This window comes from Numida meleagris, chromosome 1 (genome assembly GCF_002078875.1).
Source record: "Numida meleagris isolate 19003 breed g44 Domestic line chromosome 1, NumMel1.0, whole genome shotgun sequence".
NCBI lineage: Eukaryota > Metazoa > Chordata > Aves > Galliformes > Numididae > Numida > Numida meleagris.
This window is the reverse complement of record NC_034409.1, coordinates 180,914,795-181,047,529: the sequence shown is the minus strand read 5'-3', so window position 1 is coordinate 181,047,529 and position 132,735 is coordinate 180,914,795. Positions and strand designations below refer to the sequence as shown.

General features: G+C 39.2%; 1 protein-coding gene across 3 annotated transcripts; it reads right to left on the bottom strand.

Annotated features, from left to right (window-relative positions):
• Positions 21,790-123,352, bottom strand: TRPC6 (transient receptor potential cation channel subfamily C member 6). Of its 3 annotated transcripts, XR_002433514.1 has the most exons (14): positions 122,980-123,352; positions 58,364-59,138; positions 50,730-50,915; positions 48,294-48,458; positions 43,885-44,098; positions 40,459-40,686; positions 36,790-37,054; positions 34,888-35,083; positions 32,702-32,905; positions 28,194-28,265; positions 27,563-27,646; positions 25,658-25,733; positions 23,406-24,791; positions 21,790-22,632 (listed from the first exon to the last, which is right to left on the bottom strand). XR_002433514.1 is itself a non-coding variant. In XM_021381239.1 (13 exons), exons 1-13 carry the CDS (start codon positions 123,120-123,122, stop codon positions 24,643-24,645), a joined length of 2,757 nt encoding a protein of 918 aa, XP_021236914.1. In that variant the 5' UTR covers positions 123,123-123,352; the 3' UTR covers positions 21,790-24,642. The 3 variants fall into 3 exon arrangements, 2 of the variants coding, with proteins under 2 accessions (XP_021236914.1, XP_021236926.1); XM_021381239.1 differs by having other exon boundaries at positions 21,790-24,791; XM_021381251.1 differs by lacking the exon at positions 28,194-28,265 and having other exon boundaries at positions 21,790-24,791; positions 122,980-123,349.

Sequence of the window (132,735 nt, the reverse complement as noted above, 5' to 3'; positions counted from 1 at the left end):
TGATCAAACCATAGAAGTAGGGCAATGTAGGTGGGCAGCAGGAGGAACAAGCAGCCAGAGACTGGAGCTTCTTTTGTTAGCATCATCCTGCAGGAGGCACGATCCAAGGCTATGTGGGTACTGAGCATTGCCACTATGAGTTCCGTGCCAAGACAGCAAAGAAAGACAACAAACTTCCCCATCTTTGCCTGCCAGTCATAATGCCTACCCTGGCACTCAGAAAATTAATGTGATTCATCTCGAGTTAGAATAACTGCACCCTAAAATAGTTTGCAGATTATCTCCTGTGCTGCTTGTTCCATGCTGTGGTTGGGAGTGTTTTGCTGGTGTCTACCAGTTCCCTGCTGATGCTGCTCACCGTTCACAGTTGTGCCCAACTCACTCCCTTTGAATGCAAACAAAGATAGAAAAACAGACCCCAAAAACCTCACATAGACCTGTGGCTTAAAGGACATTACAGTAGCATCCCTGGCTTTTCATCTTCATCTAGGCATTCAGGTTCAGCAGCACCCCACCAGTGTGCTGGTTTGTGCCATGCACTGAAACTGGTCTTGGCTCAAATAATATTTTTCTCTCTTTTCCAACTTTTGGCAAGGTTATTTTTATTTAGCTCCAAGCCCTGACCTTTTTTTACCATATAACCTCAGGAGAGCTGTTGTCACACATGAGAAGGAGAGCCAGAAGGAAATGTTGCTGGATTGGGGCTGCTGCTACCACAAATGCCCACGGATCACCATGGTAAATGAGAGGATTGGGCTCTGACAGGGACCACATTCACAGCCCCATCAGCAGGGCCCCATGCCCAGGATCACGGTCTGAACTTCCACAACCTCACTCTGGGCTCTAAAAATTGCCTGGTATGAGGAACAAGAGGGATTATACTGCTCCTACTTCTTCAGTGCAAGTTGCCCCTAGCATTCAGTTTATTCCTTTTTTCTCACTTGCCTCTGCCATGTTTCAAGCCCATAGGAATCTTTGAGAAATAAATTTTCTGAATTTCCCAAAAAATGTACTTAAGTGTGCTGCCAGCTTCAGCATCTCCTGGGGGTTCTCATTAAAAATGCACAAGTTGGTGATCCCTACTTTGAAGTCCTTGCTCTGCAAACCCAAAACTATGCTCCAAAATCCAGCTAACTTCATATTGACCAAGAAAGAGAGGAGCCCTCAAGAATTTCTGAGAAAGGAATCAATCAGAGCAAGGTGCTTTGTCCACTTGCTGTAAAATCACTTCCCCTCACAGAAACAACCATTCGGGTGTTGCTTACATGACTGATTTGCCAGCGAAACCACACGATTGTCTCTGCCCAGCGAGCCGTGTGACTTTGGTGTGGCAAGTCAAATGTGAGGGACCCTGCAAAAATGTAACCCCTTAGACTGAATAAACTGTGCAGCCTTCCATTTGTTTGTCTGGATCCATGGCACATGCTGTTAGCTCTAACTTGCAGTCAGTGATCTATTTGAAGAGTTAAGCTGTACATCCAGGAAACGTGCCACAGGGAAGAGATTATGCCACCAAGGCAGCATTTGCAGCAGTCTGCTCGTTTAAAACAGATATTAATCAAAGCAATTCTATCAGTTCCTTGAGGGCAGTGGACTATGCTCCATCAGGTGTTGCTCAAACTAGTACTGGCCATCTACATTGTCAGCTGTGTACACAAGGGCAGCTCGTGCAATTCCAGCAGGTAATGAAATGGCCAAGTGCACATATAGACAAAGCCAGGGTGCTCCGTCAACAAAATGTCCATCGAATTTGAGTTTGTCAGAGGCATTCTCCTTTTTTTTCCTCCCAGAGGAACGTTACTGCCTGCTGTGAGCTATACTGATTATTTGAAGGGTGAGAAAAATGGTTTAAATCATCACATTATATACATAAGAAAGAGAATGTGGAAACCAAACTAGATTTGTGCCTCATTAAATGCCACTGACCTTAAAATGCACATGCTTCTGCCACACTAGTGTTGCTAACTGTGCCCCCGTGCATCACGCTGTCAGTTAGAGGATGAGCTTCCTGAGGTGGCCATAGGTCACACACTTTGTTCACTTGGCAATAATTTCAGAGATCATTGTCCAGCAATCATTTTTTGTCATATATAATAAACCAAAGAGCAATAAGCAACAGTTATGCAAGCCAGTTTTTCATTGCTGCTTTTTATTTCTGTGGGCTGCTGTGCATTTGGCAAACATTTAACCCATTTAACCTTCAAAGTTCTTGTCTCATTCACCCACATTAGGAGAGGATAATGAGTACTATGGACTCTTAAAAATGCTGCACTGAAAGCTGTGCCTATTTTACCCTTATTTACGCTCACTCATCCTTCTTGCAGTTACATTTTGGAGGAAGGCACTGTTCAATAAAATTTACCATTACATAATTTATCACATTGAGATACAGGTGACATTTAGCTGTGCTCTGTTTTGCCTTTTCTTGATTGTTTTCTGCATGGAAAACATAAAACTACTTTTACTTCTTTTACCTCCTTAAATATGATTGTTTTGCAATACTTCAGAAAGCTCAAGTACTTTAATAAATTGATGATATCTCAGGTTAAGATGTATTTCTAACTTAGATGACTAAAAACGTGTCTTTTTGTTTTTTATTTCCTTTGTATGATTGCTCAATCTCACTGTCTCCCTGGGGAGGGAAGGGGAGGGGAGACTTGGAGTCTTGCTCCCACTGTAGATTTCAGACTCAAAATTTGGACCTTCAGACCTCCACCATTGGCATGGAAACATGCAAACAGAACATACCTTTTCCAGAAAAGGTTTCTCCTGGTGGTCTGTCTCAGAGCAAATATTCAAAGTGGGGATTACAGTGCCATGCCTGGGTTCCAATCAGCCAGCCTGCAGAGCAGATTGCTTGTTTGTATTTCACTGAGACCCTGTAAAATACCTGCAACAGACAAGGAACAAAGCCTACACCATACCATATTCTAAAGATATTTTTCCTTTATTTTTCAAGCTGAAAACTGTTACCACATAGCAAATAATATATGGTTCATTGTGCTTGCTATTCTGTCTGTTGTTCTGATGTCAAGAACCAAGTCACCCCAGTGGATCTTCTTCTTTTAGAGGCAGCTCTGTGAGGCACAGGTTATGTTACATTTATCTTTATATAAAGACATTTTTAGTTTACAGCTTAGTTATTTCAATCCTATGTCACAATTCAAAGGAAAGGGCATTGACTTGATAGTATGACACTGAAAATAATTATATCACTTCTGAGCCTAATCCATTCACAAACCCACTCTACACTTTCTTTCATTCTCTAAAATCAGCAAAATAAACAGACAACAAAAAATGAATAGTGTTTTTCTTAGCTTTATTGTTAAGCCTTTAAAATTGCTACCAGAAGCTTGCATTTGTGACAAATGTGATGCCTCATCGTCCACTTCTGGGATTTCAAGCATTCTGCTGCTGTTTTTGTCGGTCTAACTTTCTTCTAAGAGCTTCCTAAGTATCTTTTATTATAGCTGATCTGTATATATTTTTTCTCTGACTTCCAGAAACCATGTCAAGCTGACCTGATCAAATATGAAGCTGGATTCTTTGCAATAGCTCTCTCTGTTAAGAAGGTGTGGTAGAATTTTCAGTAGATACGATTTCAACCTCTTTCTGCCCTGAAATAAACTAAAGTGCTTTTTAACATATACGCAGTCCCCCGTGCTACTGGGGTAGATATCTACACAATATCTGCCTGTCTGTCTGCTTTTATCTCCACTATCTGAGTTCTTCACAAGCACCGAAGAATTAATTTTTCCACAGAACACCATGTAGTTTTGAAGTACTAACTTCATTATCTCTGTTTAATTAATAGAAAAGAGAGATTAAGAGCTAAAGCCTAAAGGCACTCAAGGTCTGTAATACTGAGCTGAAAAACATCTAGAGGCACTGAACCCAATGTCTTTTCATCTCCAGGTCAGTCAGTCCTGGGGAGAATTAGGAGCTTGTGGAACTGATCCCAAGAAACCTTTGAAGCTATCCAAGACTTAAGTACAGAAGGAGGTGGAACTTAAGTTAAACGCTTCTGCCTGTTCCTTTTCTAGTGAGCATCTACACTTGGTGGAGCAAAAATAATACATGACTGGAAATGACTGGAAAGCCCTTATCTCAAATAAATGAAGAAATAGACTTTAGGAAGGCAGAAACCTGGTTTTAAACATTTCCAATTAGACAGAACAGGGATCTGAAATCTGGTTTCCTGCCTGTCTCAGGTCTGTCCTGTTGGCAGGAAGATCCTTGCTCTTCCCCAGTATTTACCTAGTTGTTCTTAGGATTTTCAGGTAAGCATTTCTGAAGTTCACAGCAGGTCAGGGCTGTATGATTCTATCAGTGCTCGAAGCACAGTAGCTTTGTACAGACACGGATATGTGTGATGCTCAGAGATCCATGGAGCTAGGGGACTAATCAGTGCTTCCTCAAATTATCAGTGTCACCTATCTGGACTGTGGCCTTTGTTGTCAGAAAAGAGATATCAGATGCCCCCTTGTCTACAGGAACTGAACAAAGACTTTGTAGGGTGCCCTGCCTTACCCTTGAGCACATATACATAATTATCTGTGCAAGCAAAGACTGAGAGAAGGAGAATCCAGATTCCTTGAACTTCTGATGACCTTTTCCAGCCTTAATTGCTGTGAATCAATAGTGCTGTGTTTGCCAGTTGGGTGATTTTTCATCAAAATCTGGTGTACAAATTGGAGAGTAAGCTAAAACTAGAGCCTCTGCAAGAGTCACCTGTTTCTAGGTGCCTCATAGGTTTCAGCCAGGAATAGCTTCCCCTAATAATGAAAGAAAATGATATTAGAGACGATATTGTTGAGTAAAAATTAACTTTTAAAAGGTTTTTTTTAATTGATCACTGCAAAACAGAGGAAAAAACTAATGAAGCAGCTCATGATCTTTTTTCTATGCAGCCAAGTAGTTTTTGTTGATGCCAAGAACATATCATGTAAACAACCTTAAATTGAAGAGATGTAATTGCACAACATATTCAAACTTAGGCTTAGGAGAACAACTCCAGAAAAAGACATTTAATTCTGGAATAGTGCCCAAAGAATGGAGGAGAAAACCAGCAAACAGAAAATGATAAACTGGGTATGGAAGCACCAGCTGGATGTTCACTCTTTTCTAACAATTCACAGTGCATATGCTATTACTTTGCCTACTGAAAGGAACATTCCCTTTGCAATACTACATGCTTTATGACAGCCCTTTTACTGAGATGCATTATTGATGTGACTAGCAAAAATATGCATTTGAGAAGTGAGCATAGATTGAGAACAAGTTCTTTAGGAAAAGAACACAAAATATTTGCAAGATGTAGAAAAATATCTTCTAAAGTTGCTGTGTTTTTTTACTCTTTAATCCACAAAAAGTGCACAGGTCGTATGTTTCGTATATCCATTTTAAAACTTAATAACACATGAACACAATGATTTCTAAGCAGAAAGCTATCCAAATTTGCCACTTTAAAATGCTCCACTTTGGGGTTTGATACAAATTATTATTTCTCTAGGAAAAATCTATTAAAAAAAGAACTCACATAACTTATTTGGGTTATCTTGGTTATGTGGCAATGACCTTTTAAATGGGTCAGAAACAGCAGTTAAAATAAACACTGTATTTTCATTCCATGCATCCTCTGAAAAGACACTTTTGCTGTTCAGGTCTAGAATTATTTTATATCACAAATTAACATTTCAATAGCAAAGCTCAACAATTCTCATTGCCATGGTTATGTTCATCCATTGTAGGGCAATGAGAAGCGATAAGATGCTGCTTCTGAACCCAAGAGAGCGTACTCCTCCTATGAGAAAGGACAGAACTCATCAGACACAAAGGAATACACACAGATCCTTCAGCTTTTTTCCCAAAAATACTAGCCAGATCTAATTTAGCCATAGAAGTTAATTATGGTTGTTCTGCACTGAAACATTCTCCGAAGTGAAATATACTCTAGGATGAGAATCTTGTCTTGGGAAGCTACTTTTGTTTCCAATGACTACAAATGAAATAGTATGGCTGCCAGGAAGACACCCTGGACAAACAAGTTGGTATCTTAAAGAGGATGGACGCATGAAATACCCAACAAAAGGCAGGTAAGGCAAGGACGGCATGGGAAATTTGCCTCATCAGTTACAGGTTGAGTACTAGCTACAGTGTGCTTGTATCCTCTGTAGGATGTGTTTTTACATTAACAGTAGCATACCCAACTATATACACGTTATTTCTAATGCCACAGGGCTGAAAATGGTTCCTAAGAGAAGAGCTCTCTGGAGATTTCTGAGGCAACATTGTGGGTGTTATATGTGGGGAGAAAACGTTTCCTACAAGTAACTCAGCCCCTGCAAAATTGCATCTGAAAATCTTTATGTAATATTTGGCGCAGGTGGTGATACGTTTATTGCTCTATGTTCTTACTTTCAGTTACAGAAACAACTACCTTAGAAAATCATTTTTGCAGTGTTCCCCTCCCACCCCCAAAGAAATATATAGACTCATAGACTCACAGAATAACCATGGTTGGGAAAGACTTCTAAGATCATCCAGTCCAACCGTCCACCCATCACCAATATTTCCCCACTAAACCATGTCTCCTAGTACAACATCTAGACATTTCTTGAACACCTCCACAGACGGTGACTCCACCATTTCCCTGGGCAGCCTGTTCCAGGGCTTTCAGAGAAGAAACTTTTCCTAATATCCAATCTGAACCTCCTCTGGCGCAACTTGAGGCCATTCTCTCCCCCGGGCCTCCTCTTCTCCAGAAAGAGGGTATGTAAGAAGAGATCACTGTCTGCTACTAAAATAGGAATCCTCAAGGTTGGATCATAGGTGAATGAGCACCAGATTTGCTGAAAAGACTTTTCCTCAGCAAAAATGCTGTTATGATATATTTAGCTCTCCTTGAGTGATCAAATGGCTTAAACTGCTTTTTCATTTTCTGTAACAATGCTTGCATAGTCCATTTTGCCAGTAAATGATTTGGATTTGGAAAGAGGTAAACATGCTAGAGCTGTAGCAACTTCATAGGACTTCTGGCCTCAGTTCATGGTGCCCAGAAGGGCAACACAATAGGAAAGTATTGGTGCAAGTGAGACAAGTATTTTGTGATAGTTTCCTCCAAGTTAAGTTGAATGGAGAGCAAAGAGAAAGAACAGAACATGATGGAGTAATGGCTGTCTCAGAGATAGACTTGTGGATGAGCAAATTCCTCTAAGGAAGGTGGATGGAATTAGATAGTTTGACAAATGAGAAAGACTTGCCACAGCGTTTGCGCTTCTGGAAATATGTACTCAGGCTACTTTGTAAAGAGCAGCCTTGAAAGAATCCAAAATCCACGATGCATCCCTGCAACAATGCAGTGAACAGGAGGCATTCCATGTGAAACAGAAAATAGTGATGTCCACTCAAATAGAATCTGGAGAAAATAAAATCCAGTCTTCTGATGTTTTCTTTTTGTATGTTGAATTAGTACCACAATAATGCCTTTAATTTTAGTGGTCCTGCTCCAATATATAAATAAATGCATGCCACTGATATCAGGGGTTCATAAGCGAGTTTGAAACTTCTCCCCAGGAACCAGTGTGCATCTCCAATACAGAGAAAAGGGCAGGGAAAAGTCCTCAGTAAAACAAGAAGCTGTGAAAACCTCAAGGTGCAGTGTGAGCATTCAAAACCATGCAAAATCATTACATACATTCCTGTGAGCTGCTGCTGTGCCTTAACTTTGTACCAAATATTTTACCCACATCGTGTGCTGGAATAAGAGCTGCTGGCGGCTGGTTCCCTGCAGCAGCCCCAGCCTTGTATGGAGAGAGAGGAGTTCCTTGGGCAGGAGAGCCACAAGGTCTCTCACAAAACCTGATTTATGGACAGCAAGCTTTGAGCCCGACAGCATGAGGAACAGCAGGACTTGGCTGAAGTCAACGGCGTTACAGCAAGGAAGAGCTTTTCCTGGAGTCAGGAAGGTCTTCAGACATAAATGCTGCAAAAAAAAAAAAAAAAAAAAAAAAAAAAAAGAAACAAAACAGAGCTTTCAATGAAGAGAGACCTTTCCTAGGGTTGAAAATATGTTGGGAGGCTGAACAAATGCAAAAACTTGTTGACAAATTAAAGAAATGCTGTGGAAATACTCCCAATAAAATATACCTCAGTTAAAGTATTAGCAGAAATCTGTATTAACTGCAGTTTCGTGCTGGGAAGCAACATGCTATGCAGGAGTTCTGCAAAAATAATGGATCCGAGGGTTATGTTAGAGCAGGGATTAAATGAAAGTCAGCTGTGACATGCCCTCAAGAAAAAGAGCAGTGCAAGCTGAAGGTCAGCTTGTAAGGGACTGGGAGTGCAGGGGCACTGCAGCTCTGTTTTGTGTTGGCAGGGTCTCAGCTGGACAGTCACTTTTAGTGTGGGACATTAAAAAAAATCAGAAGAAAAAATTTTAGAGAAGACTAGAAAACATAATTTTTAAGGAAAAGAATTCAAAGAATTGGTGTTTAGTCTGAAGGAAATGAGTGAATTGACAATAGTCCTCAAATTCACAGGAGGCTGTGGAAGAGGAAAAGGACAATCTGCCCTAACGTTCTGGGCCGGGGCAGGAAGGCCTTAGAGGAAGTAAGGAAACTTCAGGTCACAAGAGAAGCAGAAAGAAACATCTGCCTGCAATGACTGCAGAGCACGGGCTGCTGAGGAGTCACCAGCACCTGGGTGTGTAAAAACAACTCAGGCAAAGGCTCCTACAGAGCTGATCCCATCGCGGGATGAGGAGTGGACTTCTGAGCTTCACTTCGGGCCTTTTTGTCTGTAGGTTTCTAAAAGAGCAGGCTGACTCCCAGCTGCTTTTGTTCACCATCAATGGAGATAACGTTTTAAAATAGTTTTAAGACCTTTCCTGCCAGAAAGCACCATTTTAAAGCAAAGCTGACCAGAAGCATAGTACGTAGAAAATGAGCGAGAGCCTGACCCTGAGGAAGCAGATTTTCAGTAGATTTCAGTGATTTTTATAGTCACGTTCCCACTGATCTCTGCAGGAACTTACAGATTTTACACTAATTTAATGCTAATATTCATCAAGAGAGAAAAAAGATCTGGTGAAGATTCTAGACAGACATAGGGAAATGCAAAACCTTCACTCAAGAGTTTATGGGGCAAAGAGACGCGAGGGGAATGGGAAGCAAACTGCTCTTGTTTCTCCGGCACTGACAAGAAACAGGCAGAGAAATATCAATGTTTTGTCCACGTGAAATCCTGCAAGTGCTTTGCGGCAAGTAGATGAACTTTTTGAAAACAGTTTGGAAGCCATTTCCATAAAAGCAACCGCTGGCAGTTCAATCAATAAGCGCATTTCCACCCCGTGCTGGAAGAGTACTGGTTTTTGCCTTAGGCACATAAGGCACATAACTTCAGTGGTCACTGACAGAATTTCTTTAGGCATGGTGAAGCGATGCCATTGACTTCACTGGGAGCTCCACGGGGAAGACTTGTTAAGACATTTTAAGAAATTACATGGTTTGTGCTTCAGATTGGATGAAATACTCCCCTCTAGTATTTGGATTGCAATATATCTAAGTTATTTTAGAATGTGCTCAAGATGTAACCTATTTAGTGCCCAAAATACAGAAGCTGTGTTTTTATAAAGTTAATGGCAGGTTGGTTTTGGACAACCATTTTATATCCTGTGGGTTTCAGTCACTTTTAATGACATCTACATCAAGAGGAAAAAAAAATCTTCTAGTTTGACCCTGGGTTTGTGATTTATACTGATGGATTTAAAAGAAAAAAAAAAAAGTTGGAATTCAGGCTTTTGAGTCTTAGTCTGTATGAGCAATCCATGGCTGTGGATGAAGTCAGTGAAGCAGTGGCAGCTCAGGCTTACAACTGCCAGAATCCTGTGAGCCAAATGTCTTGGTGACATTTCAGGTCTAAAAGATCATTTTTTTCAAACCCTTTACTCAGAGGAGACTGAACTCATAGTTCCTTCAGTTCATACTAAAAATGGAAAATGCATTGACCAAGATGTGAAAATTCTGCTCGTTTGGCACTGACAGCCACTGTGGCAAGTCCTGTGCTTTTAATCAGACTGCTGTGCCCTAACATTGTAAGCGTTACTGACATTCAATTAAATTAAAAGAAGGTGTTTGTGTGTGAATGAATGGAAGTATGTATGTTTATATGAATTTGTGTGTCTTTTGTGTATTGTTTTAATATGGATAAGGGTGCATATATACAGAAATAAACTATATTTTATAGATGTATATACACAGAGAATATACATGTTATACATATTTATTGCATGTGCATTTTTCTACATTTATAAACAAAGTGAGGATTGAGAAGTCTAAGATAGGAGGTTTGAAAAAAAGGTGGATTTTTTTTCTAATATGGAATTTGATACAGTGTAGTTAGAAACTTGCTTATAAGAAAGGTAAAATTTCTCTCATGTACAGAAGCAACAGGAGATGGTATTGATCAGGAGGAGAAAAAAATGTTTTCTTTTTTCATAAAAAAAAAAAAAAGAAGAAAGAAAAATACTTTAGTTTTCCATTTCAGTCTACTTTATCCATTTTCACACTTAAACCACACTGAATACTTCTGGAGCACTGCCGTTCCAACCCTTGTCACTTGGATACTTTCTTTCTGAGGTCAGACTCCAGGAAGTTTGTATAAAAGTTCAGTAAATCACAATATAGCCAGTAATAATAAGTGAATAAAATAGTTTATTTCATAGAATCCTAGAACTGTAGAATTGTAGAATCATAGAATGGTGTGGGTTGGAAGGGGCCTCAAAGCCCACCCAGTTCCAACCCCGTGCTGTGGGCTGGTTGCCCCCCACCATCTCAGGCAACCCAGGGCCCCATCCAGCCTGGCCTTGAGCACCTCCAGGGATGGGGCACCCACACATCTCTGGGCAGCCTGTGCCAGGGCCTCACCACTCTCTCAGTGAAAAACTTCCCCCTGACATCTGATCTAAATCTTCCTTCCTTTAGTTTAAAACCATTCCCCTTTCTCCATCAGTATCAACCCGTGTAAAAAGTTGATTTCACTCATGTTTATAGTCTCCCTGGAGATAATAACTAATAATTGGGAGGCCACAATGAGGTCTACCCAGAGCCTTCTCTTCTCCAGGCTGAACAACCCAAGCTGCCTTCAGCCTTTCCTCCACAGGAGATGTGCTCCAACTCTGAAAAAATACTGTATTTTTTCTCTCATATCCTGACCAGAACAATAAAATATTTTGTATTCAGACTCTGGAAATCCAGATCTAGGATAGGAGTTAGGATCCATTTCTTCTGGTAGAATGGGGCAAGATCTTGTCCCTGGTGGCCCCTGGGGTTTGCCAGGAGGAACAGGCAGGGTGCAGGCTGCAGTGCACAGGAAGAAGAGGTCGATCAGTTCATGACTCACATGGGGCCTGGAGGGGTAAAGGACGGAAGGACACAAGCACTAATGACAGTGGAGGCTGGTGGTCACGTTGTACCTTGGGTACAGGATAGAGCTTACGATTTTGTTTAAAAGTAGAAAGATATATTTTCTGTCCCCACAATGAAAGCCTTCCACAGCTCCTTATTTTGCTCACCACAAAACACTAGCACCAAATACACACAAACCAGCCCGGTCTCCAGCTTAAAAGTTAAAAGGACACTATAGCCTTTGTCTTTATAGCTGGGGGTGTGGTCTTGCTCTTTCCTACTGAGCACCAGTACTGTGCAGAACACACAGCAGTGAGCCTTTCATTCAGTGTTCAGTCTGGTGTAGACTTTGAAGGCACCTGTTCAGACCTTGCAGACCTTACTGCTTAGCTGTTCTCCTGAAAAGTAGAACAAAAATAAACCGTATAAATAAAAATATTTCCCAGTCACAAATAGAGAAATGTATTTGCTTCATTCTCCTGAATTAAGATCTTCTTCAATCCTCTATAATTTCACAGCCTTCATGTTTGCAGCTATATACAAAACTCTGGGGAATGATAATATAATGAAAAACTCACAGTTTTCCAAAAGGCCACCTACTTAGTCAAGAATTATCACTAAAACCATAAAAAGTTCCTGTTCTTTTCCAGGCTGCAGTGTGTAGAGATTCTAGCGTTGGCTTTGGTGAAAATGACTTATGAAGAAAAGGGTTAAAGTGCAATACTGCAATAAATCATGGTGTTTTTTTCCCCAAGTAACTAGCATGTTCAGCTTAGCTTCTAAGAGGCATAGAAAACTTGCAGTCAATTTACTTGCAGTACTTCTCAGACTCTCAAGGCTAAAGAGCAAGGGAAGGAAGAAAATAGATACAAGGCCATGTAACCTAATCACTTTTCTGCAGAATACAACTCATTAACTGAAGTCATTCAGCCTGGTGGCCCTGCCAGGATGGCAGTCATGTCAGCCCCACAGGAAGAAACTAGACCAGAGATTGATGGATGTTAAGTCACAAGGACAATGAATATTAAAATCAGATTTCGTGATTATAACCAAGGCAGCAAAGAGTCATTGAGCAGGTGTGGAGCTGGAGCAGGAGGGCTGGCCCTGGACTGGGTGTGGGTGCCAGGGCTGCTGGTCCAGTGCCCCACTCACACTCAACATTTTCCAAGCATTTGCATACCCATAAAGGGCTTCTATGCAAGGGAATCCACCAGAAACCTTTGGTTCCATCCTTTTTGTGTGAGAAAAATATAGCAGAAGACCTGTGCAGAGCTGCAACACTGACTCGCTGCTGGAACCAGGAAATATTTGCACTGATGAAGAAACAATGAATGAAAATTGAGAGCACAGAGGCATCTCTTCTTGTTACAAAATCTGAATAAATCTAGTACAGTTCCAGGAACAAAGGAAGGAAGGAATCAAGGCATATTCATACTTATTTGTAACTCATTTAAGCTGGTCCACAGCAATCAAAACACAAAAAGTCCAATTCATTTGACCTTCTGCTGTAAATCCAGGGCAGTTCTCTGCTCCCATCTCATGGTTCCTGCCGCACAAGTGAGCTCTGTCAGTCCACTGCCTCCACCCAGCTCTTCCAAAATCAACACCAAATTTTGATGAACAAGTATTTATTGGGGGAAAAAAATGGTGCAAGGTAGGAAATGAGACAAAGATACTGGAAAATAAACAGAATGAGATGAAAATAGCTGAGGTAGGTTGAGCACAATGCAATTCTTGGTTGGGTTTTCCTTATGAATGACAGGAGGTGTACCTTATGACTTTAGAGTTTCCCTGTTCAGGGACTTAATACATTTATACTGAATGTTATTCAAGGGATGACTTCCTTTATAGAGCTTCATTTTGATGATACCATAAAGAATTAATAAAATTTCTTTTAAAAAAATTGTCAGGCAATTTTCTAGGCAACTTTTAAACTCTGTTGCATCAGATTGGAATAATATTCTGCAAGATAAAGAGGTTACATTCTGCATTCGCCAGCCTTCCCAAGTAGGGATGGGTCACATTTGTTTGCCTGCGTTGGCTTGTCTGCTTGGGGCTTTTGCTTGGCTGCTTGTTCCTTGTTTATTTTCCTTGGCTGGGAAAACAAAATAAATACTGAAAAATTGCTGTGCTCAGATGAGAGGGAAGGGATTAATCATAGGTCTGGATGTCATGCATAATAATTGATGTATTTCCTAAACTCACCAAGGGAAAAGTGCAGTGTTGAGATCTCAGAAGATTTCTATCATCCCTCCAATTACTGGAGTTCTAAGTTAGGAATTAAGTCAAATGTGCAAATACAGCTGGTCCGATATTACAAATAGTTGTCTTGGATAAGTGGGAATAATACTTTCAATCAATGAGTCTTGTGAATATAAAGGTATTCATAATAGAATCAGAGAATCTCAGAGGATTTTAGTCTTGAAGGAAGCTCAGTAGATGACCTGCTCAAAGCAGATCCAGCCCTGCAAAAATGGCTCAAAGATTTTTTCAGTTAGGTTTTGAAAATCTCCAAAAATAAGAACTCTGTGAGCAGCCTATGCCAGTGTGTGAGAATAGCCAGTGGGAAAACACATTTCCTAGCATCTAATCGGAGCCTTTTGCAGGTCATTGTGTCCATTGCCTCTTGTTCTCAGCATGGGACTGAGATGTATAATAACTACACGATCATCGAGTCTGAAACATTTTCCTTAAGCATTTGTTGTTGCTTTTGAGTGGTTTCACTCAAGTGAAGAGCCTTGCTTGACCATCTACTTTATAGAAAGCATTGCATTTGAATGCTCAAAGTGCCACAAAAAAATAAGTAAGTTTGATGTGTTTATATGTAGAACATGTGCATATATAAAACACATATATGTATCTCTGAGTATGTATGTAATATGTGTATCTTTTTATATGTATAATGCATATGCAGGTGTGTGTGAGTGACTGAGCAAGGCTGCCTCTGAGCTCTGCTGTAGGCGTTGGGTTGGGCTGGGCACGGCGCTGCCAGCCAAGAGCAGGGCCGCACTGCCCCGGCGTGGTGGCTCGTCTCCTTGCACGCTGTCATTCACCCACATTCTTCTCACTTTTTGCCTTCAAAGCTCTGCTCCGTTGAGACGGATTTATAATGGCGGTCTGCAGAGAAGAGCTTTGCTTCATTACTGAGTAGCAGGAAACAGCCCCAAAAGCGCCACACTTTGCTTTATGTTTATGTCACCCACTACTATGGGAGATGGATATAAACAGTGCGATGTGGATTTTGTGGAATGATTGTTGGGAGTGATGTGCATGCCTGTGGTTTCCCAGGGTTTGATCCATCAGTCGCTGCACACCTGGGAGAAACAGTGTGACAGGCACATATCACCCCAAGTATTAGTGCTGACATCACTGCCCCAAAGTAGTTCTCACACCTGTAAAACAGATAAGGCCTCGTTGTACCTGTTTTGGAGGATTTTAGGCCAATTTATCAGCCTTGTGTGAGTCACATGGAGTCAAGTGAAGGCACTAGGAACATTACAATAGTGACCTCAAATATCAAATTCCTCCATCAGGTCCAAATGCACTACAGCTAGAAAAACTCTGTGAAATTACTTTAAAGGTGTATGTGGGCTCTGCCTCCGTGCCTGGCTTTTCCTTAGCACCTTCATCCAAACAATGTGAGAGGAAGCCAGGCTTCAGGCTGAATTAAGCTTGCGTTCCTGCTTGGCTGGCAGGTTGCATGCACGCTTTCAGAGAAATAGAGCTCACAAATGTAAGAACACAGAGACGCCAGGCCATCTGAGGCTGATCGACTTGATTTAGACTGGTGCCTGGCCAGGTCACCCATTGCAATCACTGCTGCTGCAGCCTGGGAATGCAAGTAAAATATGAACAAGGCTATAAAGTTTGCTTTTTATAGGGATGCAGCCGGCTGAAGGGATTTATATGTGTTAGAGCTACTTACAGCCTCTGGTAGCACCAAGGATAATTTATCCCTATTTTTCGAGGGCCTGATTGCAATCTTTAATTCCTTTTACACAGTAATCAAAAAGAAATAAGGATGAGGACAATTGTGCTGGTTTTCAGAATTGAGTTTGCTCAGATAAGCCTTTTTTTTTAAATTATCCTTTTTTTATGTGGAGATTTCTGGAAAGCTGATGCATTTAATGCAATTAGCCACAACCTTGACAAAGGTACTGCATGAGGATAAGCAGGTTATATTATAATTGTTACTGAGTCAATACATGTATTTCCTAACTGGACTTGTTAATTCAGGCCTCTGGCCGTGGTATAATGAGTTTATGTTGGCAGAGACATGGCACTGTTGTGGGAAATTATTGTTTTCAAGCTCATTGTTACTGGGGAAAAGAGTAGATGAAGGGACAAAGAAATACAGTTGGGAAATAAAATTGCTAAAATACTTGCTTTATTTGAAAAAGAAAGATATTTTATGTAGTTATATATATAATTAAGACATTTATGGGGATGAACATAGCAGATTACAGGTTTCAATGGGACTTACACAGACAGTGTTCAAGAGTCTAACAATAGACTGTAATTATCATAAATTGGAACAAATGTGAAATGCTCCTAGGTTACATCAAATCCTCTCTTTGATCCAGACAGCAATTATATTTGTTTTGGATAGTACTAGGAAAAAAAAGATGCTGTCGTGATGTGACTCAGCTAAATCAACAGGGAGCTGTCAACAGTTTCTGTGCCTGTCATCCACACGCACTTACTGCCAAAGGAATTTACAATAGTTCATAAACCAAGTCATTGGAGATGCTAGAATCATCCTTGCTGGACTCCAAAAGCCTAGCCACAGTCCCACAGAGACTCTGTTACAACTCTGCCCTGATTTTAATTGTTCCTCTCATTCTATCTTACCCACCAAGCCATCTGAATTGAGAAATACCTAACAGTTTATTCGAAGACTAGCTTCTCAAGGTGGTTTTCACCTTTGCTCTTAGACTGAATTTACTTTGGACAAGCAACTATAAGTAGGTATGGCACAGAACAGCATATGTATAGGTAATCGTCAGTCCTACTATAATGCTTAATTTATGCTATCAAGGTACACAGGAAGGCAAATTCATTCTTTGTATAATGCCACTGCCTCTGGGATAGATTAATTTGACTCAAAGTCAAAGTCTGGAGTAGCATCTCTGCTACAGCGTGCCCTGATGAATTCAAACATCATTTACCTGCCAGAAAGTCTGGGCTGTCTTAGCTAAAGCCATTACATAAGATGGATCCTTGCTACCATCTGTGTTCTTCTGGCACGCATCCTGTGATCTGCAGGTATGCAGAAGGCTTTACCTAACTGCAGTTGTGTGTTGCACATGGGAATATCTTGATATGACAAACTATTGGCTAGTAGCTGCTGACTATGTTATGCCAACACTGTAAAATTTATAGATGTTGAAAATGTTGACTTGAAATATATTTATTTCTATTGAATTCCTGCCTAAACCGAGCATGTAAGTCAATAAACCTAAGAGTAAATGAGCATGCTTAACAATTCATTTTTCAAAAGAAGTACTAGAATAACAGAAGGGGTAAGTGCAGCAGAAACAGTTTTTTGGAGACGCATGTACACATCAACCTTGCAGTGACCAAGATTGCCTGCAATTTTCAAGTCTTTCATTTATTAAAGTGAAGTCTGGGATTATTTGGTCTAGAGATACTTTCAGAGACCAGCTGCGGCCTGCTGGCTTGTTCTCTGTGTAAAAGGAAACTCTTGTATTTGAATTCTGAGTGAGCATGACAATAACAGCATTTGCCAAAATGTCAGTCTTCTGAGACATATGTAGCTGTGTTCACTCCTATAGAGCTGCTGAGGAAATGCATGAGGACCATGACATGCCATAATACTAGGAGCTATTGCTGGGATAGGCTGGTGGGGATACGTTGCTGGGACCATCAACACAAACCCTACGTCCTCCTCATTCTCCATCACATTAAGTTTTAGGTATTGACTAGAAAACTTACGTGCATAAATAAATGACCTAATATAGATGTGCCAAGTCTTACTAAAGTGCATTGTTTGAAGATGTGAAATCAGCTGCACAGAAAATCTCTCGGCATACTTCCAAGTGCAACAGCCATCAGTTCTTGTCAAGGTCACTACTTCCTTGTAGACCTCCTTGCTCACCCACTAAGGTTCTCCCATTTTCTCAAGATGCTGAGCTGCAAATAGTTTGGGCCGACGTTGAGCCCCCGCCCTAAACCACGACTTACCTCTGAAGCATCATTCAGGCAATAGAAGTCTGTGCAAAGTCCATGAAGCAGAAGGTGCTGAAGGCCTGTGCTTACCACACAGGTGTTCACAACTAAAGGTTTGTGACAGAGGATGGGACTTACCTGAGCAGTAAGAAGAGCTCTTTTGAAAGCGTGTTTTGATGGCATATTTTAGACATCTAAAATTGTGCCCTGGAATCTTCTGTTTCTTTTTAGAGACTAGAGGAGGAACCGAAAAGGCTGCTGAGTTATCTACATTGTGAATATCTAAAACAGAAGAGGCAAAATCCCCAGACAACTGGAACATCTATAGGTGGTTACAGGCAGACTTCAGCTGTTAAAATAACCATTGGCTCTGTAGGAGTGATTTCTTCTTTATTTCTTCTCGCTGGTATGCTGATAAATCTTTCTTGGTCCAGCTGGGCTTGGCTTTATGACTGTTGTTGGAGCCATGGCCTCCTGTAGGGTCAGAGAAGTCTCTGCTGAAAGGATGTGGCTGCATCATGTATCATGGTTTCCTCAACAAAAGCACAAAGCAATGTGCAAGGTCCACTCCAGTGGGAAGAAGCTCACAGCACTGTTAAATGATGTTGGTGAATTTGAGCAGAAGGTCATTTCTGGAATAAGTATTTTCAGTCGGGAAATAGAACTCCAACCTCAGGGAAGTCATATGAGCTTTGTTCAGCACTGCCATCCACAGTACTGCTGAATCCTTTACTGGGACATGGTTTGATAACAACCCGATATGTGCTTATTTTCTGTTCATCATACAGATGAACGATGCATGGCATTTTAAACAATTTACTGTGTTCATTATTTTTCTCTGTTCAAAAGCAAGTTTGCTTTGAGCCATCTGCAAAGCCCCAGCTTACCATGAGAAGATGGGGAACGACTCATGAGGCCGCAGATGGGACAGGCGCCGTGTGTGCTATAATGGGCATTGTTACAATTGCAGCTCCCATGAGCAATCCCACAGCAATGCCTTTTGTTGTGAATGTATCAATCTAAAAAAATCATCTGTGTTGTTTTTTTCTTTTTTCCTCTACTGCAGTGGATTACACCAATGGAGATCTGTGTGTAGTTACTCAAAATCTTTTCAGGAAACAAGGAAACACTACATTTCAGGAAGGCTAAAGTTTCTCTTTTATAAATTCCTCAAACTAATTATTCAAGCGTGCTTAGCAATATTATTCAGAACTTTACAACAGTGTCATTCTTCCCTAACACAAATGGAGAAGATGAGTTCAACAGAAAGTTGAATTGGTTTGACAAAGGGAAAGTACATTTATTTGCAGTAGTTCATTCATCAGTTGAGAGTGAATAGATTTCGCTTACATGTACTGGGCTTAGGTGGCAAAGTTTTGGTGCTGGGGAGCTGCAGGGGTGGCTCTGTGAGCAGTGCCCAGCAGTGCCCCATGTCAGCAGAGCAGCTCCAGATGCTCCCACAGGGACACACCGCTGGGCAGAGCTGAGCCGTGAGCGATGCTGGGTGTGCCTCTGGGAGAAAAAATTGGAGGGAGGGAAACAGTGCTGTGCAACTGCAGCCCCCAGGGTCAGCGCAGGAGGAGGGCAGGAGGTGCTCCAGGTGCAGAGCAGCAGTACCCTGCGGCCCAGGAGAGGCCCACAGATCCCCCTGCAGCCCATGGGCATCACAAGGAGCACATCCCCATGTGCAGGTGATTTTGGTTTTGCTCACTGCTCTGGTCTGTTAGCAATAGGCAATACATTAAATTATCTCCCTCATGCTGAGTCTGTAATGCTCATGACAGTAATGGCAGTAATTGGTGAGAGGTCTTGCTGTCCTTACGATCTTTTCCAATTACTTTGATTGGAGATCCATTGATTAAAGGAGTATAGAATAAAGGTCAAGGAGTTGAATCACATCATTTTGAAATGGTTAAAGCAAAATCAGGTGCTTCTCAAATATGCCTGGACATAAAAAGCACTGAAAGACTTCTGAGGTGATCTCTGAAGTGATCACCTCATGATCACTGCAACGATGTCACATTAAGGATGGTGACAAAAACAGAAAGAGAAACAGGAGCCTGCAATAACTGCAGTCTTTTGAGCTACTCAAGGTTATATACACCAGGGAAGAGCACTGTATCTTATGGGATTCCATAACCTAACAGTGTAAAATTCATAGTCGTATCTCAGCCCCACCTAACTTCTCTTTTTATAAGAGACTAAGAAGTACATTTTCATTTTTCCAATGAGAAACTTTCTGATTTATGAGTTCTATCTTCCACAGAGCAAATTAAAATTTAAGATGAACACAAATGCATGGAAATAAGAAATATTATTCACAGCAGGAATTTTCTAAAGAAGCATTAAATATTTACATGAAAAAATGAGTAGTTTTTAACAAAAGGAAGATTTCTACTGTTCTGTGAATGAGCACAGTTGCACATTATGTTGTCCATAATGTATTAATTAGAATGTTCAGCTAGAGATTTCAATCTTGAGGAAAATCTATGACAAACAAATGCAAGATTTCATTGGACTAAACTGCATTTTGGGACACTGCAGCCATGAGAATATGCTCTTAGTAAATTATATGATACAGCTGCTGTAGCTGAAGCATTGCCAAGATCAGACTGTATATTGTAAATTTTACTTTAAAGAAATAATATTGAAAATAGATGCTTACCAAAATGTAATATAGTACAGGATATTAACTTCTCTTTATTGTAAAGTTTCTGTTTCATCACCAAGAATTTAGTTGCCAAGTGCACATTAATGCACATTAAATTGCAGTTTTTGTAATGTCTTGGGTACATGCAGTTAATGGGCATTTTCATTTATGCCTACCCATAGTTACATTAGTGAAGAAGGAAAAAAATGTAATATTACCTCAGAGTAAAGAAGAACTATACTTCTACATTATCCTTGGAGGATGGGTTGGATTCCTCTGGTGGCAGGTTAGCTCCAGCCCCTCTCAATGGCTGGCTTCATCAATTCAAGCACTTCAAGCAGATGACCATCTGTGATGGTTCACACTCTGCAGTGTACTGCAGTGCTAATTTCTGTAAGCCGAGACATCTCACACTTTGTTGTAGACATTGGTAATAGCTACAGTGGCATCTTTACAGTAATTTGATAGAAACGACCACTTCCAATATATGACTCATCTAGGATAGTTGCCTATCTTCAGATGAGGCACAATCGTGCCACTGAACATTGCTATGCACTGCACGTAAAGAAAGTCTAGATGAGCTCAGATACAGAAATATTCATGGCTGACATAGAATATCAGATGACTCTGTATATCCTCCTTCTAAAACCACTAGGATTCATTGGCTTGGCTTGCCAGTGCTCTAAAAGAGGGTGAAATACAGCAGATTTTAACATGGAATATCTGAATACATTCATGAAATCCTTTAACTCTCACTCAGGACATGTTTCTGAAAATCTTGAATACATGAAACCTGCATTACAGTGTTAGTCTGTAATATCTGCGTTCCACCTTTATATATAAGCTTGGCATGATTTGGTTTCAACCATAATAATTGGAGAAACACTACTGCAAAGCAATGTTAATTTTGGGATTGTCTTAGAATTATTTATTTTATTGTGTTTATTCATTTATTTATTTTATTCTGTTCACTATTTAAGCCCTCCTATATTTTTTAGTGAAATGTTCATATAAACAAAGAGGAGATGATGGATTCTACTCGTGTCTCGTAATTCAAATTTAAGATGTATTAATGGGAAAAAATGTTAAAAGCCAATCCTTTTCCATGATAAATCTATTTTAGATGTGAAAGCTGCTGTTGCAGGAGCTGTGAATTGATGAGCTCAAAAAATTAACATGATTTAAAGAAACACTTAAGTAGGTAGCAAGACTACTTTGTTATCCTAATAATTCACCCAAAAAAAGTCTGGGAACACTTCCTCAGTGAAGTTAAGTCAATCTTTTGTCATTAGAAACCAGAAGCAGAACCACGTAGGATGAAAATTGCCTGTTGCTTAATACAAGCTCCTTCAGAAACATCCAGCATCAGTCACAATTAGTCAGAGCAGGCAATATATTTCACTTTGAATCTAATCAAGTAGGACAAGACCTTTGAGCCTTCCAGGAAACATTTGTTTTTTGTAGCAGTAGTAGAACTGTTAGCAATTTAAAGTATTTCCATGAGACAACGAAGGACCAATGTGATCATACAATGCAACACAAAGGTATTTTGAGTCTGGTACGTTTAATTTTTTTTATCAGAATTAGATATTTGGTATTGTGCTCATTTTAAATACTACAATGTTTGTCACACTACATTTGGCATTAGACCTCTTCAAATATGTTTAACAAATTGTTCAATGAGTAACTACATATAAAATATATTCATTGAATTAAAAAAATCCATGTTTTTTTTTCATGAAATACAATATATACATTACGATCCTATAGTTTTAAGGTAAGTCAAAATTTGGGCTTAAACAAATTCACAGTGTCCATTTTACCTCTGTAATAAAAATCTTCACTTTAGAAGTGTCAGGATCTTAAATTATGTTTACACATTTCCCTAAGTGCCACTTCTTTACATTGGATTTATGGAGACTGAAGGTTTTACCATCATCTAGCACTGAGCTGCAAATCCAAATTGTACATTACAGTGATCAAAAACTTACTATTAGTGAAAGCAAATTTTGACTGTAATTGCAAGTCAAATTCTGGCCAACAGATTTTCTGAAGAACTTCTTAAAGGTGGAAAATCTTTGTGCAGCGGGGTCTCTAATGTGGTCATTAACTGGAGCTGTAGAAAGCACTCACTACTTCAGAAAACCAGGCCGCAAGTATTCATGTGGGAACTCAAAATCGAAATCAGCGGCCATCCTGACTCAAGGAGATGGACAGAAGCCTTCAAGGAGCCAAAAGACAGTGAAGAAAGCTTCATGCTGACTTCCAGCCACAGACCACCCCTACTGCCTTCGTTCCCACACAGTGGCTGACACAGAAACCAGAGCATCTCTGCCGACGACCAACCAGTGCAGCCATCTCAGAGTCTGCAGCACTCCCTGTGGACTACTGCAGGAAATATGGCAGGTTATGAGGTAATGCTTTTTAATTATCAAAGGCAAGTTATTAAATTGACTATTCTGTAGCTCATAGATTTTCAGTCACACACAGTGTTTGTAATATAGCCTGTTCTAGTACCTTTGAAAATCTCACCTCCTTTCTCCTCTCTCAGAGACCTTAAAAATTTTCTAAACCCTGAGTTCATTGTGTCTGAGTCCCACATGCTCCAATAGTGGCTAACCTCATGGGCTAAGCATAAGGCTGAGAACTTCCCCGAACTCATGGTAAATACCATCTGGGAAGACCAACCTGCATGACTCTGACTGCACTCCAGGCAGGACAGAACTGCTCAGTTCCACGTATCTCTACGTGGTTGCAAAACCAGTTCTCATTCAGTCTTTTTTTCCCTGAAAATACACAGTGATTTGACCAACGTTTTTTAAAAAAAGGACTATCAGTAAATTCAGCTGGAAACTAATCTGCAACCATTAAAAAACACATTTTTACACCTCCAGTCTAAAAGAGAGATGTGGAAAGATTCTGATACATTCCACAATAAATAAGTCCCACAAAGCTAATTTAAAAGCAATTACTGTTGAGCCATTCCTAGCCTTGTTTCCTAAGCATACAAGGTTTTTATAGGTGCATTATGCATCTTGAATTTTGTGTTAAAATATTTCCCTGCCCTTTTGCTACCTTTAAACAAGCTTAAAGAGGAACATAACATATGCTTATAACAATCTCAGAACTGGTGATTGTTAGAAGAGAGAAACCCTACTTACTGTATTAATTGAGGGAAAAAGGAGATGGCATCCACTTGGAATAACAGAAAACAGCCAACTATTCTGCATGTAGGTATTGGCTGGCAAGTCACACAACTGACAACTAGACTCAGCATACGCTACCACTCCTCCAGCCAAACAGAGACATGGGAGTACTGCAGTGGGCAAGGTGGAAGCATTGGAGGATACTGTTGATGACATGGAGAAGATTCTTCGTTGATGAAATCCTAGGAAACACAGCACAGAAGATTCTCCCAGGAAAAAAAAAAAAAAAAAGCAATGCAAATCCAAACATGCGATTTCATGCTTTTGGAACAACATGTTTTCTTTTGCTATGGATACATCTGAACGAAATTCAACAATTTAAAGAAGTTTAACTGTGAGGAAGCATGGTCCCCAGTGCATAACATTCCCAGAATTAAGAGGCTTTGCACCTAATATTTTAGTATTTCCCAACTTAATCAAGTCTTATTCAAATTTCCTTGCAGTTTGTGAGCTTTACTTCAAGACATAAAAGCAGAACTTGGGAATTCTGGAACAGACTAGAACTTCAAAGATTAATTGTTTTGGATTAAAGGAATTTCCTTCAGGCCTCAGCAACAGCTCTTCAATAAGCTTGGTGAAAAATATTTCCTTCTTAATGCAACAACTCCCATTGGAACCTAGGCATCTTTCAGGACACCTCAGCAGTGATAGAGATAAGTAGGGAAGACCTCTGAGTATTCTGCTACCTACCCCTTTCAATGAGGTGCTCAAATAAATTACTTTAATATCCTGCACAATTTTAAGAATGGCAATTAGCTTTTTTTTTTCCCTTTTTTTTGCTAGTTGGGATGCTTGAAAAATTAAATAAATTTTGATATAAATATGTAAACAAATGCATGTATGTCTATTAAATGGAATTTGGAAAAACAACCAGTTAATGTAGGAAAAGTTTGGATTTATGTTTTTAATCTTTCATGACTGGGCTTATTAAGATTCCACTCACATTCAAAAGAGGTAAATTGATTATTAAAATGATCTAAAACTATCTCTTCAACAGGTAATGAATAAATAAATATCAAGTGGTATTTTGTCTTTAGCATAGACACAGAGGATTTGCCACTGTGATTTTTGCAATAAAGAATTGGAATGATGTAATTTCTGAATCCATAGTAGAAATGTGAGCTAGACTTGAGAAAAACAGAAATATGGCTTTGAGTGGATTAACGTTCGGCTGCATTTCCTAAATATTTGGTTATCTCTTGCTTTCTTCTTTAGAGTTGATTGACAGTTTTTCCCCAAGTTTTCTTATAAGTTCTGCCAGATCTTCTGAATTTTGAGATTTTTCCTCAAGGAGTTCATACCGGAGACTTGAAATGTCTTGTTTAATCTCCTTCAGTTCACCTGTAACAGACATTAGAAGGTCATACTATTAAGAAAAGAAAGACAGAGTAACATATCCAAATATCTGTCAGTCATCATGGGTTTTCTCCAGATTTCTTCACTGAACCAGAAGTGTGTGGGTGTTCTGTGGCCCCTTGATGAATGTTGGATTATGGATAGGAATACAAAGAAGCAGTTCAAGAAATAAACAAATCCGAAGGTGAAAGTGTGAGAGTTCATATCAGTTCACAAAACCTTAATGATCCTTCATATGGAAGTTGCTGACCTACTCTACTGTAAGGGAAATCATTCAGACTGTGCGCCTGAGTTGTCCTGGCCAGCCACAAGGCCTCTCACTATCCAGAGAGATGTCCTCTGTTTTTCATTCTGCATTAAGTGCCTTTCCAGCATCAGAGGTGTGCAAACAGTGGTGAAGTGTGCAAACAATGGTGAACATTTCTGCTAAGTGCATGCACCATCTGTTTTCAGCTAACAGACCACAAAAAGAAAAACATATGAAGTATGTGTATCTCTGTGCGTATGCTTATCCCTAATAAGAACACATATCCAAGGAAGGGAGGGCCCCAAACCAGCCACTGCATTAAATGCAGCTCCTGTGCAGGCAGTGCATGGTCTATATTAGACAGCATCACTCTTCATGAGAAAGTGCCAGATTGGTGATATCTCCTAATAGGAAAGGAGAAACAGAAAGCCACATCTCTTCCTTAACTTCAATATAATGTTAATTTCACCTTTTGCACTTATAAATATGCCAAGTGGATTAAGCATATTGGGGACATTTTTTCAAGTGGAGTATGTAACAACTTTAATTAGGTTGTTTTGATTCTCTTATTAGAAATAAACGTGTAATTCATCAACATACTCACCTTCATTGACTTCATCACTCTCCTTATCTATCTGAGCTTTCAGTACATATCTTTTAATCAGACGCTTCATTATTTTCTGCAGAGAAGAAAGTAAGAAAAAGTTTTCTTCCTTGATTATTGCTATGAAATTTCAACATAAATGAATATGCTATTTTTCTTGCATTCAGACTTTTCAGTGTAGGGCTTGTCAGATTAGAAGTAGGGATGTAAAAATCTCTAGTAGATATTTAAGCGTTATTACTCTATACAAGTATGCACATGAAAGTTAGAAAACCAAGTATTATCTTTCTAATGTCATTATTCATGAAGCTCAAATTGGATCACTACTAAAATCTATAAGAATGATTAATACAGTTGCAGCTTTGATCTGCACAGAGGTGAAAACATCTGGCCTTCATTGCTACCAGATGACAGTGACCCTGAATAACCAGGCTAATTGCTAAGAGACCTTTTGCAATATTTATTTTAATCTATTTTTAGTATTATAACAAATAAGCTATCTTTTTTAATATAAATGTTGGAGAAAATGGGACACGTGTTAAAAGAGTCATTTAAGCACCTCGGCTATGACTCATTTAACCAAACATAGAGAGTTTATAATGTAAATATACCTATCTGTAGCAGTCACCTTTAACTCCCTTTATGGAGAGAAAAAGCAAATGTGAGAGCAAGTTCAGCTCAGACAGCTAAAACTGATCAAATGAATCACACTATGTGAATGATTACCCTCTCCACTAATAAAACAGGTGACCTATATCAGCAAATTTAGATGAAAATTTTACCTTTCTAGGATGAATGAATTCCGTCCCTGTTTTTCCCATTAGTTCAAATAACTTAAATAATAAGCTATCTAACTACTTTTGTATATCTATCTTGGTTTTAATATTTTCATATAGTTTAAAACATGGCAACACAATATTTTTTGTTTTTCACTACAGGATAGAAAATACATATAGGATTTTGTGTCTGCATTTGTCTCCACAGCAACAGATTTGAACAGAGGTGGCTGAGAAGTAAATCATCCTAGTTTAGTGGCTCCAGAGCATCAATACAGTCATGCTTGCAAATTCAGATGTGTTACTGTTTATTCTAGTAACCTGAGAATGTTTCAAATTCAAAGACACACATCCTCATGTTTATGGGATAAATTTGTAATCTTACTATCTATCTCTGCGTCGTAATGATACTGGTCGTGAAAAAGTAAGCTTTTGGGACAGACTTGAATAGATGCTGCACAATAGAACAGCGGTGCACAGCAAATAAACCAACTTGTTTTTGCGTTATGGTTAAAAAGGGTATCAATACTTTATTCTACGCTATTTCCAATATCTTTTTGTTGAAGAAACAAACTTGGTTTCTTTCCTCTGCACCAGTGTTGTATTATGCAGCATCTATACAAGTCTATTCTAAGAAACTCTCCCTTTTTCATGACCAGTATCATTACGATGCAGTGATAGAGACTAAGATTATCAGGAGGCAAAAAATAAAGAGACTAATGAAAGCATAAAGGCTGAAAGATATTTCCTGCGCTTGAGGTATTAGAATATAGAAACATGACACAATAAGCTATGCTGCTTCAGCAAACAGACCAGGAATCTCTTGCATTTCTTTTCTGTTTTCTTAGTTTGCACTGTGCAGCTGAGGGAGTTGAAGACTCAATCTGTATCTAAAATTAAAAATATTTTCAAACACTATAAAATATTGCACTATAAGGGCAAACAACAAAGACAAAAAAACCCTTACATTTTATTCTAAATTATTGCGTTTATTTCTGATGTATACAAAATCCATGGATTTGTTCTTGATTCATGTTGTTTAGCATAAATTCAGACTGTCCTCATGCTGTCAGTCTGATCTGCTAGTTACACACTTTCTTGACCTAGTGTAAAAATAAAGTGGTATTACCTGGTATTGTCTTGGAGGATTGTTTAAACTGTTTAAGTGGATTTCATCAGAACTTCTTATACTTGATTGCTTCCTTTGACCAAGCTGAAATGGAAACGTTACTTATAATACAAAATAAATACAAGAACAATATGCTTAAATGACTCTTTTAACATGCAGATATTGTATGATAGAACATTAACTGTTGAGTCCAGTTCTGGGAGTATGAAATTACTGTAGTAGTCTTTGTACCTGTGCAGAACTCCATCATAGGGTTTGAAACAAGCCGTTTCAGACTGTGCTGTACGACAGGGAGAAACTGGGAGGTTTTCTTTGGATTATGTGTATTTTAAAAAAGCAAAAACAATTGTACAATATATAGAGAGATATATAGTGAATAATTAATATTTATATCTACCATACTAAGTTGAATTCAGATGGAAATTGAACTAAAGATGTGCAAAACACTAATGTTGCTTTTTCTTGCTTGAATACCTCACATGCCTTGAATATATATTGGAAAACATAAGTTTATCTCTTTAAACTTAAATGATGTGATTTATAACAAAAATATGGGATAGTGTATGCACATAACTGTATAATCACTGTTTTTCAGGGTTTGAAAACTAATACATATTCTTCTGGGCCTCACCTTCATTATTAGATTAAAAGAGAAAAAACATCTTCCTGCTTCTTCAGCTCCTGGTTTCCTAATGAATAATTCCTGGAAATAATGTAGTAGAATAAAATGAAGACTTTCCTTCCTCTGCAAAAAGCACATTTGTGTGCTTCATACACTAAACATTGATTGTACACTACTGATTGACCACTTGGTGGCAGAAATTGCCAAGATTTCCTTATAACTTCATTTTTACACAGAATTTGTTAAGCATCCTGCCTACTGCTTTTTCCTCTCCTAAAAACTTCTACTGCTGAAATGAACTCAGCTTGTCACATTACTCAGTGAATTAGTATCCATGTTTTTAAGGAAATATCAATTAAAAATTTGCACAAGAGTAACTGCAGAGGGAAGAAAAGGTAATTTTAATATGCCAATGATACAAACTCTGACAAAAGTAAGTCTCCTCCGGGAGTGTTGTGTGAAAGGAGAAATGCAGCATGCATGCCATTGCTCTTAGAAAAAAACATTCTTGTTTAAACTTGCTTCACATTTCAACTTTCTCTAGTACTGCTTGAAATTCAATGCAGTGGTGAAATCAACTTTCATCAAGCAGCTTGATGAAAAGCTTTGAAAATGCTGAGTCACTAAAACCTTGAGCAAATGTTGTACTACCTTTGATGGATCTGAAATACATCAGGATTAGATTTCCCAAACGAAATGACACGAGATGAGGGGAGGCCTCATGGCGACTGCAGTTCCTCACAGGGAGTGGAGGGGCAGCGCTGAGCTCTGCTCTGTGACAGCGACAGGGCCCGAGGGAACGGCATGGAGCTGGTCAGGGGAGGGTCAGGCTGAGGACTGGGAGAAGATTCTTTGCCAGAAAGTGGTCGGGCACGGAGCAGTTTCCCTAGGGCAGTGGATGTGGCCCCAAGCTGCCGGAGCTCAAGGAGCATTTGAACAATGCTCTAAGACACAGGGTTTGAATTCTGCATTCTGTGTGGAGCCAGGAGTTGGACTCAGTGATCTTTGTGGGTCCCTCCAAAATCAGAATATTCCATGAGATCTGTGAAATGCTAGAAAATTTGCCTGTAGTGCATGAGACATCTGAAATTAAAAACAAGGCTGCCTTTGGTGGCAGTATTTGTAACATCTGTTTTCTTTTATGAAGCCATTATGAACTTAACCGGGGGCAGGGGCTTGCCAGGGGCACACTGTAGCTCCATGCTTTCCTTCTAGGATTGTAATGAATTTCTCTTCACTTTTACTCTTCAGCTGTTATGAAAGAAGTGCTTGTCAGACTGGCTAAGAACCGACAGAGGCATGTAATTTCTGTACTGGCCCCCATTCTGCCAAACTATAGCCACCGTCACAAAAATTACTGACCTTGAACAGGCCTCTGCTCAGTCTGCTGCCTATTTTAACAGTGACCCTTCCACTTTAAAAAGTTTCAGAAAGGATATATTTGATTCTGCCAAAGTAACAAACTCTTAATCTTTTTTTTTTTTTTTTGATAAGTGAATGTTGCCATACGCTCACCTTTCTACATACTAAGTCTCACTGGTTGTCTTGCAAAGCTTTTCTTCCACAAAGTGTTATAACAGTGTTAGTCTTTACACTTCCAGCACCAAATAAAATCCTACATTCTCCTAATGCAATTAACTTAATTTATTCCAAACCACTGCAAGAAAAATAGACTGACTACAAACTCTTTCAACAAGCCTGTTAGATAGAGCAATGAATCAACTCAAGTGATTTTTTTACTACACTTGTATAAAACAAATATCAGCTTCAGAATAAAAGCAAACTGCTGTCTTGGTGGACAGGCTTAGAGACAGGCTGCAAAGGGGGAATTCAAAATACTGCCTAAGCATGAGGGAGGCATTAGGAAAGCCAAAGCTCACCTCAAGCTGACATTTGCATGGGCAATGAGAAGAGCTTCTACTGCTGAAATAGCAGGAAAAGGCTGAACAGGGAAAAAGTGGATCTGTGGCTCAGTGGAGCAGGGTGGTTAGTGACAGTGGATGCAAGTAGGGTTGAGGGACTTGATGCTTTCCCTTCATCAGGCTTCACCAATACCCTACCAGGGTACCATGCTAGTGAAAGGGCTCTGATTAGGGTTTCAACCAACTGGCTGAGAATGACAGTTGAGTCAGGGATAAGTTGAGAGAACTTGGGCTAGGCATGTTTGTTTGATGTGATGGGCTGCAATCATGGGTTCTGAGAGCGGATGGAGTTCTTGCAAAGATGACAACAAGATCATGGAGATTTGGGCAGGTCTCTGAAGTCTGGAGTTTGACAGATGTCAAACTCATTTTCAGAAGGACTCGAAATAGATGATCTTGGCAACCACAGGCCACTCAACGTCACTTTGGTAACTGGGAAAATAATGGATTGAGTACTCTTGGAGAACACTTCTGGGTACATGGAGGAGCATATGGTAACTGGGAACAGCAAGTGTGGATTTATGAAGGGTAAAATCTGCCTGACCTTCCAGATGGCCCTCTGTGATAAAATGACTGGATTTGCAGATGAAGGAAGAGCTGTGGATGTAATCTATCTTTACTTTAGCAAGGATGTTACAGGCTCAAGTAGTGAGCCCAGGTGAACCTCCTGAAGTTCAACAATTCCAAGTGCAACGTCTTGCACCTGGCTCGTGGCCACCCCCACTAGCAGTACAAGCTGGAGGAGAAAAGGATAGAGCCCTGCCAAAAAGGACTTAGGGGTACTGGTGGATGGCAAACTGGACAGGAACCAGCAGTGTGCACTTGCAGCCCAGAGAGCCAACCGTATCCTGGGCTGCATCAAAAGAATTGAGGCCAGCAGGGCAAGGGAGGTGATCCTGCCCCTCTACTCTGCACTGGTGAGACACTACCTGGAGTACTGTGTCCAGATGTGGAGTCCTCAGTACAGGAGACCCACGCACCTGTTGGAGCACATCCAGAGGAGGGCCGCAAAAATGATCCAAGGGATGGAACACGTCTCCTATGAGGCCAGACTGAGAGAGCTGGGGTTGTTCAGCCTGGAGAAGAGAAGGCTCCAGGGACACCTGATAGTGGCCTTTCAGTGTCTAAAGGGGGGCTATAAGAAGGAAGGAGACAGATTCTTTAGCAGGGTCTGGTGTGACAGGACAAGAGGAAATGATTTCAAACTAAAAGAAGGGAGATTTAGATTGGATATAAGGAAGAAGTTTTTTACAGTAAGGGTGGTGAGGCACTAGAACAGGTTGCACAGAGAGGTTTTGGATGCCCCCCTGGAAACATACAAGGTCAGGCTGGGCTCTGAGTAACCTGATCTAGCTCTAGGTGTCCCAATTCATTGCAGGGGAGTTGGACTAAATGACCTTTAAGAGTCCCTTCCAAATCAAAAGATTCTATGATTCTATGATTTTAACACTGTAATCCAGAATATTCTTTTATCCACATTAGGAAGTTGTGGGCAAAACTCTGGCTGGATGGTTTTACTCAGAGGTTAGTAAGGGTTCTTGTCTTGGGACTTCCACTTTTTAACACGGAATCTATGAATCTATAAATCATGGAATGGTTTAGCCATGCCTCTTTTGATGCAGCATAGGGTACTACTGACTATCTGCCCTGCAAGCGCATATTGCCAACTCATTTCCAATTTTACAACCACCTGTATCCCCAAGTCCTCTGCAGGGCTGCTCTCAATCCATTCTTCGTTGATATTACTGATATTTCAGACTGCCCTGGTCCAGGTGCAGGACTTTGGATTTGAGCTTTATGAACTTAATGAGTGCCCATTTTCCAAGCCTACCCAAGTCCCTGTGGATGATACCCCTTCTTTCTAGCATCTCAACTGCACCACTCAGCTTAGTGTTATCTGCAAACTTGTAGACGATGAGATGTTTACGGTAGACGGTAGATCCCACTGTCTATGTCACAGATGAAGATACCATATAGTATTGGTACCAGTATGGACACTTGAAAGACAACATTAATTACTGGTTTCCAGTATCTTTACCAGTGGCCAAGTGTCATAGGAGGTGTTGGAGTGCACCCGTCAGGCTTAGCAGAGGGCCGCAGAGGTGGTGGGGGCTAAATCACTTTCCCCATCAGAAGAGGCTGAGGAATCTGGGCTTGTTTGGCCTGAAACAAGACAGGTTCAGTCTGGATGGAAGACTGCCCAGACAGGTTGTGCTGTCTCTGTCCTTGGAGGTTTTCAAGACTGGACTAGATGAAGTCCTAAGCAGCCTGGTCTGACCTCAGAACTGAGGAGGGAGTTGGATCAGAGACCTCTGAGGTCCCTTTCAACCTTAAGTATTTTCTGATTCTGTGACAGAAAGCAGGAAGAACTGTACATTTGCAATGTTATTTTGGAACTTAACTGATTATAGAAGTGGACAAATATTTATATTAAAAAGCAGAGTAAGAATTTCAGCCTGTACCCAGTGACTGATTTCAGTCTGGACCAAGCAATTCAGGAAATTTATCAGAAAAAAGAATCAACACTGACAACGAAAACTTAAAATTGTTTTTATCTTTTGAAATTAGTATTCAGTATATGTACCACAAAATTACCTTGTTCATCTCTGCGTCTTCCTGGAAGTTTTTCTTTTGGCACACAAATGGTTTAGTGATCCATTTTTTGAGTCTGAGTAAGAGATACAGCAAAGATTTTGGACTTGGCACTAAGTTGAAGGGTACTGGAAGAGTCCTCCCTTCTTCAAAGTAAGAAAACCAAAGTTTAGCCCTTGCAAATTTCCATTCTACATCAGCATCATCCTGAAAAACAGAAACGTTACTATTAATATTTATTAATAGCATCTTTAGTATTGAAGATGCTCTAGATAATGTTAAGTGTGTTTTGAGTGTAGTTGGCTGCACAGATTCAAACAGATCAAGAGCTTATTTATAATATTTGAAAATCACATTTAAATGAATTGAACTGTTATTAATACATTTAAAGTAATGCGATTTCAGAAGAACTAAGTAGAATTGATTTATACATTGGTTAATCCAGAATGAGTGCTAACAGTCTGCATTACAGAATCACAAAGACTTTTTGCCCATGTTCTTTGTGATAAGTAAGAGTAAAAAGCATAAAATGTAAAAACACACAATACAATGCCTAACAAAAACATGACAACATTCAACTTCATCCTCTTGGGCTTGACTGAGAAGTCACTTGCTTGGGACTCTGTTGTACTCAGTAAATGAACGAGAAAAATCCTATGTTAACATAATAAAAACGTAAAATGCTCAATAAGCAAATGAGCTCTGATTTCTTATTTTATTGGTCTTGTTTAATCTATTATTTTCTTTGTGAAGAAGAAGTAGTATCAAAATTTTAACTAAGAATTTTACTTTACTACTTTAAACATGAGCATATAAAAGATCAGGGGATTTTTAATGAATTCCTTCCACGTGCTTAAATATGTGATTAAATCAGGTATACTATCATCACCAGAATTTATGTTTAACATTTAGAATGGTCAAAACACTTATTTCACTCCTTTGTGTAAATCCTGGAATTATAGGAGTTGGAAGTCAACCTCTGCAGATCACCTAATCCAACACCCCTGCTAAAGCCAGTCCCCTAGAGTAGGTTATAGAGGAAAGTGTCCGGGCAGGTTCTGAATATCTCCACAGAAGACAACTCCATAGCCTCTTCAGTCAGCTTGTTCCAGTGCTCTGTCACCCTCAAAGTAACAAAGTTTTTCCTCTAGTTCAGATGGAACTCCCCTTGTTCAAGTTTGTTCCCATTCACCCCTTGGCCACAAGGGCACTCTGCCGGCTCATGGTCAACCTCTTGTCCACGAGGACACCCAGGCCCTTCTCTGCAGAGCTCAAGAGAAAAGTTCAAGAGAAGTCCATTCTGCAGAAAGGAATGAGGTCAAGCCCAAGGACATGACTCAACATAGCCGTATCTGGTTTTAGAAGCTGTTTGTATTCACTTACAGTACTACCTATGGATAACAGCCTGGGTTTTATTGGTCTGAGCCTGATTGTTCATTCTGTGGTCTTCTCAGTCAGAAAAATCTGAACCTCCCTGGAGAACGTGTGCTGCTCTTGCTTAGGCTGTGACCTCAAACCAGAGCCCAGATCCTGGGACCAGATCAGCGTCTAACAACCTGAGCATGCTGCTTTGTAGCAAAGCATTACCTGGAAAAGGCTGGGATGGTCTAGCTTCTGGAGACCTGCTTCCTTTTTTTCAAAGCAATGATAATGATTTAGATCTTTGCAATGCATGGCATGCAAAAGTTCGTGCTGATTGTCAGTAGCTCTGCTGTTTACTTTGTCAGATAAAGTTTTGTTCACTGCAGAGGACTAAAGAAATGGTTGTTTAAAGTAAGAAGGAAACAGTATGTTTTAGACTTGCAAGGTCAAAGCATGGGAATGAAAACATCCTTGTAGTAAGAAGGACACTACTCACTACTCAAATAGTAACTCCAAACAAGGTGTAGGGAAGATTTACTAAGTCACACAATACAGCATATCCTTTTTAGGAACGTAAGATAGTTCAGTAGCAGTTCCTTGGTCCAGTCTAGTTCTTACTTCTTCAAGCACACGCAGCTGGGCAATTTCCAGGTAATTTATAATAAAAATGAACGGTGGAATTAAAATTTTTGAGTTATATATTTCAAAATCCTATGTGTTATTTTTCTTATATAAGATGACAACTAGATAGCATTTCCAGAAGATGTAGACAATCTGATGTAAAACTAAATTTCATGGTGATATTTCATCACAAATGGAGCTTTTACCTCAATTTCCTGGAATGAGCTGTTGATCATTGCAATAAGCATGTTCAGTAAGACAATGACCATGGTAACATTATAGACTCCATAAAGAACGTAGCCAATATTTTCAATGAACTTGTGTTTATAATTGATAACAACTGATTTAACTTCTGAAAGTCCAAATATAGCCCAGAACAATGTCTTGAAACTTTCTTCAACACTAAAAGGAGAAATGGAACACAGGCATGTTACTGATGAACTGTAGAATCTTACTGTACAAACTGGCCAGCAACTGTTTTCATACAGAGTATAAAATGTTTTATAAACATGATGTACAACCCTACCACAGCAATATTATGCAGAACAAGTTGACTATCTAATTTCATATGTATATGCTGTTCTATAAGGTAACATAATTCCTAATATTTAAGAATGACAATAATAAAATTGATTCAGTTTAGGAATTATATGTAGAGCCTCAAAAGAATATTACAGTGATTCATTATAAACAGCTTTATTCTACATGCTACATACTTGCGTGTAATGTTAATGTAGAAAATAGAAATTACTAACCTTTACACGCTTCATTATAATTGCATGAACAGTTTGTAAAAGTAATAATTGGTATTAATTATTACATCATTAATATGAACAGTATTCTGAAACTGTGAAGGAGGCAGCTTGTCTGACTGGAAAGTATTTTTCAGAAATGCTGTCCTGCACACTGTAATCCTGGAGCTGAGCTTTTACTATTCCCACAAATGCAGGGTAAAGATAATAAGCCATGGTGTGGTGACTGATTTATCTATTTTTTTGGGTTACTTCCTCTTAATCAGTTCATGTATATATATATATATATATACACAGAGAGAGGGGGAATATGTACAATATATTAAATAGATATATACACATAGACATTAATCCAAATGTCTGGGGCATCTATTCCTATCTCCACCTCCTTGTGGATACATTTCCTCTTGCTTTGATGAATAAATCTTATTTCTCAATGACCTGAATGCTGTAGCACTGCAAAGCATGCTTTGGATTTTATTACATTATCATGAAGAAAAAGAGTAAAAGAAATTCATATGTTTTAATTGTGAATCTACCTCTCTGAATATAATGTTCCATTGGTACTGTATCTGAGAACTGAAGTTTTACATATTTCATCTATTGTGTAAAATAATAATGATAAGAAAAGTGGTAAAAAAATATACCCTCTTGGCCAAGCTTGTTTCTTGGCTGAGTATGCATCATAATAGCTATAGCTTGAATACCATGACAGTCCAAAATGAAAGGGGCATGGAAAAGAATGAGTTTTCATTCAAGTGATTTATCTTAAAATCACAGTTAGAAATAAGATGTCATAACAAATTTATACCAAATAACTCCTGAGAGACAGAAAGAGTAAATTCAGAACTTCATTTCTTATGGTGGAAGAGAAGAATAATGAAATTACGAAAGTATCTTTTTTCCTCCCAAGACAGAACAATCTATTGCCATAGGAAACTATGGAGAGAGAGGGCTTAGACCTTTGGCCAGTAAGAATGTACAAAATTGCCTAAATTAAATGAGAAGTATTTTATAATGTGTGTCATGCTGGAATGATCATCCTGCTTCAATGAGAGGACAGTGGCAGCTGGCTGAGGAACCAGCTCCCACATGCTGCAAGGAGCCACCATGCTATGCTTTGAAGTTGTAATGCTGACCGCCCTCACAGCAGGATCGGTCCTGCAGGCCCAGGATTAAGAGATCATCCACTGACATACAAGAGAGAAAATTACTACTTAATCCAACACAAAGCAATTTTTAAAAACAATTATAAACTTACAAAACAATTAGTAAACATGATACATACAATGCAAGCAACTATCTTTCCTTTAAAAAACAGCCCACAATCATTACAGTTTAATCGTTTGTACTTACGTTGTAAATGCTTCATTTTGTTTCGCTCCCAGATAGTAGGAGTAGAGATTAAACATTCCTATCATGAAAGCTACAAACACCATGATAAATATCACCATGAACTTGAAGATATCTTTCACAGTTCTGCCAAGTGATATCTGCAGGGGTCCAAAGCTTTCGTTGGCTGGTAAGATATAGGCTATTCTGGAGAAACTCAGTACTACTGCAATGGCATACAGGCCTTCAGATATGATTTGTGGATCAGACGGATCCCAGTTGATTCTGGCTAGAAATGAAAGATGAGAATTTCTGTTAGCATTTTGAAGTTCGCCCTAGGATATTCACTGAAGTGCTCTTTTTGGGTGTGTAACAATCAACCAGAGTCATTGCAAATTGGAACTGAATTCAATGGAGCAATGCAAATTTGGAACAGTCACGGTACAATCTATACGTTATTTTTGCCTTTACATCATGAGTTTTCAGCTATTTTCATTAGAAAGAAGGTATAGAACTTTGCTGCCTAAAAGCAAGGAGCAGTAACTTTTTACCCTTTTGAACTTGAAAACCACACAGAAAACCAGTGTCCTCCTTTAAGTGAAGTCACCAAGAGATGCGAATACTTATTCAATCTGGCTTCTGTGTGCCATGTATAACTGCTCAAATAGTGCTAGTAGTGGTTGTCTAATAATTCACAGTGCTCAGTGAATGTCTTACCTGAAGATGCTGCCAGAAATAAAAGTGAAAGAAAGGAAGATACTTCATTAAGATTGACACAGAGGTAGGATACTGGCTCCACTACTGTACTTAATAGATCTCCACTGATTATAAATGAAAGGCAAGCAAATTAAACAGTCTGTAAGATCACTAAAGTACCTTTCTTGGACTGTTTTGGACTTTCTGAATCTGTTGGTGAATTTAAGTAAAGTTCAGCTTTCCTAGCATGCACCAAACACACATTTTTGTCAGCTTTTCTATCATCATTTCTACTAAACCCTTCTTTTGAAGCTAATCCAGTTGTGTAAGTTACTTGAATACTCTTTGGACCAGTGAGTGGCAACTCTGCCCATGACACAGGGTTGGAATTAGATGATATTTAAGGTCCTTTCCAACCCAAGCTATTCTATGATTCCATGATTCTGCGATTCTGTGATGCTATAATTCTATGAGTGAATGTGTTATTGTCATTTGATAGGAAACATATTCATCTGAAGTAGGGGAACATTCAAGTTTGAATTTGTACTTAAATGTATCTTTTTAGAAAAGTTTCAGAATGAAAAACCCAATGCAATATCCTTCAGGATACTAAGGTTCAGGAGGCTTAAGCTAAATTCACAGTTGTGCTTCAGAGAAAGAGAAGAGGTTAACCTGGGATGGATTTCATACATCCCAGGAGAGTGTTGTCATTGTGTATTTATTCTCCTGTAAAAGCTAGAAAATAAATAATTTATACAGAAATGAAGGAAACCACTGACTTCTTGGAAAAGTACTATTCTGAGATTTTAACTAACAAATGACAACTTAATACAAGTCAGTTATTTAAACAGCTTTATATTATATTCATTCCCAATGATGCTGAGCAACAATGTTTCAAAATGTCTCCCATATGTCTGAAAATGTTGTTCTTCAAGGAACTTACTGCCATGCCAATATTCTCATGTCATGACAATGAAATGAATGACCGTGGTTTTAGACATAGCAAGACTCAGTGCAATCATTGCCTTTGTTAGCTGCTGCGTGCTTCTTGTGGGTATGTGCACATTGTTTATTGAGCTACACAGTGTAAATGCCTCTAAACCCTACATTCTGTATAACAGAATACTGTGCCTTTTTCTATTAGCAGACATAGCTGTGCAAGCTTTACCTCAGTGCATGGATAACTGAAAGCAAAGATGGAAGATGTTTCAGTATGAGTTAGTAGTCAGATGTCCTCCAGGTCTCCAGATCGGCTGTTACCATACATACATTATTACCATACACAGAGTTTTATCATACAGGAGGCTTAAGTGTACATGCATACGCTTAAAAAATTGCTCAGCGCCGCTCAAGTGCAAAATAAAGCTGCCATTTCTTGTCAACAGGAGCTGCCTTCCCAGGTGATAAAATATCATATAGCATAAATGAGATAAAGGCTTGTGATTGTCATATGCAGAAGCTGTGAACATAGTGTTTGCAAATTCTTCAAGTCGGTGTTATCTAAAACGGAATTAAAATTTAACTAGCTACTTTTGCAACTTAGGTGAAATTTTCTAACTAACTACTCAGCAAAAATTCAGAGAACTATAATTTATTGCATTTCAAAATATATATTAATTACTCTGTTTTTTTTCTACAGTCTGGATAATGAAGAAATGTAACCTTGTCAGGATAAATACTGGACACATTAAAATGTCAAAAAGTGATGTAATTTGATATCTAGAGAAGAATATCTAATTGTGAAACACACTTCCATGCTTGTGGAAGTGAGATCTGGTGGCACTGAGCAAGAACACAAATAAACAGGGCTTAATCTTTTCTCACTTGTGCAAAATAGCTTCTACTCACTTCTCATATCTGGCAAGCAAGTTTACTAACATTTTTATCTCTTAATGAAATATTAAAAATATCAAAATAATATAATAGAGTCTCTGAGCAAATAATTCGACTGTAGTTAAAGATGTATTGCTTACGTTGGCAAAAGAAGTGCATCTGACTGCTTAGTTCTGCCACTTTGTTACATTGCATACATCTCATTCTCAGTTGTGCCAACACAAATGATTGCAGGATAGCACTGTGCAACTGAAAAGATTAAATGACCAGGATTTAAATAATGTAAAAATTTTGAATTTAGGTTATTAAGTGCTTGATGTCTGGAATGGTTCCCAAAGAGATGTATGAGCACAGTGCAGATAAAAAAGAGAAGCGCAGGTCAGAATTTCTTTAACAAGTACATTGTGGAACTAATCATAAAATCATAGAATCATGTAATCATTAAGGTTGGAAAAGACCTCTAAGATCATCTAGTCCAACCATTAACCCATCACCACAGTGCCCACTAAACCATGTCCTTCAGTGCCACATATACACGTTTCTTGAACGCCTCCAGGGACAGTGACTCAACCACCTCCCTGGGCAGCCCATTCCAACGCCTGACCGATCTTCTGGAGAATAAATTTTTCCTAATATCCAACCTAAACCTCCCCTGGTGCAACTTGAGGCCATTCCCTCCAGTCTTATCACTAGTTATGCAGGAGAAGAGATTGATCCCACCTCACCACAACCTCCCTTCAGGTAGTTCTAGAGAGCAATAAGGTCTCCTCTGAGCCTTCTCTTCTCCAGATTAAACAATCCCAGTTCGTTCAGCTGCTCCCCGTAAGATTTGTGCTCCAGACCCTTCACAACTTCATTGCCCTTCTCTGGACATGCTCTAAGGCCTCAATGTTTTTCTTGTAATCATGGCCCCAAAACCAAACACAGCACTAGAGATGTGGCCTCGCCAGTGCCAAGTACAGAGGGACGATCACCTCCCTGCTCATGCTGGCTACACTATTCCTGTTACAAGCCAGAATACCACTGGCATTCTTGACCACCTGGAAACACTGCTGGCTCATGTTCAGCCAGCTGTTGACTAGCACCCCAATATCCATTTCTGCCTTAATGTACTAATTAACAGAAAATCAATAAATACATTTTAACCAAATGCATTCAACTCACCCAAGGTGTAGTATTTTATGTTGGGCTCCAGTGTTGGACTTGATAGATCTTTCATATTTGCATCAACCAAGTTCTGGGCTCTGGATGCGTGCCAAAATGCCATAAACCTTGCTATGAATGATGCTGCAAAAATTGCTAACATACCAAAATCAAGCATATTCCATAATTCAAAGAGGTACTCCTTTGGGCCTTGAGACCAAATTTCTTTACATTCAGACCATATCATGCCTAGTAAAACAGAATAGAAAAAGCAGTGTGTTCTTTTAGCTTCGTGTTCATTGTATATGATATTTTATTGTGTACAGAGTATGCCCTTGGTTGCAGTCAAATCAAAACCATTTTGATCTTTGGATCTTTGAATCTGTTCACTCATATACATGTCAGTACTTCTTCCTCATGTGCGTAGTAATAACAATCTTTCATACTGTTTTTGCCTATTCTACTCTAAAAGCTTTCAAATAAAAGAATGGGAAATGAGTTTGTCCATCTGTTGCATACACAGAAAGAGACTGACAGTGCAGAAATGCTCTGGCATGTTCGTGTAACCATAGAAGAACTGGTAGGAGAACTCACATATTCTCATTTGCAGAGGATCCTGTGAGACAAATGACCATGCAGCTCAGAATCATACCCAATTCTTTGTGAGCAGGGAAAAGTATCTGTTTGATTCCTAATATTAATTATTAAATAAAAATTCTAAAAAGAAATAAAATCTTGGAATATAGTATAATTTATGGCATCCTTTTTATTGACCAAATCCTTCTCCTTTCCAAGAAAAAAATATTTAATCATGAACTAAATTTCCAGAATTCTTGAGAGTGCAAAGATAAAAAACTTGGAATTTTACCATTTTTTTGCATTTCTCAAATTGCCTGAAAGATCTATTCATCCTTTTTCAGATGAGGACAATTATAATGTTGATTACAGTAATTAAATTCAATGCTATCTCTGTATGCATTGAATTAATTTGTGGTAAGTCTACACCTACTCCTCCATGACAGAAATAAATCAAAACAGATTAAATTAGAAAACTGTACATTCAAATTGGAAAAATACTGTTTATTTTCTAATTATCAAATTTAAACATTTATATTTATGAAATATTTGGAAATCTAAGTGTTATATTACCTCCACAAAACACAGTTATGCTCCTTTATACAGCTATCTGATGAAATAATTAACAATTGCCAATGTCTTTTAAGGCTATATGAATCAGTAGATGTAAAAACAGCTCCAACTTCAATCACAGATAGTTCATAAAAGCACAAACTTTTAATTGTATAAGTTCTTGAATGAAAGTAGATTTTATTCAGCTTGAAACTAAGTCTCCCATACTACTCATTTAATTGACAACCAGAACCTAGATCCTTAAAACATTTGTGCAGCTAAACCTCACTGGAATCATAGAATTGTAGAATGGCTTGGGTTGGAAGGGACCTCAAAGATCATCATGTTCCAATCCCCCTGCTACAGGCAGGGTTGCCAGCCGCTAGATCAAGTACTAGATCAGATTGTCCAGGACCCCATCCAACCTGGCCTTGAACACCTCCAGGGATGGGGCATCCACAGCCTCTCTGGGCAGCCTGTTCCAGCACCTCACCACTCTCAGCAAAAAACTTCCCCCGACATCTAATCTAAATCTTCTCTCCTTTAGTTTAAAACCATCCCTCCCTTGTCCTATCATTGCTAGCCCATGTAAAAAGTTGATTTCCCTCATGTTTATAATCTCCCTTTAAATACTGGAAGGCCACAACAAGGTCTCCCTGCAGCCGTCTCTTCTCCAGACTGAAGAAGCTCAGCTACCTGAGCCTGTCTTCATAGAAGAGGGGATCCAGCCCTCTGACCATCGTCATGGCCCTCCTCTGGACCCTCTCCAACAGCTCCACAACTTTCCTGCACTGGCCCCAGACCTGGATACATTACTCCAGCTGGGCCCTCATGCCGGCAGTTAAGAAAAGGACAATCATCTACCTTGTCCTACTGACCACCCGTTTTTCCAATGCCGCCCAGGATACCATTGGCCTTCCAGGCTGCAAGCACAGACTGCTGGCTCGTCTTAAGTTTTTCATCAACCAGGACCGCTAAGTCCTTCTCAGCAGGGCTACTGTCAAGGAGTTCTTCTCCCAGTCTGCATACAAACCCGGGATTACCCAATCCAAGTGCAAAATCTTGCACTTTGCTTTGTTGAACCTCATTATTTTTGCATTGGCCCACCTTTTAAGTTTATAAAGGTCCCTCTGGATGGCATCCCTTCCTTCTGCCATATCAACTACACCACTCATCTTGGTATCATCAGCAAACTTACTGAGGGTGCACTTGATCCCATCATCTATGTCAGTGACAAAGATGTTCAAGTACCGGTCCAAGACAGATCCCTGGGGGACACTACTTGTCACCAGCCTTCACCTGGACTTAGAGCCATTGACAATAACCCTCTGGCTGTGACATTCCACCAAATAGTCCACCCTTCATATCTCCCCAATTTAGAGATAAGGGTATAGTGGGGGACCATATCAAAGGCCTTAAAGAAGTCCACCAAAGCCCTCATTCCTTCATAGAGGACCACTAAATTGGTCAGGCACGACTTTCCCTTGGTGAAGCCATGCTGTCTGTCATGGACCACCTGCTCATCCCCCATGTGCCTTAACATGTCTTCCAGGAGGATCTGTTCCATGATCTTCACAGGCACAGAGGTGAGGCTCATTGGCCTGTAGTTCCTTGGGTCCTCCTTCCTCCCTTTCTTATAAATGGGAGTGATTAAATAAATTGAATCAGGCAGCTAGAATATTTTTGAGAGATTGTGCTCAACTTCTTATGTTTAATAGTACTACATCACTGAACTGAATGGGTCAGCTCAGAGTACATTTCGTAGCATTCACTTCATTCCTACACTGGATGGAAAAAAATTTACCACTGGATACTGTGAAGTCTATAGTCTGATTCTCTTTAGTCAAATAATAGTACATTAAGCTATATATAATATTAATTCTGAGGAAATACTTGCAACATGAGAGAATATTTGCAGAAAGATTTGACTGGACACAACAACCTTGGCCCACAATGTGGAAATCTTTCCCCATGGAAGCTGACATAGCCTGACTCAAAAACAAACAAACAAACAAAAAAAACAACAAACAGAACACTGGTAGACAATTTCCTTAGCTATTCATAAACTGCATTCATTCCTATCAGATGATGCAGTTTTTGCCTGCGTCCTTTACCTGAACATTTGCGATTAACAAGGCACATATAAAGGCTAACTGACACCTAGTAAGAAAGATGAGGCCAATGTGGGAATGCAACCATCTGACTAGATTCACCGTGTTCAATTTTTGACATTAATCTTTAATGGTAGCAAAGGATTAATTTGAGTCCAGCTTCAATGAAATCACGGCAAGACAAACTGAAGCAAAAATTAATCTTTACCTATTACCCAAGAAATAATTAACATCTCCATCCATGAGAAACAGGATGTTTTCATTCTAAATAGCTGTTTTACATTGCCTGTAGTTTCATTAGGTCGGAGCTTGGTGCCATCAAATCTGTCAGCTGCATTCATGACGAGCAGACCAAGAAAAATGGTGAAAGAAGCTGCATGGGCTACAAACTTCATAAATGGTCCACGCATTATCCTTCCCAGCTGCAAGAGAGGTAATACAATAAAAAGATATTGCATTACTTTCATCCAAAATAAGAAAAATGAATAAAAAGAACAGGAACACAGGGAAATATATGTTTCAATAACACAAAGGAACAAAGATTTGGAAAGAAATCATACTATGATGCCACACTGACAACCACATTTAAAAATTTCTCCTTATTTACTGTCTACAAAAAATAATTTTGTTTCTTTCACCATATATATGTTTTTAATTCAGTGTTTTGAAATAATTCTATAATTCTTTTGGGGCATCTTTATGTCTATTATAGGTAATCAAGAGAAGTATTTATTACAGTTGTTAAATATATTTCAAATTTACATTCCAGTGATCTTTATGAGGTAGCAAAGAAAATGGGATTTTGACACTTACTAACAGCATCAAATTATCACCAGGAGCGTATTATGACTAAAGAATTCTGTTTCCTAACTGACATGACGCTCAGTTTGGTAGTTATTTTGCAGTTTTTTCAACTTAATTCCCCTTTTAAAAAATGTCATTAGACCTCAAGAGCGTATGTTTATAGTTCTGTAGTATCTTTATTTCCTTCCTCACTCCTTTGATGGAAACATTCTCAACTCCCGATGACTAAGCACTACTTCACAACAGCTTAGTGCAACATTAAAAAACCTAAAAGTTCCATAAAAACTTACACAAGGCTGAACTTTTAGAAGTTATTTACTAGAGGAGATGTCTTGAAAGTGCCTGTATAAATATCAAAAGTCTTAGCTAGTTCGCTTAGTTGGCAACAGTAGGAAAATACTCTTTTGGCCTTATGACAAAAAATTTTGTGGTAAGAATTGAAAGTATTACAGATCCCAGATAAAATATATTACTATCTGTGGTCAGGATAAGGGAGAGGAAAGCATAAAGTCAAATTATCATTTCAAGTATTTTTGCTACACTTTTTTCAATACCAAAAACAGAATTTTGTTGACTTCACAATCAACTTTCACAGAAACAAAGAGTAAGGATGCAATGGTAAGATCTCAAACACATTAAGAAAAGCAGACAAATATAAAGAAGATACTCTTGAAGGAACACCGTCAAGGTTAGCAGGCACAAAATTTGATCTTTCTCCTTTACATGTTATTTTGCAAATCCATTCATTATGTTTCTCACTCAAAAAAATGAATTTATCTTTGTTTTTTATTAAATATTTCTTCAGCGTAATGAAATGATCTTCAACAACCAATTATTTTCTGTTGCCTACAAAGAGAGAAGGTGTTTGTTATGGGAGAAGATTCTACTTCAAGCTAGCAAGGAACAGCCATGAACAACAAAGAAAAAAGCAGAGCTGGAAAATGATAAAGTACCTTGACAGTGTCCTTTTAAATGCATTTAACTTATATTCACAAACGAAGATGGATTAGGAGACAGATGCCAGAAAGAGTCCTAGCCAGAGAAAATATATATATATATTGAAGGAAGTAATATTAATATAACTCTTGATCTAAAACCATTAAATTTTAAAGTCTGAACTCCTAGCCCCCCACCCCTTTCAAAAGAGACATAAAAATATTTTTACAATAGATAGCAAAAAACTCCCTGGAGGTAGGACTGACTACAGCTGAAGTGATTACACAAAGTCTGGAAGTTATTACGATGCTCCTACATAGAGATCCAAGAAAATCTTGTAATGGCACTTTAAAAATTTGCAGTCTTCTTATGGAGAGCATATAGGTCAGAAAATAGGAATAAGGTAAAGAGAAAACAAAATATAAAGATACAGTATAATCTTTCAGGATATTGAGACTTTTTTATAAGCTAGACTCCCTGTTTAATACAATTCCACTGAGAGTTTGACATAATACACTGTTTGCCATCGCAGAGATCAAGGACATGTTCTCATTCTGCAACTTAAGTGCTTTTCCAGGTTTCTGATTCTTTGTGCTATGGTCTTTGTTTTGGAGAGTGTTTTATACATTGGTTTGGATTTTGGTTGCCCTGTGTGAAGTCAGCATTCCTTATGGGTCCCTTCCAACTTAGGACACTTTAAGATTCTATGATTCTAGGACAAGATATGGAGCAGTTATACCGTGGTTCCTCCTACCCCCTGTATAAGGGGTCACCTGAAATTGCTGAGGACTGGAGTCATTGATTCACTTCATTTCTCCCCTGTATCTGAAGAAACAATGATTAATGTAAAATTATGGAGTATGGCATTGTTATGGAGAAGATAAAATAGGACTCTGTGTAGCACATGTGTCACAAAGGAAAAAAGGCCTGGTAAAGAAATGGGATAATGCATATGCTTTTTTAGTGGAACAGTTTCCCAGCTCCTCATGTTGTGGACATAAAAACTCAATTTATTTTGCCCTACCACACTGCAAAAGAAGTATGGGTATAACTCTCAGAATGTGCTTCTAGAAATACGCAGGGATTGATGAAGTTACTACTTCAGAAATCCCAACCCCAAGGGCTGGGAACAGTTAAAGAAGATTGTATGTCAACTTCAGATCCCCTATCTTGGCCAAGGGCTGAAGAAATTATGCATAAATTCGTAAAATTAAAACTATAAATTGCATTATTAATTATAGCTGAACAGCTTGGACATTATAAAGATTCTCAGAGAAACTTGAAAATAATTTTTAGTCTGTCAAAATGTCATGCTGTTACATAGTATATGAGAAGGTTTGGGTTAATTATCTCTGTAGTTACAAAATTCCATCAGATCATACACAGAATGGAGTCTCTTGGTATAGATAATGTCCTCTATTAGAACAAGCCTATCTTGAACTTAAACAGTGAACATTTTTGTCTTCTAAAAACTAAAGAATCCAATTTTGAAGTATGAGTGAAGCCCAAGATAAGAAATCACAACTGGTAAAATGGTGGACTGGATTTTACATTTGCAGAATATAACGAAACAAAACTCATTCAACATCTCCACAGATGACAGCAGGAGATTATTAAAAAGCAACAAATGAGGTGAAACTTAAAGGATGTTGTCCCTTGCACCTTGACATTAAAAAGCTACTCTGAAATGGCTTTTCTAGAATGTATGATAGTTCAAAATGACTTGAAGATCCAATAAATCATTGAAAAGGGGAAACGACAAATAGATAAGTCACTGCTATGGTTGAAAAACAGTTACTGAAGTATGTTGAATCTCAAGGTGAATTTTAAGACCAAAGCACTCACAAAAATCCTAGTCACTATATAGGAAAGTGAAAATGACATTACTGATTTTTATTGTCCAGACTGAAAGATATGTCAAAACAAAAAGGCCCCAACCTTTTCCTCTCACAGCAAAATAAAAGGAAAAAAAAAAGCAAATACTTGAGTCTTCAATCAACCTTCCTTTTCCCCTAGAATCATCTGCACACTGGATTTGGCCTGCTAACATAACGGATGTTATACTGTGCCCTGTAAGATCCATTTGTTCCTTCTAATATGCTCTCAGAGGAAAACTTCAATCAGTGTCCATTTGCAATGGATAGTGACTAACTGAAAGAGAGTTTCAGAATAACTTCTAGACAGGTCAGAGACTGTAACCCATCTCCAGTGGAAAGGCTTTCCACAGCATATGCATCATTCAAACATAAGAAGTAGTAGCATCCAAATCCAAACAACAACGTTATAAGCGGATGCAGGGGAGGCTGAGGAGCTGCTTTAAGAACTTCACGGAATATACTGAGTATTAGTATCATCTTGAAAAGTCAACATCATTCACCTCGACTTCTAGAAAATCAATGGCAATAATTTCTGACATTAATGTTTTGGTGACTTTTATCTATTAATTTTGAATCATCAAAAATAAAATTGCCTTTGAGTTAATTGGAGTCAACCCACAGCTTGAACTTAGTCTAGCTCTGTGTCAGTGGAAAATGAAGATCCTCAGTATTTGACTACTAATGCAACAACTAAATGAAGAATAGCTTGACTCACTGTTTATAAACTATAGTTATTACAAGACATTTCTTGCTCTGCTATGCTTATTAAACTTAATATACATTGCATTTAGGACACACAGTTGCGTGTCAGAATTATCAGAACGTGCAACCCCGAAGCCCTTATATTCTAATTCAGTTTTGAAATAACACAGTTGTCATGCACTATTTGAGCATGAAAATAAGCTTATAGCCATATTTCATCTTTGCCAGACAGGAATCTACATGCAGATGATACATACACACATTAACAAAAGGTCATTACAAGATTCTACCAACTGACCTTACTGCAAGGAGCAATCCAGTAAGCCATTGAAAGGAATGGCAGTCCTACTGCAACAGCAAGAACAACTAGAAACTTCACCGCCATAGTCTGCTGCCGTAAACCTGACAGATTCTCATACCAGATGGAGAGAAGTTGTTGCTGGCAGTTTGGATGTGCTACAAACTATAACAAAGAAAAGGAGCACAACATAAGAATATTATTATCAAAATATTTTTTATTAAGATAGCCGCTATATCAAATGTATTGAGACTGTGAGAGTAGAAAAAATTAAACAAATATGCAAAGGAGCACTAACAAGGCTACAAGAAAAAGGTTTTTTATGAGCACAATCTCCCAGCATGCAGGCACATTGCTATCAGCAACAATAAATGCATTAACCTAAAAACAGTTTGATTTTATTGACACTGTGTTCCATTACAAACTATTAATTTCCACTTCAGTGTAATTATCCATCATCTTTATCTGTGCAAACTCCACTTGTTTCCAAAAGTTAAAATTTTCATGTACTTCAGAAATTCCAAAACGTTAAATCTTTTGTACTGCAAATGACGGTATAGTCTTTGGTTATATAAAAAAAAATGCTACGTCTTCACATGCTAAGGTGGAAAATATCACTTTTTCAGCTGATGTAAGAATATAGGTGTCATTTCCGTAGGACATCAGATAAAGGCTATTTGTAACTTGGCTACGGAATCTTCTGGACAAACACTGCGAAACTGAGAAGTCTGACTGGTAACCTTCTATCCTGTTAAAGTCAGTGTTGTATCTTCCCTTTGCAAGTTGTTTCAGCTCTTTTTAGTGAACTTTGCTCGTCAAATGTTTGCATAGAATCATATAATCATAGAATTGCTCAAGTTGGAAAAGACCTTCAAGATCATCAAGTCGAACTGCAACCTAACCATACTACCCTAACTCTAACAACCCACTGCTAAATCATGTCCCTGAGCACCACATCCAAACAGTTTTTAAACACATTCAGGGGTGGTGACTCAGCCACCTCCCTGGGGAGCCTGTTCCAGTGCTTAACAACCCTTTCTGTAAAGAAGTTTTTCCTGATATCCAACCTGGTTGCCTGGGGTTGTTGTGACCAAAATGCAGGACCCGACACTTGGCCCTACTGAAATTCATACAGTTTACCTTGGCCCATTGATGCAGTCTATCCAGGTCCCTCGGTAGAGCCTTTCTACACTCCAGCAGATCAACACTCCCTCCCAGCTTGGTGTCATCTGCAAACTTACTCAGGTTGCACTCAATCCCCTCATCAAGATCATTGATAAAGATGTTGAATAGGAGCAGCCCCAGTACCAAGCCCTTGGGGAAAATGTTCATTTCATTTGAATGCACGTTCACGTTCATTTGCTAGTGGGTGCTCTTTAGTTAAAATGGTTTTCTTCTTCCTTTCATAAACACAGTAAATACTGCTCATATACAAATGTTCAAGGTTTGCCCCAGAGATGTGGATTCAATTACTGTAAAAAATTTGCAAGTCTTCCCAAACTACCTCTATATATTGAGTCCCTGCTGGATTTTTGCACGTTCTGATTCCCTTTTTATTTTTTTTTAATTTTTGTTAGAATAAGGAATTGTTTATTTTCACTGTGTTGACCTGATCTATTTCACTTTGTAGTCTTGCTGCTCTGAGAGGAGACAGCTCTACTTTAGGGTAACCTGCTTTCGAACTGCATTCCTCAGCCAAAGCCTTTTGTCCCTCATTTCTACAAATCACATCACATACATAAATTCTTCTGGTTTACATACACATCATCTGGAACTTTACAATCTGTATTATCCAGGAGAAGCTTCTGGGTAATTTTAGAGCCTTGGTGCAGCCACTAACTCAGCCAGATCCTATTCAACTGAGTATATTTCAAGTGCAGACCAGAGTCTTAAACTGGCAACAGAAATAGGAAGTAAGCCAAAGAAGAGATGATAATTTGTGTTTTTGGCACTGTCTGGAGCCCACTGTTCTTCAGAAGCAAAAACCACTGCACTGTTACTCCTAAATCATGTCTCTGATCACGATGGAGAAAAATACACATTTTCTGTGACACACACAGTTTCAATAAATTTTTTAAACTTTCTGAGTATACATTTCCAGGCTTCAAAATTAGTGCAAATTTGTTTCTTTTACTGTTATTTCTTTTACACCAAAATTAAAAGCAAGTTAATATCTAAACATTCTGCATATAGTTAGACATTTTCTTACAACCATGAGATTTCACACTCACTGTGACCAGCATCCACCCTGCATACCTGCTTCTTTATATTACAAACTGTCTGGGGTAAGGATTCTTTTGTTTGTAAAATATAGTGGGCATAAGGGCTCAAGTGTTCATTTAAATGTCCTAAAGCTACCATAACATAAATATTTAATAATTCCAGATTTTAATAACATCATGATGACACTTAAGTTTGATCGACACAATTGCTTACTTTTTTTACTTCATATTTGATTGCAAGTTTTAAGCGGCTAAGGCTGGGGCGACCATGTTCTCCATTACTGTGGCTCATCTCTACATCGCCATTCAAAATAGCTTCCACTTCTTCTGTATTTCTGCACAGATCAAGGAGTCCAACTACAAAATCCTTGCATTGCATAGACAATTTCTTGTAATCATTCTGGAAAAGAAAGGAAGAAAGATGATTGATGTTTAGAGCTAACAACAGAGGAACACTTCTGCATTCCAGTTACACATTTGTGAGAATCAACAGGTTTTTTTAGCATCTTGCTTTTCTTCTCGTAATTAATTGTTAACATGCATTTACTTCCCCTGTTCATAAAGAGTGATATTTATCTCATCTTGGTCACCTTGGATATCTAGATCATCAATTTTTACATCTCAGTTACTTCCCAGGACTTGCTTTAGAGTCCATTCAAAGTAAAAAACACTTTTAGAAATATTATATGACATTACTTTAATAACTAGTTCAAGTTGAGTTGTATAGCACAGTGGAAATTATTTTTCTGTTCACCACAGAAATCTACATAACTAGCTCTAATGTGGAAAGTTACACTGTAGGTAACAAAATTGGAAAAGAAGAGCATTCTACAGAGAGTGGAACTAAACAACCTCCCAACTTGCTTGAGAATTATGCAAGGACATTTCATTTCTTAGGCCTTGAGTTATTCTTGTCAGTCCAACCTGAATTCTCTCATTTTTCAGCATCGTTTTTAGCTTGCAAACACAGGACATTGCTGTTTTCTAGAAGTCACCTCTGTAGTAGTACACAGAGCACAGTGATATCACGTCTCTAACTTCAACTCAGTGCTCTCTAGATCAAGTATCTGACAATAGACTCTGACAAGTTAGCCAAAATGTCATTCTCTAATGGCAGGTTCAGCTGCTTATTGCTTCAATAACCAATTATTTTTTGGCTTACCAGAAGGTGCAAGTCCTAACAGAAAAAAAGAGATTTTAATCATTGTACTCCATGGTTCATTAACCACTTTTTTGCTTGCAGCTGTGTTTGGGTCATAAAAGATGAATTAGGTAGACAGATAGGTAGATGGATACGTTTAGATATAGATGTAAATCTACAGCTAAATGATATGTACAGACATACTGCCTTCTGCCTAAAACTTCTGAGAGATTTACTCATGCATATGTCAAAAACTTCTGATATTTTAATTTTTACTATTTTTTTATTTCTTTTAATTTACTCATTTTTACTAATTTTAGGAATTCCTTTAAAGATGCAATTATTGAATTACAATATAATTATTCCCCAAAAAGAGAATGCAAGAAAAACAAAAGTAATAACAAAACCAAACCCTACCATGCAATCGTACATTCTCTAGTTTCATGTTCAAAATAAATTTCTACGAATGCCGTTATTACAGGAACACATTTCTGCCTCTTCTGATTTGATCTTCATAGCATTCTCCCTTCTCTGGTTCTTCCTCTCTGTTTAGTCCCTTCTTTTTAAATACTTCCTCATACTAACTGCCATCTAATGCACAGCCAGGAAGACAAAACATTATCTAACACAGAACACCCTAATTTGTTTGCTGAGGATGTACTTCATGCACGTTTGTCCTTTATTAACCACAATACAACAGCAGTTAATTACCTGGATAAACTAAAGGATTGCATCTGGATTTTACATTTCACTTCACTTAGATGGATGCAAACATTCATAGACAAGTACTTATATACACCACTGTATAACTACATAAATGTTTGTGATTTATATTTGTAATAAAGTGAGCCAGATAGCTCAGATCTATCAGACAAGAGAATTTTAATGTCATTTATCTATGGAGGAGTAAGAAGCTAAATAATAAAACTTTCTGAGACATGTTGTGTATTTTATTATTGTATTATTTAATTTGCCTCTCTTCAGAAGAATAACTATAGAGATTAACCAAAATTGTGACTTCTTGGCAGCACAGGAAGATATTTTTTGTGAGTAATATATCACCTTCTCTCTGGCTTTCATTTTTGTACCAGCATTTAAGATAAGATTTAGTATTCAATCATGTTAATAGTGAAATGTCCTCAAAGTTAGAGGGAAAGCAGCCTCTTGAGATTCCTAGACAAAGGAAAATCAAAGAATCAACCTATGCACCCTTCCACCTTAGGAATGATGGGCAGTTTTAGGCTGACGTCTGACACCTGAACACCAAATGAAAAAAAGGAGTATTTTCAAATAAAGTTAAGAACAAAACAATTTGTCCTGCGTAAGTAACTATTTTGTAATATACTGGTATGGGCATACCTTGGGATATGTCATCTAAATATGCATATTTATGTGCACACTAACACACTTGTTAGCAACACTTGCCAGCTCTGGTGCCTGAGACATGACATAGATCTTCAGAACAGTATGTGAGGAGACCGTTACTCCATGGTGGTCTCCAACGCCTTTCAGTATTTTCCAAACAAAACTCACATGTGATACCCCATTCTAATGAAGACTGTATTTTTTTCCGAGTTCAATCCTTTTATTAAAATTTTATGAAAATGTTTACTGAGCAGCCAGATACGCCCATTCACACTTTGTAGAATTAGCCCATTGGAATTTCTGCTCAGCACACAGCATCATAATATATTTTAGCAAACTCCATCACTCATTTGCACATCACTCATTTTTCTCATTTGCAAGCATGAAAACACAGTATCCCCTCCTGTGAAATGCTGCCGTGGCTGCAATCAATAGCAGCTGCTGAGCTGAAATCTCCCTGGTGGGGTTACAACGGAGCTCCGGGGATGGAGCCGTGCTCAGCATCATCAATACTGCCCCTGCCACGGCACAGGAAAGCTGTACCATGGTAGAGCTAGTCAAAGGAAATGTATGCTGCTGCTCGTGTTCACAGTTTGCTGTCTTGAGCTATATTCCTTTATGAAAAATTTATTGTCTTAGGGAAGGTTATGGAGGACAGGAGGGATGATAACATGAGGGATGCTCTGGAAGTAATGCCTCCTATTTTATTATGTCAGCCATCACCATCAGAGGCAGATGCTGGTGGTATGACAGTACAGGTTGAACCTTCCCACCAACGTTCTGTTGTAGTTTGTTGCTGTGTGACAGCTGCAGCAGAGAAGCAGTCTGACAAATGGCATCTGACATGGAAGCGCATACGAAGCAAAGGTGTGTCATTCAATTCCTCCATGCGGAAAAAATGGCACCCATTAACATTCATCAATGCTTGCTGAATGTTTATGGATACCAAACAGTGGATATGTGCACAGTAAGGCGATGGGTGGTCCATTTCAGCAGTGGTGACAATGGCAATAGGTCATCTCTGCTGGTGCAGATTTTTATGAGCACAGCATGCAGACTCTTGTTCACTGCCGGCGAAAATGCATAGCTAATGGTGATGACTGTGCTGAAAAATAGTGTTTTGCAGCTGAGAATTTTCTCTATCAAACAGTGTTCTTGTGCTCTTTGGATTAATTTTAGTTTCCAAGAAAAGAAATAGGAGGCATTACTTTTGGAGCAACCTAACCTACATATCTTAAAATGCTTCAGGATGATTTGTCAGGGGCTGAGCACAGGGAAGGTAGCTCCAGTCAGGGAACTTCATCTCTAACAAATCAAGGCTGTTCAATTGCATGGCTGCCTTGGGCCCATTGTTTCCTCCATGCACTTAAATGCATGGTAACAGACAAAATGGTTAACTGCAGCACGTGCTTCTCTCTGTCTCACTGTCCCTGTCACAGATGCAGACACTTCTGCCTGTCCCCCAGTTCTCCTGTTTCTTGACATTAATGTAAGCCAAGGGAAAATGTTTGGTTTAACTCATTTTTTTAGAATGGCCAATGGCACACAGAGAATTCCACAAGTTTTCTTCTACTGCAAATGGTATAAACATAATCAATTAAAAAAGCAGCCCTCTGAAACTGAGAAGGCAGTTTGCAATTAATTTACCTTTGGAGTCTCTAAAAAGAATTGGCCCCTAAATCTGCAGCCAAGGAGGTGTGTGCTTCATTCTGTGAATGTGACACAGCTGGTTCAGGGCTGCTCAGCAATTCAGAAAAATCTGTTTTTGCCAAATTTTGGTACTCCAAGGTGGAAGTGACAGGCATCTACAAAGGGAGACAAATGCTTTATTCCCCTTACAAATACAGTCCTTATCCCTCCCATGCCTCAGTTACTCATCTCTAAAAGGTACTGTTAACATTTTCCTAAGAGAGCTGCAAATACTCATGATGAAGACTGCAACCTGTTTTCTGTCGGTGTGTACAACTGGAAACAGACAGAAAATCAGGCTTCGAGATCACAACTTGGATTTTGTTCCTCATCAGAAAAACAAACTCAGAAGACTTTTTTAGGGGGTATTACTTTACACCAAATGGCAACACATCTACATTTGTTGATACAAATGCAGTTTTCCACTCCATCTCACTACACAATAAAGCAGTGTGTTGCCATTATGGCTGCAGAGGAATTCGCACTAAATACAAATCTTATCGATTTTGAGCAGCGCGGGGCCACAGCTGTTCCTCTCAAAACTCCAGGCCACATCTCTGCAGGACAGCATTTGTCAGATATCGTCTCCATCCTTACAGACAGATATTTGCTTAAGGGTGGGCAAGCAATTTAGATGAAAGAAAATACAATAACAATCCCCCAATGTTCTGTATGCTTGTAAAGCTGCATTCTTAGCTATGTTGTCCAAAGCTAAATTAAATGGCTTTCAGAAAATCTTGCAAATTTCCAAATTACTCAGGAAGCCTAAATTAACCACTTCATACAGAAATACTACGCACATCTGTCCAATCACTCTTCCTTCAGAAGTCGTCCTCTATTTTTTTTCTGTATTTACTCCTAATAAAGAATAATTCTGCAAAACATTTAAAAGAACAATGCCTGTAACCAAACACAACATGCATGTAGTGCTAGATAACACTGCAACAAAGGTGGAAGAAAGGAGTTTATGCCAGAGAACAGTGCTTTCTGCTGCTTATAGCATTTGCTACTGGGCTTGAATCACAGATTCATGTTCAATTTTACCTTAAAATATACCCCATAAACTGTGTAAAACCAGTGTATTTTAAAAGGATGCATTACCAGTAAGTTCAATTTCATTTAGACAAGTACTTTAAATGGCTCAGGTAAACTCTAGGTGGAGCTAAAGACTTACCATGTCCAGCTAATCAATGCACAAGAAATATTCTTGCATTGATTACACTAACACGTGTAGCACATTTTAAACAAATCCACTTTTTTAAGCAGAGTCTACATTAGCCAGATAATTGTACTGAAGTCCTAAAAAAAGGCAAGAGGATTTTCTTTAGATAAATTGCTGGGATATGAGCAGCAATATGAGCCGGCAGGAGCCCAGACCAGCCCAGGCTCAGCAAAGATGCCAGTGTCCATTTCTGTGAACACAACCTTTGTGCTGTCTGCACTGAACCAAAGCCAGGTAGCTCTCAGTCATGCCCTCAACCTGTCTTGATACTGTAAATGTTACCACTTGTCAATAGTGTAAATGTTATCACTTGTCAATGCACATATAAATATACTCCCTAGTCTTTGATATTTATCCAGAATCACCATGTGGTTTTAGTACTTGCAAAATGTTCTCAAATCTTATGTTGCCAGCTGCCTGCTCCTGGTGAAACCTTAAATTAATGAGACTAAAACTCCTGCACTGTCTCGTGCTCCTGCTCCTCACTGCTCCTATCTACGTACACTCTGCCCTGAAGTATATGCATGTCCACAGCAGAGCTCAGTTGATGTGCAACAACTTTGCCTCTTCCTCAGCGTCCTGCTTCTGCTGAGTGACGCTACTTCAGAATCTAATTTGCAGTTCTTTCACAATGCTATCCTGGAAGTAGAGTTCTAATTTTAGAGAAGACAGCTGTGGCAAAACAGGAACTTTAAAGAAAGGTCACTCCGGGCTGAGCGGTCACAAAAAGTGAGGTGCTCCAAACGGTGTGGCAGTGCAGGCTGCATTAGTCTGTTTACTGAACCAGTCCATCTTTCCTCACACATGAGCTTCATTTCCTTCCTTGGTACCATCATGGTCAAATACTGTGCTCCCAGTTCATCCTGCCAATTGTGTACTGCAGCACACATTTGAAGAACAATTCTTGCTGACTGTTTGAGATGATGATGTTATTTATCAGTCTTAACTTGTGTCACTCCAAGTGCAGTAAATTGAGCTATACAGTCCTTACAAATCAGACGTGCCACTTATCTCAACATAGCTGTGAACTTAACAGGCTGCACTTATGGTGTATAAAAATGTTTATCTGTTCTGTTCTAAATTTATTCCCTTTTAAGTTAATCAAGTCCTTTTGTTCTCATCTTCAGCAGCTGCTAAAGTGAAAGAAACAAGAGAATGTGGTTTAAATACTTTCTCTAAACTGTACATGCAAGCACTGGATGAAATATCAGTCCACTGAGATCCTAAGAATTTCTGCCAGGAACCTCACGGGGCAGACTTTTATCCTCTGAATTAAGCTGAATTAATTTTGCTCTTATCAGAATCTGAACTTTCTTATTGAACTGCCTTTATATCAATGCACAAGTTCTCATACTTGTACCTTTTCCATTTCTCTCCCCCATCTCACTGGTGGGTAATGAGAAGCTAAGCTGCCAGCAGGGTTAAACTACAACTGCAGTCCACCATTAATGCTGCCTGTGTTTGCACAAGGTCTGACTTTGCAGCTAGTGAGAGCAAAAAGATTACACTTGTGAGACTATTACTGTCTTAAATAATACAACTAAATGATGTGATGGAGTTCAGTTGCCCATCAGTGTGAAACCACCACAGTGGGATTGAGTGCACCCTCAGCAAGTCTGCAGATAGCACCAAGCTAAGTGGTGCAGTTGACAAGCTAGAGGGAAGGGATGCCATGCAGAGGGACCTGGACAGCCTTCGGAGGTGGGTCCATGCCAACCTCATGGAGTCCAGCGAGGCCAAGTGCAAGGTCCTGTACCTGCATCAGGGCAATCTCAAGCACAGATACAGGTTGGGCAGAGAATGGCTTGAGGGCAGCCCTGAGGAGAAGGATTTGGGGGTGTCAGTTGATGAAAGACTCAACATGAGCTGGCAATGTGTACTTGCAGCCCAGAAGGCCAATTGTGTCCTGGGTTGCATCAAGAGAAGCATGACCAGCAGGGTGAGGGAGGTGATTCTGCCCCTCTGCTCTCATGACACCCCACCTGGAGTACTTTGGGGCTCTGAGCAACCTGGTCTACACAGTGGGTTGGAACTAGATGATGTTAAAGGTCCCTTTCAACCTAAACCATTCCATGATTCTATGATTCTGTGATAAGTATACCTGAATAAAAAAGATTAAGAGATGCACAGAAACAACAAAGAAAATCAGCACATTAAAAAACATCACAATATGTAGAATCCTTTTAGTAAATAACTGTAAAATATTGTGAGAATTGAGCAAAATTTTTTAGTCCAACCATGAGAAAATAATGCGTGTATGAGTAGAACTGTTTCATCTGGCTTGCACAAATGACCAGAACATCCCACCTCTCACATTATCCTACTGACTTATGAGGACGATGCCAACCTCTTCCATTCAAGTAACAGGAGAACGACCTTTGACTGAAATTTGTAATTCTGTGTCTGTCAGAATAGGTATCCCTCTACTCACCTTAAACTCTTTTTCAATGTTGGCAAGCACAGCCAGCTCATTGCTGAGCTCTAAGGCAGTCATTACAGGGTCTTCACTAGATAAAGACAAATAAGCAGGGCTGGCCAGACCTTTGTAGGCATTGATTCTGGACCTGGAATGGCTGAAAGAGTCATGCTTTTGTTTTTGATTGCATTCACTGCACTTGCAGAAATAGTCATGTGGTCTATCAATCCGAGCCCCTTTTCTCAGCAGAGTGTAGACAATCTCATACTCATGGCAGTGAGCAGCCAGAATGATTGGTGTCACATCATGGGAAAACCGTGTTCCATCTTCATCGTATGCATAGAAGTCATCGTGCTGGAGCTCTGACTGACTAGGACTTAATGCAAGCCTCTTCCCTTCAGCAAACGCAGGATGGTTTAGGATAGCTTCTACTATCCGAACGTAACCTTTGCTAATAGCCAAAAGCAAGGCATCCCCAACCCGAGATAGGTTCTCCTTTTTCAGCAGAAGTTCTGTGATCTCCAGGTGCTCATTAGCAACTGCCAGCTGCAAGGCATTCTGCCCCATGTAGTCCACACAATTTACATTGAGTGAGGGACATTCTTCCAGCATTTTGCGAATCACTGGGATATTTCCATATTCTGCTGCATCCAAGAAGCGCTCTTCCTCAAGAGAAAGACTTGTTGAGTGGTCATTAAACATATACGCTGGCCCTCGACTGGCCTGTCTCCTCCCCTTCTCCCGGAGAATGGTCTGTCGTCGCAGTGCTAGTCTGTTCTCATTGCCTCGGCTGTGTGGAAACAGAGAAAGTATTAATTCTGCTCTATGACAGGGCATGTCGATCTTAAATAATAACAAATAAAAATAATTTTAATCATTTATCTGTTGCATATTTTTCGTACAATATAGAGATCAGAAACCCTGACTTTGAAGCGTTTTGTAACCACTGTCACCACATGGCTCTGGAATCAGTAGTGAGCCACACATTCTTTGAACAAGAAGAAGCCTTAGTCAATCATCATTTAAAAGTACACTTCTTATTTCCTCCTCCACAGCTTTTGTAACAACTTATAGTGAAACTGAATTCTGCTTTATATTACAGAAGTAGAGTAACAGTTTCTAAGGTAAGGTTCCTTTTCAAGTTGACACAGAAACTATCCTCTGTTTTTCTGGTACTTCTCTATCTACCTCAACTTCTCATCTTCTCAGCGCTGTTTCATATCCCACCCTTCACTCCAATATGCACAGTCACTTCATGCTTTTTGTCTCAATCTTGAAAAGACTCAGAAAAAGTCATTTCAATAACATTTGTACATGTTGATTCCACTTTCTGGTTAGAAGAATATTTTCACCAGAAAACATTCAGCTAAGTTTGAGCATTGCTTCAAGAAGGGCAAAATTACATTTTGCTGGATGAATGTACCACTTTATAACATCTTCACTTGCTCTAGCAGAGATATTTTGAAGGACTTCACTGCAACAGCTGGCTATCATCAGATCTCAAGTTCATTGCTTAAATGTATATTTTAAATACAAAGATGACCCAGAAAATAGTAATTAAATGTTAACACATGCAATGGCTACCTCAATCCAGAGACAGATGATAACAACAGCACATGGTAGAGAGAATAAGCCATGTCTACTCAGCTGGCAGAAACCCCAGTGACACCACATGAACCTGCGTGCCCTCAAGTGGCCCTTCTGAATGTCACCATCCCTGCAGGATGCCATTCACCCAAAGCTCTTTGTTTGCTCTACTTTGGTGCTAAGTCACAGCTCAGAGTGAAGCCAAGTTGCAGTGCGAAAGGAGTCAGCAGCCATGGGATGTGGGATTGCATATCACAGCAGGATATTTGAGAACAGAACTTTTCCAAAGCCCCATCTGCCTCAGAAAAGCATGCAGGCACACTACACTTGCTTTTATTATCCCTACTGCTATACTACATCAGCAACTATCTAACCTATGTTTTGGATATGGTTTCTCCTCTGATTTGTTGATCCTTTTCTAATATATAGGAATAACTGCTCATTCATAAATTTGAACTCTACATAATAAAAGCACATCTACTATGCTGTATGACATCTGTTCCTCCCCATCTCCTCATCCTTTTCATTATTACAGTTCAGAACATTGATATCCTCCACTTGGTGGCTTGCCACCAAATCCTGCCTATTCTTGCTTTATAACAGCTCTGAAATGGAAGTAGTTCTACTATTGAAACTGTCATCCATCCCTCACTTAACTTGTCTGTCAACATTTTACGGGCGTTCGGCCCAGTTCCGTGACGAATGGGATGGGGGACCCACGGACCCACGCCCCGGGAAAAGGGAAAAGGGAAAAAAGGGTAAGGAGATGGGTCTGAGAGCAAAAAAAAAACAGCGGCAACAATCTGAGGAGAAACAAACTAATTTACTAAACAAGATATTGGAATGCAAAATAACACACTATAATACAGTATAATTACAATTTAAGCTGATAAATCCAATTCAGTGAGAGAGAATGTCCTAAATCAAGGTAGACCTTACTCTACTACCGATGATAAGACGGCTGGGAAGAAAGGTGCAGCCAGGACAAGAGACGGGTGGAAAGAGAAGAGATGAGGTCTCGTGCTCTAAAAGTTTTTATCTTTTCCCTCTGGCCGCAAATGGTAAGAGAGGAGCAAAGTACCCTGGGGAATGTAGTAGTCCTTCTCTTCTGAGAACCAGGTACATACACTACATGATGTTATGATGTGGAATACCAATAACTGAAAATCATAAAACCATGACATTGTCTTACTCATTAACCATTTAATTATTACAACATAAAATGAGCCATTTCAAAACTAAGCTTATTGAGGAATGCTGAATTACCATTGTGGTTTTTTTTCAGTGCAAAATATACTACATTCTCTCTAACAAGAAATTCTAATTCATGACGCTGTTATCTCTGTCAACTAAGATCCTATTCCTCAAGAGAAATTCAATTGCAAATCATTTTCTCTCCTAAAATTACTCTGTTAAACAACTCAATATTCACTACATCTTCATCTTTTTTCCTTTTGAATAGTGGCTTAATGATTCTTCACACACATATGCTCACATACGCTTCAGTATTTTCAGTATTTCCCATACAATAATAACTGCAAGCAATATTTTATTATTAAGCATGTACCAATTAATATGAATTTGAGTATTTAAACAACAAAGTAAAATAATCATTTGAATCTGACTCAAAACTTCTTCACAAAAAGTAGCATTACAAAATATCTTCTAAGAATAATCTTCTAGCTGTTTATATTTAACCTTACTATAAATTTCCTTCCTGCTTTTTGCCTTTTCTGTTCAGAGATAGAGTCCTCTGCAGCACTGGAAACACTTCAAATTGACAATGTCTTAAACAGAACAGGACAATTCTTTGCAACATAATTAGAGGTATGGAATGTAGGATAACTCAAAATTGACAACTATAACATTGCTCAATATGCAGACAGTACTAATAATGTACAACAATGGTAAGGTTACAGCCTTAGTTGGGACCATGCCACAATACAGAATAAAAATCTCCCTCATCCTCTCTTCTACTCCTTGAGATCGCTCTTGAGGGCTCTTCTCAGTTCCTGTGGTTTCAAAGCATACAAGAGACCATGGATACATATCCTAATGTCTTATAGATGAATATGTGTCATTGTTAGTAGAAAATTTTTCATCCATATTTCCAGAAATATTAAAAGAAAATATGTATGTGTTGAAAAGTCCTCCTTTGGAGAGGTTTCATAAAAAACATGAAAACTAGAAGAATGATAATGTTACTGGCAATGGCAAAAGTATTGGTGCCCCAAACTGAAATTCATTAAAATGAAGTCAGTTTTTTTACCTACTTGCAAGCATTTTAGGTGGAGAAATTAGGTGCCAGAGACCCCAGATTTGAAAGTATGCCTTAAAGGACTGGTCCTGAAAAGTTCAAACATGAAATATAAGAGTCTGCTGGTAGGCTGAAAATCAAGGAGACATGAAAGACAAGGGTGTTAAAGACAAGTATGGGGAAAAAATGAAAAAAAAAGGGGGAAATTTGATGAGATGTAATATTCATGCACTGTATAACTCTTACTAGATGAACATAGCAGGGTCATCAATAGTGGGATCAAGCGCACCCTTAGTAAGTTTATGGAGGACGCCAAGCAGTACGGTGCAGTCGACACACCCGAGGGATGGGATGCCATTCAGAGAGACCTACACAGGCTTCAACAGTGGGCCCACGTGAACCACAAGAGGTTCAGCAAATCCAAGGTCTTGCACCTGGGTTGGGGCAACCCCCACTATCAGCACAAGCTGGAGGACAAAAGGATAGAGCACAGCCCTGCTGAAAAAGGACTTGAAGGTACAGCAGGATGGCAAACTGGACAGGAGCCAGCAGTGTTCCCTCACAGCCCAGAAAGCCAACTGTATCCTGGGCTCCACTGCAAGAAGTATGGCCACGAGGGCAAGGGGAGGTGATCCTGCCATCTACTCTGCACTGGTGAAATCTCACTTGCAGTACTGCATCCAGATACAGAGTTCTCAGTACAGGAGATATGTGGACTTGTTGGAGCGCATCCAGAGGAGGGCTGCAAAAATGATCTAAGAGATGGAATATCCACCCTTTAGAAGTTTATATAAACATTTATAAGATACCCTCCCAGCTTTCTTTTCCCCAGGCTGAACACTGCCTTGTTAATCAGCCCTTCCTCATAACAGAGATGCTTCAAGCTTCTAAGCATCTCTGTGGCCCTCCACTGGACTCTCTCCAGAAGTTCCATCTTTCTTGAACTGATGAGCCCAGAACTGGACACAGTACTCCAGATGTGGCCTCACCGGAGGCAGAGTAGAGGGGGAAGATCACCTTCCTCCACTCGCTGGCCACACTTTTTAATGCACCCCAGGATACCATTGGCCTTCTTGGCCACAAGGGCACACAGCTGGCTCATGATCAACCTGTTGTCCACCAGGACACACAAGTCCTTCTCTGCAGAGTTATAGTTGAGAGTTTTAACCAGGGTTTATGCTTCTTGAGTCTTGTATCTTCCTAGAAAAAGGCTTTGTGAAATAATACAATTTTGACCAAAGAAAATTATAGTTAATTCTGATCAAATGATCAAAATTGTGCAATGCTTGGAAAAAAATAAATTTTTATGGTGAAATCAACTGGAGCTAGAGTCAAGACAAACAGTACATAGTGTAGTTATGCATCTTGTACACATATGGTTCCACCAAATTTACTTTAGCATGACTTGGTTTTAGAATTTAACTAGTAAAAAGTAAGTTTTGCTAATGTAAGAAAGCAAATTTCCAAAAAGTGGATACAAAAACCTTGACTGTACTGCTTTTAAGACTTTTTTTATAAATGTGATGTCATGCCAGTTCACTGAGTTGTGAACTGCCATTCTTTCTTGAGATATTTAGAAAAGCAAGTATCATTGTGTCAGATTATTGTCAGTAAGATATATTATACGCTTTTTTGAATATTCTTTTCTTCTACTGCACTATAATGAATGAACATATTCTTTCTTTCAAGCATACTCATTTGCCTTTTTTTATTCCGTGGTTGAATGATTTATAAATGCAAGAAGTTATTAAAATCATAGGAGGAAATCTGAAACAAGCAGAAAGAATAAAACATTGTTTGGTCAAAACCTGCACTTCTAGATGAAACACGGAAAAAAAAATGATGTTTCAAGGTGATTACTTTAAAAAGGAATAGCTTTAATACAAGTTCAGAAAAATATAGGAAGCTTACAGAGGAAAGACAGGAAAATTAGGATAAATATGAAAATAAAGAGCATATAGCTTTCTCCTGAGCTACAGTTCCACAGTTCACAAGACTTATATTTATTACAAATAAAAAAGCTTGCTTTCTAAAATTAATTTACACATAGAAGTAAATGTTGTCCTATCAAAAAAAGTTGGAAAAGCCATTTATTACAAAATAGCAAATATTTAAACATATTATCTTACAGTTACATGTAGCTATAGCTGCGTTTGCTCTTTTAAATTGCTTTGATATTATATAGACAATCACTCATTTGACTTAACACTTCATTTTCCTATTTCTTTCACAGAACAAGACATAATACTGTCTGGATTCCACAGATTTAAGCAAGTTATGGCATGGAAATATGCTCCTCCCTGACCCCACCCTCCTCCTTTGGCCTGAAAGTTATGCCTAAGACCTTGCTCAGGACTGGTAACATAGTCTTGCTAAATACTCCGATTATGAGTCAACCATCTTACCTCATAAATAGCGAACAGTCCAAGAGCCCTTTGAGCTCTAATCCTAATGACAGAGCTGCATGTGAGCTCCCCAATTCCTTCTAAATATTATGAAGCTTGAGTTACTATAGTCTCAGGGTAGATTATGTGGAATATTTTCAGGAGATGACTTATTGAAAGTCCCACCTCTTGTGAGAAGGTAAACCTCCAAGGAAAGCTACATGACATACGGCTTCAGGCGTCAGCAAACACCAGGGGAGCCTGCTATGCTGACTCTAGGAAAAAAAAAAACATAGAGTGTGGAGCAGGGTGGAGGTACTGTGGTCAAATCCCATGGCCGTCCTTCAGGGATGGAGACTTGATCATACAATCACTGAATCATTTGAGTTGGAGAGGACTCTTAAAGGCCATCTACTCCAACTCCCCTGCAGTGAATGAGGATATCTGCAGCTAGATAAGGGGTGCTCAGAGCCCTGTCCAGCCTGACCATGAATGTCTCCAAGGACAAGGCTTCCATCATCTCTCAGGGCAACATGTCCCCAGTGCTTCACAACCCTTACCATAAAAAACTTTTTCTTATATTCAATCTAAATCTCCCCTCTTTTAGTTAGAAAAAATTCCCCCTTGTCATATCACAGCAGACCCTAATAAAGAGTGTCTCCTTCTTTCTTGATGATACTATTGGAAGTGATAAACTATGCTGTTTTCCAGAGCCTGCTCTCAGCCAGCAGTTTTCCATCTTTCTGTCAAAAACATGTTCTCTGTGTAAAATCTGCAAAGTTTGACTGAAGTCACCCAAGCTCCACTTCAGTGTAAGATAACAGCATTAAAATTATCTAAGAGAGAAGGAATCTTGGGGAAAGTACCATTGCAGACAAGTTGGAAGAACACCACTGGCTTCTGGGACCAGTCAATGGGCTGAGCCTCTCTTCACCCCACATAGGGACGCCTATTGGATGAGATACGCACACTAAGCTATACTGAGTGCTTCCCCAGGAAACACAGAAATCCTGTAGAGTTATTCCATTATTTAACACATTTGCAGTTGACTATATTATTGAAGCTTTTGGTTAACCTCACATGTTTTGTAGGCAGTATATTTATCACTGGTAACTCAAAAGAATCTGCAATCTGTTGCTTTAATAAACCGTGCTATTCACTAATCTAGCCATGAGAGGTCTCATTGGGCACTGCCATATTTCTTAAGGGTGGTTGTGAGAGCCAATTTGAACACAACTAGACGAACTGGACAGTGTGCTATTTGTAATTGTGATAGTTCGTATTTTGAATAAGACTACACTCATAGTGCTGAACTGGACATCCCTCAGAAGCCAAGCTCAGCCACCCTCTGCCCTTCTGATATCTGAGGACAAGCTGGAATGTGGGGGGGGGGGGAGGGGCCAGGGAGAGGCATATTTTCTGCCAAACTTCTTTGACCTTTTCAAATGACACAGGGTAGCAAGTGGTGAAAACTTTTGTCTATATCTGAGAAATCACTGGGCAATTTAGCTCTTGACTTGAATAAACTGTTTACTCATTTTTCAAACAGAGCATCAGTTGCTCAGTTTATCTTCAGCTTAGTTGTTTGATGGCAAATGCAAATATTTTCACAATAATAAATGAAATTTGTATTACTCATATTAAATGTACTTCTTTTCAATGTTTGGAGTCATAAAGCTCCAAGTGAAATGCAACAGCAAGGCACATTTATAGAATTACACATTACAGAAGTTTGAGTTTCTAGTCCAGTTAATGAATTTAAAGTAAAAATTCTCTAATTAGTTCTGAAACTATGTAGTATTTTAACCCACTTAACACTTCTTTTCTCTGTTCAGTAAAAGCCACTGTAGGTGCTTTCTCCACATGAGTTTTGCCCAACTCAACAGGCATCAGAAGTGGGCAGTGAGTAAGGTCACAAGTGTCATGTACTGATCTTCAATCTATTTCTTATGTTTTGCAAAGGAAAAATTTGGAAATATTTTAATTAGCACATCAACTACTACACATGTTGTTATGTATACAGTGTGTGCTTGCACTAACTCTGCCACAATTTCCTTCTCCATGACCTCTGCAGGCCTTAAGATGCGATGACCATCTTCTGACAAAAACACTGCAACACCTCTCGCCTTCAAATTTCCTGAGCAACCATACTACCTCTACCTTATTTCACTTCAATTCATTCTAAAGATCCAAACACTCTTTTAGTATTTGTTTTCCTCCAAATTATATCATGGTATCTCCCCCAATTCTTCCTCCACCAGTTTTCTTCCCATTATCTCCATATGTGCTGCAACTGCACACATGAATCTACCTTACAAAAAGTCATGATACCTCTCTATCAAGGGAGGTGCTCAAAAAGACAAAGTTCAATTTAATAAGGCTAATCTCATCAGCTCCGACAGTCAATAAAGGCATACCGACACCTTTACACAAGGATTCAGAGCACAAACTTCATCTCTTCACCAATTATAGGAGTACAGAATATTGAGTATGGGAAAAGCAGCACAAACAGATTCTGAAAATAAACTTGCAGCAAAAGAAGGGCTAAAAAATTTATGTACAGCCAGTGTTCAACAGGGTGATGGACCTAGTGACCAAGGACATCACAGGTAAGACAGGTAGATGATGCTTTTTCTACTCCAGTTTTTCTTTTAATTTCTGCCCCTAGACCTTGAGGATCCTAAACAATTTGCAAAGCAAAGCATTCCTATGTTTGAGGACGACTGACCTAGACTGCAAGTAAGCCAAATGGATCCACAGCCCCGAAACCCTGCATCCAGGGTATAGAGGGAGCTGGCAGACATCACTACAAGGATGTTCTCCATCAGCTCTGACAGTGCACCATAACTAGGGAAATTTTTATCCACAGGAAACAGATGTGCCCAAGTTTTTAGCTCCCCATTGGCTTCAGCGTAAATTATCACATCTTACTTAAACTAAATGACAATCACTGCATCAATTTAAAACATGTATTTTTACCTGCTCTGTGAAACTAATCCAATATAATAAAATGATTTTGATGACTTTTGATCTTGTAAAGTCAAAGGAAAAACCCTTGAGTTCAACAAGATCAGCATTTGTTTGTTTCCTGACAGGCTAACTGAACTTCAGTTAACTGGCAAAAAACTATACTTTGTTAACAGACTTTTGCTTCTTAAATAATAGAAACTGATTATATTTGTATTCCAGCAACACATTCGGTAAGATTTATCAAAACAAAGAGTAATCATTGCCCATCAAAAACACTCAGAATTAGGTTTTTTGTCCAGTATAATTTCCTCTTTCCTTGCCTGAATGTATAAGAAAATCTCTGCTTAAATGGAAAAATTAGCACATACATTCCCTAGGGAGTAGCTCATCTCCTGGCATAGGACTTATTATGGACTGAAATAGAATACTGCATTGTTTGCTGTAGCGTATCTTTGATGCTGAGCTCTAGAATTTCAATGTAAACCATTTTCAGTAGTTTTCCCCTCAATCAATATATTTTATATATACAAAACAAAATTCCCATTTTGCTCATTTGCAATTACAGTTAATTAAAATTAAGGCTCTATAATTAAAACTGGTTTTTGTAGCACTACACTATAAATATGTCTAATTGCCACAGATGAAGCAAATAATTCTACTTTAGTATTTCTGTTTAATTAGATACACATAGTAAATATTAACTGGGGAGGTTTTTAGTAAAGGTATAAAATACTTGGTCACCTCCAAAGGCAAGGAGAGGATCTTGATCCAGAATAGTATATTCGGTCCTCTTATGCTTTGATGTTCTTACATTTATTTTACCATTACTGGTATCTTCTCATTCAATTTTTTAAACAAAAGATTCCTATGTTAGCACTTATTAGCCACATAATTCTTAAAGCAACATGAAATGTCAGTCTTTACAAACTACTGAATAACTGTTGGCTGCAACATATAATTAATGCACTTCAGCAGGAATGTAGTCTAAAGGACTGTACTAACATAGTAGTAAGAGCCAGCAAGACCAAACTGGAATACCTGCACCATTTTGGATACCATATTACAGGAAAGAGTTCTACAAAATGAGAAATAAATCACAAGAGAGCAGCAGAGATCATATAGTCTCTACTGTATTTTCCACTTAAAGCATACTAAAGTCACTTTTGTGAATTATACTGAGTCATATTCAATTCATCTTACTTCTGCCATAGCAACTTCTACAAATTAGTCATGTGGATATATTCTCTAGATAAAAGAGAAAATTCCCCTGTTCACCCTTAGTATTTATTTTAGGGTATCATAAATTTTCATGTGGAGCACCTTGTTTAAAGAGGATCCCAGATTAGATGAAGATAAGGTCTTCTTTAATGTATATAATTTAGTAGGAATACGGACCACCGAAGGATCATGGAGTCAAGCCCCTTACAAGCATAGATATCATCTCAAATATTTCCTGTAAATATTTTAGGCTCTGACTTAAAGGAAGCCACTTTATTGTTGGGATTTTCTTTTCTCTCACTAATCCTACTGAAAAACTAATCCAAAATTTGATTGTTCTCTCAGAAAAATTCATCTACTTTTCAATCTAAACTGAATAATTGGGCAACCTATATCTATTTGATTCTGTTTGGAAATCAGAATTGTCTTTCAAATTAAGTAGCACTTTCCCGTGACAATGTTTACTTGCAACACTCAAATACATAGCAATTATGCATGCACTCAATCTTTATTTTGTTGACCTACATCAAGCTAATTCCATTTCCTGCTACATCCATACATTACGCCTACCACAGAACAAAACTATATAGTAATCCCACTTGTCAGTGTTCATAGTAAAATGATTAGCAACTATTTTGTGTTAAAACGCACATTGTTGGCTATCTCACTGGTGCACTTATATCCCAGACACCACCTAGGAATTAATGACTCTTCTGGAGCCAGAGATAAGTCTCCTGCCTTTGCAGGCTTTTCTTAATCAGCTGTCGGGAAGTGAGAGTCTGATTTATGAACTGAAAGAACTGTGTTGAAAGATCCTATTTCAAACCTCAACTCTCTCCAAGGACACTGACTCTCACAATGAAGTGCTGTGGAGATGGGAAAGTTTGGGAGTGAAAAAACTTTTGAGCATATCCAGCACCCTAATCCAAAGTAAAAAGGTTTTTAAAAGAATCTGTAATAGCAAATAAAGGCTGCATGAGCTTGGGTGATGAGAGGATAGACACCTCCTCCTTTTCTTTTGCTCCACATACTGGTTAAGAGTACTCCTTGAACTCATTTAAGCTTGTGGTTTGGCTTTACTTTCAAAAATGTATTAGCTCTGGAGGAACACTATGCAGCTTCTTAGGAAAGCCAAGTCCTGCACTTTGGCCACAACAACCCCAGGCAATGCTACAGTCTTGGGGCAGAGTGGCTGGAAGACTGTGTGGAAGAAATGGACCTGGAGGTGTTGGCTTTATTGCTCAGCTGAACACGAGCCAGCAGTGTGCCCAGGTAGCCAAGAAGGTCAGTGACATCCTGGCTTATATCAGAAAAAGTGCAGCGAGCAGGAGCAGGGAGGTGATCATCCCTCTGTACTCAGCACTGGCGAGGCCACACTCAAGTGCTGTGTTCCATTTGGGGCCTCTCACTACAAGAAAGATACTGAGGCCCTGGTGCATGTAGAGAGAAGGGAAGTAGTACAGCATGTTGCCATGCTGGCTTAATCACAAGTTACTCTATGTCTTTAAGCTTGAGAATTTTGAAAATTGGCCAATTATTAAACCTGAGAATAGTACCCACTCCTTGTTGAAACTCAAGTAACTGGCTGAAACAATGTTCAAAACATAGTAATCACCTCTCAATCACCTCTCTGGAGGAGATTTCAGAAAACCTGAATCAAACAGGATCCATACATATGCTACAGGTCTTCAGTAAGACTTTTGCTGTTGTCATCACACATAACATTCTAAATGCAAACTAAAGAAACGGGTTGAATGAAACTTTGAAGAGGGAGTAGAACCAGATGGAAAATTGTTGTTATAAATCCAAAGTTATAAGGACACGTTGCTCAGAAAATCTGACTTAGACCTGATATTATTTAATTATTTTCACTAAGTTTTGTGTATGATAGAGTAGAAACTCCACATTTCACTTATTCATACTGGGAGTAATCAAAAACAGGAGGAAAGCAACGTTAGGCTTATGACTGTACCTGAAATGAAATGGTCTAATATAAATGCTGTACAATTTGACAGTAAGTAAAAAGTTTTATCCCTAAGTAAGAATACGCAAGCATACATTAAAATATGGGATTGGTCTAGGTTAGGCTGAAAGGAACAGATAGGAAATAATACTGGGGCTACACAATCTTGTAGTGACACATATGCCCTGCACTTCAAAAACAACACAGACCAAGTGGAATTGGTCTAGCAGATGACAACAGAACTGATCAAAAGTCTGGAAGATGTGAAATGAAGTGTGAGCAGGCTTTGTTTGGTCTAGAGGGAACTTCAGTGTTGGTGTTCAAATTATAGCATAAAAGGAAGGGATCTCTATTCAGATGTAGGATTGCTAAGCACCCTGCAGCTCTGAAGACCCTAAAACTTGTTGGTAAGAAGTTATTTATAGCAGAGATTACTTAGATATTCTATTCTTTAACATTTCTTCATCATATACATATATAAAACATATATATCTGTTATGTAAGATAATATATAATTTTGAAATAGATACGCATAGGTATAAAGATTCAAAGTTCCCCCATATGCCTTAGAGGCTGGTGCTAAAATGTAAGCAGGTAGAGCTGAAGTGCTCTGTAAATAAAAAGACAAAACTATCTGTGGAGATTCACAGAAAATATACCAAATAATCAAAGACAGTGATGGCAGTAAAAGTGAGTAGAAGTGGAAAAAGCCCACAATGATCATCTCCTAAATATTTCATTTTGCAGCACTTGACAGGTACAAATAAGATTTATTTCTAAGTCCTGGACAAACTTTTTTTTTTTTTTAATCAGAAGATGCACATCAAAAACCAAATAAAAATTATGTCACCTTTACCTTTAGAACTGTATTCTGAAGTTACTGTAGAAACTGATGCATCCTCTGGGCCTGCCCTGGAGGTATTTCTGGGACCTGCACTGCCATAGCTTTTTGCTTATGTACAGCTGAAAAGTGTTTTCTCCGAGCTGATTTATTACATTGTGCAAATGCTTTTACACAGAAGTGGTTAAAAACAATCTGATTCTAGAGAGGATTCTGTTGTCCACAGCCTGGCTAAAAGTTCATCTGTTGATGTGAAGCTGCAAGGGTAATGGTCTGACTAACGTTTTCCTCAGGGAACAGCAGGAGATTTTCCTCTCTCCCCTCAAAAGCAGTTCAGCAGCAGTTCATTTGTTTGATGGAGAGAAAGCACACAGCACAGCCCAAACAATCATTTCTCAGGCTCCCCATTTCATTTGTCATTCTCCCTACTTCTTACTAGAAATTTCACTCCAGCAATAAAACCAGTGGCTTATTCAATAATGAAGCAGCTGCCCATCACTGAAAAGGGAATGACAAGCAAATAGAAAAGTTTAGGGAAATGTAGGGAAAAAGTAGTGTATGCAGGAAAAAAAGGTCCAAGGAGGAAAGGCGATCTGGAATACTGCAACTGAGTCTGCTTAAAGGAGATTTATCAGAAACAACAAATAAAAGGTTAGAGAACTCTGTTTGCTTGTAAATTTCAAATGAAGAAATGTGATTCATATCCTTTCCTAAGAAAACAAAAGGAGAGAAACAAGTCCTTTTCCATCCCAGAACCTGCTATATACAATACCTGGAAGGCAAAGAAAACAGCATTTTTAACATTATAAGCATTATAAGATGGTATGACGTGACAGATGACACCTAGAACCACCTAGAACTGAGTCGAGACTGCTTAGTATGGAGTGCCTTTTACCATGATTTTATTTGAGGATTAGTATAATTTGAAGCTTCAAAAGACTACCACAGAACTGGTTTTCCAGGACTGAAGATACTGTTGTACCTGAGGACACAAATAATTTCATGTTGGCTGCTGGAAACTTTTGACAATAAGACTGGACATTACATATAAGATTTGAAGTTTAATTTTAAGGTCACTATTGAAAATCTGAACTGTTATTGTCCAGTACTTGATGATCTTACTCAGAATTCTATTTATGTCCACAAAACTACATCCTTTATACTTACACATTGCTACTGAAATATTTTTTCTCCACTGTAAAAGAAAATGCAGAATGCATTCCAACTTCGAAATACACTTGAAGTGTAATTGCTTAGTTTCACTGTGATAGCTGCTGGGAAATGCTTTTCAGAAAACTTCCTTGCAGAGGTTATGTGCCCACCAGAGGGAACTCCTTCCTAAGCCTGGCACTTGGTAACATCAGTCCCCAACATTCTTAGCTTCTCAATAAAAATTTCACAGCTCCAAGTTCCCTATATGTTTACTTGGAAGTACCTTTTGAAGCTTCACCATACACTTTTCTCTCTGGGGGGGAGACTGTCCAAAATTGTTTGGTTTCAGCAATACCAGACAACAGTAAAGCAACGATCAAATAGTCTTAATTATTCAAATTAAAACCAGTATTTTAGCTAAAAGACTGTAAAAAAAGGTTAAAAGTCAATTAAATATAAAGCATGACTTCAAAATAAATTTCATAACTGGCTATATTGCTAACTGATATGCATTTCTTACATAAACACCTAAGGTATAGATGTTTTACAGCCTTCATTGCCATGTGGTTTATAGAACTACCCCACTATAAACTTATTGCAAGGGATAGTTTAAATTCTGTATCTATTTCTACAGTCTCATTCATCCTTATTCTCAGAGTAGATAAGAAACTCTGTGATTCTGAAGGTACTTATATGCCTTTGGAGTTGGACCTTAAACTATCTCCATAGGTCTATCTGAGCTTGTATGCTTGTAAACGTCCTGTGTCTTGTTCCCTCCTCAGTTAGCCAGGCAGTGCCTAACTTTGTCACTGAATCTGATAGTTCTTTCTGAAGGTCACTCTATAAGCACTGAAAGCTGTTTCTCCTCTGAGAAATGTAATGCCCTGCTCTCCTGGGCAAATGCTTGCTGCCCACCTCAAACTGTACATTTTATGGAGCTACTACTGTTGTACAGCACACAGGTTAGGGAAGCAGCCCATTGTGCTGCCTCTGGTGAGTTATCAGCTTCTATTACTCACCTCATTAGGAGCAGACTATCAGCAGTTGCTATCACAGAAGACTATTCTAGATAACAATTGCTAGATGATTTGCAGCCTCAAGCAAGCTTCTCTGTTCTACTCACCAGTTACCACTGGAGTTCCTCTGTTAATAAGCTACTGAAGTTAGCAATCTAAAAACCCAACGTCTGACTTCATCTGGGATGGTTATTCAGGATCCATTTGTTTACCCAGATATGAGACCACTGAACAGTTCACTATTTAGTTCATATTAGGTCCAGTGCTGGAATTTCCCAAACTCCCCTAATGTCATTTTTTCCTACTAGTATTCTTTTATTATTGCTATCATAATATTATTCTTGATGAATTGTAGACTTTGGCACTAAATTCCCTTATGGTAATGGTTCGTGTTGCTTTTTTAAATGAAGCTTAAGCATTGTCCAGTTAGAACGATCACAATTAATAGAATGGCTGTAACACAAACACAGCTGCTCTCTGTGACAAACATGCCTCCATAAACAAAACATTATTACATTAGTAATGAAGCAGCAGACATCAACAAGATATCCCTTGTACCGATCTCTGGAATGTTGTGCTACCACGGAGTATGAGCCTGAGTGCTGTGTCCCACTGGTTATAAATAAAAGCACTTAAAATAGAGCATGGATACTTGTACCAATGTTAAAATCAGATACAAACAAAGCAAACTTCTGTTATACACAACCAAGTTAATCTTGGTAGTCCCCTGATGGAACCTCAAAGATTCTTAAAGAGAAACTGACTTTCAAAATATAAATTATTGACAGAGTTCTGTGTTTCATCTCTCCAAACCAAATCTAGTTAACATTAGATATTAATCCCATGAAGACAAAGGGACAAACACACTGGTTTTTTTTGTTTGTTTTAAAAGGTTAAAACTGATTTTTATTCAATTAATCGTGTTAATTCCTACATCATTAAAATCTATTTGACGCAGCAGTTTTGCTGTCTAGTGAATTAGATCAGGATGTTGTTTCATGCACATTCTTGCAGAAACACTCCCTTCTCTGCTCATTGCTGCTCTTGCACCATGTCATTTGTTACAGTGATATAAGTGTTGGAGCAACTCCAGGCTGACCTGAACCAAGGAGCTTAACCAAAGGACGGTATTTCTGAATAAAATGGTTACTCTAAGCCCAGTTCCTCAACCCAATTTATTAGGCGGATGGAAACACTCGTGTTGGTGCATGGTTAAGAGGTGGTGTGAGGACAAGGAGTGAGTGATGGGGAGCAAGCAGAGAGGGAGGCTTCATCCCTTTGGTGACAGTGCTTGTTAAAGATGAGTCCACAGGAGGGCCACTCTTAACGAAGAAAGGCTGAGGGAGTTGGGCTTGCTCAAACTGGAGGATAGAAGGCTCTGGGGAGACCTCTGTGCAGACTTCCAGTACTTGAAGGGAGCTTATAAGCAGGAGTGAGACCAACTCTTTACATGGTCTGATAGTGATAGGGCAAGGGGGAATGGCTTTAAACTAAAAGAGCAGAAATTTAGGTTAGATGTTAGGAATAAATTCTTTACTCAGAGGCACTGGCACAGGCTGCCCAGAGAAGCTGTGGCGCCCCATCCCTGGAGGTGTTCAAAGTCAGGCTGGATGGGGCCCTGGGCTGCCCCATCTGGTCGGGGGCAACCAGACCACAGCAGGAGCTAGGCTGAGATGATCTTCAAGGTCCCTTCCAACCTAAGCCATTCTATGATTCTATGAAAGTCATGCCGCAATATATGGAAATCTATGAACAACATTATACTGATCTATGCCTCAAAAACTACTGTCTATCACATTGCTTAATTCACTCCACCAGCCTGTTTTGCTTCACATTACATCCAGACTGTGTGCTCTACTTGTTGACACAATGAGAACCACACACACAAAAAAATTAAGTAACGTTTTATATCCATTAATCAGTAATGATCTATCTATGATAATGATGAAATGAATAGATAAATGACCTAGAAGACTGATGAAAAGCAAAATAGATAATGAAATCTCATATAGATATTTTCTATCAAGCTCTGTGTTGTAGTTGCTCAATCACAGCTGCATAAACCAAACCTGGATATATTTCTCTTATTTAAATCTGCACTAAAACTTGAAAGGAATTGTATCTCATCTTTAGTTTTCCAATTCATGTAGCAGGAAACAGGTTGATACCTATGAGTCCAGAAGGACTAGGATTTTTCTCAGTGTCTTATTTTTTACTATCTGCTTACTTTCTACAGTTTGCAAATGCAGAGCAATTCCCTCAGCTGACTTCCTACCCCAAGGACTGCTTTTGCTCAAATCCCTGCTTCATCATAAGGCAGCTACAGAACTCTGCTACTGAGAATCCACGAGAACGATCAGGAGACTGGAAAGAGCAAAGCCCCGTTCACACACAAACCTTCCCTCTAGAGAGCATATGCTGCTGAATTGACACAAAAACAGATTTAAACTGTCTAGTAACTCGACATTGCAGTTCCATAGTATGAATTTTCCTTCTGCCGTGTCTGTTTTTATTTTGACCACACCATAGGCGTGTTTTTAAATAGCACTGGGGAGACAGCTGATGATGACTTATACTGTATACTTATTTTCCAAGTACAAGCTGAGACTATAATTCTCCTCTACAAAGGAAACTGAAGAAAATTGAGCAGTAAGTGAAATTAGCAGATAATTGGTAGAAAACAAGCAAAAGGACGTACTCCTTCACATTGTATAGCTAGTATGTGGAACCCAGCGCATAACACTGAGGGTGCTAAGTTAACAATAGGCTCAAGGGGCAACTAGACAAATGCAGAGAACAGAAATCCACCACTGTGAATTAAGCATACTGCTTCTGAAGCTTTTCAGGAGTAAACAGCAGAAAATGATGAAATTATGGCTTCTTATATTCATTACTGTCATCATCTTTCCTTGGCATATCCTTTTGGCCTCAGACGGAGACAGGATACTGAGATGTCTGTTATTTACACATCATATATATTTATATATATATATATGTACACATGTATAATCATAATTAGTTGATTCACAAGATTTTCTTGAACCACGGGTAGAAATAAAGAGTCTATCTTTTGAATCCTTTACCTTGAGAGGTAAGCAACTTTCATTTGGATGCCTCATAGATGTGAAAAGCACAGGGATCTCTTCAAAGGACTGTTTCTTGTTCTCTGACCAGGATTTAGCATAGCTTGGGATTTAGCTCACTAATTTTAGTATTTGTAAGTATCACGTAGATGTGTGCATGCTGTAACAGCATAAATAAAAAATTCTTTCCGAACGAGCATTTTATAAACTTGTGAATGGATAAAGATGATTAAATTAGGCAACTGAACGTATGCCTATATATTAGAGACAAAATTACATTCACAATGCTTCTCTTTGTAAAGCCACAATCTATCACAGATAAATGGAATACAATTTAGTATAGTGGTAATTTATAGTTATTATATTCATGTTTCTAAAACAACCTCACGTCTAAAAGAAATATACACTGAAGAGATTAGCGCAAATAAGTGAAAGGACTGGAAGATGGCCTGAGATGCAACTTTTCTTTAGAATTTGAAGGACTATGGTGTTCATACAGCTGATCTTGATTTAGGCTCCTTTCTAATGTCTGAAATTAAACAAGAGCTTTAAAAGGCATTAACATCTGAGTACAACATATCAGAAAGACAGGGAGATCAGCCCCTAATTGATTAGCTCTGTAGCAGCACAGTATTCTTCTTTAGCAAATTCCAGAGTGGAAATGTCAAAACTCAATGGCATTAGCTCTCGAAGTTGCAACAACAACCTATAAGCTCAAAAGCAATACTGATTCACTATCTTGCCATCTGGCATTCTCCACATCTAACCCTTCTTGCCTTTGCAAAACCACATCTGGAGAAAAGCATTAATGTAAGACTGATGATTTTGATGTATCTGATGATCTATAACAGTATCTATAAGAGTAACTAACTGTAAGAAATACTGTTAAAGAAGATTTTCCAATGTGTTTTCCAAGGACTCCAGACTGGAATTCAAGTCCTTTAAAGTATCAGGAGTCATAGCTCAGAACCTTTTTCTAAAAGTAGTTAGCATCTTCTGAATTGCACACATAATATTGTATCAAACATACTTTTCATAGCGTATTTTGACCTTTAAAGAGAAAAAAAACACACAAGTTTCAACTACATAAGGTACATTTAATCCCATTTAATAGGTCTTTACTACTTTTTAAGGCTTAATACTGCTGGGACTGGTTGACTTTGAAATAAAGGTAAGAAAACTCAAATCTTTCTTGTAGTTCCAGGCTGTCTACAGTAAGAGGAGCAACACCATCGGTATTGGATGGTTCATATTCCATATGCCCAAAGCAAAGAGTAAGGGCTAAAGAAACAGGTTCCTTAAGTAGAGTTATGCAATTACGAACTCCAGACAAAATGCCAGTGGTGGAACTGCACGAGACATGACACTAGATGACCACAGCTGGACACTAGGTAGTAAATTTGTGAAATGATGGACAGACCTTACTTAGCAGCCATTAGTAACAACATCTCACACAGTATTCTCTTTTGCTTGCTAGAATAGGCAGATCTGGGGGAGACTGCAGAGAAGGACAAGAAACACTCCTTGTTGAATATTGTCACCAAAAAAATGGAAAGGAGAAAGAGTAGAAAATTAAAGCAGTGCCAGGGAAGAATGTATTTAAGTTTTGCCTCAGATATGAAGAGATGTCCTACTATGGTCCTGAGGCATTAGTCTTCCGATAACAGTGGTATTTGTCATTTAAAGATTAATTTTGCTTCAGCTTGTAAAGCTGACACATTCAGGAAGATATTTTAAAAGCAGAGGAACTTCACACTCTTGCTAACATTGTTCCTCTTTAGTTTGATTGTACCTTTTACCTCTTATCATCATTTCTGTTCATTCTGCTTTGTTTTTTTTCTAATAAACTGAACTCAGCTTACTGACATATGTGATTATTAACCTCTTTTGTGAAATGCTTCTCCCCAAGGACCTCCTTAACTTCTCCTTCATTAATTTTCAAATTAACCCTCTTTAGAGGGAACAGTCACCTACTTTCTCCATATTGAAAACTTGCCAGAAGGTATTTATAAAGTGCCTGGAAATAGTAATATACAATAAAATTTAACTACTAGAATAGAAAATGAAAGACAGTGCAATCATTCTTCCCAATGCTTTGGGTTGTCTGTTTGTTATCTGCAAAATGAAAGCACTTTAGGACAGAGATTGACTGCACTTTACACAGTCTGAGCTTAAAAGACAGCTGTTGGTAACAAACAGCCGGGTTAGAACATACTGCAAGGGCAGCCTGGTCTGAACTTCCAAGTGGAACACGCACAGGGAAGAGGATCTAGGAAATGCATGGAGGTGCACCAAATTTTGGCAGACAGACAACTACTTTTCCAGGTAATCTGGGTTCAAAGTCTCTTTTAATTATAAGAATGAAATGTAGAGGATTTATCTCTAAAATCAGAGGATAATCCAAACTAGATTGAATTTTGGTTAAAAAAAAAAGACCACCTACCATTTTAATTTCTGATTCTTAGAATATAGAGGGTATGTTTACATTCCAAGACCATATGGTGTGATTTTTTTTTCAGGACGCTGGAGACTATTTGCCTCTCTGCTCTGTGCTGCCATGCTCTTTCAGCTGTCTTTCACCTCCAATATAAGGAGAAGCCAGCAGTTTAATAAATTTCTCTTCTCACATGAATAGGCTGCTGGATTACTCCATTCTTAGTCCCTTCCCATTATGCAACAATCCATCTATGGCTGTTCTTTGGTTCTTGGGAAATAGCCAATATCCTGCTTCATCTTTCACTTGACACCACTTCACCAGTTTACAATCTCCGGCAAAGAATCTTGTCAAATGATTTTAGAAAGTATAAATACTCCAGTGAATATCACTTATCTGATGCAACATTTTCATGGTACTTAAAAAGGACTTTAGAAAATTAACCAGGCCTGTGGTCTTGTTTTCAAATTCCCTTGGCCATTGATGGATAAATCATTCATTTGCAGGGATTTTCCGATTCCTCAAACCACATAAGCCTCAAAGTTCTCATACTGAAGTACTTCATCAAATTGTAATACTATAATTATATGTAATATATGTCGTATAGAGTTGCTTTTTCACATTCTTTTCTTTTGAATAAACCAGAAACAGAATGAAAGAGCCATGAAATATAGGAACTGGAAGTAACACATAAAGAACAGAGAGTACATGTCTAGATGGGATTCACTTTCCATTCCCAAGAGTGTTAAACTTGCATTCACCAGTTTTATAGGAAGTTGTGCTAAACCCATGAAAAGAGGTAATCTTCTTGCACAAAAAACTATTTTTTACATAATAACATGAGTAATACTAAATTTAGCCCAAACAATTATTATCTTCTCTGCAGAGTAAAAAGAGGTAAAAAACAACCACAGTCATTAGTTTTCATCAGGCTTACTAACCATTTTAAGCAAGTAAACATTCACAGAATCATAGAATCATATCATAGAATGGCCTGGGTTGAAAAGGACCTCAAAGATCATCTCATCTCAACCCCCCTGCTCTGTGCAGGGTCGCCAACCACTAGACCAGGCTGCCCAGAGCCACATCCAGCCTGGCCTTGAATGCCTCCAGGGACGGGGCATCTACAGCCTCCTTGGGCAACCTGTTCCAGTGCGTAAGAACCATTCCTCAGAACTAGTTACATTTATAAAAAAAATACATCTGCTCCTTTTCCTTTTAAAACATTCAATTTTCTTCCTTTTTGTGCCTAAGCTTTCCAAGAAGACGACAGTTCCCTTTTAGGATCTTCTTAAGCTTAACTTTCACCAATGACACACTTTATGAATATGCAACTGATATGGGCATGAAATATGTGGAGATCAAAAATAATTATTACAACATCATCTGTCCAAAAAAAAAAAAAAAGGCCCTCTGAAGTACTTCAGGTTGTGACTAGGTTAAACTGAGAATAACTAAACTATTCTTGTCTATCTCCAGCTCTGTTTTCTTCCAGGAGATTTCATTCTACAGTACACCAAAAATCTGTCTCAAAATAAAAATAATAAATCCACCTAAAATCTACATGAGTTTTGAACTTCCACAAATAAAGATGTGAACTTACGCTTTGGGCCAGCTAAGGTGAAAAAAATCCACAAATGAACAAATAATCAAATAATCACAGAATCATTAAAGTTGGAAAAGACCAATAAGATCATCAAGTCCAACTGTCAACCCATCCCCACCATGCCCGCTGAATCATGTCAGTGTCACTCAGTGTCACATCTACATGGTTCTTTAAAACCTCCAGGGATGGTGACTTCACCATCACCCTGAGCAGACTGTTCCCGTAGTTCACCACTCCTTCTGAGAAGAAATGTTTCCTAATATCCAACTTGAACTTCCCCTGGTGCAACTTAAGGCCATTACCTTGCATCCTATCAACATAACAGACTGAGATGAAGTAAGGTAATCATGTCCACAAAAGCTTTAACTAAATGGAGGCTTCAATATTTAGAAACGTTCCCTTAAGAAGAAGAGCAACACAGGTCCAGATCCCTCCACTTGGCTGGAGCAAAAGCCAGAGAACCCTACATGCTGAGCACAGAGCTTCAGCTTCCATCGGTTCAAGTTCCTTATACTAAAAATTCAATGGATAGCAGACAGCCTGTTACATTTCACTAATAAAGAAAAACATTATATAGAGAGGTCTGGTATCTCCATTTACAAGAGTGACTTCATTTGTGGCAGCAGAAAAAGTAATCCAGATCAGCCAAGGCTTTGCAGAATTTAGTTAAAAGAAGCTATCTTTTGGTGTGTTACTCTCTCCTTGCTTTGCTACAAATGCCACTGCAACTTGAATCTGGAGTGCTATCTTTGGAAACATGGCAGAACCACATATCCTTACCGCATTTCATGTATATTGTATAAAATTCCCATTTCCTTCTTTTTATGTGACCTACATAAAGAACTCCTGAAAGCAAAGAATAAGCTTTTTCTTTTCTCTGAAAACACTTTACATTTTACCTATAAATAAGTAATAGTGATATGAAGCATCTGGGCCAAGTTCACCGTACAAAAATTCATTCAGCTATCCAAAACAGTGAATAGATTCATTTAACGCTACCCTTACTTTCAGAATAGATAAATTTCTTACCTAACCACATTTTGCACATTAAAGATGTGCAATTCCCAGCACTAACAGAAGGGAAAAATAAGGTGGATGAACAAGGTGAACAAGGTGGATGAATAAGGTGGATCATCAGGATTGCGGGCTCTTGTCCTTCTGGGTGACTTCAACCATCCTGACATCTGCTGGGAAAGTAGCACAGTGAGCTGTATGCAATCCAGGAGGCTCCTGGAATGTATCAAAGATAATTTCCTGAGTCAGGTTACAGACAGCCCCACCACGGGGGGATGCACTGCTGGACCTGTTGCTCATCAGGGTGAGTGAACTGGTTGGTGACATTAGGATTGGAGGCTGCCTGGGCTATAGTCATCGTGCAGTGGTGGAGTTCAAACTCTTGAGGGCTATTGGACAGGCAAAGAATAAAATCAGGAGGCTTAATTTCAGGAAAGCCAACTTCCAGCTCTTCAGGGGGGTTGTCAACAAACCCCCCTGGGAATCTGTCCTCAAGGACAAGGGAGCAGAGCAGAGATGGCAGATCTTTAAGGAAGATTTCCTTATGGCGCAAGAGCTCTCCATTCCCAGGTGTAGAAAGTCAGGAAACTAAAGCAACAGACCAGCTTGACTGAACCAGGACCCACTGGTCAAACTGGAGAGCACGAAGAAAATGCACAGGCAGTGGAAGCAGGGACAGGTAACTTGGGAGGAGTATAGGGATGCTGCTAGGCTATGTAGGAATGAGGTCAGGAAGGCCAAGGCCCAACTGGAACTCAACTAGGCAAGGGGTGCAAAGGAGAAGAAAGGCTTCTATAGGTACATCAGCCAAAAGAGCGAGGTCCAGGAGGGCATATTCTCCCTAGTGAGCAACACAGGCACGTTGGCAACAATGGACAAGGAGAAGGCTGAGGTATTCAACAGCGCTTTTGTCTCAGTTTTCACTAGTGACTGCTCTACACACAGCCCTGGAGTGGATGGTTTGGAAGGTGGGAACTGTGGGGGAGTACTGCCCCTCCTGCTGTACACAAAGATCAGGTTTGCAACCACCTAAGGAACATGAACATTCATAAGCCTATGGGTCCTGACAAGATGCATCCCAGAGTCCTAAGGGAATTGGCTAGTAAAGTTAATAAGCCACTCTCGATATCTGAAAAGTCATGGTAGTCAAGTGAAGTCCCTGGTGACTGGAAAAAAGGCAACATAGCACCCATTTTTAAGAAGGGTAGATAGGATGACCCAGGGAACTATCAACCTGTCAGCATCACCTCAGTGCTAGGGAAGATCATGGAGCAGATCCTCCTGGAAGCTATGCTGAGGCATTTGGAAGAGGGGGAGGAGATGTGGGATAACCAGCATGGCTTCACCAAGGGCAGGTCCCGTCTGACCAATAAACCTTGTTGCTTCCTGTGATGGTGTAACTGCATGAATGGACAAAAGAAGACGCACTGATGTCATCCACCTGGACTTCAGTAAAGCCTTTGATATTGTCCCCTATAACATCCTTCTCTCCAGACTGTAAAGATATGGATTTGATGAGTGGACTGTTCAGTGGACGAGGCACTGGTTGCAAGATTGTACCCACAGAGTGGTGACTCAGTCTCCAGATGGAGATCAGTGACAAGTGGTGTCCTTCAGGGATCAGTACTGGGCCCAGTGCTCTTCAGCATCTCTGTCAATGACACTGACAGAGGGACAGAGTGCGCCCTCAGCAAATTTGAAGATGATGTTAAGCTGTGCAGTGCAGTCGACACATCTGAGGGATGAGATGCCTTTCAGAGGAACTTAGACAGGCTCAAGCAGTGAGCCCAGGTGAACCTCATGAGGTTCAACACAGCAAAGCGCAAGGTCTTACACCTTGGTCATGGCAACCCCCACTAGCAGTACAAGCTGGGGGACACAAGGATAGAGCACAGCCCTGCCAAAAAGGACTTGGGGGTACTGGTGGATGGCAAACTGGACAGGAGCAAGCAGCATGCCCTGGCAGCGCAGAAAGCCAACCATATCCTAGGCTCCATTACAAGAAGCATGGCCACCAGGGCAAGGGAGGTCTCTGTGCTGGTGAGGCCTCACCTGGAGTACTGTGTCCAGATGTGGAGTCCTCAGTATAGGAGAGATGTGGATGTGTTCGAGTGCATCTAGAGGAGGGCCACAAAAATGATCTAAGGGATGGGACACCTCTCCTACGAGGCCAGGCTGAGAGAGATGGGGCTGTTCGGCCTGGAGAAGAGAAAGCTGCGGGGAGATCTGATAGTGGCCTTTCAGTGTCTAAGGGGGGGAGTTATAAGAAGGATGGAGACAGACCCTTTAGCAGGGTGTGTTGTGATAGGACAAGGGGAAATGATTCCAAGCTAAAAGAGGGAAGATTGAGATTGGATATTAGGAAGAAGCTTTTTATAATAAGGGTGGTGAGGCACTAGAACAGGTTGCTCAGAGATGTGGTGGATGCCCCATCCTTGGAGACACTCAAGGTCAGGCTGGGCAGTACTCTGAGCAACCTGACCGAGCTGTAGGTGTCCCTGTTCATTGCAGGGAAGTTGGACTAGATCACCTTTAAGGGTCCCTTCAAGCTCTAAACGATTCTGTGATTCTATAAACACAGCTCTCTTTTTTAGGGTCTGCATCCTTTTTGATACTGTATTTTCTATTTCTCAAAATGATAATGGAAAAGAGGACTAAGAAAAAAAATCAAACAGGTATTGTGAGGTCCTGAGAAGAAGCATGCAGAAGAGACTTCTATTACGCATCATGATAAAATTTCCACTAACAGTTAAAGAATTAAAAATAAGTTCAAGACTGAACAAAAGGAAAAGATGAAATACACTTGAAATAGTGGAAGTAATAGACAAATAAATGAATGCTCAGTATTCCTCATAAAAGCTTATTGAATTTTATCTTTCTCCTGATTAATGTATTTGTATGGAGAACAGCACAACACTGGAAAATTACTCACAAATACAAAATATAGGGACCTCATTCCTAGGCCTTTGTGAACAGGTTGTACTATTTGTTCCTGCTTTCTATGTATCTTTTTTACATCAGTCTCTAACCACGAGTCCTATAAACCTGAACTTCAGGTCAGAGACTTCAATTGAATTTGTTTCATTTTGAGTTTATTTCATTCTATGGCAGGTCAGTAGCAAGGAAAGTATGCTTATTTTCTGTCAACCTTAACTATAGCAGGCAGAAAACAAGTTTTGCATGGTACATGTCCTTTCTTTGCATCATCAATCATAACAAAGTCTACTGTGGTCTAACTCTTCAGTGTTCCTTTGCATGTATGCTGGACCTGTCTTGAAATTGTTGCTTGTTGTGATTGTCAGAGCAATGAAGACAGACTGACAATAGCAATAATGAACTCACTGAAAGGATGCTAAATGGATTCCAAATGCATGAGAGACGAAAAACAATCCCAAGACAGAGACTATGCATCTCCTTACATTTCTGTTGCCCATGGGGTGTAATTTTTAAAATTTTGAATTAACATATTACAATTATTATTTAAAAAAAAAAAAAAGGAAGAAGAAGAAAACATTGTAATAAGTGAGGGATAAAAATATTTCTAAATTAGTTAAAATTTGAAATAAATTATCAAAATAAACAATAGCAAGTATAAAAAATACATAACACTGAAACAAGATCAACAACTTAAGTCTTGATTAGAGGCTCTTCCTTAGGGAAAAAAAAAAAACTTTGAATGAAGTCTGATTCTTCTGAGTAGGACTTTTCAGAATGGCCCTTAGAAAATCAGCTGGATGACCTAAAAGGGTTGTGTTATCATTCCACAGCTGTATCAGGAAGCACTACTGACAAGAAGGAAAATAATGTAAGAAATCTGATTTATAAACAAACTTCTCATGCTGGCACCTGGATTATTTAAGGCACTTAAAAAATGACAAGTTAAGCCAAAGGGGGAAAATGTTCTCTAAACAGGGGAGAGCATGAGAAAATTCAATGAAAAGTTAACAACCAGGACCTGAGGTCAAGAAATTATTCAAGAATACAAACTCAGTTTTCTGAAGCAGTATAAGATCTTGGATGTTTCTCTGCAAAACTAAAATCCATTGGAGTCAGAGAGAGCCTGAATTTGGGTCACACATGTTGCAGGAGAGAACACTGTCTAGCCATTTCTGGCTGCATGTCTGCATTCTCCTTTTGCATCACCGAATCAGCATTTTTCAACAAAGGAAAAAAATAGAAATAAAAACATCATGGCCTGCTCTGTTCAGACTTTATGTTTCTTGTGTTACGTTAAGAATTCTTGTGCCCTAGAAAACATTTTGCTGGATATAAATGCCAGTGAGAGTACCCTGTCCAAACTCCTAACATCTGCATACTCTGAGAGCTGGGAATTCTCATGCGGTACCACCAAACAGAATCAGAGTTACAAAGAAAAAAATAATCTTCTACAGTCTCTATTTCTGGAAATATTTGGGAGGTGGTCTAAATGTGCTTCTCCAGAGTAATGAAAGATTTACGTATCTGTACATCTTTGAAACGCCACTCCCCAACAGCCACCCTGCAAGGCTTGTAAGGAGCAATCCCTCTGTGTGAACAGAATGTAATAAAACGAATGAACATACAACTCCTCTCTGAAATTTCTGTCCTCCCTCTCACATAACAGAAATGCGCCTGCTCCACTCACAGCTGTATCAACACCATCCTGGGTCTCTGTGTAGCACAAAATAACAGATAAAATAGCACACAGCAAAACTAAAAATTATTTTCCCAAGGAAACGTGGGTGACATCTATAATCCATAAGGAAACAGTTTGAACGCGTTGTTTTGTTCGATTCCCCAAATTCATGTCACCTTGTACCCTGGAAAAGCTTCTTAGACCTATCAGCACTTCCACAAAAGCACTGAAAACCCACAAGCAGACCTTGCAGATGAGTTAGTCCCTCAGCAAAACAAGGAAGTAAATAAACAAGAAAGAAACTTGCAAATATCACTAGCTGGAACTGACCTGGATGTCCATAATTCATTTGGGTTTATATCTGTCATCTAATTATGTTTCTGTCAAAACAGTAACAAGATAAGATGCTGCTGCTTCCCTTGCACTAGTAGTAACGCAAATTCAAAATCTGCAGACAGTAAATGAAAAAAATCCCACTGTAAACACACTTCAGATGGGATCAAAGGAAGTAAAGGTAAAGGATGAAGCAGTTTATTTTCCTGGGGAACTCTGTTTGTATCCTGAAGTTCACTAGTGAGGGACTGAAGGGTTTCAGTGACTGCAGGTATGGAGCAAAACCTGAATATTATCTTGGGATTCTCTGCAGGCCCAGTAGCAGAAAGTCTAAAAAAGACTGAAATGGTTTTCTTGGGCTCAAAAGGACTATTTAAATCCCCATCTTCAAAGACAGAAGCTGGTTTCCAGATAGCCATTTTTGTGCCTTAAAAGGAAAAATAAGTCTTGTGTTAGCATCTCACACTCGATGTCAGGCACGCTGCAAGGCACCAATCAATTTTTGTCTGCTTTCACTTCTGAAAATAGTGTGTCACCAGACCCCTGCGCAACAGCATGTCTTTCTCCAGGCTTTGCAAAAGCAAAACTACTACAGACTGAATAATTAATATAGTGAAATAAATAAGGCAAAAAATGTAGCCCCGTACATCTATGTGGCAGTGGGCATTGCTACGTCTAGGGCAGCTTTGTGTTGAACAATGTCAGAAGCTGTTAATGTTTAATGTTCCTAAATTGCCTGTTTTGCTAGGGGAAAAGAAGTACATACCAAGTGCTGTACTTGGCAAAGAACTAATAAGTCTCCTACGTTATGCAAAACAACATTTTTCATGTTCTATTTCCTTTATTATGATACAGTTTCTGAAATCATATTTCTAGTGGGGAACCACAGCTCTTTGCATGAGGCAGCTGCACTCAGTTTCAACTTTGTGTGCTGAAATCCCTTCCGGAATAAAAAAACTTGTATCGGTTTCATATGCACTGAATGCAATGACACAATAAACGTTATTTGGAAATATTATGTATGACTAAATAAATTTCACTTATTTTATGAGAAATATTTTTCTTTCATGCATTATTTATCGATGTAGCATCTAAAGCCTCCTAATTCTTCCTCCGCTGGCTGCTCGGCAGACACCCAGGAAGCCTCATGGAAGAGCTTACGGGGGAATCTTGATCTATAGCTCTATGATCGCCATCTGTCATGAAAACATATTTTAAAAAAGAAGACAAACTAGCAATTGAACACAGCCACCAGCTATCCCGACTGTCACAGAGTTCTCTATATGTGCCCCATTACTCTGCGTCATTTTGCCACTAGACTAAGAAAGAACGCGTATGGAAATACAGGTTTTATATGACCGTCCATCATCTCACCTTTCCAGGGGTTTCATTTTGAAAGGCACTCCCATGATAACATCCTACAATCTCAATTTTTCAAGTAAGCAGCTCAATTTACAGCTCAGTTTATAAAAGGCCAATTGTCCCCAACATTGAAGTCCAGACACTGGGCAATAAGTTGGGGAAAATATCAAAAGATATAATCAAATTCAAGTTGTATATTAACAGAGATTGGTATGATTAATTTTGAATCTTCATAAATTTTATTTCTAGATTCATGCTCTTTTTTTTTAATTACAACTCAAGGAACAAGCTCCTTACCACCCTTTATTTTATATTCCTTACATGTTCTTAATAGAATCTAATCTTATCAAACTAATCTTTACTCACATTGCTTTGAATGGCTTCAGAATTTTTGAGGGACTTCAATGGGACAAGGGGAAATGGTTTCAAATGAAAAGAGGGAGGTTTAGATTGGATATAAGGAAGAAGTTTTTTACAATAAGGGTGGTGAGGTACTAGAACAGGTTGCCCAGAGATGTGGTGGATGCCCCATCCTTGGAGACACTCAAGGTCAGGCTGGACAGGGCTCTGAGCACCTGATGGAGCTGTAGGTGTCCACTGCAGGAGACCTACATTAGATCACCTTTAAGGGTCCCTTCTAACTCAAACAATTCTATGATTCTACGATTACAGCAACTCTGCCTGGAAGGACCAAATTTGCCTTTTGTCCTGATAGGGGTAGACAAAAGACTTCAACATACCTGAGCAGAACACCAAATGCATTTCCAAACACTCTCAGAAATGGTTCAGGACAGTGACTCACTCACGCTTCTGCTACTGAAGACATCTGGAGGGAGATTTAGCATCAAGCATGCTCTCTCCTGTTCTGCATGGTCTGTGTTACTACACTTGAGCCTTCTGAGTTAGATGCACAAAATATCCACTAATAAGAAATACACTATATGTTTGTATGGTGTAGTTTTCTTCCAAAATAATTTAAACATCAGCACAGGGATAATAATCTGGCTTTTAATGGAGTGAAGACTGAACATACACTCATGTTGACGCAAGAACTGACTTGGAAATTGAGATAATGTCTAATCATACCCTTTATGTGTGACACAATCAGATGGGATTGATCTGACTAAAGATAGATGTACACAATGCAGACATCTGCAACTGATCTAGGCGCCCCAAACCTTCACCACTGATGGACACAAATAAGCCTTTTCATAGCAAGATTCAATGTCCTAAGTGTCTACACTGCATTGTACACTAGAAATGTCTAATTTATCTCCATCAGTTATAAAATGAGCTAAGCATGCCTAGCTGAGATGTAGGTATTGGATCTACACCACTAAAGTTACCTGATATGATTACAGACTTTTTCATGTTCCTACTCAGGTCTATATTAATTGGTCCAAAAAAGACATCATTTTTATCTACAAACTTTATCTTGCTAATGTTTTTAAATCACTCTGGCTATAGTAGAATTGCCTCTGGAACATCAATATTCATTTTTGAAATTGTACATCTGTCTATAAAGAAAGATACAGAAAAAGATGCTTGAAGTTGTATGAGAAATCAGATTAAAAGCATGAATCTCAAAGGTTTAAATACGAACAAATGCCCTCTTAAGAACATAGTTTTCTGACATTCAGACTAAGCTCTGGCAAAAGGTCAAATAATGCTGTGAAAATTTCCCAGGGAGTTGCATTTGTACCATGTCAGCAGAAGCTAGATAAAGCCAAACATCTCTTTGGATCAGATCCAAGGGCTATTGACTCGTGTGGGAACTGCTCTGGACCTTTAATGGTCAAAAAGGGTCTGAAAAGTCCTGTGATGAGATCAAGCAATATTATCTTCTTGGAAGAGATGAATCACTATTAAAAGAAGCCGTCACCTTACTTTAGTTAGCACCTAGTAATAGAATATCAATATGTAAAAAAAAATAAAACAGCAGGGATAAAACTCTCACTTCATCAAAGGTAAAAAAAAGTTTTGCTGCTCAGTCCATTGACAGGGTTGTGTTCTGCTTTGCTGCACTGTGCAAAACAAGTTCATTTGTGTAAATTTAGAAAAATCCTGCATGTTGCCTTTGTAATAGAGGGGCATGCCTGACTTCAATACTGAAGTCAAATAGAAGCGCTCACAGACAGCTGAAACTTCAACAGTTTTACTGGTTTGAAACACTTCCCTGGCATGTATTTCACTAGATTCCTGCAAGAGACAAAGGCAACAGATAAATTCCAAGTGAATTACTAATGCAAATTAGCAAGAGAACAAACTTTTTCAGTGAAACAATTAATTTGTACATCTTTTGAAGCAATAAAATAATCACATTCCATCACTGTTCTATCACCACCAACATGAGAAGCCACCTAATACCCTCTTTCAAGTCCCATAGGAAAGGTTTTCAAATACTTTGTGAAATACTCTCACACCATTTTTTAATTTTTCTCTTTGAAGTGCAGTTTTCTTAGACTACAACTTCCATAGATATTTTTGGTTGATTATCTTAGATGCTAGTTTAAGCAGAAAAGTATAAAGGACATATGTCTGGTCAGAAAGTTGTTCAAGAATCATTTTTCCTCTAAGTAGCTGATATAACAGAAGACTGGATTTGAACAAGTATGTCCAATACAGAATGTGTCACTGCAATCAAATGTATAATATCTGTACAACAAATTCAAATCCACTCTACGCTATCAAAAAAAATGAGGGAAAGATCCTTGTCTTGCTAAAAATATCATACTTCAAGGAATTTAAAGAATATAACTTCAAAATTAGTATCAGCCTCTTGCTCTGTAGTTGTAAGAAACTGCTTAGCATTCTCGTAGTAAATCTGCAAGTCTATCATCTACAACTGTCACAGTGTTTTCTCTCTCGGTAGTGGTCTACAAAGTCGGACGTTTCTTATGCACAGAATGGATGGCTTATTGCTCCCACAGAGAACTTCTGTGTGGTTATGTATACGTGGTCCTTCCCACATGGATTCCCACTTGGCCTGTACATGCTGTACATGCTCTTAGCTTGTGGCTGTCATTGGCATGGAGCAGTGGCTGGGTTACAAACTCAGCTGGGAAGCTGAGGGCTCAGACTCAACACGAGTTAACTGTGATCATGCAACTCTGCAGCAGGACGTTTGCATTGGGTCAGCTTAGAAACTCAACAGAATGAATGCACGCCTGCAGGCAAAGATTATACAGATGCTGCAGTGTTGTTTTTTATTTCCATTAATGTGTTTGTCCAGGAATTTTGATGTGTCTGTTTCTACTACATGAGTAACAGAAAAATCTCTGGGACTTCGAAGATGACTTTAACTAGCAACTCAGTGATTAAAGGTGTATGATCTATTCTTCTTCTATCATCACCTCAGTTATAATTAAGACACAGAAATGATGCCTTAAATATTGATTACAGTATTTTGTCCCCATCAAAAAATTCCTTTCCTTACAGTTTTGTTTTTACCTCATATTTAAGAACATTTCCCAAGCCTTTGTTTCTTATTCTCACACTATTTTTCCACTCCACCCACTGCTTCAGGTAAAAGACTGCAAATTAATTACATAGGAGGATTTAAAAGACCCAAAGGACCTTAATAAGGCCCATCAAATGGGATTAAATTGTTTTGCTCTTCTTTTTGGATGAAGCTTTCCTCACTTCCTGTTTCATTTTCTATAAAGTATCCTAACACATAATTTAACAACTCTATATTTAGAGATACCTTTTTTGACTGAAGTTTCAGTTTTCCATTGCTCAAATTCCCTCCTGTTTAAAGACTGTACATGTTTCACATATGCATAATGCAGATTCATCCCTTCCTTTACTAGGTTACAAATTAACATTTACTTCTAAAATAATACTTATATTTTTGCATTACAAACAGCATATACAGAAAAAAATCAAATTCTTAGCTTTTTCCTAATAAGTTGAAATGTGGATTGATTAAAAGGAAATTCAAGAGGACTGGAAAAAAATGTATCTAATACTTCTTGTAGAAAGAACAAAGAACTTTTTTCACTTAGGAACATTATACACTCATAATGACTTTGAGACCTCAGGCTTTTTTTCTCCCTCGCAAGTACATCAATAGCACCAGAGCATTCTTTCCTCCTCTTTGTTCTGTTTCATTGCTTGTCTTTGGAAATATATGGAGAAAAAAAAATCTTGTCATTCAGCTAGACCTGTTTCCTGGGATATGCAAGGTTTATTATTTGTTTTGGAAACACGGGAGCTTTATTAGGGTTATTCTTGGACATCTGTTCTGTACACATTTTTCCTTCAGGACCCAGTGTGCCCTTTTCAACTTTTTGCAAGTACCCAGAAGTTTCACAGAACACCTGCAAACACAATTAATAGGTACTCAGTATCAAAACAAAATTTATATTTTCAACTCTCCCTCGTAAACCTGCTGATCACAAAGGTACTATGTTTTCTTATGCATCTGGACAGCATATCACACAAAGGGCTCATGTTCAATGACTTCTTAGTCTGTCAGTACTAATAAATGAATAAGTACCAGGGAATGTTCCTCGGTAGTGGACCTCAGTCTGCATGGCTAATTTGTTATCACAGACACAGGCATGTATTTGGACTCAGCCAACTACCACTCCCAAATATTCCCATCCTCTGCTCAGGAGTTAACCCAGGCCATAGAAAATTTCAATTAGATAGTCAGCATGCTGTCATCTTGTTTTGGTAACTCACAGTTTAATAAATGCCCATGGGCTGTTCAGTGCCAATTCACTTCGGTGGCCCCAGCACAATTCATTTTTTTAGCATAAATACAGCCTAAGAGCTCTTTCCACTTCCCAGATACGCATCCCATGGAGATTCCAGCTCCACATCAGAACAAGATCCAGGAAAATGTAATGCAAATTTTACTCCAACATCTTTAGGCTCCCAGAGAAATAAAATGATTGTGCTGGCTGGAAGACAACCATAGCATACTCCAGAAGGATCCTCAGCCTGGGCAGCAATGGGATGAGAACAAAGGAGCATGCAGCAGAAAGCATCTGCCATTCTTTTTATCTACAACTTTACATAATAACAAGTCAGCATAAAATAATTACTTCAACTCCTATTTTCAGCAAAAGGAGGGAAGAATCTGCTTCTTCTGAAAGATTTAACTGTATAGCAAGCACTTGCAGCTCACCTTTCTCTTCAGAACCCAGCATACCAGAGTCATCTGGTTATTTTACCTGTGATCCAACAACTCACTGCTCCTGGCATATGAGATCAAGAAGAGTGAAGGAGAAAAACAGTATGGCAATATCAAAGGTTCTGCACTTGGGTTGAGGTAGTCCCAGATACGTATACAAACTGGGAGAAGAACTGCCTGAGAGTAGCCCTGCTGAGAAGGACTAAGGGGTCCTGGCTGATGAAAAACTTAAGATGAACCTGCAGTGTGTGCTTGCAGTCCAGATGGCCAACGGTGTCCTGGGTTCCACCAGAAGAGGGGTGGCCAGCAGGGGGACAGAGGTGATTGTCCCCTTCTACTCTGCCCTCATGAGGCCCCATCCAGAGTACTGTGTCCAAGTCTGGGGCCAACTCAGGAAAGATGTGGAGCTGTTGGAGATGGTTCAGAGCAGGACCGTGAAGATGATTAAAGGGCTGGAGCACCCCTCCTATGAAGACAGGCTGAAAGAACTGGGCTTATTCAGCCTGGAAAAGAGAAGGCTGAGAGGAAATCTCATTGTGACCTTCCAATACTTAAAATAAGTTTATAAACATGAGGGAAATCAACTTTTTACACAGATAGATAGTGATAGGACAATGAGGAATGGTTTTAAACTAAAGGAGGGGAGATTTAGATTAGATTTCAGGTGGAAGTTTTTCACGGAGAGAGTGGTGAGGCGCTGGAACAGGTTGTCCAACGTGGCTGTGGATGCCCCGTCCCTGGAAGTGTTTATGGCCAGGCTGGATGGGGTCCTGGGCAACCTGATCGAGTACTTGATCTAGCTGCTGGCAACCCTGCCTGTGGCAGAGGGAACTGGAACATGATGATCTTTGAGGTCCCTTCCAACCCAAGCCACTCCATGATACTCTGAAAGCCAGGTATGAGCCTCATCATTGAGATCATCTTCTTTATCTTTGATACCATTCTGAAAGGAGAGCAAGAAGAATATCATCTTGCATTGCAGGTACAACATGATGCCCTGTGCTTCTATAAATTACTGCTTATCTTCTCTATAGCTTTTATTAGTTATTACAAATTATTGTGTTATTTTTTAAATTTCTCTTCACCTATTTTCTTCAGAAAAGGCTTCAATTTAAGTTCTGTGTTTTCCATGTTTTATACTTCTGTTACTGGTCTGAATTTTGGTAGTGACATTGGAACTCATTGATTTGGGAGGCTGATGACTTTCTCTGTAAAAGTGCTCTGGTTATAGTAATAGCCATAAACCCTCTACTTTTCAGATTAAATCATCTGGGTATCTTTTGTGTTTTAGTTGGCTTAATTTGGTGCCCTCAAGGGTCTTCTAAAGATTCATCTGTATTCATCTAGGATCAACTAACTTTAGACTGATGAGTCTTATTTCTGTTAAAATTTGCAGATGCTAGCTGTGACCTGTCTTGACATCCCCTATCAGAATATTTTCAGTTCTACTTGTTTTTAACACAGGGAATAACCATACCACACATAACAGTAATAAAATAAGTTGTTTGTGACATGCAAAAATCCTTCTAAGAAACATATTGAAGGGTACTTTGTACTTTTTAAGAAGTATTATGTAGAGGAGTTAACAGAAGTATAATGTCTATTAGAGATTCTGCAAATAGTAAAAAACAAAACAAAAAAAAACACAGAAATTCTACATTGAACACTACGAATAACCTTTCAGTAAAATACTATCATACACTAAATTCCTCAGCGTTTCTCAGGCCAATTTCTCTTTTTCATTGCCGTGACACACTTTGATTTTATTGGATTCAAGAACGTATTTACACTTCTATCGTACAACTATAAATGCACTCCCTTTCACTGTACTGTCAGAGACAATTTTTTTCAATGGTCGTGCTGTGGCTATAATACACAGCTAAATGAAACTGTCAGAAGAGATGTATTTATTAAGTCTAAGTCCAAATTCAGCATTGAGTAAACTCAGGAGATTAATGACTCCTCCCAAACTGCATACAAGAGTTTCTTTCTTATAAAACCAAATGGAGGCAGGAAGGCATAGATTGAACACCATGACCTAGGAAGCAGGACTTTGGAAGTATTCAATGACCACTTTACACACAATCAAGGAGTGTCTGCCACTTCTTCAGGCTTTTCTTCTGGAATCAGCACTGAGCAAACTGAGGCTCAATGGAAAACTTTTGGAGCAAGGAAAACCAGTGCAGAAAGTGAGGTACTGAGGGATCAGACAGACCACTTGTCTGTTCCTAGCAATGGACTCTATATTTACAACTTTCCGAGGTGAGGGCTATCTGGGGGAACATGCAGATATGCAGATAAACAAATGCCTCTATCTTTTGTGCTGTTTCACTCCCCTTTTTGGAGCTAAAAAAAAGTTTGGTGGTTTTTTTTTTTTTCAGAACAAAGAGATGAGCCCTTTCCATTGGCACTAACTGGTACAGCGTATTTCACAGTTTTAGGCAACAGTTTGCATTACAGGCCTGTGAGACTGCTCCACAGCTATGCCTACAACTAGTAAAAATGCCCTGGCATGCTTCAGGTCACTAGTGCCTACTGGCACCTAGGGGCCCACAGCCACAGACACTATACTCAATTCCAGTAAACCCTCTCATTGCTGAGAACAATGGGTGCATGAAAACCAATTGCTGGGAACATATCCAGCAACACTTAATTCCCAAACTGTGAGGGGAATTGCTTGGAAGACTGTAGATGACTTAGGGAAAAAGCATGCCAGGGAACTTTCCAACTTGTTACTCACAAGCAAAGAATCAGTTGAAGATACAAAAGTCAGCAACGGCCTAGTCTTCAGGGACTGTGAGGTTATGCAGCTTAATACCCTGCAAGAAGAAAGGAAGGCAAACAGCATGATTAGAGCAAAGGTGAGCTTGTTCAAAGACTTGCTTGGCAGGATCCTGTAGAAGGACAAATAAGTCAAGGAAAGATGGCTGATCTTCAGTTTACCCTCTTCAACAGTATGAAAGCAGTCCTCTGTGTTGTGCAGAAAGTTAGGCAAGCATGGCAAAAGGAAGGCATGGATGAACAACAAAGTCCTGGCTGACCACAGGTGCAAAAAGGAAGCAAAGGAATAGTGGAAGAAGAGATTATTTGAGTGCAATACAAAGACATTACTCAACCACTCAGGGATGGTGTCCAGCAAACCGAAGTTCAGGCAAATTTGAAATTAGCAAAGGATCAAAGGATGTGAAAGGCAATAGGAAAGGATTTCACAAACACAGTGGTGGCAAAATGGAGCACAAAGGTCTGTTACTCAATGAGTGGGGAAACTAGTGACCAAGGACATAAATAAGTGAGGTACTCAGCACTTTCTTTGCCTCCACCTTTACCAGTAACATTTGTCATCAAGCCCCTCAGATCCCACAGCTAGCTATCAGTCTGGGAGAGTGAAGCATTATCTACATTACAAGATTAAGCTGGGCAATATTTAAGTCAATCAGATATACAAGTCAAACTGATCAGATACATCCAAAGTTCATGAGAGAGCTTGCCAATACCATCACAAGGTTGACCTCTACTATCTTTGAAACATTTTGGAAACTATGAAAGGTTCCTGATTCTTGATGACAAGAATGAGGCACATGTCATACTCATTTTCAAAGTAGGGCTTCCCCAGAAGTAGGATACGCGGAACTGTAGGCCAGTGAACCCAACCTCAGTTCCTGGGGAAGTTAGCAATCCTCCTGGAAGACTTTTCCAGTACATAAAGGACAAAGTGACTGGCAATAGTCAGCATCAATTTACTATGGGCAATCATGCTGATCAATTTGATTGCATTCTGTGACAAGATAATGGGCTCACTGCACTGAAGGGAGAGCAACAGCTGCCAATTACATTAATTTTAGGAAGGTTTACAATCTCATAGATAAATTGCCATGATATAGTTTGGCAGTGGACATGATAAAGTGAGCAGAAAATTGACAGGACTTTTGGGTGCAAAGGTTAGCGACAAGCACCGCAGTCTACCTGCAGCTGGTTACCATCAGGGAATGATACTGGCATCAACAGTGTTTAATGTATGACATGGACTATGAGACAGAGAACATATCTAGCATGTCCCTAGATGATGCAAAAATAGTGGGAGTATTCGATACACTGGAAGGTAGGCTGGAGAAAAGGGCCAAACTGAACATTATGGACAAAGGCAATTGTAAAGTCTTGCATCTGGGATGGATTAACCCCATGCAACAGGCTGGGGGCAAGTTGGATAGAAAGCAGCTTATGTGAAAGGATCTAGAGATCCTCAAGCTGAAGAGAAGTCTTCAATATACATTTGTGGCAAAGGCAACCAAACATGTACACGCTGTATCAACAGGAATGTTACCAACAGTTCAAGTAAAGTGACCCTTCCCCTCTGCTAGGCACTGATGAGACTCTACTGAGCACATTTGGAGTGCTATATCCAACTCTTGACTCCTTAGGACAAATAGACAGGTATGTCTTGGGACCAGACCAGCAAACACTGCAGATGCTCAAGGGCACAGAAGCACAGGAGGTGAAAGCAAAGACTGAAAGTGGGCTTGGTCAGTCTGGAGAAGGGAGGCTTGAGGTGAAGGTCTTCTTGCTTTCTGCAACAGCCTACTGGAAGGAAATGAAGATAACTGAGCCAGATTCATCTCAGAAATGCACACTGAAAGGACACGATGCAACAGGCAGAAGTTGCCTCAGAGGAAAATTAAGATTTGATATAAATAAAGAATTCTTCATTGTGCCACAGGCTGGCCAGGGAATCTGTGCAATCTCCACTGCTGGGAGATTCATCTGAATAACGCCATTAGCAACTTGCTCTAGTTAGACTTGCAACTGAGCATGGGTTTGGCTTAAACAACCTCTGGAGGTCCCTCTTAACCCATGTTGTTCCATGATTGGTGACTCCATGAACAAGGTAATAATTCAGATTACTGCATTCCAGCACCAAGGAAGATTTCCAGGAACTGTTTTTTGTTTACCACTGTAGAGGTAGCCTAACATTTCCACCAAGGAAATAAACAAATCAGTATGTTTTGAAAACATAGAAATGTAAGAAGCAGGAACTGTGAGAGGTAAATTTTCTTGCAAAGGACTTTTTTTTTGCAAAAGGACCAAACAATCACGGGCTAATGTGGCAGTAAATTATTTACAGGTCAAGAAAAGAGCTCTTGAGAAAAGACTGAAGGAACCAAATTGTTTATTCCCAATTTGGGAAGACTTTTGTTGTACAAAAATATTTTCACGTAGCCACTTCATCTGAAAGGAAAGGAGTAACTATTCCCTTGGACTAGGCAAGAAAAAGTTTCATCAAGAAAACCTGTAAATGTTAGACACTTGGTAACAAAATCTCAGATGGCAATTGCCTTCCATTAAACCAATTCATTCAATTAAACCTATATTTTTCAACTTAACAAATAATTTGTCGTGCGGCATTATAACAAATACTTCATTGAATTCTGATAAATTAACTCAGTTGTCCTTCTTATTCATATACAGTCTTGCACTAGCCTGCAGTGCATTTCAATTTGTCTAAGTTTTTCCTTCAACAATTTTTTTAAAACTTTGCGTACGCTTCCACTACATTTTTTGCTAAAACATGGTTAGTACATCTATCATTCATCAAATATGAAATATCATCCCTATTTGATAGACTTATTAAAACCTGAAATAGAAAATGAAAGATTGCTTTTAGAAACGGAAAGCTTCTGTTAGCCTTGGAAAAAAAAAATGATTCTAATATTTTTCCTATTACTTTTATAATGTTTTGAATCACCTATACGTAGATGAAATTTCGTTTTAAGAGACTTACAGCTCTTCTGCTCAGCATGTATCAGACTGAAATATATACATTTTCAATTATATTTCATAAATTAATTTCAATCACCTACCATTTTTTGTTCACAAAATAACTGAAAAGCAACAGGAAGTGAATTTTATGTATTTCAGATCAAATTGCCTGACTGGAGAAATTGAGAATCTTGTCAATAAATGAAAAGGGAAATAGTTATAATACAAGTAAGTTATAATACAAGTTATAGTACAAGTTAATTTATAATACAAGTTATAACAAGATATATTTCAAGAAACTCTGAGGAAGTGTAAATAAGATCACTGAAAATTAGCTGAAAGTAAAAGGAGTTAATGAGGATTCTACAATAAAAAGACAACATTATATGGATAATTATAAGGTTTCCTTTAGAGATCCAAAGGTTGAACATACTTATATATGTATTAAGTATTGAACATACTTAGGATGTTCAAGCTTGCTTCTTAGTCTCCTACATGACACTTTGTTGTTTCAATATCCACACAAAAATGCAGTACAGAGCCTTCCAACTTTGAAGCTGGAAGTTCATATATTTCATTTAATATACCTGAAAGATAAAATTAAACGACTAACATATACATTTGAGTGTTACACTACCATTGAACTGTGCTCTTCCTTTCTATACAGTTATCTAAGTAATATTTATAAGTACAATGTGGGAAGGGGCACATGAGCTAGACCACACACTGATAATATAATTAGCAGAATCAGAAACCACTGGGGTAGATTTTTTTTTTATTTTTATTTTTGTAGATTTGCATATAATTCAATTATAAATCAAAGAATCATAGGATCGTAGGAGTTGGAAGGGACCTCTGGAGATCATCAAGTCTAACCCCCTGCTAAACCAGGTTCCCTGCAGTAGGTTATACAGGAATGCATCCAGTCAGGTTTAGAGTATCTCCAGAGAAGGAGACTCCACAACTTCTCTGGGCAGATTGTTCCAGTACTCTGTCACTCTCACAGTAAAGTTCTTCCTCACATTTGTATGGAACTTCCTGTGTTTCAGTTTGTGACCATTGCCCCTTGTCCTGTGACTGCATACCGCTGAAAAGATCAAGGCCACATCCACTTGACTCCCACCCTTTTGATACTTAGAAGCATTGAAGGGATCCCCCTTCAGTCTTCTTTACTTCAGGCTGAACAGCCCCAGCCGTCTCAGCCTTACCTCTTAAGAGAGGTGTTCCAGGCCCAGTACCTACTTTGTGGCCCTCTGCTGGACTGTCTCTAGAAGTTCCCTGTCTTTCTCGAACAGAGGAGCCCAGAACTGGACACAGTACTCCAGATGTGGCCTCGCCAGGGCAGAGTAGAGGGGGAGAATCACCTCCCTTGACGCACTGGTCATGCTTTTTAAAATGCACCCCAAGATACCATTGGCCATTTTGGCCACAAGGGCACACTGCTGGCTCATGGACAACATGTTGTCCACCAGGACACCCAGGCCCTTCTCTGCAGAGCTCCTTTCCAGAAGGTCAGCCCTTAACCTATACTGATTCCACCACACCTCACTGCCAAGAGTAAGAATTGAGGACATTATTTAAGATTCTCAAATCAAAATTAAAAATTGCATGCCTCAGAATCCACATCCATACAAGAAAAAAAAAAAAAAAAAAAAAAAAAAAAAGCAGTTTAATCCAGAAGAACAAAAAAGCAGCCCAGGTAATCAGAAGTTTATTCAGATTTTCAGCCAACATCATGAGAACATAATCATTAAATATCTGGAGAAATGTAGAAAATATATCTGTTTTATAATCAGAAAATAAAGTCTTACATAAGTACACAAATACTCAAATTAGCTCACCTGCACTAAATAAACCTATGAGATGCTACATAGTTAGATTAAGTTGAAACTTACTTCTCAATAACCTAAAACACACGTTTCAGAGTTACATCAGGAAAGCTATAGAATTACAACACTAGTGTTCCTGAATTCATCTATTCTTACAGAAGACATGCAAGGAAGTTCTGGCAGCAGACACTTCCACAACTTGCCTACAGTCAACGATACTGAGGTTCTTGAGCATATGAAAGAAAAGCAACAAAGCTAGTGAAAGGACTAGAAAACATCACTTATGAGGAACGACTGAGGGAATTGGGTTTGTTTAGTCTGGAGAAAAGGAGGCTGAGGGGACACCTCTAAGGAGCAATGAAGGCGTCAGTCTCTTTTCTCAGGTGTCAAGCGATAGGATGCAAGGAAACAGTCTCAAATTGCACCAGGAGAGGTTTAGATTTCTTCATGAAGAGTGTCATCAAGCATCAGAAGGCGCTGTCCAGGGAAGTGGTGGAGTCATCATCCTTGGAGGTACTTAAGAGATATATGGACATCAAACTAAGGGACATGGTTTAGTGTTAGGCCATGGGAGAGCAGGTTGATGACTGGAAATGGTGATCTTGATGTTTCTATGATTCTATGATTCTAATAAAGCATCGGTGTTAAATTATTTCACATTCTAATACCTCACAGTCTATAGAATCTCTTAGCAGATGAAGTCCTACCACTCAGCTATAACAAATCATCTTTCAATCTCAATTGAGAGATCAACTTGTTAATTCAAATTAACTCATACGCATTAGCAACCCCTACTTATATTTGAAAAGCTGATAAATGCTTTAAAGCACTAAAACATGCTTTATAAAATGTAGACACACTAACAAGTTATTTCCATATATGCATGTATATACTTTGTCTACTCATGGGTATACTGTTCACTGATGTTAAATACTGGAACTTAATTGTTTATGTCTGGAAATTTCTAACTCATATTAGTATTATGAATTCAGATACATGACTGATAAATATTCAAATAAATGCTGCAAAAAAATTGTTGCTTCCCTATTTAATAGACCATAAAAGAAAAAGTACAATTAAATATCAGTTTAATTAAATAATTTAAAAGCACACAATGCTAGAATCATGGTCAGGAATATAAAGTAAAATACAGACTAGGAAAATGAAAACACAGTTTTTTTAATATATTTAAAATCTTTTTTCTTTAAACTCTTCAATGAAAATATCACTCAGATGTGAAACTAGAAGAAAAAAAAAGATGTACATGCAGAAGCATGAAAGTATTAAAATACCAGAATGGTTTCTTTTCATTTCTTCATCTGTATTTAAAGCTCATATTGGGTAAAAGAGCTCTGTGGTTTTCACTTAAGAATACAATTTAGCTCCATTAAAACAATTAAGACTAAATCACCTCCTCAAGTGTTTTCTGAATCGAACAGCTGTTTTAAACCTCAGATCAATGTTTTAAAAAATAAGTATATTGTAATCCTCTCATATTTTAAAATTACTAACAACCATTTCACATTTTCCAAATCAGACATGAAGCCATATCTTGTCTGAAGGGAGCTCCTGTACCAAAAAGAGGCAGAAGCTGCTCTAGCCCTGCCAGCCCGCTTCCCAGCCCGGGGTTGCTGTCTCCTCTGGCTAGCATCTGTGACGAGGTAGACTGCAGAAAATGGCCAAGACAGATAGCCAACTGTGCCACTCTCTGTTTTTAATATTAAACAGTATGTTATTAAACATACTGTTGCTCTTGTCAAACTGGATTTTGTAGCATTCTGCTGGACTGCATCTTCATTACTGCAGGTCCATGTTCAGTACATTTGTCTTAAGAATTTCACATGCTGCACCCCTTATACTTCAGTCATCAACCTCTTCAGCATCTGTTTATTTTCTGCTCCCTGTGAGGAGCTGCAGGCCACCAGAAGGTCTCCCCTCACACTCCTCTAGGCTGAACAAACCAAGGGACCTGAGCCACTCCTCATGCACCTTGTCCTGCAGACTCTTCAGCATCTTCATAGCGCTCCTTTGGATGCTCTCTGATAGCTTTATGTCCTTATATTGTGGGCCCAAACCTGCACACAGTGCTCAAGGTGAGGCCACAACAGCACAGAGCAGTAGGACAATCCCTTCCCTTGCCTGGCTAGCAATGCCAGAAAGTCTTCTTCCCTTTCCAGACAGTGGACATAAGCTGAAGCAGTAAATATTTGTGTATTTAGTTCTGTTTGAAAACATCATACTCTGACTCAACTGCTCTGCTTATATTTGCAATCTTTTTCCAGATGCTAGAGCATGGCACTTACCTGTATCATTGCAAGCGTTGTACCACTCAAAAACTGGTACTCTTCTCAATTAGATTATGTGACAGGGAGGGAGAAGCAGCTCCCACAGTCCACACCTATGTAAAAGTAGCCACAGTCTGCACCCCAGACCTCTCCAGCAGATAAGAAGGAAAATGACACTACCTTGACAGAATAACCCGAGTCCTGGCTGGTGTTGCCAAGAGGTCTGCTGAGCTCTCACTGTCTTTGTTGTTTAATGAAAATGAGTAATTCCCTTTAATTCCACTTACAACCATCCATTCACAGAGCAGGGGGAGGGAAGGAAATGGGAATGTCTATGAGTATGTATACAAATACGAGTTTATATATGTTTATAAATGAAAGGAAAACAAATATACATCACAGAGTACAGTTTAATGAGCTCACTCCAGTTTTTAAATGTGTCTAAACCCAACTGTTGCACAGCTCAACAAGTGCATGGAAAGATCAGAGCACAGGGTTAAACACAGACACAGAATTCAGACCTACCTCACAACGTTGTCTCATTTTTCTTTTCCCTGTCTCCTAAAGGTGTGAATTACTTCTGGCATGTGTCAGAGCCAGTTTTCACCATTACTTTTAACACAGTTGTGTAGTCCAAGGTGATGGGGTAAGATATCAGCAAAAAGGTCAGAGAAACAGAAAAATCGTCTCCAAGAGAGAAGCTAGAGATAATTACAAAAAGAATGCTAAGACTGACATAAAATGCTCTAATAAGAGAAGCCCATGAGAAGAAGAACATGAGAAGTAAAGCATTTTTCCTAGCTGCTTCCTTTGCTACTGGGTCAGAGACAGGCTGCAAAAGGTAAGCAAAATAAGTAAGACAGTTTCATTTTATTTTTGTAAAACTATTAATTTCAGCTGTTAGCATCTTTTCATTGCTTTTCCCAAACTGGACATAATTTAAGGAAAGTATGCATAAAAGTTAGGATACTTGGTATAATAATCCTCATCTTCTACAGCACAGAACTGACAAGAGAACAAAATCACATGGCAAAGTATGAGTTACAGACAGGTGTGGTGGTGCACTCCTTGTCCCCTCACCCAGCCTGGTTGATATGCCCGAGATCTAGTGCATACAATGAGGTGCAGAAGACCTTGTCCCTGGGACTGATAACAATACAGGTTTCACAGAAGACAGTTAACAATCATTTGTCCCTGGAGGTGTTCAAGAAACAATTAGATATAGTGTTGAGAGACTCGGTTTAGTGGGGTTATTGGTGGTAGGTGGATGGTTGGACTGGATGATCTTGTAGGTCTTTTCCAACCTAGCTAATTCTATGATTCTGTGATTCTATGATCATCATATTGTCCCAAACTGGGTACTCAGAGAACTGATGACACCTAGTTCAACAGATCCAAACTAAGTTGTGTGACTATGAGTCACTCACCTCATAAACAGAAAGCAGCCTAAGAACCACTTTGCAAGTCCTTCTTGCAAGCAGTTGGCTGCACACTACAATCTCTCCTTGAGCTGGGAAACCTCTAGAGGTTAATTAACACCTGCAAAGAGATTCATTTGGATTCACGTGGTGATGTCTTGCTGACAGATCACTGATAAGTGATTTATTGTTTTAAGCTATACTAGCTTCGCTAAGGTTTGATCTTGGGTTCATTATGCACCCGCCACCCTCTGTGTAGCAAATAGTTAAGGATATCTGGCCATTTCAAATCTTGTTAAGTCACTGTCATTGTGTTCAAATTACAATATTATATCTCTTTTACATCAGTAAGTATCTTTCTGCCTTCCTCTTATGAGTGAAGTGTGCAGTGCTTTAGTCTCCATCCATGACAATAGGTAACATTATGTTGGCTACAGTGATCCCAGTATTTCCACTTAAAGTATCGATGAAGGTATTAGAAAGTGGAAGAAAATCTAAAAGTAATGAATTGAATGAGGGGAAACACAATTGTTTGCTTTATCCCTAAAGCTGATGGTGTAGGACTCAGTGAACCTGAACATGGTAGAACTTCCACACGCCCCTTAGTCAGCATGGAACTAGTACTTCCACATGGGAATAAATTGTGTTTTAATCATTATTTGTCTACTTTGGGACTGAAACCAAAAACCAAATAATGATTTTACCCTCATGAGATGTATTCAGTCTCTTATCATTTCTCGAAAATCTGACTACTAATCAAAAGCAACTGAAATCAATACAACCTGCACATCACTAGTGCGGATGATGTTTGATTTTTCAGAGTACTGCAGATATGACACTGAACAGTCCTAGAAGAGTGATAAGGAGAATTCATTTCTAAGTATGGTTCCTAAATTCAGAGCTATTCACCTGCAAACATTATTCAGTTTCTATTTTTTAAAAATACAGTATCTTTCAAGATATCTTCCTTTGTGTACCTCTCATTGATCTTGACCTGTCATGGGTGAGATATGAACTGAAGGAAACTGTAAGGAAAATAAGTATGGGAGAAAAATATGGATTTTAACAACATGAGTCTTCCATGATGAACACAAATTTCTTACGACTGAAGGAGAACTGGACTAGAATAGTAAATTATAAGTGAACATTACACAGTGCAATTGCTGGTAAAAATGATTGTTATATAACAAAAGCTATGCAAACAACTGTCTCGAAAAGTGACAGCCAACAACTTCAGAGAAAGGGAAAAAACACTAACGGTCTTTTAAATGTCTGAAAGGGAAATATCAACAAGAGAACCTGCTGGAATTAGATGAGTGACTAGAATTTGTTAGCACAGAACTTGATTCTGCAGGAACAGTACATAAATGTTCTGCTCAGTAACTGAGGAAAAACGGACAGTACGTCACTCATGTTATTAAAAAAAAAAAAAGGATGTAATTGCATTAAAGACAGCAATTAACCTAGAGAAAATTGTTCCCCATAAAGCAGATATGCAATAATTCATCAAATAGAGTTCCAAAAGGGTGGCAAGTATGATTATTCGAGCAGTCACATCTGACTGTATGAATAAGGACTTTAATACATTCATCCATTTTTTCATTCGTTATAATCTGTAACAAAATGAAATGTATCCATCAGCCAATATGAATATTTGTCTAGAAGTATTTCTACAAAATAAGAATTTCGAAAAAAAAAGCTCCACTTGTAGCTCAACCAATAATGAAATAATGATAATAGCTAGCAACTGAACAAATTCAGAAAATATAATCAAACTAAAGCAATTCTTCCTCCTTCATTAAAAAAAAAAATCTTCAATAATTATAGTTTAAGTATAGGAGACATTTTGTGTTCCTCTGCTCATGGGAAATGAATGAAATGTGTCCTATCTACACTTTTCATAGAATCACAGAATCATAGAATGGCCTGGGTTGAAAAGGACCTCAAAGATCATCTAGTCTCAACCCCCCTGCTAAGTGCAGGGTTGCCAACCACTAGACCAGGCTGCCCAGAGCCACGTCCAGTCTGGCCTTGAATACCTCCAGGGATGGGGCATCCACAACCTCCTTGGGCAACCTGTTCCAGTGCATCACCACTCTCTGAGTGAAAAACTTCCTCCTAATATCTAACCTACATCTTCCCTGTCTCAGTTTAAAACCATTCCCCCGTGTCCCATCACTATCCACCCTCGTTAACAATCGTTCCTCCTCCTGTTTATATGCTCCCTTCAAGTATTGGAAGGCCACAATGAGGTCTCCCTGGAGCCTTCTCTTCTCCAAGCTAAACAAGCCCAGTTCCCTCAACCTTTCTTTATAGGAGAGGTGCTCCAGCCCTCTGATCATCTTGGTGGCCCTCCTCTGGACTCGTTCCAAGAGCTCTGCATCTTTCTTGTGCTGGGGGCCCCAGGCCTGGACGGAGTACTCCAAGTACTCTTTTCCTGCAAGTGTGCTAGGAAGTACTCATTTTCATTATGCAAATGTGACATATAGTTAATTAAATAAAGAAGCAAGGCAGTATGTATTTAAAAAACAAAATGGTATCTAACAGAAAGAACAACAGATTGGTGTTACCCAGGAGAAAAACAAAAATAGATAAAAAGTAGGAAACAGAATTCCATGAAAACAAGGATGGAACAGTTACTTCTGTAGCTGTTACCAATTATCAGCTGCAAAGCAAGTTGAACATGCATTTTATATTTTTAAAAAATGAGAATTCTACTAAAAAACCAACATAGTATAACTTCAGGATAAAGAGTTACCGTGGAAATGTTTATCACTTCAAAGTGTGCTTACATAAAAGGCAAAAAATGTGAAAAAAAGGCAATGGCTTTGATTTACTTTTAATCATTGTGATTACTGTTATTAAAAAATAATTACTTTGTAATAATAAGGAAACAATAATCATGTTTACTGTTCCCTGCTACATGTAAAGAATGTACTTGCCATCCTGACCTTAGTGAAAACAGAATTGGAAGCATGTCATGCAACAAATTCCAGTGTGAGAAGGTTGTTTGCCCCTCTCAGACCTGAAGAAGTGATAAGGAAACCTAATTTGAGATATAGATGGTATAAATGGATACCTTTAACTGTTACTGTAACTTCATAACTGCTAAATCTTTTTTCCAGATCTGTAAAATGTAAGGCTTCTGCTGAGCCAACTCAGTCCCCACTGGACTGAGATTTCTGTTCTGCCTGAGCTGAAACGGGTCTTGCAACTCAGTCTTGGACACCCCAGTCACACACCTTGCCACTGAATCATTCTCTAAGCTGAAAAAAGATATATGAGAAATCTTCCAGAGAGGCATTTATTCAAACTGACTCGTTAACAGCTTTTGGAGAACTACCACTGTGGCACAATGGCAAATATCCACTGAACATATTTCTTGCTTACTTCTCTTTGCTGTCAAGAGAATTTCTATTCCTCTTTTTGCAACATACTCTACAAAAGAATCGTAATATAATTTAAACGGTTTAGTTACATAGAAACATTAAACTTTACCACTTAACGTGAACATGCACAGAATTTGGTGATTCAAACTAGAATAACAGTTTAAGGCATTTTTAGTCTGAAATTCCATATATAGTAGCAGAATTAAGACCTCTAAGACGTCAGTTTTTTGGGATGGACAGACATTGGTCAGGGAAAAACTAATCAGCAGAAATGAGAATCCAAGTGGCCTTTTCCACAGAACATTTAACTGCGTTTTCGTGATGAAAGGAGCCCAAACCATAGCCTCAGCCACCACTGTCTCACAGGAGCTGGCCTCCCCAGAGAACACCCTTGCTGCGCGCAAACACAGATACATTCTGAATTCTGCTGTCTGCCATGGGAGACACACCACATATGTGCTACAGGAGAGCTGAAACCGTCCTCTGTACAATCTGCCAGAGGGGAAGAAACAAAAGCAATTAATATTGAATTGGCTCACGCATGATTTGCAGGAGTCTTCAACAAATCAAAAGCAAACATTTTTATTTCAGACATATTGAAATAATCTGATCAGAGAGTAAATGGTGAACATTTCTGAGAACAGGGTTGTCAAGAGTTATTTTGGGGGGCAAAAAAAAAAATACAGGAAATTTTAACTGTTTAACTATTCTATCATGAAAATAAATATGAAAACAGTAACTTCTCACATTAACAGAAATCCCAGACTTATTTAGCTTCCACTTTTACACAGGATCTGGAAAAATGGCAAAACAGCATTCCTATATATTCAGTACCAGAAAAAATTATTTTTTTTCAGATTTGCAAACTCCACAGGGTGGTATCCCCAAACCAGAGGAAAAAAAAATGCATTTGCAGTGCTTTACTTGCAATTTTTGATTACCTAGAAGTTTTTTCTTCCCATAATCCTCTTGCGAGTGGTATACCTACTCTCTAGTGTAACTACCAGTGTAGGAGAGTGGAGAATAGTGAGTCACTCTCACGTAGAAGTTATCCCTTGAATACAAAGGTAGCCTAGTCAATATATCACTTATCCAGGTGCTGCACACAAACATATAATGAAAATAGTTTCTCTGACCCTATTCTCCACTCTGCAAAGTTAAGTATCTGGGCAAACTGAAGTTCCATGGTGAAGAAGATGCATCAGCTTCAGCTGGCTCTGCTGCATTCTGAAATTTTTAGAATGATGTTGATTGATGATTGTAGACAGGTTGTAGTAAGTCGCTCCTCTTATTTTCTATATCTCTCATTTTCTATATTCCTTCAAATTGCATCATTTTTTGCATCCTGTTTGTTTTGGGTTTTTTTGTAAGGTAATTAGCAGTCATAATTGGGTGCTCTGATGTTTACTTCTTCACTATCTCATAACTGATAATTTTTAATAATACTTAACAGCAGAAGATGTTCTCTTCTTCTCTTCCATCTTGTGTCCCAGTCTTGAGGTCAGGAGTTACTAAGCAGGGCATAATATAACTCTTCAGCCCGGGCTGTAAAGAGATTTCCAGATTGTGCCAAATGGAAGCATGCTAACCTATTCAGAACTTTAGTGGCATCTCTAAGCTTCTCTTTCCCATAAGATTATTCTATACTTATGTTCACAAGTAAAAAAAAAATCACACCTTCTAACAGAAGTTAAAACCACTCCACAATTAGGAAGGTCACAAATCATTCTCACAGGCAAAGTTTGGTCAGTTATACTGCTTAACTGTATCATCCCATTACTGCAAATATTGCAACGTGTTTCACTGAATATATTCTACTACCAATCCATCGTTTGTGCTCAGGCTAAAGACTATTAGAACAGCCACATATGAACAGGAGCAAGGATTGTTAGAGAGAGAAACAAACTTGCCTAGTATAAACAAGCGGGACATATTACGCCTTGACTGTTTGCTGTAGTCGCGCAGTACAGCAGTACAAACTCCAGACACTCCACAGCACACCTCAAAGCAAGTCATCCCTACGCCCCTTACAAACCAGGAGGCAGCAGCCTGCTGCTGAGCCAGGAAGCGCACATGAGAAGAAGGATATGCTTGAATGTTCAGGTGTCATTCAGAGCTCCAAATCTTGCACCATTTTTCTTATGAGGAAAGGCAGCCAGCCACCCTGTGCTGCTGTCCAGGGGCTGTCTGGCCAGTAATTCCTACCAGGGACGTTATTTCCCCTCTCCCAATATAATACTGATACGTTTAAAAAGAATTATTCCCCTATAGAAAGCTATAAATATTCAGAAATTACTTCTCAATCAAAAAACATATTTTGCTGCTCCATCTCTCATGCAGTTCTGTCACCCCAAAACTGTCTTCATGTCTCTAAGAGAGACATTTATCTTAGGTGCCTTTCAGCCTTGAGGATAACATAGCACACACTACGATCTACAGTGGGCAGCAGCCTTCCTTAAATTCCCAGGGCAGCCACAAGCCACTTGAAACAAAAAATCTATCCATGTAAATTGTTTCTGGATGGAGGACAATAATTTTGGATGAATACTGAGGTCACCATGATATTGAAAATGCAGATTTTCATTTTTTCTCAAACAGCAAATGTTCCTGTCTTCTGTGTAAACATTATGCGAATTGGATGGAATTTCTATTTTACCATTTTAAAAAAAAATGGCAGAGCAAAATCCTCATTTCAACTGAGGAACATTCTCCAGTTCATCCTGTGTTAGGCTGCACGCTGGCTACAGAAGCATTAAGTTAAATAAAGGTAATGTCAGTGAGCCATGAGTATAATTCAGAGGGGAGAACATGATCTGACATCACAGAATGTTGGTAAACAGCCTTAATTGTAAGAAATTCTATTCTGAGGCAGTTATATCACTACTACTAATTCTACTTCATCCATGCTGACCAAGTGGAAAATCAGGTGAAATTCTGCAAAATCTTTCATGATGTTCACGGAGTACACTGTTATGTTTTAAAAATTCATCAGATTTAAGACTTTTGTATATTGGAATTTTAACTAATGAAAATGAAAGATTATGTTCTAATTGCTTGGCTCATATTTGAATTTAAGATTATAGGCAAAAATTTTTCTGTTAAATGATAAAGCTATTATTATCCGTTCTTCTTCCTGCCTCTGCTCTCTAATGAAGTGCAGAGAATTAATATGAAAAACATCCCTGTTAATTCTCTCCTCTCCCCAAAGAAGTTAGTCAATCTGAATGTTCTATAGTTCAGCAGGAAAAGGAAAGAAAATCCATCCACATACAGACCTCTCAGTTTAGCCTCAAAGAATTATGTGCTGCTTTTCACTGCTTATGATTTATTTATCATTTCTGAAGTCTACATCATCTTCCATATTTAAGTTACCATCTTTGAGATACACTACAAAGCATACAGTCAAAAAGAGGATAAAATGCGCATTCACGGATAATAGAAACTGAGGATAATATTCTCTACGCAGCCATACAAACACAAATCCCACTGAAGTCAGCAGCAGTACATCTGCACATTGTGAATTACAAATGCTCCATTCATCAACAATCATTCTACAACACTTTATTCACCAGTATGATTTACCCCATCCTGGAGCAGATCCGAGGAGCCGTCCTCTGGAGGGGCCTATCTCTTCCATGCAGAGTGGAAGGAACTCACACGATGAGGTCAGGCTGGCAGCTCAGTCTCAGACAAACTCCTCAGCCACTGCTACACCTGCCGCCTTTCTGTCACCCAAGCAGCAGTCTTAAACTAAGAGAAAATCTCGAAGACTGCCACAGAGATGAAAGGAGGTACCGGCAGGATTTCCACATTCCAACCCAAATCTCATGTATAAATCAAAAGCAAATGAAATGCTAATGTTCCTGACATTTTTACTAAATGATGTAGGATTTGAAATCAAACCATATATGAGCGTGGGATTTCTGTTCATTCTGTTATGCTTGATCTGCAATATGCAATATGTAGAACCTTATCTAGAATTTCGTTACTCATGAAAATCTGCTTCCGAGAGAGGTAAAGCTCAGGAACATGAAGCAGTAAGAATTTGCTCCCACATTATTAGCACCAGGAGTGCTTGTAAGGTCCTGCACATTCCAATATGCACATATGTTGTCTTTGGGGCACTACCTGGACATGCACCAGCCCTCCCATACTCTCTTCAAGCTTCCATGAAAACAAAATCCCGGTAGGCGCTGCACCATATTTCCCACTGGCAAAACCTCCTCTTCTCCATGTACCTCCATGCCACTTCCAACCACCTCAGTGCACTGAGGTTTGCATGCCAGCAGTAGGAACCAAGTCCAGTGACAGGCACAGATGCATAACAGCACTTCCATCCCTGCACCAGTGATCTCCCCATCACTTCCTGCAGACAGGTCAGAAACCCTGCAGAAACTGAAGCTGGTTAATCTCTCTACAAGGTATTACCAAGCGCTCCCACTGACAGCTATGGACATGTCTGCTGGTTTTTTTTTGATGTCATGCAAAAATCAATAACATAGAAACCTCAGGTCATTAAAGATCCTCAGACAGTTTTGTAACACCACAGTCATTAGCCTTGCTGTCCCTTTAATCTTTGCACAGATTTTTTTTTCAGCTTCCCTTCCCCTCATGCCTTGCTTTTCTACTCTGTTGCTGATTTTAGGCTGGAAGTGGCTGTGGATTAAGAAATCCCAGCATATATTTTATATATCAACCTGTTAGGTAAGAGCATTATTATTTTATCATACAAAGCAGTGCCAAAATTTCACTATCACATCAGTTTCTGCTTACCTACCCTATCATATGCTACTGATGCATTAAATAACTTTCTGACCTAATCCTCTATTTTTTTTTTCTGAAGAAAAGCACAAACATTCACTTCTACTGCTTTGTACAGCAAGGAGTGTTCATTCTGAGACCCCAACTTTTGTCTGCAGACCCTGGGTCAGTTATTGCAGACTTTTTTGTTAGTACTGCTCTCCAAAATGTTTTACATAATATAGACCTTTCCTTCAGATACTTACATTTCTCTCTCAGTCTAATCTTCCTTGTTATGAGATGCCAGCCCAAGACTTTTGCTATTCTTCCTCCTGCCATCTTTCCATAACTCCTTCATCTTCCTTGGGCAGCCAGAGGCTATTACAGACCCTCACAGCTTCGCTGGCCTCATGTGACTCAAAGCAGTAACATGGGCTGTGGTCAAGCTTCCCAATGACTTTGATGTTGTGCAGTTTTTTAAGATCCTGAAGTGAGAATACTGAAGTGAGGCCATATAAAGTCAGGAAAATTTTCATTCCATCTCCACTACCTGAAAATGAAGTTATACTGACTAACTTTCATTAGCATTATCACTCTTAGATGCGATTTTTGTTAATGACCACTTCATTCTTTAATTCAGATTTCTACACGCAGAGACAGAAAGGACAATTAAATAGTACGTTGCAGGAGGGAGAATAAGGTTCTAAGGTTCACTTGAGAAATCTAAGAAAATGGCAGTCTTCCCAAGCAGTCTTGATAAATTAATAGGAAATTTCTTCTAAGAGATGGAGGAAAAGAAGGGCTACAACAGGGAGGAAGAGTAATTGCTGCCAACCAGCAGCTTGCTTTTTGCATCTGATCTGTCAGATAACTTAGTCAGAGCAGGACTAAAATGTCTCAGTGGAAATTTTAAAAGTTTTACTGCCACTACCTTCAAACATTCCTGCTGAAACTGGAATTTCACCTCCCTGGTACATGTGGGTCCTACAAAGAGTGAGAACTCTCTGAGCATGTCCTAGCCTACGTGTTCCTGCCAGGACAAATCCAGAGCCAAATGTACAGAGGAATGAAAAAGTAAGGAAGTGGGCGCGCCATTGGGAGATCAATGAATCACTGAATGGCTTGAGTTGGAATGGACCTCAAAGATTATCTAGTTACCACCCCTCTGCCATGGGAAGGGCTGCCACCCACCAGGTCAGACTGCCACGGGCCCCTTCCAACCTGATCTTGAACACGTCCGGGGATGGGGCATCCACAGCTTCTCTGGGCAGCCTGTGCCAGTGCCTCATCACCATCCATGAATGTACACATTTATCCTTCATTTCAGGGCTAAAAGAGGCTCAGGAGTTCTTTGAGCACTGAATTTTCCTTTAAATAAGTGCAACTAGAACACTAGATGTTTATGCAAACTTCTAAAAATATAATCTCCCTTATTGTGCCTGTGATAGAATTTTCCAAGGTTTAAATTACAATTTTAAAATCCTTTTCTATTTATTTGGTTCATATTAGGTTTATTGCAATTAACTATAGATCAATAAATGTAGCATGAAAAAACAATAGAAATGTATCCTGAACTCATGTGTGCCTTCAACTCCAACCAACCTCACAAGTACAGATAACCAATGAGAAAGTCATGGTACTTAATGACATTTCATTAATAAACTTAAGAAAACACTTTCAAACTCAAAGTAATTTTAAATTAGCTTTAGGAAATAATGCATAAAAACAAAGATTAGTAGAGTGGAACTAAACTAATACAGAAAATCAACTATTGCATTGCAAAATGGAAGGGAAAATTTGTTTGCAGACTTTGAACATGAAAAACATCTGATTAAGAACAACTTTCACTGTGAACAAGGCTCGCTGTGTTTTCTGAAAGGATTATCAACATGAAAAGATCAGTACAACGGATCTGATCCTATATAAATCACTAGATATGATTAGAAATTCATGGAATTTGACCATAAATATTGGCACATGAATAATGAGGCACTGCTGCAAATGGTTAGGAAAAAAAAATGCAATCTACTGTTTAACACCTGGATCTTTCCTGGCACTAGGTTCTGTACCTGGTAGGGTCTGTGAGTTAGAACAGCTCTTATTGGCTCTCAGCACTGCTCGTATTGCGCCACATGGGACAGACGCTAAGAGATCAGACGACCAGGCACCTTCCCCACTACAAACTCAGAGGTGTGAAGGGCTCAGGGGAAAGCGGAAGGGAGGGCACCTTCCCACCTTGTGAGCAGCAGAGGAAAGAACATGGCAGTGAGTCTCAACAGTACAGACTTCCTGAGCTTTGCGATGCCAGTTTCCAAAGCATCCTTCTACAAACTGCTCCTCTGTTAACATTATTTCCTGGATTCATAGAATCCCACAGAATCACAAATTGTAGGGATAGGAAGGGACCTCCAGACATCATCAAGTCCAACCTCCACGCCAAAGCAGGTTTCCTACAGCAGGTCGTGTGGGAAAGCATCCAGGTGGGTCTTGAACATTTCCAGAGAATGAGGCTCTACAACCTCATTCACATGTACACATGGCTATTACTACTGTTACTTGCTCCTGCAATAGGATGGGTGCTGCAGTAGTGTTAATAATTGACACGGGTCATGATTTAAAATGCTGTTGTCCTAAGAACCTCTCCCTGCTGCCAAGTGCCCAGCATCTGGCAGGCTGACAGCTGGACTGCATGCACCATGTTTGTGAGGGGCTAAGAGGGCCTTACAAGAAGTGCCGAGCAGTGGCTGCTACCACTTGGCAGACTGAAGATGTATACACAGCGTAGGCCTAATAAAATTGAGCGATCTGATGCAGCTACCTGTTCTAAAAAGGGGGAGACAAATCACGTATCTAACATGTGCAATATGTATGCCAGAGTGAAAATCTTACAGAAGAGAAAGAACATAAATCACTTCTCAAAGATGAGAGAATCTTCCATTCTGAAGGGCTTCTAAAGCAGTCAGTTATAACTCCTATAAATCCAGCCAGAACGTGGTGAAACCCAGAATGGGCCTAGAGGAAATCAGCCATCAGAACCACTGAGCATCCATCTGAATTAGCACCAACAGGAGATGAGAGGCAACAGATCAGCACTGCAGTCCAGACTAGCAGCCTGCTGGGCACATACCTACTTGCTAGTTATACTGACCACAATGTGAAAAAAAAAAAAAAACTGAAGAGGAATCAAGATGTCTGCGGCTGCTGGCAGCCTTTTTAATGCCTCCTTGCTCCAGCTGTGAGTTGGAAAGTCTGCTTCCATGACCACGGCCAAAGCAAGGGTCCTCTCTTTTCACAGGAACCACTCAATGGGCTCAACCGTGTAAGTCTGCCATTATAGCAGTGACTGACCAAAGCCTGATTAGGAACTCTCCCATGCAGCTCAGAGATTGTAGAGAAGTCTAACTCTGTTTTTAGGAGCTAATCCTCAACATGAGCCTGCTAAACATTTGGAATACCCAGCAAAACTCTCATTACCTCCAATGAGACCAGGACTTAAATGAATACTTGATGCCACTTTTAAGAGAGGTACTGCTTCATTCAAAATTTAGTATCAAAGCAGAAGACAAGATTCATGAAAATTTCCCAGTCTGAATATTCTTTGAAACTATAATGCTGCATCATCAAACTTTGTGATCTGTATTCTGTTTTGTTGGTGTTTTTCCATCCAGTTTGCATACAGCATCATCTCTTGGCTCATCATCCTTCCTTCCACCTGTGCAGGAAAGGCCCTATAATAATTAAATAATTAAAAAACCTCAGTCCTTTAATTTTTTCACTGAGGTAAAAATTGACATCAAACCTGTATTAACTTAATTTCTAAGGGCAAAAAAGAATAACTCCAGTCACATTCTTCTCAGCTGGCTACAGACAAGCTCATGTTGGTTTTGCTTCAATTAATTCAATTAACTATGTGTTGATGTTAACAGTGGTATGACTAAGGGCATGACTGAAGGAATGTTTGAGCAAAGAGGCGGACATCACATCTACTTCTCCCTGATTCACAACTGCTGTTATTATTACTATTTGTCACTTGTATTTCATCTCTACAATCCCACGTTAAAAGAAAGCGGGACACCCACATGAAAGGTTTCACCCTGCAAATCCACATTCATAACACTGTCACTTTGTTCAAATTTTTAATTTCTTTAACAAAATTAGTTGTCTTCACTTCATATTCCATTTTGCTAAAAATAATTTTGTTATGAATTTAAATTGTCACTGCTTAGCAAATAATTATTCTACTGCAAGATAAAAACTTAAATCTATCCCAGAGAACACTGAATGCAATTTAATTATCACTAAGCTTTTTGTTCACATTTCAGTATCAAAACTAACATCTAAAAGCATCTTATCAAGACAAATGCTTTAAGTCTCCTGTTGAGCAGATGTCATGTGCATGTGTACCCTCACGAGTATGTCTTGTACGTATGCAAACATGTATACAAAACTAATGTTATGCATTTTCAGTTGCCAGCCCTTTGCTAAGTCACTGCCTCGCACTGCATCAGTTTGATGTAAGAAACCGAAGTAGAACGTGATGAATATAGTTTAACTGCCAAAATTTTCTTTTGCCCGTGTCTGCTAAGCTCAAATGTCTAAACTTGGCTTGAAGAGGTAGACCCACCATGCCAATTCGCTGCGACCTGGGGATATTGATCATTTGCAGGAGCCAGTTACAATAGCCCACAGCTTCTGCAGTGGGAAATGCTGCTGGAGGTTGTTACACAAAGAGCACACTTGTTACTAGCGTTGGCAATGAAAATGTGCTGTACACATCCCACACATTGCTTTACCACTATTCCACCTTCCTCACGCAAATCAACCAAGTTACTTGGATGGAAGTGAATTAAATGGAAAGTTTCCAATTTCATAAAATTAGGTCCCACAGGGAGGTACCTTTTAATTTTTCAGTAACTGCATCAGAGTGACCCACAAATCTACCTTTTTCTTAAGGATGAGTTTCATAGAATCATAGAATTGTTTAAGTTGGAAGAGATCTTTAAAGATCATGTCATCCAACTCCCCCACAATGAATGGGGACACCTACAGGTCGATAGTTCTCAGAGCCCCATCCAGCCTGACCTTGAATGTCTCCAGGGACAGAGCATCCAATCCACAGACCATAAGGTCTGTGGACTCCTCACCAAAGAAGCCAGAAGCAGACCCCAAAAAGTCTGAAAAGTTTCTGATGTTCACAGAAGTGTTCAGTGAGTGCTGGGCCTGTAGCTCTAGGGTTGTTGTAAGGCTACAGCATCCTTGCTCTTGGCTTTAGAGTTCAATGAGTACAGTTAGATCTCACTGAAATGCAAGCTTTGATTCATGAATTATTTATTCATTTATTTATAATCTGATTTGGACCAGAGGAGTTGATGATTCACAGGAATATGCTGAACTGTCACAGATTTGTGGGCAACCACCCAGCAATTCCCACAAGGGCCAAGACCCATACAGGACTTCCACTAACAGAACTTCAGGAAATGGCCTTGGTTAAAGGGCATGGTGCAGGAATGCAGTTAGACAACACTTACATAGATCCAACACTGGTTCTTTTCCTTTAACATTGATGAAGAAAGGTGCACACACCAGAGATTGGTGATCTTACTCATCAAATTGGCATTACGAATAAGCCTGCAGAAATATTGCCACAAGTCATGCAAATCAGATGATAAACTCTTGTCACTCATCATTGCTGTGGCAGTGAAGCTGATGGAAGGAAGCTCACTGCTACGTTAGTGAATACACACCGTGAACACACAAGTGCCTAGCAACTAAACCCAACAAGTCGCTTAAGTCATCACCAGAAATGAACACATGTGGCTCAGCTCACCACTGAGAAGCAATTTTCAGGCCTTGTACCAGTTTCAGAATAAACACTGTATTTCTAGCAGCTTCAAAGCGTAGAACAACCCCATCAGAAACCTCCATCTGTGGAATACAGAGTGTGCTCCAGGGACGTATTTGAAAGGAGTATTTTGAAGACCACCAAGCTGGCCCCCATCCCCGGCCAGCCTTGTTCACTTTATGGATTAAGCTGCATGGTTAAGCTGCAGCGTTACCCACTAGCAACAGACCTCATATCCATATCCTCATATTGTCAACAAAACTACTGCAAGAGATGATCTCAGCAAAGGAACTAGCTCTGAAACACAGCTACCACACTGCACACTGCTCCCCAAAGAGATTATGTCTAATGAAGAGTCTGGAAGATAATTTTACAGGTCATTTCAAGTAAGAGTGTTGGGGCTGCAGACAAAAATGACGCTATGTCAATAGCAGAAATCCTTATATTGCAGGCAGAAAATAATTATTTAACAGAGGAAGCAGCTTAAAGCATGTGTTGGCTTTAATAATGTCAAGAAACACTTGATTTGAAAACCACAGAAGCTGAGAAATAATCTGCACCTCAAGGCAGTTATGAATATCAGAATCTTTTTCTCCCCTACTTTGATCCAAGAATTTATGTGCCTTGATTAATTTACAACTGCTGTTCTAATGCATAATTGTCCTTCCTCATATGGATGAGAAAATATATTTCTTTTCACTACACAAAATATTTCAAAACATAAATAAGTAATACAATCAGATGTCTGAGTGCATTAGTGCATTCTGACTGTCTTTGCATGCTGGCTATCTATTCTTTAATACCATGTTTCCAGAAGGGAAGTTCACGTGAGTACTGTCACTTTTTGAATTCCACTGCTCATCAGTGCTCAGATTTGGGCTAAGAACTTAAAATGTACTTTCCATCTTCTTTTAAACTACAAAACTGGGTTCTTTACCAGTGAAATACTTGCACAAGAGGAAGAATTTATCTACACTTTTGTACTTCAGCAGGCAGTCTTCTGACTTGTGTGGGGTAATGCATTTTTCAACACATTAGGGACCAGATTTAATAGCTAGATGGAAGAAGACTACTGGAAAGAGTGTTTCCTCTTTTCAATTACTACTTTCCTAAGCAAGAAACGTCATATTTTGGAAACCATTCTGCAAATAGCCTGAAAAGTATCTTTCCTACCAAAGGTTCTGAAAATCACAGTATTTCAGCATAAATTCCCATTAGATCATCTTGCTGAAGTCTTGTACGCAGCTAAGTAGTAGCTACCTCAGACACAGTAAAGCTGCTCTTTGGAAAGATGGTGCTGATCCCCGTTCGTTCAGTATGACATACAACGTTATGTAAAAGTACAGAAACTCAGAGAAAGCCTCAAATATGTAAGTAATTCTGTCAGGTCTCTTACTACTCACAGAGTCAGTTAACGGTGACAGATCACTTTTTTATTTCAAATAGTTTTCCAATGTACATGTAATTTAGTGATTGAGTGTTAGATTAATAATCATTTATTATTATTTCAGAATGTATATATATATGAATACATGAAAGTATTTATATTGTCTCAGCCTAAACATAAACAAGAACAATAAATCTATGCTGTTGAACATTGACACAATAACAAGCCAATCAGGTTGATCACAGGCAATTATTCCTATTTTAACATAACCACACAATTTTACAATTAATGAACCATCTGAAAAATATTCTCAAGTGGCAACAACAAAAGGCAAACTCAATGTTTTATTAAACAATCATTTCCTTTTACAAAGGGACTGCATATGAAAGCTCAGGAGTACATCACTGAAGTAAACTAGTAGTAGTTGATGAATTAGAGATTTAGCTGCAAATACAAGAAATGGTTCTCTTAAAACATTAATTTTAGAATCCAGAAACTACAGTATTCAAGATGGTCACAAAGACATGCATGAAAAACATGTTCTAGAAATAACACATGCAGTAAAGTCCACACAAACACTAAATGACCACTCAAGGAAAACTCCTTGGTATCAGCCCACAATTTAAGCGGGAGCCGCACCATGCCATGTTACACCGTTACGTGTCTTACCCTCTCATAACAATGGAAAGGAGGCACACTGCAGATCTTCTGGACCTCAGCTGCACTCTGCATTCCTGTTCTGCATTGATCACCATCATACAAGATGTTCTTGGGGAATTTTCAGGTGTGCAAATGATGCCCATCATTTTCCAGTTAGTTTGAGAAAAATATTCTTAGCAGTTGGATGCACCAAGAAATAATATAAGTGAAATGCAAGTAGCTTTAGCTAAAACGTTTTAAAACATCAGCTGATGCAATCTGAAGGGTTATTTTCATGCACACTGAGCCCAGTTAGACTCACAGCACATGGAGCACTGGTTTTACATTTAGTACATTCAGGATCTCCAGAGCCCTTATTACTTTATGGATACAAGGTAGGGTTCATACAATATACTTCACCGTAACAACATCATGAAATATCAGTCATTTGAGGATTTCAAAAGAAAGCAAAGGGAAGTATTCTTACCACATGTAGACTACAAAAGTTATAAATCATACATCCTAAACACAGTCCATCTGATCTTGTTCTCCGCCTTGTGAAGGCCGCTGGTAAAACTAACTGGTTTCTGGCTCAAGAGTGAGATGCAGAAAAGGTATCGAAACATGGTAAGAAAAAAAAAATAGGATAAACATAGAATATCCCAAGTTGGAAAGGATCCACAAGGATCATCGAGTCCAACTCGGTACAGGTGGTTACTTTAGGCAGTATAAAATTCAGAACCTGTGCTTAGTAACAGCCATGTCCTGCAGGAGCCTATGCTCACCGCATTCATCCCTGTCAGCCTAAGAAGCCCTCCTCGGTTCCGTGTAGACATTGTCTACAGCTGCCATTAGTGTCTCTTTAGAAGATGAGAAGCCCCAAATGACAGCTTCCTTATGCTTACTGTGCAACTGAAAAACAGGCACAGCAATATTAAGGTCCTCTCAAGCATCCTTCTTGGTAACAATTATATAAAAACTGAAAGGGGCACAGTCCTCAAAGTTACATCCATCCCTCAGATCAGGTAGCATCCGTGTTTGCAAAGACTGATGGAAACACTTCCCACAGGGAGAAACTCCGGGGTCCGAGACCTACCTGCAAAGCACAACCAGCCACTAAGACCTTGACATGACATAATTTGAGACAAATTCATGCATTTAGTGCAACTGAAGTTCTACAAAGCGTCTTGATTAAGATGTAGGCTTCCCTCAAAGACATTCAGAGATGAGGAGAGGCGATCTCCACACTTGTGTGCTGGACCAAGAGCTGCTGACAAGGGTTGATACTGATGAAGTGAAAATGTCTGCAGCCCACAGCTCTCACAGATCTGGTTTTAAGACACCATTTGTAACATTTAAGCAAGATCTTAGAAACGTAGAACCACAGAACTGTAGAATCACAGAATCATTTGAGTTGGAAGGGACCTTTGAAGGCCATTTAGTCCAAGTCCCCTGCAATCAACAGAGACACCTACAGCTGGATCAGGTTGCAGCCTGCCCTTGGATGTCTCCAGGGACAGGGCATCCACGACCTCTCCAGGCAACCTGTTCCAGTGCTTCACTACCCTCAGGATAAAAAACTTTTCCCTTATACCCAGCCTAAAACTCCCCTCTTCTAGTTTTAAACCATTTCCCCTTGTCCTATCACAACAGACCCTGACAAAGATGTATCCTCTCACAGCTGCAAAACCATTCTGGACGAGAACACAGCCGAAGAACACGATGATTGTCATATTAGTTCAGAGCTGAAATCCATCTAGTCAGACTCAATCCCTGTACTAATTAAACATCATTCGATTTTTCTCAGGAAACCATTCATTAGATGCTTTCATATATTTTGACGTGGGGTTTAAGTCCAGTGTACAATAACATATGCTATTATAGCTAACGATCACACTGATTTAGCAGTCGGCAGCAATACAGCCGAGAACCCTTAGAACTCCTGCTTGTTCTTAACCCCGCGGTGCCGGGCACAGCGTCACCGGACGGCACGGAACCGGAGCGGCTCTCATCGCTGAATGCCAGCTGACCCGGTTTCTAACAGCCGCCGTTCTCGGAACCTTCGTTATTTATGTTTCATTTAGTCCTCACCGCGTATGCTCTTACACCCTATTTTACACGATAACAGCTATCCAGCAAAACTTAGGAAACCCCATCACACGGGGCTGAACGACTAGGACAAAACGCAATAACGAAATGATGACGGCTTCGTGAACACGGCCGCGATGCGGACTCGCTGTGGGAACCCCGATCCAGAAGTTAACATTTCCGCGGTGTATCAGCCCCATCAGGCAGCGCTAATTGTAAACGAGAGCGGCGCGGTCGCAGCGGCGGTCCCGCTCCCTCCCGGCCCCGGCCCCCGGCACTCACACGGGGTAGAAGGTGTAGGGCGGCAGCGCGCTCTCCTCGCTCGGCTCGGCGTCCAGCAGCAGGTAGTCCTGGCTGTCGTTCCGCCGGGCTCCGGCCGCGGGGGAGCCGCCGTTCCGCGGGCCGTAGGGCTGCGCTTGGCTCATGGTGTCCCGCGGCTGTGCCCGGGCCGCGGGCTCCCGGCGGCTCCCTCAGCGCTCGTGGGCACGGCCGGCTCCGCCTCGCCGCCCTTCCCGCCCCGCGGCACCGCTCCTCTCGGAGCCGCGTCCCCCGGCGGAGGGCGGGCGGCGCCGAGGGCCCCGCTGAGCCCGGCGAGGGGTTACTATGTCAACCGCTGCCCCGGGAGCCGCCGCTTGCCGCTCCGGAGGCGGCGCGGGGGAAGGAAAGTTTGCGGCGCGTCAGCCGGCCAGCGGGGAGGGGGCGGGAGGTGGGAGGGCGACGGGCACCGGTCGGCTCCTAAGGGGGAAAAGAGAGAAGGAAAGGGAAAAGGAAGGAAAGGGGAAAAAGAAAGGAAAAGGGAAAAGGAAAGAAAAGGGAAAAGGAAAGAAAAGGAAGAGAGGAGTTTTGCTGTTACATGCCGCTTGTCTTTACCCTCTTTCAGTGGTTTTGGTGTTCTGATTTTACTAATGAAAATTGTAACAGCGGAAATATACTAAACACAAACTTTTCTAAAAAAAGGTAGTGAAGAAATAACATTTGATCTATAGGCACCTTTCACTTACCAAACATAATAAGCTTACTGTTTCGTTCAGTAATGTTTATAACACTTATTTAAAGTGAGCGTATTCAAATAAAACCTTTCCTTCGTTCCTGGCAGTGTTCTCATCTCACATTTTGAGATTCACTATTGCTGCTATCTGTATTTGGGTATCACACAGCCCTATACTCCTCGAGAACACACGCATTCCCCTAATTTGGTGGAAGGCTGAGAAGCCATCCAGCATCATCCTTAACAAAACACACAGGCTGGTTGACATTGCCTGTGCTGCCTAGTGTCCTTGTCAGATCATGGGTTCGGTGACTGTCTGAGCCACTGAGACTCATCTCACCTGCTGGACTGCAAGAGGAGATGCAAGGAGAGCTCCAAAGCTAACTGACATTACCATAGCATAGGACTTTATACCAGGTTCCAAAATACCTGCAGTTAAAGGTAATTCTGCAGTTGCTCAAAGTTTCTGAACCTTTCTTTTCCTCGTAGCTACTGCTCTTAAAGTCATGATCTAATGAGTTCTACAAATCTTCCTTCTTTTGTCAAATATTTTTCTTTTTTTTTTTTATCATAAAGAAGGAGGTTTAACAGCAATGTTACCATGCGTATTTTATAGTTCTCATGTTGATTCTTATTTCATATTACTGTAAAAATAGGTATCACAGAGCTATGGGAAGGCTCTGCAATTGGGAAATGTGCTGTTGATCATACTTCACATTTTTTCTCTAAGAAATTTGCTGGCCAGTAACAGAGTGCTTAGTGATGGTGGGATTCCAGTGTGTTCCACTGCTCTTCTTATCACATCCTTTCATTTCAGAGCCTACTAAGCCACTTTCCATTTCCTTCTGCTGCTACCTTCTAACTTCTGCTTACTATTTCACTGCCCCTAGGACTACTTCTCATCTTCCTTACGATACTTTTGCATCTCTCTCAGCCTCCAGTTCACATTTCTCATTTTCTCAGTTGGTCCCTAGATCCCAATCTTATCCTGGTCTTCATTCTCATTTCATCCCTGTAAGCTCTGGTATCACTCCAGAACTCTTACATTCTCACTGGTCCCAGATCTTCCCTAAATTCTGAAGCCATGCTTGTGAGTTGCACTAATGTCTTTCGTGGTTTCTTTCAGATCATATCATTCCCATGGTAGTGATGAAATGCAAAAGAAAGCAATATGGTGTTTTTATTCAAGCATGCTGCAGAACTGATGCGCATAAGAAAATCAACCAACTTCAGCAGGGACCCCTCCATCAATATTTTTTATGACTGCTTAATGACAGTTTACCACAGTTGATGGATCTTTGATAGCTCAACACTGTGAACTCTTCCAGCTGTTGGTCATCTCAGTACAAGCTTTATGATTATTTTAGATTAACAGCACATGAGCATTTTAAGGTTACTTCTGTGGTACAGGTTGGCTGTTTTTGCCATTTGTGTTCAACAGGACTTCTATCAAAGTGAACTATAAAAGAAATTCTTACAGAGAGCCGACTGAGTAGGCCCTGGACAATGCTTTTTTCTCTAGAACTGAAAAAGTACCTGTTTTCTTGGGAACAGTGGCTCTTCCATCCCTATACACTTTTCACCTCTAGAACAGCGCTTCAGTATCGTGCAGTTTTTTTTTCATTTCATCAAGGGCTAGTAGACTAGCTAAGTTGGATGGTGAGGCGCTGGAACAGACTTCTCAGGGAGGTTGTGGATGCCCCATCTCTGGAGGCATTCAAGGCCAGGTTGGATGGGATCCTGGGCAGCCTGACCTAGTGGGTGGCAACCCTGCCACAGCAGGGAGTTGGAACTACATCATCTTTGAGGTCCTCTCCAACCTAATCCATTCTATGATTTTATGATTCTATGTTAAACGGTTGTGTGATAGGTCATGATTTTCAGAAACATTGGCCAGATCAAATCACAAGAACAGTGATCATCTTTGAAAGAGAAGAGGATTTTGAGCCAAAACTCTGGATCTTCACAAATTTATTCAAAAATAGGGTGTCATTCACTAAACTGTAACAATTGTCTACATCGACTTTTTACGGAGCAAAAATATGCAGCACTAGGGGAGCGGGAGATATTTTTACTTGAAGTTAGGTAAATGCGCTTCTTCTGAGGTCAGTGCATGTTATAAAAGTCACAAAATGATGGACGCTGGCCAGAGGTGATGTGTCCTGTTGCAGTTATGTTCCTTAGCAAATTGCAAATTGAATTACCATAAAATTGCTGTATGTGTTCTAGAAAAAGTTATCAGACTTTCACTGCAGACTTTCTCAACTTTATATATATTTTAAATCAGAGTGAGTACAGAACTAGGCAGAAAATCCATTTATTCTGAGTCTTTATCTGACTTGAACACATATTAACTTTTTGTTCCTTTAAAATAAAAATTCTATAACTTCAATTAATGACACAAAAAATGCAACATTTCCCCACTTAATTATGTTCATCTTTTTTATTGCAGAATTTGAAAATATATCGATCAGATAAACAATTCTGATTTATTTAGTGTGAAATGGAAGTGTAGTTTAGAGCTGGATTAATTGATTTTATCACAGACAGCATGTTAGAAACTATTCCTTCATCAGTCACTCGATAAAGCACAGTGACTGAGATATTTCACTTAGTAAGATGAAAAACAGAAACTGAAAGCTCCACTTTCCTCCAGAGGGGATAGGATGAGAGACAGAGTGAATCCACATGACAAGTGACAGTCACATTGCTTAGTTGCACTACAAGAAGTCACTTGAGTACCATGGCAATGAAAGCTGCAAAAGAACCCATGTAGAATAGAACCATGATTCAGCCTCACTGAAAAATTCATGTAAAGGCTATCTCCATACATCAAAATTTAGGTGCGGTTATATCACTTTCTTGCAGACTAATCTAAACCTGTTTAAGAACAGAAGTTACATCAACCTATACTTGCAACCGGGGCATTGTTAAGGATTCATAGAATGATGCTTACTTGCTTGTATTTATCTTGTGATGTGAGCTGTCTAGATTGTACTAACTGGAGTAGTCCAGCACATACCAGTCATAGTTTCTTGGCTGTATCTGTTCTGTACTGGGAATACTATCAGAGATAGGTTTGTATTGCCTGTAAAGGTGTTCACTGTAATTCAGTGCAATTGTGCTATGGCTAAGCAGTGTCACTGCTGTGGCTGAGAGCATCTTTGGGAAAGAAAAAGTGTATCCTGAACAGGAAAATAATGCTAGTTCCTTTGAGGTGTGAAGGATGTGTTATTTGCTTGCTGGAGTTCCTTCCTGTTGTATAGCATAGGACTCAAGATTTGCTTTTAAAAGGCCAGCAGTGCCTACACATCAGTTCTCTCCATTAAAAAGAAGAAAAAAAAAATTAAAGGGCATAATGATTGTCAGCTGCTAATTCTAATCATAGTTAATCTCTGCATTTGATTAAATGTGAATAAGAACAGAATCATGTGCCACCAAGAAGACTTCTCTAATATCTAAAAATCTTCCCTAGCGTTGTCTCTTCTGGTCATGATCCAGCCTACTACTTCACATTCATTTTCTTCCCAAAGATTGCTGCCTGGATGCATTTCTGAAACTGAAGTGCAGTTTATTTATTTACAAACTATAATCACTGTCAGAAATGGCACCTGGCCTTTATTTATTTTTTTTGTAAGAAGAGCTCAGTGAGGAGATAGGCTCTGATGAGCAGTGGCTATTGGTACCCAAATGTGAGCACTAGCACTGGATCAGAGAAGCAGTAGAATTGTTATCAAGAGCTGTCCAAAATGTCTTAGCTAAGAAGACTCTGGGGTATTCGGGTTCAGGAGATACTGATGAACTTTTCCTCTGTGAAAAAAGGATGAGGAGGAATGAATTTACTAAAGATCTGTTCCTACTTGTACAGTTAGAGTGAGCACTTCAGTTTGAGTGTAAACAGAATCTTAGGAGCATGCGTATCTGCACCTATCTCTGTCACATGTACATATTACATATATTTATGGAGTCACATATACATAACTTACAGGATTCCACTCAGGCATTATCCTGTGTTTTGCTGTCAGAAGTGTACAGTTCTTCTCTATGTGCTTTTAAACAAGGTCTGTCATGCTAGATTTGCTTTGATTTACTTGATGTAATTAATTGTTGTCAATTAGCTTTAAAAATTTGAAACACTCACTGACGCCCACTGGTACTATATCTACATTATAAAAGTCAATGCAACTGAAATATTGTCATTACATCTGTTGCAGTTTTATTACATGTAATTCTGTGGGGTTTGCATAAACACTGTGTTTCCAACCCAGTAGTCTGAGGCACACTGCTCAAAGATAAAGAGCACTGCTAGTCATCAAACTCCTATTACCATTACAGATAATAAGATACTCTTTCTCTATTATAAGTGAGTAGGAGGATGTTTGAAGTAAAAACTAGATAGAATTAAGTGGAAAATATCTTGCTATTTTCCAAGAAAGTGTAAAAGTATTAAAGCATCATTCCAGGAAGAGTGTATACATAAAGGAATGTTGGCCAAGAGTTCACATACACTGTGAAAGCAGGAGTAATCTGACAGAAATTTGCAGATACCACAGAACTCGGGGGAGTAGAGGACTCACCAGATGGCTGCGCTGCCATCCAGAGAGACCTGCTGACTGGAGAAGTGGCTGACAAGAATCTCATGAAGAGAAAGATGTAAGAAGAATCTCAGAAAGAGAAATGCAGAATGCTGCACCTGGGAAGGAACAACCCCAAGCACCAGTACGTATTGGGGGGACACCCAAACTGGAAAGCAGCTCTGCAGAAAAATGCCTGGGGGTCCTGGTAGGCAACGTGTTGGACATGAATCAGCAGTGTGCCCTTTCCACGAGAAGGCTGACAGGATTCTTGGTTGTATCAGGCAAAGTATCACCAGCAGGTCAAGGGAGGTGATCCTTCCCTTCTACTCAACAATGTAGAGAACCTGCTTTAGCAGGGAGGTTGGATTTGATGTTCTCTTGAGGTCCCTTCCAGTCCCTGCAATTCTATGACTCTGTGATTGGTGAGGCTGTATCTGGAGTGCTGGGTCCAGTTCTGCCCCCCCGGGATGAGGGAACATACTGGAAAGAGTGCAGCAGAAGGCCACTAAGATGCTGAAGGGCCCGGAGTACCACTCCTGTGAGGAGACTATGAAGGAGCTGGAACTGCTCAGCCGGATCTCATCAATGCCCATGAATACCTGAGGGGAGGGTGCAGACATGCTCTTGTCTGTGGTGCCCAGTGCCAGCACAAGTATAAGTAGTGATGAATAAATTAGAGCTTTACCAAAAAAATGAAAAAGAGATTCTTAATATTCAAAGGACTTTTGCTAACATTTAATCCTTTCTGGCAAAGAAGCGTGTTTGTACAAAAGAGTGTTTGCCTTGATATATGTGTATATATATATGTATATATTCAAAACCAAACTAGCTGTAGCAAGTGCCTCCTGAATGTCTCACTGCTCGCTCAGCTTGGTAAAAGCAGTGAGCTATTTAGAGAGTCTAACATGATGGGTATTAGTGTTGCAATGTTGCCTTTGGGATGGAATTTATAATCTTTGATATCTCACTGATTTCATCCTGCAGTATTAAAAATAATAACTCAGAACACTTTATCTGTCAAAGATGTCTACCTTTTCTAAGTTAACAACAAATGATCTCTTATTTATGTTTTCTCTGAATTGCATATGTTCCTTCATTGTAAATCAGTTTCTACACTAAAACTCTTGTTAGCAATTTGCTAAGAAATCAGATAATCCCCTCTGAAATTCTATTTCATTTTGCTGTTCTGTTTCCTTTGCTAAAGGCAGATGCTGTGCTTGTCGTAGCTGTACTGTCTTACCCAGTTACTTCAGGAGCAGAGCAGAATAGAGTTGAGCAGAAAGAGGTTGTGATTAATCCTTGAATATTTTGAGGGAATTTCACCTTCTAGAATGAGGGGATGCTCCAGCCCTCTCTGATCATCTCTATGGCCATCCTCTGGACCTGCCCCACCAACTCAATGTCTTTCATCTTTCTGTGTTGCTGCAGATTATTGGCCTGATCAAATTTCTTTGGAAAATGGGGAAAAGTGAGTTAGGGAAAGAGTGTTGTGCTGCATGGCAAGAGTGTGTGACATTAAACAGCTCCACCTGAGGTCCATGGGCCTTACTCCATCATGAGGTGCACCATCAGCCTTCCCAACAAGTGACACGATGCGTTGTTACTTCATGCACTGGAGAACTTACTTGAAGACATCAACTCAAAGATTTTTTAGTAAAGAAAACTCAACAAACTCAACTAAATACACCACAAGAGGGAAAAATAATAGAGGGCCATATAATACCTGTTCCTCAGTCATTTTTTTAGGAAAGCCAGGAAGGAGCCTCAACGGTTTAATGTGGCAAAATTTGCTGTACTTGTGTAGCTAAACTAGAGAAGCGTGACAATGGATGCTGTTTTTCTCTTCTGATTAAAGTGTTCATTATGAATTTGAGAAAATCTACAAAATCTTCTTCTTTAGAGATTCATGTGGATTTTCTGTTTATTGTTTTGGTTTGGTTTGTGGGTTTTTTTTTACTATTTTGTATTTTTACTATTTGTGTTTTACTATTTTATTATGACAACTGATCTGTTTTGTTTGGTATTGACAATGAATAAAATGGCAGTATTAAAATCTGGTTGAATACATTTTGTTCAGGCTTCACAAAATGTCCACATGGTAGGTGTATTTTTAAGTAACGCTGGCAAAGAAATAAATTGTATAGATGGCTGTTATGCTCATTTCCTTTTCAATAATATGCAGGGATCTTCTTTTATCCCCTGCGACCAGATGTACAATATGTAATGAGATTCTGCAAAATTTCAATTTACACAAACTCCGCAAAAGGAATCTGGGGTGTTAAGTTCATTTCTGACAAGTAGGATTAATGAGAAATGGATAAATATGTATGTAAAAGAGCAAGAGTGCACTGAAAGATTATGAGCATGTTGTGTGTTAAAAAGAATGGTTTTTGTCCAATACGTTGAAAAAATTATCCCAAAATAAGAAGGCTGGGATAAAAATGGTTAAAATAAAAAGATTTTGAGTAAACCAGACCTACTAAGGGACTAGGAACATTTATTCACTTAGTATTTCCAGGTAAAGTTTAACAGATCTGTGATTGATTAGTCTCTGTGTTTTCTTCACCAAGCTGAGGCTGCAAGACAAGTTCAGTTGCAAAACAGTTTGTCCCAGGCTTCACAGTTCTCAATTCCTGACAGCTTCCTGGTCCTGCAGAACTTAAGAAAACAATTTACAAATATATATACACATAGCAGTGATCTGCTGCACTCAGCTGCACATGCATCAGTTATGTGGAACACTGTTCTGTACAGTTCACCTATTTCAGAGGTTTTTTTTACTGAATTAGATTTTACTGAGATCCAAATGGAATATATTTGCAATTAAAAAAAATGTATAACTGTCCTTCATGGACTCTGTTTTTTACACAAAATGTTTTCCTGATGATTTTTATCAGATCCAGTATTGCTAAAATGTTCGATTACTTTGTTGATATTTTCTTTTCCTGGAAAGCAATTAAATCCCCAATTGAAAAGCAGACATTCTTGATCACTTCAGAATGTATCCTATTGATTTATTTGGGTTGGATTTTTATTTTTATTTTATGATTATTTTAAGTCACTTTTTGTAATTTAGTAATTTTAGTAATATTTGAATGCTTAAAATCAGAATGAAGTACATGCTCTCAACCTTACATGCTCTCAAAGTAAAATACTTCAAATAGACCAATAAGCCTCATTTTTTTCAATCAGTTAATCAATTGAACATTTTTATCTTTTGACAGGGACAATTAACTTGGAATGTCTGAATAAAAAAACAGATGAATAATTGTCAGCTTCTGTAGACAGTCCACCAGAATGCTGGTGAAATTCTGATCACGCTGGAATCTATGGAAATTGCGTGATTGTTGAACAAAACCAGAACCAAGAGTTTACCTTGCATATGGACGGGATTGGGATGAAATCTTTAAAAAAATCTCAGCTGACTGGATCAGCTAGATCAGCATGCTTGCATTATTAATATTTCACAATAGTAACTAAAACTCTCCCACAACGATGATCCAGGCCAGTGGAATTCCATGCTATTGTTTTGGTCTTGCTTACTGGGAATTGTTGAAAACTAGTTTGAAAATTATTGTATTAATTATTTGTGCTTGCAATGCTTGCAGTCTTCTGTACTATCATAAATGTCCAATTTATGCATTCAGAAATATCAGTTATAAATCCAGCCAACACGTTCCCAAGGACCTAATGGCATTAAATTTGTACCTAGCAATACCCAAAATTCTGCAGCTTCTTTTTGGACTATAAACTGTGGAGAAATATCTATACATTGATTTCAGTGTCTGTTCTTCCATTGGAAAATGATACATGAGTTGGGAAGAGGAAATCTCTGTGAGAACGAATCCTTGGGTTTGGCTGCAGGTTCTATCCACCTCAGTTTTTGAGTGAAACACTGAAAATCACTGGAAGTGCTGGGGTTGCCAACACCACAGTAATATTTCTGAGAGGATTTTTCAGGGAATGGATTGCTTTAGCAGTTTGTTTTCGCTAGAGACTATACATTGTGGTGGCTTAACTGATTTATTAAATACTCAGATAAAACTCCCATGGTACTGTGGTCTGAAGCATAAGACTGCTGCTGTTTGTCTCTGAGCAAAGTGTTGCATACTAAAACTTGCTATTAAGAGTCTTGAGTCTTACAGAATGTTTGTCTTCTTCGCTTATCTTCTCTTGGGATTGTTCTATTTCATGAGAGTTCTCACTGAGAAAAGCTTCTCATCCTCTGAGTTGCAAAGATTGACTTGAAAATATGAATCCATACAGATTTGTGTCCATATGGATTAATGTCAAAATTAATTTTCAATATTTAGTGTTAAAATTAATTTTGATTTCAAACAGAGTAGGAACCTGTTCCAGTTATAAGAAGTAAATTAAAGTAGATGGAAAGTGTCCTTCATTCTGAAGGCAGAATTTCTGTGGGAAGTTGTCTGTGCCACTCAGTTCTTGTCCACTGTTGCTCTAATAGAAGAG

Excerpts from the sequence above, each read along its gene's own strand:
- TRPC6 (XM_021381239.1), bottom strand. The coding sequence starts at position 123,122 with ATGAGCCAAGCGCAGCCCTACGGCCCGCGGAACGGCGGCTCCCCCGCG. Across the intron at positions 48,459-50,729 it reads TCAAATATGAAGTAAAAAAA|TTTGTAGCACATCCAAACTG; the intron begins GTAAGCAATTGT and ends TCTTTGTTATAG. Across the intron at positions 24,792-25,657 it reads GAGTGATGAAGTCAATGAAG|GTGAACTGAAGGAGATTAAA; the intron begins GTGAGTATGTTG and ends TGTCTGTTACAG.